The 111,948-nt window shown below is 59.3% G+C and overlaps 16 protein-coding genes across 16 annotated transcripts; 10 read left to right on the forward strand and 6 right to left on the reverse strand.

Annotated features, from left to right (window-relative positions):
* Positions 1–2,606: 2,606 nt before the first annotated feature.
* Positions 2,607–11,480, forward strand: BESB_026210 (uncharacterized protein; the record flags this gene model as incomplete). Its single annotated transcript, XM_029361301.1, has 6 exons — positions 2,607–2,685; positions 3,071–3,173; positions 3,698–3,742; positions 3,943–4,591; positions 4,894–8,869; positions 8,995–11,480. The coding sequence occupies 6 exons, from the start codon at positions 2,607–2,609 to the stop codon at positions 11,478–11,480; spliced, it is 7,338 nt and encodes a 2,445-aa protein (XP_029215656.1).
* A 2,852-nt stretch (positions 11,481–14,332) lies between these two features.
* Positions 14,333–16,278, forward strand: BESB_026220 (universal stress family protein; the record flags this gene model as incomplete). Its single annotated transcript, XM_029361302.1, has 3 exons — positions 14,333–14,968; positions 15,320–15,857; positions 16,100–16,278. The coding sequence occupies 3 exons, from the start codon at positions 14,333–14,335 to the stop codon at positions 16,276–16,278; spliced, it is 1,353 nt and encodes a 450-aa protein (XP_029215657.1).
* Positions 16,279–20,464: 4,186 nt separating this feature from the next.
* BESB_026230 (uncharacterized protein) lies at positions 20,465–25,504 on the reverse strand (the record flags this gene model as incomplete). Its single annotated transcript, XM_029361303.1, has 7 exons — positions 20,465–21,002; positions 21,648–21,828; positions 21,962–22,401; positions 22,765–23,178; positions 23,714–23,989; positions 24,120–24,231; positions 24,718–25,504. 7 exons carry the CDS (start codon positions 25,502–25,504, stop codon positions 20,465–20,467), a joined length of 2,748 nt encoding a protein of 915 aa, XP_029215658.1.
* A 1,279-nt stretch (positions 25,505–26,783) lies between these two features.
* BESB_026240 (uncharacterized protein) lies at positions 26,784–28,733 on the forward strand (the record flags this gene model as incomplete). Its single annotated transcript, XM_029361304.1, has 2 exons — positions 26,784–27,955; positions 28,421–28,733. 2 exons carry the CDS (start codon positions 26,784–26,786, stop codon positions 28,731–28,733), a joined length of 1,485 nt encoding a protein of 494 aa, XP_029215659.1.
* Positions 28,734–30,224: 1,491 nt separating this feature from the next.
* Positions 30,225–37,970, reverse strand: BESB_026250 (tetratricopeptide repeat-containing protein; the record flags this gene model as incomplete). The annotated part of the gene is made up of 12 exons (XM_029361305.1): positions 30,225–30,302; positions 30,733–30,786; positions 31,278–31,350; positions 31,577–31,820; positions 32,303–32,753; positions 33,262–33,537; positions 33,923–34,057; positions 34,359–34,460; positions 35,033–35,590; positions 36,249–36,398; positions 37,125–37,182; positions 37,648–37,970. The coding sequence occupies 12 exons, from the start codon at positions 37,968–37,970 to the stop codon at positions 30,225–30,227; spliced, it is 2,502 nt and encodes an 833-aa protein (XP_029215660.1).
* A 1,114-nt stretch (positions 37,971–39,084) lies between these two features.
* On the forward strand, positions 39,085–39,495 carry BESB_026260 (uncharacterized protein; the record flags this gene model as incomplete). The annotated part of the gene is made up of 1 exon (XM_029361306.1): positions 39,085–39,495. The coding sequence occupies one exon, from the start codon at positions 39,085–39,087 to the stop codon at positions 39,493–39,495; it is 411 nt and encodes a 136-aa protein (XP_029215661.1).
* A 1,255-nt stretch (positions 39,496–40,750) lies between these two features.
* Positions 40,751–43,203, reverse strand: BESB_026270 (uncharacterized protein; the record flags this gene model as incomplete). Its single annotated transcript, XM_029361307.1, has 2 exons — positions 40,751–42,894; positions 42,960–43,203. 2 exons carry the CDS (start codon positions 43,201–43,203, stop codon positions 40,751–40,753), a joined length of 2,388 nt encoding a protein of 795 aa, XP_029215662.1.
* A 1,189-nt stretch (positions 43,204–44,392) lies between these two features.
* BESB_026280 (general transcription factor IIH polypeptide 2 GTF2H2) lies at positions 44,393–50,985 on the forward strand (the record flags this gene model as incomplete). Its single annotated transcript, XM_029361308.1, has 13 exons — positions 44,393–44,431; positions 45,006–45,118; positions 45,533–45,682; positions 46,084–46,174; positions 46,710–46,994; positions 47,419–47,507; positions 47,842–47,929; positions 48,313–48,407; positions 48,793–48,952; positions 49,323–49,403; positions 49,584–49,647; positions 50,042–50,081; positions 50,730–50,985. The coding sequence occupies 13 exons, from the start codon at positions 44,393–44,395 to the stop codon at positions 50,983–50,985; spliced, it is 1,551 nt and encodes a 516-aa protein (XP_029215663.1).
* Positions 50,986–52,770: 1,785 nt separating this feature from the next.
* BESB_026290 (leucine rich repeat-containing protein) lies at positions 52,771–57,378 on the forward strand (the record flags this gene model as incomplete). The annotated part of the gene is made up of 7 exons (XM_029361309.1): positions 52,771–54,345; positions 54,718–54,787; positions 55,173–55,220; positions 55,533–55,624; positions 55,997–56,139; positions 56,352–56,436; positions 56,929–57,378. 7 exons carry the CDS (start codon positions 52,771–52,773, stop codon positions 57,376–57,378), a joined length of 2,463 nt encoding a protein of 820 aa, XP_029215664.1.
* Positions 57,379–59,472: 2,094 nt separating this feature from the next.
* Positions 59,473–62,739, reverse strand: BESB_026300 (uncharacterized protein; the record flags this gene model as incomplete). Its single annotated transcript, XM_029361310.1, has 4 exons — positions 59,473–60,644; positions 61,070–61,151; positions 61,568–61,612; positions 62,179–62,739. The coding sequence occupies 4 exons, from the start codon at positions 62,737–62,739 to the stop codon at positions 59,473–59,475; spliced, it is 1,860 nt and encodes a 619-aa protein (XP_029215665.1).
* A 1,985-nt stretch (positions 62,740–64,724) lies between these two features.
* On the forward strand, positions 64,725–69,757 carry BESB_026310 (uncharacterized protein; the record flags this gene model as incomplete). The annotated part of the gene is made up of 8 exons (XM_029361311.1): positions 64,725–64,748; positions 65,365–65,706; positions 65,913–65,981; positions 66,557–67,066; positions 67,511–67,606; positions 68,127–68,212; positions 68,795–69,131; positions 69,608–69,757. 8 exons carry the CDS (start codon positions 64,725–64,727, stop codon positions 69,755–69,757), a joined length of 1,614 nt encoding a protein of 537 aa, XP_029215666.1.
* Positions 69,758–74,031: 4,274 nt separating this feature from the next.
* Positions 74,032–76,146, forward strand: BESB_026320 (uncharacterized protein; the record flags this gene model as incomplete). Its single annotated transcript, XM_029361312.1, has 1 exon — positions 74,032–76,146. The coding sequence occupies one exon, from the start codon at positions 74,032–74,034 to the stop codon at positions 76,144–76,146; it is 2,115 nt and encodes a 704-aa protein (XP_029215667.1).
* A 3,933-nt stretch (positions 76,147–80,079) lies between these two features.
* On the forward strand, positions 80,080–86,093 carry BESB_026330 (uncharacterized protein; the record flags this gene model as incomplete). The annotated part of the gene is made up of 4 exons (XM_029361313.1): positions 80,080–83,312; positions 83,531–83,883; positions 84,571–85,767; positions 85,999–86,093. The coding sequence occupies 4 exons, from the start codon at positions 80,080–80,082 to the stop codon at positions 86,091–86,093; spliced, it is 4,878 nt and encodes a 1,625-aa protein (XP_029215668.1).
* Positions 86,094–88,715: 2,622 nt separating this feature from the next.
* BESB_026340 (uncharacterized protein) lies at positions 88,716–92,333 on the forward strand (the record flags this gene model as incomplete). Its single annotated transcript, XM_029361314.1, has 2 exons — positions 88,716–91,552; positions 91,844–92,333. The coding sequence occupies 2 exons, from the start codon at positions 88,716–88,718 to the stop codon at positions 92,331–92,333; spliced, it is 3,327 nt and encodes a 1,108-aa protein (XP_029215669.1).
* Positions 92,334–93,748: 1,415 nt separating this feature from the next.
* On the reverse strand, positions 93,749–97,008 carry BESB_026350 (DEAD/DEAH box helicase domain-containing protein; the record flags this gene model as incomplete). The annotated part of the gene is made up of 3 exons (XM_029361315.1): positions 93,749–94,012; positions 94,512–95,324; positions 95,932–97,008. 3 exons carry the CDS (start codon positions 97,006–97,008, stop codon positions 93,749–93,751), a joined length of 2,154 nt encoding a protein of 717 aa, XP_029215670.1.
* A 2,135-nt stretch (positions 97,009–99,143) lies between these two features.
* Positions 99,144–108,998, reverse strand: BESB_026360 (Sterol-sensing domain of SREBP cleavage-activation domain-containing protein; the record flags this gene model as incomplete). The annotated part of the gene is made up of 11 exons (XM_029361316.1): positions 99,144–99,526; positions 99,958–100,105; positions 100,673–100,805; positions 101,384–101,536; positions 102,077–102,213; positions 102,544–102,642; positions 103,226–105,888; positions 106,242–106,522; positions 106,919–107,916; positions 108,199–108,312; positions 108,678–108,998. The coding sequence occupies 11 exons, from the start codon at positions 108,996–108,998 to the stop codon at positions 99,144–99,146; spliced, it is 5,430 nt and encodes a 1,809-aa protein (XP_029215671.1).
* Between the last annotated feature and the right edge of the window lie 2,950 nt (positions 108,999–111,948).

Below are 111,948 nucleotides of genomic sequence, written 5' to 3' on the forward strand. Positions count from 1 at the left end.
TGTGATTTTGTTGTGGTGCTGTAGAGATAACTAGTCGTGGCCACGAAAGTGCCAGCAAGCGTGCGCGGCGCTTCAACCATCACCGTGTTGCGCACATAGTGGTTGATGCCATCTCGAGGGTGACCCGGTTGCTGTTTGGTTCAGCCTGGGCGCCTCCGTTGGGACTGCGCACAAGTCTTCTCGGTGCCCCCAGAGTGACAAGGGTGCAACGCTGTGTGAAAGACAGACCAATCACACTTCAAGACAAGGCGTCTATTTCCCGACGAGGATGCGAGGGAGGACTTCGGCAACAGTCGCATGCATGTCGTGACTTTTCGGGGGCACACCAGGCAGAGTTTGTGACATGAGCTCTGAGACAGCACATGGACTGGTGGGGGAACCGCAAAACATCTCACTCCTTTCGCGACTCTCATTAAGCGTACGGGTGCGCTACACGTTGGCGGCCAGTGTATACATTATTTCATGATCTCGCTGTCAAAGAGGGATCCTGGCCGTGAAACGTAGAGGTTTGAGTTCCCCTACACCGTGTGCTGTACTATGCCAGGCCAGCGCTTCGCAGACGACCCACTATGCCATGCGTTGTTGTCATTCGGACTTCCAGGTTGTCATCCGCAGGTGCCAAAGGCTCTTCTCCATTCGTTAGTTTGTTCACGGGCAGAGCAGTTTATAATCAACCCTCTGCGTCAGCAACTACGCAGGACGAGTCCATTCTCAGGCCAGGACCCGTCCCTCCACAGTGATACGAGCATGAGGACGGAAGGCTACTTCAAGTCCAGGCTGCCCAACCAAGTCCGCAGTCTCCCCAGTTGAATTTAGGGTGGGCGAATCGTGACATGCAAGCAGGCGGCGTAACAGCCGACTGGAAGCTGTCCGCAATTAGTATTTGCAGTGGGTCACACTCATTTGCTCCACCCCTGCACGGATGTACTGTCACCCTTCGTACTATAGTTGCGGGCACATAGCTGACGGTGTCACTTGCGAGGTGGAAGCGCCGATCGTTTCTCGCTAGGCCTTGACCTCAAGTCTTGCGTCAATGAAAAAAAGCAGGCCACCCGAGACGTCGGGGCGGGACGGCGGCCTGATTCATTCGCAGCATCATCGCCCACGTAGCTCACGTCCGTCGCGATCGCGCTGTGATTCCTCGTTTCCACGATTCTTAGAGAAAGACAACCGAGTGCAGCACTGTCGCCTTTTCTACTTGGCGAAGAAAAGGTCACCGTTACGAAGTGTACCTCATATCTCAGCCTTCCCACATTTCACTCACAAGCACCGGCCTCTTCTCTCCCCCCTGGTCGAGAACGCTTCTGCTATACTGGACCACGGTAGGTACTACGCACTACACGACGCTATTCCACTTTCTCTTCCTTTGGTCCTTGGTGCCTGTTTCTTCCAGTGAGAACACTGAGCCAACTCAGCCGCCTACTGAAGACTGACGACATGTCAGCAATGGACCCCCCCCTCCCCCCTCCACCACTTTCCCTGGTGAAGCGCTCGGGCACGACGGCGTCTCGCTTCTCATGCTTGTTAGCGATGCCGGATCGACAACACCATTCTGGTTGGCAGTTACTTTACTGGGTTTGCATTGGAGTTGCAAAAAATGAATAAACAGAAGGTGCGCGACAGGGGCATACAGGCGCTTCATCGGCGGGCGTCTGCCGTGGCCACACTGTCTTGAAGTCCATCGACTCTGTGGGGGGGGGGGGGGGGGGGGCGCGGGAATGTGTCTTGGCGGCCTAGCTGTCGCCGGATTCAACCACTCCTTGCAATCGCAGTCGCATTATAGCAGCGCTGCTAACCTTCTGAAGCACTTCACGACCAAACTCGGGCGAATTTATTGTCTCTCTCCACCACTACCACATTTTTTTATACAGCGCAAAACTGATCCGAATTTTTCGTGCCGGGGGTCCGGCGAAATCTGTCGACAAACACGGCTGGAAATGTAGATCGTCCCTAAACCGTCTCGGTCGCAGGACAGCGCTGCCACGTGCTTAGTAAACTGTGGTATGCAGCTTTTTCGGTCGCTCGGCTTCTCCTGATCCTTTCTACTCTCTGGTGCTCCCCGTGGGATATTGCGTGTGGTATTGGCACTCTGGTTCACTGTCTCTCTGCCTTTGTTTCCGTGTCCCGCACTTTGGCGTGCAGGGTTCTTTTTTCGCGCCCTCCCATGTCTCGCTTTTGTCTCACGTGAACTCGAAATCTGTTCCGCACGGTACAGCGGGTCTGTTGGAATATTGTCTGGGACTCCATCTGCATGCATGGAGTTTCTTTGCAGAATATCTGTTGTACGCATCCACCTTTTACCCCCTTGCCGACGAGCAGCGCCTCCTTGTCTGGCCATGTTCTTGTTGCGTCTGGCCAGTTCTCCCGTCACACGCGTACACCGACGGCGTTCGGTTGAGGCCTGCGACAATCTACTTCATACAAATTGCCCGAGTTGCCTTTCCGAACTCGCTGGACCCAGTGACCCTGCTTCACAAAATTTCATTCATTTCGAGGTCCGCGCCCTGTGTCTGGTCGCGACCAGCCTGCTGCGACCGTCCACTCGTTGAGAGCTGCCACCGTTCGTTTTTCCCGGTATCTGAGCCTAAAGAACAGACCAAGTGACCATGCGGGAGGCTACTGTGCGGTCAATGGGCCGCCAGGAGCTGATTGAGACTTGCTCCAGACTTCAAAGAAGCTGCAAAGGTATGTGCCTCTTTCTGGTGAGACGGCCGAACTACGGGCCGCGCGTTTCTCCCGTGGCTTCTCCTCAGGCCCTTCCCGCCTGTTGTACTGCCGCTCCACTCGAGGGTGACCCTAAACTTTTCATTTTTTGCTGGGGGCGGCCCTTTATCTCGGACGAAAACCAGGGCTCATTGCTGGTTGTCTCTTCGCTGATCGAACTTGTAAGGGCTTGACGGTTACAAACAGCCTCGGCTCTGCCTTCCCTCCTATCCTACGCACTGGAGTCTTGGGGGGTGAGGCATACCCGATGTCCCAGTCGCCTTAACATTTTGTGTGGCATTGCTAGTTAGGGGGCTGCAATTCGAGTTTCGATCTGGATCCCTGCTGCTGGTGCTTTTCTTCCCAGACCTGCAGTGCTCCCTCGCAGAGCTTCACGATGAGGACGCCCGCCTGCGAGCAGAAAAGAGCGACCTCCAGCGCCAGGTTTCTGACGCCCGCTTGCTCCTTGAGTACGCCGTGTACCAAAATATCGCCGTTTAGCTGGGTAGAGCTGGGAAACAGCGCTTTTCTTTCCCCCCGATTCCCTCATTTGCCTGGACAGAAGAGATTGCAGAGGATGCTCACCGTAGATGCTGTCTACGCAGCTGTGTTTCCTCGCCTCCCGGGCTATCCACCTACATCAGAAGCCATCGCTGTAGAGATTGTCGCCTTTAGCGTTGCTCGCTGACTGTTTGAATGCGTGAACACGGAGTTGTTATGGGGGGAAATGATATCTCCGTGGCCTCAGCAGGGAAGGTAGCGAACCTCCTTTCCTCGCTTTGTCGTGTTCCCCTGAGGGGTTCGCGTTCCTGACTATGTGAGTACGCGATTCGTGCCTCACTTTGGGTACCGGAAGTGACTTCGACGTGCTCCAGGTGCCGCGCGGCAGCTGAGCGCTGGACTGTTTTCTCACAGAGCCGCGCGGTTTCCTCTCTAGCGTTATTCTTCGCCCATAACCGGACGTCTGCACTGTTTCCCGCTGCTGGCGTTACAGAAGCCTCCACCGCGACGATGGCGTCGTCGGCAACTTTTTCAAAGAGTAAGCCGCTTGTTTCTTTTATCGTAGGTTTGTCATTCTTTTTGACACGAGGGCGAAGTTCGTCTCACGTGCCGTATCAATGCACGCCCATCCAGCGTGGACTGAGGCCTCAGACACTTCGCGCCCGGCCTCCGCGCCTCCGTGTTTCGCCGCTCGCAACTCGTTTTCCCCCTTTTTCGCTCTGCACTCTTTCTTTTCAGCATCGGCATTCACCAGGTCTCGGATTTCATCCAGCAGGTCCGCACGCAGACGCCTGAGGCAGCGGCGGCGGCAGCGGCAGCAGCGGCGGCAGCAGCCGTGGCGTTTGGTTCCTCTGCGAGCGCGCTGATGAAGGAAACGCAGAAGCACCCGTTTGCTGGACCGAGGCGCAACCCCGCGGGCCCTGTGGAGCAAGCAAAGAGAGGGGGCGACTTGGACACCGTCGCCCTCAGAAACCGGGAGAACCGCGGCGCGAGCGGGACTCTTCCAGGGGTGCTCGGCGGGAACGAGGAAGGGCATGCTCAAGGGAGGAAGGACGCGAACGACGGGTCGGGGAGCGTTCAGAAGGCCGCGGAGGCGGCCAAAGAAATTGCGCGGGCCATGACCGAGGCGGCGACAGAAGCCTGGCACCGCAGCAGTAGCACGAGGCTCGCAGGCCTTGCTGCGGACGCAGAGCCGAGGACGAACGGCAGAGCGGAGACCCCATCTGAGACGCCGCAGGGAAGAGACCAAGAGGAGGCAGATGGCGAACACGCGCGCCAGGACCCCTTCTCCGATGAGCTGGTCATGAAGGCTGTCGGGCAGCAGGCCGGCAGCAGTATACGGGCGCTTCTTCAGAGGAAGCAAACGGAAGAGAGGCTTCAGAGACGGGTGAGACGGCAGACGAATGAGCATAGATCTATGCCCCGATGCACGCGCACCAAAACGAAGGCCCAGGCTCCTTGGGAACCTCGCGGATTCAGGCACAGGATGGCGGCCCCCGAAAGAGAGGACTGAGGGGGAGATGCGGGGACGGAGACGGAGAGACTCGAGGCGAGCAAGCAGAGCCCAGTCTAGGGGGCAGCCCAGGCGAAAACAGACACAAACGCGCGCCTGTTGCTGTCTCTGCATCCTGCAGTTTGTGGCACCCTTGATCGAAAGTGCGTTTCCTCTGTGAACCGCTTTGCTTGCAGATTGCACAGTGGCTGGACGACGCGAGCAGCCTCTCGATCGAGGAGGCCCCTCGGCCGTCTGGAGCGTTCCCGCCCGTCGCCAGTCTCGCTTCTGGTTTGCCGTCAGCACACGCGTCTGTGCACGCATCTGCGGCTTCTCGGGAGGGAGTGCTTTCAACGAGTGACGCACTTCCAGCTGATCCCCGCAGCGCGACGGCCGCCGCGCCTCCGACACACCTCCTGGGACCCCCTGAGAGCCACGCGGAGGACGCAGCCAGCGGCTCGGCAGTTCCCCTCACAGCGACTGGAGACGCGGCGCCCACGCCGCCTGTGGCTTTCTCTGCCGAAGAGGAGCGCCAGCGGGCTCGACAGCTCTGCGACGCCAAGCTCCTCGCGGTGCAAGTCGAGAAGGCTCTAGGCATGGCAGATATCGGCCGCTTCGCCCCGCAGTACCCGCCCGCCGCGGGCTTCTCGTCTGCGATAGCGGAAGCAGACACCTACGCGTTCCTTAAGTTTTCGGATGTATCGGCGCCAAGCGCCCAAGACGGCGGCCGCCACGCGGAAGTCAGGCGGCCCGCAAAGAAAGAGAGAAACCGAGATGCCTGGGCGGGGTTCGTTGACGGCTCCAATCTCGATGACTTGTGCGCCCGCGTTCTCGGCGCTGGCAAAGATTCAGAGGACGAGGAATCCCCTCCGCGCCGAGAGGGCTTTCGGCCGGATGACGCAGAGGAGACCCCTGAGAAACCGGCGAAGCCAGAAGGAGACACAGCGGACGACCAGGCCGCCCGCGATGCGGTTCGCGAAGCACACACAGAGGCCAAGGCAAATGAGAGTCAGGATTATTCTTCTTCCTCTTTTGGAGCTCCTCCAGACCCCGCGGGCGCGCTGGAACTCCCGCCGTGCGCCAGAGGGCGAGGCCCATCTGGGAAGCCCGCGCTGCCCGAGACCCCTCGCGATGAGCGCGAGCCCTCACAGCCTGAGCCAGCGCGGAAGTCCAGCCTCGTTGGCGGCCAAGAGGAAATCGTCTCCGCGGCTGTTCAGAAGCCTTCGCACGGACGCGCGGCCGACGAAGCTCCGCGGACAGGCTCTGCTCCCTACGGACTGCGTGGAGCGTTCTCGCCCGTGGAAGGAGGGTCCAGCGCCGTCGCAGCGGCCACCGAGGCCGGCTGCTGGGCGGAACCGCCGGCGGGCGCACTTGCACCGGCATCCTCTGCGGACGAGGCACAAATGGAAACAACCCGGCGGATGGAGACGAAGGGTGTGGCGTCACTGGCGTGTGAAGAGCCCCCTCCCCCAGCCCCGACTGGAGTCCGCGCCTTGCCGTCCGCGCAGGCGTCTCCTGCGGAACTCGATCGCAAGGCGCCAACGCCTCCGACGCCTTCTCAATGGTCGCAGCCCTCTTTCGCTTCGGACGCTCCCATGGCTGTGACATGCAAGCTGTTGCCCGACGGCGCGATCTTCCTCTCGTGGCAATTCGGCCCCGGACTCTGCGCTCTCTTGGCTGCGGCGCCGCCGGGCACCTGCCGGCAGTTCGAGGTGCAGGTCACGGTTCTCGATCTGACGGCCCAGTTTGAGGCGGCGACGCTGCGCAAGAGTGCGTCGGCCTCTGCGTCTTCGCCGCTCTCTGCTGGCCTGCAGCTGCCGATGCGGAAAACCCGAGCCTCCACGTGGCTGCTGGAGTCCCTCGAAAGAGGGCGCGAATACCACCTGACACTCATCGCGCGCTGCATGGAGTTGACGCTCGCGACGGGCCTCGAGGAAGACTACGGCGAGCCCGTCGCTGGGGTGACTGTCCACTTTTATCTGCAACCCGAGGGACTCAAACATCTCCGCATACGACCTGTCAGCCTCTCGACTCTTGCGTTGCCCTTCCCCACCGCCGCGCGGAGACAAGCTGCCCCGCCGCCGGTGGACAGCAACCCCCCCCCATCCCTCTCTTCTCTCTACCGCGAAGGAGAGCAGGACTTCTATGGCGCCGACGCCGCAGAGCAGCGCCAGTCTTCTCTTTCGTCCTCTAACGACAAAAGCTGGCCTTGCCTTCCTTCGGGATCTTCGCCGACCCCGGGAGCCGCCCTCACGGGGGCCGCCCCCGCGCAGCCTGCAGAAGAGAGCCACAAGGGCTCGAGGCGAAGCGCAGAAGCACAGAGAGGACGCGAATACGCTCAACTGGAGACAGTGCTCTCGTCAGAGTCGCTGTGCGCGGCCACTCAAGAGGCCCCTGACTTCGTAGCGGCTGCCTCCAGGAGCATGCATGCCACCAACGAGCGAGACGCAGCTTGTCGGGACGCTGAAGTTTTTGTGAGGGACGCCCTGAAACGACCAAACGAGGGCAGCCTGGTCGTCGCGCCTTCACGCCCGGCGCCGTCGGCTCTGGAGGGGCCGTGCTGGCGTCAGTGCCCATCAGGGGACTTCCGCTTCATTCCCTCTCCGACACGAGGGGGCGACGGCGAGCCGCAGCAGGCGAGCGATGCAGCGGGGCTCCCCGACGGGCGCCCCACAGCCACAGGCCGACAGACTGGGCTCCCCCCGTCTCTCTCTCTCACAGCGCGCCCTCTCAACTGCAACCCTGAAGGCACCACGCCAGTGCACGGGGCGCTCACTTCCGGTGCAGCAGCGGGGGTTCCCCCCCACATCACGGTCTCCGGCCTTCAAGCGCCCTTCGCTGCTCAGCATCAGGCCCCCGGCCGGTCCTCGGCGGCGTATGCTGGACATCCAGGCGAGGCGCGCCTCGCGGATCCCAGCGGCCTCCAGGGTCGCCCAGCACCGCAGCAGTCGCTGGTCAGCTCGCACATGGCGCCCGTCGCCCCTGGCCGCCCGCTGGGAATGCCGCTGGAGCAGGAGAGACGAGACAGCCTTGCTGTCAGCCAGTTCTCCGTGGGTACTGGTGGAGGCGCTCTGCCCGCTCACGGGACTCCGCCGTCTGCTCACTGGTCGGCCCGCAATGCGGCGTCACCGCCGCCTCCGCCTCCCCCGCCGCCTTCGCCTGCTGGCGTCAGTTCGCTCGGCGCTCCCCCTTATGCATTGCCCTGCGGCGGGGCCGGCCCCGGGTCGCGGCGGCCGTCGCTCGCGTCTTCGTGCGCGGACGCGTTCCCTCAGGCTCCGCCGCCCTCGGGCGGCAGCTTCGAGGCCGCGTCTGCGCCGCGAGGCCTTGTTCCACGCCCCACCCTCCCCGCGTCGCCTTGTCCGGCGCTGGGCGTGGGGTTCGACGGCGCCGAGGGCCGCTTGCGTCTGCACGCCGCGCCGTCTCTCTCGGAGGTCGCCGCTTCGGTGAAGAACTTCGCCATGAACAGCGCCGCATGGGCGCTCGTCCGCGATGTGGCGCATGCAGGCCAAGTCGCTTTGGGAAACGCGGTGGAGGCGTCGGGACTCTCCGGCGCAGTCGACCAAGTGGGCTGCGTAGCGCGCGGGCGCAGGGGGGAGCGGCGGAAGAGCGACGGCCGCCAGCGCCAGATGTCGCTCGGATGCGTCGTCGACACTCGCAGGCCGGACGCGGCCGACGACGGCCTCCTGGCGGCTGGCGCAGGCCTCAACAGGGCGCAAAGCGAAGAGCGGAGCTCCTTCCTGCATAGGCCAGATCGCAGTCCGTGTGAACCCGAGGCAGCGGTCACGTGCGAGCGCGCGCGGACGTTTACAGCCGCAGAGGACGCGCGGCCGAGCGCGCCTCACGCCGCGTCTCAAGATAAGGCCCAGATGCGAGGCACCACCACCACGTCGCCCTCGGGCGCAGAGCGGAAAAAACAGTGGATCGAGCGCAGACAACAGCTCTGGGCGGCGCCGGCGAGCGCCAAGGCTTTAGCGGTACAGGCACGAGACCGTGAAGCCCCGAGCAGTATCGCCAGGGCCCTCCAGAAGGAGGATGCGGACACGGTGTCGACGACGCATGCGCCTTCGTCTCCTCCGCGCCGCCCTGAGGTCCGACAGAGTCCCTCGCTGGTGCTCGCGCCGCGGGAGGCTCATTCGGCGCGGCCGCGGGCGTCGCTGTCGCATGTTGGGCCGAGTGCGCCGGCGTGTGCCGCGGAGGGGGGGCGGGTCTTCCAGCTGCCGCGGTCGCGCCCTCTTCAGTTTCCTTCGTGTCGTCGTCCGCTTTGCGCGGGAGCCCGAGCCTTGAAGTGCCGGCTCTAGGCCAAGGCGCGTCTTTTCGCTCTCTGGGCGACGCGAATCAACTGCGATCTCTCTCTCTCGCGGCGACGCCCGCCTCACGAGCCACGGCGGGGAGAGACGTCCGCACGGAGATCCGCATGAAGCGAGAGGAGACGACGGGAGGCGCAGCGGTGCAGAAAACGCCCACGGACACGGCGCTCGAGGCGCTGGAAAGACTCAAGGCCCTCCGAGAGCAAGAAGAGGAGATCGTCAAGATGCTGAATGAACAGAGGGAGAAGCAGGCAGCGCGCCACAGACGTCAAGCGGAAATTGAGGGACTGTTGAAACAAGAGGAGACAAACAATATGCCACTGGGCCATGCGACTCACGCCCTTGACACGCTCGGAGCGACCGGGATAAAGGCACCCGGCCGACAAGTCGGTGCGACCCTCGGCGTGAGAGGAGAGGCCCGCGGCAGAACTGAAGGCGCGAGTAGCGGCTCTGCGGGAACTCGTGTCAACGACGCATATGTCGCCTTGCCCCAGTTGCCTCGGCAGGCGACAGACAGCGGCTCGGCGATGCGCGCAAGAGTCGCGGACGCGATCCCCGTTTCGCATCCGAAGCCGGAGACCCACAGCAGTGCCGGCGTCCGCACCCAGGATGTTTCCACGCGAATGAGCTGCACACAGGGCACTATGCAGACGAGCCTCACGGCGGCGGTTGCTTCGCCGGCCCCAGCCCCGCCACGCGGTCACGTTCCGAGCCCCTGTCCAGCGGGGGTTATTCGCTCGGGTTCTTTCTGGTGCGCCGCGGCGGGCTCTCCCACGCCAGCTCTGGCCGCCACGCCGCTGCATGCACTTCGACTCACATGTACAGATTCGACGCCAGCGGCGTACGGAGGCCTCGCGACCACAAGCGCGGAGAAGAAGGACCAGATGGTGACGCACGCTTCTGAGGCTCAGGCATTCTCCTCGGTCGAGGGCACCTACGGCGTCTTCTCGTCGCTCACGCACCATGGAGAAAGCGGCAGCCGACACTTTGCCACTCGGGGGGAGGGGCAACACGCAGATTCAAGACAGGCCACGCTAGCTCTGAGGACAAGCACGCTCAGACAGGACGGACACCTCGCTGCTGGCGTCTCCTCACGCGCCTCCGTGGCGATGCCGCACGCGACAGTGCATGCACCTCGCACCACGCCAACGCCGTGGGCGGGCATGCTCGCGCGCTCTGGCGGCGCCACCCAGTCGTTTCCGCAGCAACTGTGGGCGCCTCAACTTGGCACTCCCTTGCCTCGTATGCCTCCTCGGAGGATCTCTCAAGCCCCTGGGAGAGCTTCCCAGCTGCTTGCCGGCAGCTGTCAAGCGGGCCTGGTGGGGGACCCCTCCTCCGCCTGCGGCGCGACCGGCGCCAATCGCCAGGGCGCGCCCCTTCCGCCGTCTCTCCCGCCTTTTGCGGCAGCTGCAGATCCGAGTGCACTCGCGCGGGCCTCCCTCCTCGCGACGCAGCCGGCCCCTCGCTCTCAGGCGCCCGCCGCGGTCACCGCAAAGAGCACCGCGGCTGCGGCGCCAGCAGGACGTCCGGAGACTGCAGGGGCAGGCCCCTGCGGCGCGGTGCGGCCACCGTCCGTGGCTCCGGCCCGCTGTGTAAAGGGACAAGAAGACGCGCACGCGCAAGCGGGGGATGCATCGTCGAGCTCGCGCATGCTCACCTCGCTGCGAAGCGCCGCCGCGGCGCTCAGCCCCACGCGGGGCGCCCAGGTGGCGTCTCAGGCGCGGCACGCTTCACTGGAGCAGGCCGATCGCAGAGGCGGCGGCCGGCCGCAAGTCCCCCCCCCCATGCGCGCGGGCACTACGGATGCAGCGGCTGCCACCCGCCCTGCCTCCGCAGGGGCGCTCGTCTCGGGGGTTTCGCCAGTCGGTCTGGGCTCCGCGCATGCCGTCCAGCAGATGCATCCCGTGGCTTCTTCTCACGCACGCGCCATCCTCCTGGGCGCGTCCCTGGGGGGCGGGCCTGAGGCGGCGCCCATGGGTGGTAGCTGGCTCGCGGGGGCTGGACCCGGCGCCGCGGTTGCGGCTGCAGGCGCTGTGCCGCCGTTGTCGCGTGCGGCCGCTCTGTCTTCGTCTCTCTCTTTCCGCGCGCCCGCCCTCGCGGCAGGTCTTTCGCCGCCGTTGGCAGGGGCAGGGCAGCGGGAAAGGGCGAGCCGCGGCGCGTCGTGGGAGCCAGACGCATGCGCGAGCGAGGGTGAGAAGGAGAACCGCGCGCGGCAGGAGCAGAAAGAGGCGACGCGCCTCGTGGCACCCGCCCTCTACCAGAGCGGCTGTCCACTGTATAAACCGGCTGCTTCGTTGAACCATGGCGCCCACGTGCTCGCCCAGGGCGCGGGGAAGGCGCCCCTCTATCAGCCTGCGTCCCTCGTGACGCTGGGGCTGTGCGAAGACGCCGCGGCGGGGACGAAAGGCGCAGAGGCCAAAGGCGTGAGTGCCTCGCCGGCGAACCAGCGCTTGGAAAGACAGATCACGTTCTACTGAAGCGCCGTAACTGTTGCTCGACACTCGGCTGGTCTTCTGCCGAGAAAACAACAAACGTGTCCGTAGAAAAGACCTAAAAAACCACAGGGGGAGCTGTGTAATAGACCGGGGACAGAGAAAGGCCGCGAAAAGCCGCTTTCTTGACGTCTCATTGCGGTTCCAAAACAGATTGCGAAGATGCGACCCCCTTCCAAACGAAACTACAACGTACAGAGAGAATATGACATTATGACACCGCCTGTCGGATTAGCCTCTAATGAGACATTCACTCGAGTGTCGATATTTTTTCGTCGCCGTCCGCTGGCACGTGCATCGTTTCTCTAAACGACAGTTTTTTTTTTTCCGTGCGTTTCACGCTGAAATGTGTGGAATAAAAACTAAGAGTGAGTTGGCTTCTTCCTCGTCCTACGTCACTATGTTGGGATGAACTTCAGTGTGTACTCAACGTGTCATGCGTTCCGGGCGTGTCCTCCGGGGCCATAGCGGAAGCGTGTTGGAATCTGCTGACCTGTGGAGGAAGTGAGTGGAAACGCGATAGCAATGTCTTGCGGCACGTGATACGCCGAAATTTCATGCAAGAAACTGAACTGCCCACGTTCGTTTCAACTCTAAACTTGACCTGAACACACAAAGGCGTCGCCTCTACACCGGCGACTTCAGCTCGCCTCCCTTCTCGCCATATAACTCCGCTCTTTAGGTTGATCGATCGATCCCGCATCACAATGCGTCACCAGACCAGCTGCGCCAAGGGCGTTACACGCGGATAGAAGAGGAATCGCAGCAACGATTTCAGATGCGCAGTCCGAGGAGCGGAGTACGCACGTGTCACGACGCCGCGGATGCCTCTTCGAATTTACCGGCGCTTTTACAATCGCGGCAGCGTCACAAGCAGTAGCCCGCGTATCTCGCAAAAACTAGGTCCCTCAGGCAGATCGCCCCCCGATGGTGGAATGACGCAGAGAAATTACAGTCCTTCCAGACTTGCATGTGTCTGGTGCACCAGCCAGCAAGGAGTAGGTGGAGTCCCGCGTTGACAGGCAAACTCCGCATCAGCTGTCAGCTCAAATCTTCCGTGAGCCCCAATACAGCCGCACTATCACCACCTTAGCGTGTGCAGACGGCGCAGTGAGTTTCCGCCGTCGATAACGAACAGCTCAGACATCCATCCCCGCGCGGTCGCTGGCGCCGCTGTGCGTCTCTGGGTAGACACACGGAACAATCGCCACGCTAGAATCTCCCGACAAAACTGAACAGAAGACTTCGCAGTTCCGCAAAACGTTGCGACCTGTAGGTGTGGTCGCCTGGTCTGAAGCAAGTTAAGAAAGGCCTCAAAGGATCTGAGGAGGCCTGGTGTTCCACGACGAAGCCCTTTTGCAATTTGACCGGAAGTCTGTGACGCTGGACAACCAGTCTGTGGTATCGCGGCGTGACGCGTCTCCAAAGTGCCCGCGGCTGGTGCACTTTTGACAGAAGAACACAGTCGCGATTTCGACCAAGCCGTCTTCCACTCGCGTATAAGCCGAGCGTGTGAAAACTCGTGGTATGCCCTTTGTTCCGGAGAAAGCCGTAACGGACGAGGAATTCTTTTCTCTGCACTACAGGTGCTCTTCGAGAAAGCGGGATTCGAAACGCAATTGTACCTCTGCTACCTCGTCCCGGGTGGATGATCTGCGTAGTCCCGGTCTTGCCGCGTAGATTGCCAACCAGCCCCTGCCCCCCCCCTTTTGCTCATGGGGGTAGCTTGGCGAGTGTGTGTGGACAGAACTCTTGTAGGACGGGGTCTGTGCACCTGCTCAGTTGCATGACAGACTTTGGCCTTTTCGAGAGGAAGCAAGAACCAGAAGGGACGGAAAAGTAACACGAGAGAGCGGCTGCCGAGCGCTTGTTTCCGGTTCGACGATTGAGATCCACGTGAAATTCTCCCAACAGCTTCAGCGCAGAGGCGCACACGAGACTCGATGGGCGATGCTCGTTTGCGCGCACCCCGGCAGTCCACAGTCTTCGGCCTCTCAGAATCCGAATCATTTTAGTTACTCTTCAGTCCTCAGTTGAATCTTGCTTTTTCGAACTCGTCCAGGGAAAAGCGAGGATATCAGTCGCGCTGAAACACAAAAAGGTCCCCTTGTCTTGCCCGGTCTCAAGAGGCAGCCGCGAGAAAAGACGCCCTCAGAGAGAGAGTCTTTGCAGATAAGACGACTCCCTCACCGCCTGTGTAGTCTAATAGCTGAAAAAGGGAAGGGAGGCCGCTCTTTCCTGGCATGAGGTGGCATTCTATTCCTTTTACAACGAAGACACGATTTTTGAAGCTTAAACGTCCGTTTTTCCCATTTAGGGGCGTGTGAAGAGATTGCCTTTCGGATTTAGTCCGAAACGAAGGGTACCCCGCGAAACCGTTCCAATCCAGTTTTTCTAGTTGGGGTGTCAGGAACGACAGCCGACACGGTTGCACGTCTCTCTCGTGTTTTGCATTGTGGTTGTGTTTCGTTTCCGTGCGTGTTGTGTGCTTTTTGTAATCCAGTTTGTGGTGTTTCTGTTGTGTTTTTGTTGTATTCGGGTCAGATGCGTCGTTTGCGCCTCTCGGCCTCCCCCTGCATCGTCGTTGCGCCTCCGTGCATTTTTTTTGTGGCACGTCGTGTAGTTGTGCTTTCTCCTTTTCCGTTGCCTAGGCTTTTCTTCCTCTTTCACTAGTTGCTTCCCGCCCCGACCGCGGTTTTTTTTTCGGGTATGCGCCGAGAACTTGCCGCGCGCGCTGCCGCCGCCGCCCGTTGCAGGACGCGAGATTGAATCGGTGACTCCTCCGCCTCCCATGCTTGCGCGCATCGTCGATCTCTGTCCTTCCCCGCATGAGCACCATGCATGCTGTAGGAATGACTCGGGCCACGGTCGCGTCTGTTGACGGCCTGCCCAACTCTGTCTCGGCGTACGGCTCCAACTCGTCATCGCCGCCGTGTCCGCTTTGCGCGTCGCCGCTGACTTCTTGCTCTGCGAAACTGGCTGCGCCTCAGCGCTCGCCCGCGCGCGGCCTCCTGCCTCCACGCATCGTCCCCACAGACTTTCTGCTGCTGCCTCCGCCCGCCAGGTGCGGGGCGAGCGCCGGCTTGCGGACGGGCTCTGCGTACTCCTTCCAAGATCAGCTCGAGAGCTTCTCGCAGGATGGCGGTCGCGAGCGGCACTGCACCTGCGCGGTCGCGGGCGTGTCGCCCACCCACGAGGCACTGAGAGCCAGAGCGGACGCCGCCGACGGCCAGGGCGACTCGTCGCACCACTGCTCCCTCTGCGGAGGTGTGCCGATCGGGATGGCGCGGAGACACTCCTCCTTCTTCCAAGAGTCCGTCAGCTGCCTGTCGGCCTCCAGCCGCAGCGTTGAGCTGCTCATCTGGGGCGTCCGCAAGCTTATCGAGCGGGACTTCCCCTGTCTGTACTCCCGACACAACGTGGACGCTTCACGCAGCGCAGAGGAGCAACGCCTGGATAGAAGTGTAGCAGACGTAAGCACCGCAATTCAGGAAATCTCATGTGGCCGTGGGTACAAGGCTTTTTTTCAATGAAAATACCGTATATCTGCAGCGCGTAGCGGGACGGGAACACACACGTCGCGGGAGGGTGGCGGGGAGATGCAACAGAGACATGTGTGAGGCTTCAACCGCGAGTTTTCAACTTTCGTCGGCGTCTCTCAGATGGAGTTTTGGGGTCTTCCGGCAGCCGGATCTTTTTTCTTGAGGCCGCTCGCCTTGCCGCTTGATTTGCCAGGTCGTCCACGCGTCGCACTTCCCCCCCAGAGTTTAACCCGGATGTCACCACGGCGGCTGCGTTGTTTTTGCGTGTGGGTGTATCTGCAGTCTGAGCACTGCTGCGCAGTGTCGCAGGGGTCGCCTGCGCCTCTGGAGGCGGGCGAGTTGCCTTCGACGACGCACCAGACGCCGATGCAGGCCGCACAGGGCTTTCCTACCGGGGCGAGTGCGGCGTTTGCGTCGCCCAGCTTCTCCCCGTTCCCGCCATGCTCGGACGTCTTTCCAGTTGCGTGCGCGCCGATGATGGGCGGCTGCTGCTGCCGCGGGTCGGTCAACTCCGGCATCGCCTGCGAGGCGCGTCAGATTGTGGCCGTGTCGATTGAAGGCAATCGCCAGCGCGACCGCAAAGTCCTGAAGTGGGTGCGAAACAACGTGCTCAAGTCGGGCGACGTCGTCGTCCTTGTCACCGCGTGGGAGCGCGCAGAAGACCCCAAGTTCCTCAAGGTGCCTGGCATGATCCTGAGCAACAACACCGACGCCAGCAGCTATAACGTGAGCATGGTTGGAAAACTAAACGCCCGCCTGAAGCACGTCGCCGCTTCCCTCCTCTCGGACTGCCGCGTCTACCCGCTCGTCGTGCCCCTCGGTAAGAGGCCGTTTCAGCGAAGTGCAGATTCAGAGGGGCCGGGCTCGACGGAAGATAAGACAGCGACAGCTGCGCTGAGTGTGACGGGATGTTCTCTTTATCTTCTTTGCATATGCACACATGCACCCTCGCCACCATGGCACCTGCTTGCGTCGTGCGGCGCGGATGGGATTGCGTCCTCTGCCTATATCCGCATGCGTGCAAGAGTCTTTTGTATGCGTGCGTGTGGTGTTTATTTGCAGCTCGAGTTAACAAGGCGTCGGTGGGCGACCTGCTGTGTCAGTGCGCCGCGGAGCTGCAGGCGGATGTGCTAGTCGTCGGCTCGCATGGGCACACGTCGCTGCGCCAGGTTCTCTTCGGCTCTGTTTCTCGGCACGTGCGATCTCACGCAACCTGTAAAGTCGTGATTCCGCGCATTTAGTCGAGGTAACCGGAATCTCGCAGGTGACGGGTGGATGGAGATCTTCCGCGCGAGCCCGCGAGGAGATAGGGGCGATTCAAAGTGCGTGCTCATACGTATAACGAGTCTCTAGATTTATGTGTATGTGGTGAACTTCGTACACGCAATACGCCGCAGAGCTGCGGCGTATGTATATTAGTGTGCGTCGGTGAGGAAGGCCGCGTGTAGTCATGCCTGTGCGTGATGTGCCTAGCTTTTCTCCCTCTTCTCGGTGTGTGTGAAATAGCTCGAAATGTACGGTTTGGTCACCGCGGCCCGCCTTCTCACGCGACTGCGGCAGACCCCTTATGTGACGCGCGCCTTTCCTCTTTTTTGCTTTCGTAAATCTGTACGCGAACTTCGTCAGAGGTCGTGGGACTGCGCAGGAACAGAGAGGAGAGCCAGGCGTGCACGCTGCGTAGTTCGCGTGATCTTTCCATCGGTAACGCGTCAACGCTGCAGCTGCGCTCTCCTTTTCGTTTTCTGCGGCCCTATCTGTGCGGCGAAGAGTTTTTTATGTTTTCCGTACAGTATTTAATGTGGTTCAGTTGAGATACAATCTTCCTGGAGGAGAATCGAAACGTGTACGTATCTGTCTGTCGCGCACGCACATAGGTGTACTTGACGCGTACGACAGTTTATGCTGCGGATATTTTTTTCTTTCTTCACGTGATCTTCTAAGCTCCGCTGCCTCTGTCTCTTCTCCCTCAGTCTCGCCTGTGGCGAGGATGGCGGGGCGCGACTGGTTTTTCAGCCTAGTTCGTTGTTTCCAAAAAACAGTGTGCTTGCCATGGTGGACTGGGTGTGTGAGCTGGGGGAGAGCGCCTTGCATCTTTTGCCTCGGGCATCTCGAGGTGAATATGGAGGAGAGCGCGAGGGACGGGGGCGATCGGCGGAGGGAAAGAGAGGCACGCTTTCCTCGCTCTCTTCTTCGTCTCAACAGCGCTATTTTTCTCCCCACACATTCCCACCGCCGAGGTGGGCGGAAAAGCTTGCATTTCTACTGTCGTGCTGGATGCTTCATCGTGAGAATGGAGGGTGGCCAGCGGCTGTGCAACTCGTGAACGAGGTTCAGCGTTGCGGCGTGGCCGAGCTTGCGTGCCCGCGTTCGTTGTAGAGAAAAAAAACACGAGTGAGGAACTCGTGAAAACAACACTGGGATGTATTTGCACCTGAAGCCATGGCAGCCCCACGGCAGAGCTACATTGGTGGTGAGCGGTACGCTCAGGCTTGCAGCTTCCACTATTTCAGTCGTGTGCGATCCGCCACTCGGCGGAGAAGACTTTTTACTCTTCGTTCGGTCTCGCATTCTTGTATGTGTATGCGTGTGTGTGTGTGTATGTGTGTGTGTTCGCGTCTGCACCGTGATTTGCTGCCTTACTTGCCTCTCTACCGCTTCCTTCTTCATTGATTGCGGTCGTTTACTTGTTGCGTGCAGGGTTGAAGAAAAGGTGTGTGTATGTGTGTGTATGCGTCCTCGGTGCATTCATAACATGCATACACATCTGTAAATGTGTGCGTGTATATGTGGTGCGTGCGAGTTTGTCTCCGTGTGAGTAGCGTTTGCCGCGTGTCAGGTGCCGCGATGAATCAAGAGTTCTACATGAAGCGTTGATGGAAGAAATCGTGATGTTTGCAACAGCAGTGTTCACAACACGTCCAACTGAGTGCGTTTTTCTGAGGTGGAGGGCGGAGAGAGGAAGGCGCGGGGGCTTGGCAGCATGACTTCCCCCGGCCGAGAAATCGCAACTCGCGTACGGGATCATTCTTCTTGCTAACACAGCCACAAGACAGCAGGTGGTTCCATCCAGCTCTTGCTCCGTGGTGGATGTGCATTTTGTATGAAAACTCCCTGAATCGACAGGCTGGGAGAAGAAATGTGGGTTCGCTTCGCTGCTTCGCGTGTTCCGCTTGGGGTGTATGTACACCGCCGACGGCCAGGGCGCGGCTCTCCACCTCGAGTGTACGTACACCTCAGACGCCCAAGTGCGAAAGATGAGATAGGGTCTTCTGTAGATATTTCACGAATCGTTTGCCAATTCCCAACCTGTGGCGAAGATGTGAAATCGGTGTGAAAGGACCAGCGTAGCGTCTTCAATATGCAGTGTGCGCCTCTTTGTGAAGAGGCGAAGACGAGTCGGTGTCTTGCTCAGTTTCCATTCTCACAGATAGCCCTGTGCAATGTTCATATCTGTTGTTCGCCGCGTGTGCGGCAGACACGCGATCGAGTCCGGTCTGTCAGGGGGTGGGGCTTACGTGGTGAAGCGTAAGAGGGAGTCCTTCCTCGCGTAGCTGTTTCACCGAATGACCTTGTCCTTATCTCGGCGGCCACCGGGGTACGCGTGCTTTTCGGTGCACATCTGGCTTGCCTTCTCCCCTTTCGGAAAGTAGAGGAACAAGGGAGGACTGAGTCCCTCTCTTTTGAGAATTTCGCTTTCTACGAGCTGCGCATGCAAGGGCAACGAGTCGGGTCTGGAGAGCTTCATGGACTCGTTCTCTTGAGAGGGAACGGAGCGATGGGAGAGAATGGATTGCGGAAGGAGGGGAAGTGTACGTGTATGTTTTCGTATTTGTGTCGGTACCGGCCGCTGTGCACTCTCTGTCTCTCGTGGCGCACATGTCTGTCCTTTCATTTTTTGGAGAGGAATCTCTTGTCATTTGCGTGTTGTGTTTTCCGTGTGCTCTTGGATACGCCTAGTCTACGTCTCCCTCTTTGTTTCTTGTGGGTAGTAATGCCAACCGTGCTGTGCTGTGGTTGATATGTGTTCGAGAACAGAGAGACTGTGTGGTGAATGTTTGAGGACAAACACGGTGGACCTCCGTCTGCGAGCCCTCTGCATATGGCGCGAAAGGGAGGGCTGTCCATACACTTCTCGCCTAGTCCACAGCACAGCACATGCATGGGATTGCGAGAAGACTCTGCATTCTGCCAGGGTTGAGCAGCCGCGCACACAGAGTGATCGATACAAAACCGTTTCGCAGGCAGTTACTATACTGACGGGTACGGTTGCTGGGTGTAGATACTGCGGTGGCAAACAAGGTTCCGTCCCCCGTTCCGTTCTCTGTTCATGTAGTATGTGTGCAAGGGCGTGGCAGCGCCTGCTTCGAGATCCCTTTCGGTAAATCTGGAAAATGACCATGTAGCGAGAAGCCGCGTATTTACGGTAGCGCCAGAAGGCTAGTCCAGAGCAGTCGTTCACGCGGTGCAACGAATTGTGACACTGGAGCTCAGCGTATCAAATCTCTCAAGAGAGTAGTCGACTTCGTACGGGCGCAAAACGTAGTGCCGTGTGGAAATACGCCAGCACCATAGCTGCCGCCTCTAAACGTGCCTTTCAAGACAGCTACCCGCGCAGGTACGTTTCTCCCTAGGGAGAATATCCATTTTTCGAACTGTAGAGCGCTCTTGTCATTCACGAGCCGTGATATCCAAAGGCAGGCAGGCGCAGGCACGTGAAAGAATGTAACGCCAATTCCTATTCGCCCGCATCTACCCAGCCAGCCCTCCCTAATGCGGCGTTGGAGGTGAATTTGCTTACAGTCGACTCTCCACAGAAAACCTCCATCTGGGCACTCGTAGGGAACACTGTTCAGTTCTCATATACTGCCCAGTTTCTACAGTCAATTCGGACGGATGTTGACGTATCGCTGTAATGAACCAGGTGGGACTCACAGGGCACAGCAAGCCAGAGGAGAGAAGAGAAGCAGAGGAAGGAAACGGCTGAGCGACGACGAGTTTAGCTGCAGAGTCTCAATCATTTGCTCGGTAGTTCAGGACTGCACCGTTTCGAAGAAAGGAGTACCCGCTTTGACAAGTTCCAAAAGTTGCCCATATTTTTTGTGCGCCTCTAGCACGCGGAGGTGAACACGCAGAGGCCCTTGGAAAAATCTATAAAATTGGCAAAAGATGTATTATGGATGTTTATTCATGTTTTACACACATGTGAGTACCTGCCTGCCGACTACTCGACAGGGAGCACTCTTTGTGCGAGCTGCGTGTACACCTCGCGTGCTAGCCTGCCTCTTGACGTTTTCCTACCGGGGCTTCATTCTTCGACTCGTCCACGTTTCCATTGACACCGGCGGGTTCACAGCCACAAATGCGTACATATATCCCTATATGCACATAAATAGAGTATGACATCCTGCGCTGTGTTTCCGACTCCCGTCAGCTTTTCCATCTCTTCGCGGGGGCCCGTTCGTCTCGTCTCTCTGGCTCTTTTTTGTCTTTCCTTTTCCGCCGCAGAGCGTCGGTGAACACGACGCTCTGCGCCCAGCCGGCGTAGACGCCAAACTGGCGCTGGTAAAAAATTTGCATGGCGCAGTAGAGCGCATCTGAGAGATTCGCGAACGTGGTCGCGCCGCTCGCGGACCGGCAGAATCGCTCGACGGCGGCCGGGGTCAGAGGCGCGGGCCTCCACGGGCACATCGACTCAAGAGACTGCGGCTCTGCAGGTGGCCACGCGGCGTGCGAAGAAGCCCGTCCGGTCTCCTTCGTGCCTCCACCGCGCCCAGAGCGCGCGAGGCCCGCCTCGTTTCCTGTTTCTCGCACAGCCGCGTGCGCAGCCCTCGCGGCGCCACGGAGAAACGCGTGGAAGTCGGCGTCGCTCTGCGCAAACTGCAGCAAGTGAGTGTCCACCGGCCAGCGCGACCAGCAGCCCAGCGAATAGAGTGCGATGCAGTCTGCGACTTTACGCCCAATGCCGCTGAAATCCACACGCACTTGCACACTTTGAAAGAGTCACGAGCGAGCTCCCCGGGGGGCGTCGCTCTAGCCACAAGAAGCTCGAGAGTACTACCGTGAGTACAGAATACACCGTCCCAGCAGTACCGGTGTAAGAAAGTCGAGCACTATCTATGCATACCAGGTGCACGGCTCTTCCGGAGCGCAGAAACACTGTGGAAGTTCGTTCATGAGGAATGGAGTCCATCCGTTGGAATGACACACTCGCGAACCTTCCAAAGGAACACGGCAGCAAACAGCCCGCCCCAGATTGGGATTGAGAGGGTCGCTGGGCACTATTATACATACAGGCTACATACACACATATGCCGTTGCCACGATCTACCATTATAGAGTAGGCACGACGCTGCAGCTGTGAAGCACCATCCACATATATGTATTTTATGAATATATATAAATATGCATGCATATTCTATTTACGCTTGCACGGTGAGGCCTGATGGCATAGATAGTGTTCAATGCAAATATCTATATATCTAGATATCTCTGCCTGTCCGTTTTGTGCGCGAGAAAGCCACCCCACACACGACGAGTAGGATGCAGCCGTGCCAGGCCTCTCCGCCAAGGCGTTTGAGGCTTTCTCTACTTTTGCGCATCCGGAGCTTACGCGAAGGGTAACAACGCGTCGCGAATGTCTCGTTCGACTGCAAACAGCGCTTCCTCGTCGCATTCACCCGCGCGTCTGGATGCGACTGCCTTGGCTGCCAGAGAGAGAAGGAAGGCCTCGCCACCCTGGGCCTGCAGCGCCTTCGCGGCTGCCACCAGAAGTCGAGCACGATACCCGAGGCCTGCGGAAAAAGGACAAGGCAGACGAAGAAGCTGCTTTTCTTCTGCGAGACGCCAAGGGCAAAGAGTTCGACTGTCGCACCCAGACTCTTTGCGCTTTCACTTTCTTGAGTTCTTGGTTGCTGTCTTCCTCACCAAGCTGCCGCAGCGCGTCCTCCGAGGCCTGCGCGAGCGCGGCGACCGACGGGAAGGCGTGCCAAGTGAGTCTGGGACGGAGAGAGAGAAGCAGAGGCACATCGCGCCGGCTGCAAAATACGCAGCTAGACGCCTCGCTCAGACCGCTTGCAGAGGCAGGCGCCGAGGCACACGCAGAGTCAGGCAGACGTCGAGAGCCGAGGGACTGCGCGCCCGACGGAGCTTCACACGGCACCGTGGGCGAAGACGAGAGATCCCGGCGGGAGTCGGCAGCGGGGCGAGACAATTTCGTCTCGAGGAGCTCAGTGTCTCGGAGGGTCTCCTTGACCTTTTCCGCGGCCGCCTTCTCCTCGAGGGCCTTCTCTTCGCCTTCCGCGTCGCAGCCGCACACGAGGAGCTCGCCGTACGCGCGGCGGAGGGCGGCGACCATCTGCGTGATTCTGCGCAGCGACAAACCGAGACGTCTCTCTGACTCCACCGCAACACGGAGTCCGCAACGTCGTTGGAGCCCCAGTCCCGTGGGCCGTCATGCCGCTGCACTCGCTGCGTCATTCTGCCGACGCACGCGCGACGCGCGCGAGGAGGGAGGTCTGAAGCGCCTCCACTCGAGAGCAAGAAGCGAGGAAACAATTGCTGGAGAGCAAGCTGCCCCGATTCAAAATCTGAGAGGACTAGCGAGTGCAGTGTGTCGCACAGTCGCACAGGACAGCGGGCGGCCGAGAGCGAACGCCGCGGAGGGCCGGAAGGGAGCAGGCAGGGGGAGGGAACGCCTCCACACAGCTGCGGTTCCTCTGACGACGTACCGAGGAATGTTGTTGTTCGAAGAGCAGAGAAAGCAAAAGAAACACTCTACGACGGGCAGCTGTAGGACACGCCCCACGCCGGCGAGTCCAGCGCCCTCTCCCGGCAACTCGAGTCCACCAGGGGGGCGGAGCTGCGCGCGTTTGTCCTCTTCGCCCGGCGTCGCCTGGCCTGCGCCGCCGCCACGCCACGCTTCCTTCACTCCCGCGTCCTGCGCTCTGCGGCCGTTGGATCGCCTTGAGAATTCGCCGCAATCCGCCCTGACCCTTCTGCGCGGCTGCAGGCCGCGCTGGCCGCGATGCAGAGGCTCCCTCGTGGCTGCCACCGGCGGCGGAGGCGACGGAGGCCCAACCGGCGAAGAGCCGGAAGAGACGGCACCAGGCGACAGCGTGATGCGCAGCCTTCGCGTCTGCCACCTGCGGGGAAGAGTGCGCCAAAGAAGCGAAAGCGAAGGCGAGAAATGCGTGATCGAATGCAGCTGCCTGCTAAGCGGCGCCGGGGTCGTCGCCGTGCTTCCAGTGCTCGCGAGATCTACAGAATAGCGACTGAAAATGGAGAAAACAGACCGTCGCGCATCAGCCTTGCCGCCTGACAGACGCCAAGCGCTCTGCTCAAGCAGGGCCGCTTCGCTTCGGCACTGGAGCGCCCGCCACCGCGTCACTGCCGATCGTGGAGCCGCGGCTTCTGCAGTGGCTCCACAATGAACAACTCTCGAGGCTGCAGCAGCTTGGAGAAGGAATGGCATGCAGCGGGGGCTTGACGCTTTGGCTCATCTAAGTGCCTACAGAGTCGACCTCCCCCTGCAAGGCGATAGAAGCAAAAAACCCTAAACCCGGGTGAATGTACTCTTTTCTGCTTTGTGTCCTCTGTTCCACACGAAGTTTTAACTCGCTATTCACCACTATTCACGACCTCTCCCCTGGCCGCTGGGCCCCGTCCTCCCCTCCGCACTCGTTTCGGAGTTTGGCGAGTGAGACGTCGAGATTGAAGAAGGCGCGGAGTGCGTCCCTGTCGTCTCTGTCGTCTTCGGAGTCTTCTGCGCGTGGGAGCTCGCTCTCGGCGCCGGTGTCTCCCCCGGTTGTGGGGTCGGCTTCGCCTTCCTGCTTCACGGGAGTCAGCTGCGCCGTCGCGCCGGCATTCCTCTCAGCTCGCCTCCGCGTCTCTCGCGGCTCACGTTTAGGGCTGAGAGGAGGGTCTGTCGCGCCTCGACGATCTCGGTGGAGACACCTGCAGCGACGCACACGGGGCGCCTCAACGTGCGGCAGAGGAAGGGCCCTTGAGAGAGCCTGAAGGTGCCTTTCAAACTGAAAAAAGCTGAAGACGCGCAGCCACACCCCCCCATCCCCAGCGGACGTACCTGTATAAGGTGCCTGTAGGCGTCTGAAGAATTTGAAAGACGCGCCGACCCACGAGGCCTTCCCATAGCGGAGTATCGCCTCCGCCGATGCGCGAGAACTGAAACGTCTGGCCTGAGCAGAGACATACACGCCGCAACTCGCCTCAGCGTCCACTGAACACGCGAAGAGAAAGAAAGGGAGGGGAGGGCGGGTGGGCAGACATCCGCACCGCTTCGCGTTTTTTCTACAACTTCGCGTTTTTTTTTACTGCTTCGCGTCTAGAGGAGGCTACACATCCACATCATCACTAAATTCTACTAATACCATTGTAGAACGCTAGTATATACTCCCTGCCTGATGCAGTAAAGTGCACGCGGCGGCTGCATTCTGACGGTGTGAAGGCCGGTAAATCTTTGTCTGGTAATGGTCGCTTTAAGAACCCTAAACCCTACAACGCAAAAATGTTCCGACCGCTTCACGGTGGAGACATCTGCGGCGTCTCTGACCGCCGCTGTGAAGGACTTCCACTCTCCACGCGATTTACATCTGAGCGACTCTTCACGCCGGCAGGCGCGACGACGCAGAGCGGCGAACGAGAGGCGAGGACTCGCTCCTTACCCGTGGTGAGGCAGAGTTCAGGCCGCAGCTCATCGACTGGGACGCCCAAGTCGCGCCAATTCGCCGCGCGAAGACGCGCGAGAGACACTGGAGTAAGGGTCGAGGAATTCGCTGCGCCCTCCGAAAAAGGAAAAGGGGATGCAGATGCAGGTAACGGGGCGGATCCCAAAGACGCAGGCGATGCGACCCGCGCCTCAGCCGGCGACGCGCGCGAGGCCGAAACTGCGCGGAGAGACGAAGCAGAAAGAGTCCTCACAGACGAAGGCGACAACCGAGACATAGCGCGAGCAGCCGCGCGAGGCGACTGCCCACTAACCGCCGATTTAGGAGGATGTTTCGAAGGCCTCAGAAACGCCGGCGCGGCCTCGGAGGACTTGGCACGCGGCAACACCGAGAGAGACGACGTCTGGCGCAACGGCGAGGGAGGCGAAGGATCGGGAGAGGGCGGCGACGAAGCCGCGACGGAGCTCGCTCTGGTTGTTGAGGCTGTAGGGGAGGACGCCTGGCGCGGGCGACGCGCGGAGACAGACAGAAGCCGCGGCTGCGTTATGCATTCTTCAGAAAGGCGGCTGCAGAGGGGCGAAGGGCAGCTCGCTGAGGAATAGCCGTCAGAAAAGAGTTGCGTCCCTCGCCGCCTCGTCGCACGGCCTTCTTGGTTACCGCCGGCGCGCCTGGCAGGCTGCATGCGCGTTGCTGTCGTTGTTTCTGCCTTCGCCACAGAGGCCTCGCGCGCATCGTGCGGCTCAAAGCCCCTCCGCCGCGTCGCGGGGGAGGTGTCGTGAGCCATCCTGAGGCAACTGGCGTGTGTGGCGACTGGAACTCCGCGCGAGGCGACGGCGCGGCGAGAGCGGCCGCCGCGTGGAGGAGAGGAGAACGCAGAGGAAGCGAGCGACGCAGGGGGCAGGAGGCAGCAGAGAGGAGCGGGACAGAGGCCGACAGCCAGGCAACTGTGGCGGCTGCGCGGCGGAGACGAAGACAAAGAGGAAGGAGACCGGTCAGCTGGCAGGCGGGGAAGAGAAGGAGAAGACGGACACGAAGGGAAGGACGTGTAGAAAGAGGACAGCGCAGGCAGAACCCCGCAGAAAGAAAGAGCGCGAGCGAATCGATACGGCGGCCCGCGGTGCTCCGAAAAACTTAGCGTAGAGCAGCTGAGGCCAGCAGTAGCATCAGACAGAGTGACCGGGGCGGCACGAGGGGCCGCGAGAGAGAAAAGCGGGATAAAATGGAAGAAAAACCACACATAAAAAACTCCCCACCCCAAAAATAACGTTCGCTCCATATATGGAGACAGTTGACAAAACTATTCAGTCATATATATATATATATATATACTTATACATAGCATATGGACTGCATATGATACGAATACATGTATATACTGGGTTAGCTGCGCAGAACAGGAAGATTCGCTCGACAAGGAGATCGCGACTAGCATCCTTTATTCCAGCAAAATGTGCCGAGATGGAGAGCGAAAGCCGAGGAGGATAACGGAGTGAAGGCGAGCAAGAAGAGAAGGCCAGACACAGAAAACTCGAGAAACACTTCACCGTCGAGCGCATGCAAAAAACTACATGCAGAGCAAAGACACTGTATGCACACTCCCTTGGACACTCGGCTGTGTCTGTGCGGCTGTCTCATCTCGAACTCCGCCGAAGGACTCTTCTTACGGTGGAGTTCTTCAAACCTTTTCACCTTATCGCCTCGCTTTCTGTTGCTTTGTCATCCGTGAAGACGACGCTGCGCGGCCCGTCACTCTCTTCGTTTACCGGCGGAGAATCGTGTGCCAAGGCTCGAAACGCGCGACGGCCGGCTCCGCCGCGAGAAGAGAAAGAAACAAAGAGAAGACAGAAAAGGAGAGAGGAAACCGGTTTCTAAATGGAGACGTCCTTTTAGACGGCTTGTGCGTTGTCGACGCTTCCTTTTCGCGGCTTGGCGCTTCGTCACCATTCGGGGTCCGACGTGCCTTCGCGCGCCCGCGCGCCGTCGTGTGTGAGGTTCCCCCTCTCAGCCTCCCCGTGTTCAGTTAAGAGTTTTTTCGTTCCTGCTTTCCATCTTGCTTCGACATAATGCGGAGGTCGAAGACTTCGCGACTCGGTAGATCGCCGCTCTGCTCCGCGCGCAGCTCTATGTCCGAGTCTTCTTCTTCCTCGTCGTCTTCCTCTTCTTGTTCCTCTTCTTCTTTTTCCTCTTCGTGTGCGTCTTTGCCTTCTTCTACGCTTCCCGGCTCCTCTTCGCCTCCTTCTAGGTCTCGCCTTTCTTGTTCACAATGTCGCCGTCGCCCTGCAGCGGCGCGCGCAGAATGTTTTCGCGCGGCGCCGCTTTTTCGCGGCCTCTTGCCTTCCGTCCGCCGCCTCGCGTCCTCTCCCCGGTGCTTCCTCATCGGAGCGCTCGCCGCGATGCTCCTAGTCGCGCTCGCTGCCGCGGGGACTCGACTGGCGCCGGAGTCTCGCGCGGCGCGGGCAGACGCTGAGGCGCCGATTCGCCCCTCCGAAGAGCCCGACGTTCTCGCGCACGGATGCAGCCCCTCGGAGGCCTCGTGCGCGCCTGAGGCGGCAGCCGCGGGAGGGTGGCGCAAAGAGGAGGGTGCAGGAAGCAGAGCAACCTGCGCTTCTGCGCGCGAGTCTTCTGCCTCTGCGCGCGAGTCTTCTGCCTCTGCGCGCGAGTCTTCTGCCTCTGCGCGCGAGTCTTCTGCCTCTGCGCGCAAGTCTTCTGCCTCTGCGCGCGAGTCTTCTGCCTCTGCGTGCGAGTCTTCTGCCTCTGCGTGCGAGTCTTCTGCCTCTGCGTGCGAGTCTTCTGCCTCTGCGCGAGAGTTGCCGCGCTCTCTCGGCGCCGAGAAAGGCGCCGGCGACGCGCGAGGGCGCGCGGGAGATCGAGCAGAAGAGGCGGAGGCGTCGCTGGAGAGCGGACGCGTAGGCCGGCAGGGTTTCATTTCGTCTGGCTCGCGGCACGCGGACTCCCCCGAGGCCGGAGACCCGGGCGAGGAGGAACCGGGCGAGGGAGAGGAGGAACCAGACGCTCTGCTCGCAGAACGCGTGGTGCTTTGCGACGATCTGACGGAGGCGCGTGACGCCTGCGACGCGCATCCCCGGTGTATGTACATCGCGGCTGCAGACGTGGAGGGCGAGGCTCAGAAAGGCGCGTGCATTCTTGACTTGGAGGTTATGAAGCAGCAGGTCAAAGACGACTGCATGATGCTCCCCAGAGGCACTCTCCTTGGGATGGCGCGCGACCTTCAGAAGTGAGAACAAGGCCGCACGGGGGGGAGGGGGGGGGGCTCTCTGCGCCGCCAGGCTCGTCTGTCACGTCTTCTCGCTTCCGCTTCACCGGCAGTAGAACCCGATTTCGCCGTGGAGGCCTCGCTGTGGATGGACCTATGCTGCCCTGTAGACCTGCGTGTCTCGCAGGCCTTCCTATCGTTGCGTTTCTCGGTCAGGCGTCTCTTCTCTCGAGGGTGCTTCGATGCAACTGCGATTTTTATCGTCCCTTTCGGCTGGCTGACTCTGTGTGCTGTGTGGCGCGGTTGCGTCCCTGCCTTTGGAAGCCTGTTCAACTACGTGCGTCTCTCCTGTCTCGGGCTGAATTTGCTCAGAGCTGTCACGCTGCGATCACGGTGTCTACACTCTTTTGTCTTCGTGCGCCGCTCGGGGGCGTCGCGGCGGCGGATGCTGTGTTAGCGCTGGCTTCTTTGTTTTCCTTCTCGCAGGGCTGAGCTGCTGCGCATGGGGCCGTCACTGGTCAGCTTTCTGCGGACGCGCGGCGACACCTCGCTCCTCTGCCGCGCAGTGACCCGCGCGTACTTCTCTGTTCCGTATATCCAGCTGCATGCACTGCGGCGCGACAGCCAGGCGCGGCAGCAGGCCGCGGGAGAGGCGGAGGTGAAGGCAGGCGCGGCTTCGCCTGATGCAGACGGCGGCGAAGGGGGCAGGGCGTCTTTGGAGGGGCTTCTGCGGACCCTGTCGGCGAGGCCGTGGAAGTCACTGGAGCCCTGGGAGAAGCTCGTCAGAGCTCTTCACTGAGAAGTCGCAGCCGCCAGGAGAGAGAGCCCCACGACGCGAGAGTGGGTTTGCGGGACGTGGCTGTCCCCCGCGCTGATGCCCTCAAGCAAGCCGCGAGAGACAGAAAGAGACAAAGAGAGATAAAGAGAGCGAGAGAGAGAGAGGGAGATTGCGACGCCTCTGCGGCCGTCTGGGGAGCGACAGGTCTCCACAGAGGAAACGGGCGGAGGACACTGGAGCGAGAAGGAGGGACAATGGAGGGCGCTGTGACGCCTCAGTGGCGACGAATACGCGCAACACTGTGGCAGGCTTTCAAGAGGGCGCGAGTCTGCTCGGGCTGTAGGCCCGACTTCATAAAACCTGCCTGCAGGCGTGTCTGTCGCGCTCTGCCTGGTCGTGCGATGTCGCGTTCGTTCAGAACTCCAGCGACAGATGGGCAGGAACTTTCCCAGGTTGTGCCCCGATGAGGTGACTCAAGCATCGCCTGTTGTCAGGGCCTCACTCGCGTGACACGAGTTATAGAAGCCTGACACAGCCAACGCGCCGGCGAGTCCGCAGCCGTGCGGCCGGAATGCCAGCGCGTGTCGACCATGACTCGTCTACACATGCGTATGTCAGCATATGAGCCCATGCGGGCTGTGAAGTATGCTCGCGAAAGCCGCCGGAGGAAGGAGACGGAGACTTTGTCTTTCTATGCTTCCGCGTGCGGCGCCCTCGGCGCGCCTAAAACACTGAGAAAACACTGGAGCCTCTGATTCTGCCAGAAACCTGCGTGAAGGCGCCGCGCTGTCGGACGCGCGGTTTCGAGTGCTCCAGGGCGTTGGAGCGGCGCGTGTAGGATTTAGTTTTTACGGAGCTGGACAGACTCAACAACTGGATTTCTGCGAGCCCGTCTCTTCATGCCGCTTCTGAGTCGAGGTGATAGACAGCCTGTCCTAATTCGTTTAGAGCCAGAAATTCTCGCACGAATCCAGTGCTGATAGTGCACCTTCGTCCACTCCACTCTGCCGCGAGTCGCACTTTAACTGGAAAGGCCCTAGCAGCCCGCCACACGCTGAGAGCCGTATGTATAGGGGTTTAGGGGGGGAGGGGGGGTAAACCCTCAACTCTAGGTAAGTGCCGAGAATTTGATGTTGCCTCCAAAGGAGCAGGTAGCGGGTCTTCCGGTTCATGCGGAGAGAGGTTCTTATTGTGGAAAATACGCGCGAAAACCCGAAAAAAAATCAGGATGAATCTATATAAAAGAGACAGCTGCCCTCCCGGGGCGCCCTAGCCACGACTTTTAGGAGTCCCGTCGACCCGTCTGTGCTGTCGCTCAGTTGCCTTCTTTCTTCCACTCGGATCAAAACAGAGGAGGAAGATTCGCAGAAGGACGCGAAAAAAAGGCGCCCACAGAGAAGGACCCAACAATGCTGCGAGGCGCGGAAGCAGAGACAACGCAAGAGCGAAGACAGCGAGAGACACGAGAAAAGAGAAGACTTAAAGCGACAAGGAAGACAGGACGGAGTCCATCTAGCTGAACATCTTCGCGTACAGCTTCTTCGCCTTCTCCTTCTGCACCTTCATTTGTCTGTCCAAACGGTCCTTCAGCTGCGCACAGCCAGACACGCGAGAAAAAAATCCAGCCCCACAGTTGCTCGCGTCGGAAGCACGAAGGAGTGTCACTGAAAAACTACAGACATGCGTCATATTACTTGCGTGATCATTCTATGGAAACAAGCGTCTGGACGACAGGCAGCAGCGGCGCGCCGCAGACACGCAAGACCAAGGCAAGACGCAGATCGAACAGAGTATCGCAAAAAGCACGGTCGAATACGAAAGACGACTTCAACACAGACACCCTGAGGGCCGGTCGCGGACCCTCCTCTCTATGCACACGCCGCCAAGGAGACGAGCGTCTCACGCGAGACAAAGAAGAGAGCTCAGCTGCCAAGAAAAAACCCGCGACTCGTTGGCGCTCAGGAGACGCCAACAGCATGAAGGCACAGCCGCGAATCGCCGGCTGTCCAGCGAGCCGTACCTTGAGGAGGTCGGCGTCCGCGGGGCTCGCGGCCAACCCCTTTTGCACGTCCGCCTGCACGTCAACACACACAAAAATTCCCACGAAAGCCAGTCGGGGGCGCGTTCACGTCCTCAGCTTCAAAGATGCAGTTTGCCGCATGCGCAGCCGCGTTCGTACTGCGGCGCGCGTTGCATAGCCCCAGAAGCGAGAGACGAAAACATCCACAGCACCAGGCGCCGCGCGAGACACACCAGTTTAGGGCCGGCGAGTGAGGCAAACACGAATTCAAAGATCAAACCGCATACATGAGAAAACATTTCTAGCTGCCGTGGCTCTGGTCGGTACTGCAGACGGCCTGCTTCTACGTCTCGAAGACGGCTGTTCGCCGCCCAGGTGGTCACCCGCGGCTCTCGTCAATTTGTTAAACTGCAAGACCGCTCGCGCGCCCACACAACTCGCAGCTGGGTTAAAAACGAATGAGTCCCATCCGCGTTGAGAGTAAATCTTGAGCTCTCTGCAAGAAAGAAAAAGAAAAGGTTTAGGGTTTAGGGTTTAAAACGTACCATGGCGGCGTCAAAGTCCCGCAGCTTCTCATTCGCAAGCGCGCGACGGTAGGCGGCCTTCAAGTTGGTGGCGCTGGCGCGGTGTCCATACAGCAGAAAGCACAAAATGCAAATGACCCCAGTCCGGTTGATCTGTTGAAACCCCTACCCTTGTGCCCCCGCCCTTCCCTCGTGCTGGCCTCCCGCATCAGCACCGCATTTTAATTTTCATTCTGTCTCCTGGGAGTTCAGACAGCGCCGCGGCTCCCTGTCTCTGCTGGCTGCCTAGCCTCCTCCCCTCCCCCCCCTCTCTTTCTCACTCAGTTTCAAGCGCGGCGTCACAGCAGGAGATCGCTTTTTTCAGGAAGGTCTCCTGCGTGGAGGTGAGGGGCACCTTGGTGTCAGCGGAGGCCGAGAGCTTCAGGTAGGCCTGCGCCAAGTTGAGGTTGCATGCGAGCTTAAGCGCGTCTGCCTCCGCCTTGTCCTGCGGCGAGAGGTCAAACAGCTTCGCGGTGTACTGAACTGCCTTGATGTACCTCTGCACCGCCATCTCCGTGTTGCCGTCTACCGACACACACATCAAACATATATACATACACATAAATACACATACATATATATACATGCATATATACATTCATACGTAGACACATATACGAACATAGATACAAACATACATATACATACATAGGTATATAGATACAGAGACAAATATACATACACACATATACACATATACATACATACAAATGCAAAATACAAACATGCATAGATAGAAACATACAAACTCGGCAAAATCCGAGAAAACTGCAGTCGCCTCGCATGCGCCGCCCGCCTCCAATTCACGCGCGCCTCGTCTCGACTTGGAAGCGCGTTGTTCTTCACTGTTCGCGCGTCGGCTGTGAGTTCCTATCATCCGCCGCCAGCGCGTGAGGGTCACTGCGCGGGGTGCGTCGAGCGCCGCTTCGCAGGACTTTGCCTCTCCGTCCGCACTGCGCGCACTCTTGAGGTCTGGCTGCCGCGCTATCTTTTCGCGCTAGACCTACCTTTGAAGAGTTCGTTCCCTTCATCTTTGTTTTTCTTTGCGCGCTTAAGGCACTGGCTGTTGGGCAGTTTGACGTCAAGGTCCTCGCCTTGGGCGTTGACCGCAGCGGCCCGTGCGGCCTCTTCGAGCTCCTTCTCCTTGGCAGCCTTTTCCTGCTCGACTGCGGCGAAGTACGCAGCGCAGCGCTGCTGCAGCTCGGCTTTCAGGCTCTCGAACTTCTCCTCGAACTCGCGCTGCGCCGCCTCGGGGTGATCCAGCAGCCAGTCTTCGTTTTCGCGCAGCAGCGCGGTGATCGCCGTCCTGTCTGCCTCTGAAAAAAGCGCTCGATGCGGTCCGCACAGCGCGCCTTGCATCTGAAACAGGTACGACTCCATCGAGTTCCGGACGGCGCGCCGCGCGAGCTCCTGCGCCTCCGTCAACGCCAGACGAGACGCGAGCGCCTCCAGCGAAGCCTGAACATCGAAAACACAACATGGAGAACAAAACGACAGGTGCCTCGCTTCCAGTTCCGACAGGGCGAAGAGACTTTTTCGCCTCCTTGTCGGCCCGGCGTGGTGTTCTTGGCTTTCGGACTTCGCCGTCCCCAATTCTCCGTCTGCTGCGGCTCGCTCGCTGCAGCTGTCTCATCGCCTCTTTGGCGCAAGTGCACCTCGCCCTCGGGTATACAGTACGATCTTCTTGATTATTGTCGGTAGTGGTATTCCACACGCGAGTCGCATCTCATAATAAGGATTAGCCGGCTGCGTGTCGCTCTGTCGCGCGGCTGCTCTGCTGCTGTCTCATCTCCAAAGATGAGGATTAGCCGGCACCGCCCTGTGTCGAAGGCTGCGCGCCGCGCGGCCCGTCTCGGGTCGGTTGCTCGTTTCGGATCGAACTTGTAGCGAGCACTTTTTTTAAGTGGAGAATCTACAAAGATAGTAGCTCTACCGAGAATGCGGCTGAAATCCCCGCGCCTCTCACCTCGACGGCGCGTTCGCCACCGACCGCGACAGGCGCGACGTAGCGCCGGCCCTCGGCCGCGAAGACCGCTCCGACGGCGACGGAGCTGCTGCCGTCGAGCGTGCGCCGCAGTCTCTGCGCGGCCTCCTCGCTTCCGCCTTGGCTCAGAGCCGCCGCGAGCGTCTCCGCGACCCAGGGAATTCGCGAGCCGCCGCCGACGAGATCCATGCCCGCGACTTGCGCAGGCGCGACACCGGCCGACGCGAACGCGCTGGCGACCAGCGCCGCGAGCCGCTCCTAAAGCAAAGAGGAGGAAAGGGAACGCCGCACCACCCAGGCAAATGAAACAACCCGAGAGAGAGAGTTACACATCGGCGCGAACGAGCAAGTCCCCAGCGCGGACGCGGCCGACGTGCGACGCAGCACACGCGGCGCGGACACCATGAATCCACGTTCACCTTTCAACCTCGGTGTCCTCACTGCATTGACCTCTCTGTACTCCAGAAATCACAGGGATGAGTTCAGGGTTTTAGTACAGTTGTGAAGCATCTTGAGCACCGTCGAGGAGGCCAACCGAAGAAGCGTGAAAGACCGCAAGGCGAGCAGACGCGAGCCGAAGAACGACCCCGACGCGACACGCACAAACGCCAAGAGAGAAAAAAGGCTGTGCGGCCCCCCCCACCTTGAGAGGCGCGCAGAGCTTCTCAAAAAGATCCCGAGAGACTGGCAGAGTGAGGTCAACTTCGTCCTGTAAGAAGCCTTCCAAGGCGAGCGTCGTGTCGGGCAGGCCGCTGAGGTCCTTCACCACGCGTTGGCACTGAAGGAGAAACACTCAGACACACTCTCTCGTTTAACGACCAACCACACTGCCGCGAAACTCTCAGCGCCACTGCCTCAACGAGGCGCGCCTCGCGATGTGGCTGCGCGCCGAGGGCGCCCAGACAGAAAGAAAAACCACCAGCGAGCGAGACGCGATGACCTGCGGTAGAACGAGGTGTAGCTGCAAAACCCAACGGGATCCGGTTGCTGAGTCAGCTGCGCAAGCGAAAGGGGCCTATCCCTTCTTTGAACACCGCAAGAGAAAGGCCAGCTCCGTCTTTCAACGCCGCTCGACTTACCCCTGCGAAGAGGCGAAGCGCACGCTTGCTGTGAGTGACCACGTCATCTCCGTGCTTCGTCTTCACCACTCCCGTCACGTGGGACGCCAAGAGATTGATCGCCTGCGAAAAGAAAACCGAGACACTGTAACTCTGCAGTGCCGCGTTAAGATGGGGGCCTGTTACACGCGCTGCGGCGCTGCACAAGCGAAAATCTGCATGTGCACATACATATACATATATATGCATACATGTATACAAAAATGTATACATATATGCATATTGTGACCCTTTCCTTGATATGCGCAGTGTTGACGGCACGTCCTTTCGCCGATGAGAGACCTGAGCCTGTCGCCGTTCCTCTGCGAAAACATAAAGATGCATGACTACAACCTGAAGCATACGCACTCCCTCTTAACTCCTCGTAAACACACTCGAACCGGTTCCGACCGATCTATCTCTCGGTCCTCCACTTGCCGGATACAACACACCTATTCACTTATTGATTTCACTTGCACAGGGGACGCAGCCGCACCGCGCGCTCCACCTCAAAAAGACAGCCTACGAATTCCACGTGTCCTACCCAGGCGGGAAGGTTCGTATGGCGACATGATGTACCACGCGCACGCGCTCTGCTGGTACACCGGTTCGAGTGCGGTCTAGCAGCCCTGTTTTTTTGCCGGTCCCACGCTTACGTCGACAGTCCCGAGTTGATTATCCACGGCCAGGGCGAGTCTCTTGAGCGCAATTTCGTTTTGGATTTTGTGCGTCTTCTCGCCGTTCATCTCGGCGGCCGCGACTTCCTTGCGCGGCCGAAGCTCCGCGACCTGCACGTTTGTTTCTGCGAAGCCCACGTCGACGAGCGCGATGAACTTCACCTCCTCGTCCGCCGCCCCGCTCTCGACTGCGTCGCCGTTCGCGCCCGTGGGCATACGTACACTCGGGAGCTCTGCGTAGACCTGGGGCAGGTGCTTGCCGCTCCAGCAGTTGAGCAGCGCGTCGGCGCGCGTGAGGAGGAGGGGACCGGCCGCGTCTGTCTCCGCGGCCTCGAGTTCGTCCTTGGCCTCCGAGACGACGAGGCGCGAAAATCCCGCTAGATCGCAGGCCTCACGGACGAGGCGGAAGTCCTCCAGCGAGAAGGAGGCGGGCAGCGCAATAGCGAGGGCGTTGGTCGCGACTGGCTGCCCACGGGAAGTCCCTGCGAAGCTCACTAGCGTCTTCAAATAGTGCGAGACCACCAGTGTGAGCGGGACCTGCGGAGGCGCGGAAAAACCAGAAAACAGACATGCAAAGAGAACGAAGGGGCTTACCGCTGGCTTACGAATGCACTCGGGCACGAGAAAGGCGAACACGAGGAGGCGAAACACAAGAAAAACGACTGCACGCCCCACAAACGAGGGCACGTCGAGGCAGAGGCGTGGAGAAGCCTCCAGCGCACAGAGGGGAGGGGAAGACACCGAGGCGATGGAGGCTCGCCCTGCCTGCGCCACCTCAACACGCCACCGGCAGGTAGATGCGGATTCCATGCAAACCAATCTCTCAACGAAAACGCTACCAAGAACTCCGATAGACAACGCATGCAGCAATGGTATACTCATATATATACACATACATCTATGCATATAAATGCATATATATATATATATATATATATATATATATGTAGACAGAGACATGTAGCACACAGGACAGACGAAAACGGGATTCTCGCCGCCACGCACTTCGTCTGCGAGGCAATATACATACATATATACATACACATACGCATATATATATATATATATATATAAGCATGTGTATATGGACAGGCTCCCCGTAGCTTGCAGGAGCTGCTGTCACGGTCGGACTGCAATGTTTTACAGCTTTCGAAACGTTTCGGCGTGCATGCACAGCCTCCTCGACGGAGCCTACCTGAACGGTTTCGTCGTCAAAGAGGACCTCGAAAACAGGCTCGCGGCGTGCAGTGTCGAAGGAAACGGCGGGGAAGGCGGAGAACGCAAAGCGCGTCTTCAAGGCTTCCAGCGAGGCATGGTCTTTGACGCGAATCCACAGCGGTAAGTGCTGCAGAGACACACGCACATTTGAAACATCGCCTCAACGCCTCGGAAAAAGCACTGCATCGCGTCCTAGACGTTCCCTCGCTCTAAAATGTAGATCTTCCTTTTCTCCGAACAGAGTCACAGGAGGCAAATGGTTTCGAGTATGAGGCGGTCGTGGTGGGAACGCGATCTCTCGAGCGCGATAACTAGATACAAGCAACTTGTCAAGCACTTCCATATCTTACTATGATAGTGATAGTACATACAATCATGCGAGGACTGATGATGTCCATGTGGACTACAGCCGCTGCTTTCCTCGGTTAAATACGGGCCTCACAGGGCAGCCGCAGCCTCAACAGTCACTCAACGTAGCTCGCCAGGCACGGAGCGCCATTCAGAGAGAGAGCGACCGTGCAAGGCAGCAAAGGCACGCCGCTTCACCGTAAGAAGGGCCTTTAACGCCACAAGGAGGCGCCGTTTGCCTCCTTTTAAACCGGAGTCTTCCCCGGAGCGTCGAGGCGCATAGTCCTTTCGAGGGATTGCAGGTCACTCTGCGCTCTGGGGACGGATCTAGGATCCTCAAAGAAGAAATGTGACAACTGTAGCGAGATCCTCAGAAGCCCCGAACGCGGAAAACCGCAAAAAATAAAGAGCGGCGATTCCGCGGACTCGAGTTCGTAAGGCGAGCAGGATGACCTTGCGCGGCTCTGCCTTCTCACAGCGAGGCGCCAGCGCGAAAGACACTTACTGAAATCGTGTTTTTGAGGTTCGAGGTCGCACGGGCCTCGGCTTCTTCGCCGACAAGTCTAAGGAGGGACAGCAGAATTTAAAACTCGAGAAAATCAAAGGAAAGTGGCTTTGAGCGTAAAATTCGAAGGCCAGGGACAAAGTAATGAGGAAACGCAAAGTCTCGAAAGCATGACGGGGATGGGCAGCGCGAGAGAAGAATCAAAACGGTAATTGAAAACGCAGAAATAATCGAGAGAAGACATTCTCCATTGAGGAGCTTTGGAGAGGCGCCTATGCAAGACTGTCCCTTATACAGCACACAGCACTGCCACACGTTATGCATAATATATATCTATATATGTATATATATAATTAATCATATAAATATGCATGATCATATAGGTCTATATACATATATATATATACATATGCATATATATATGTATATATATATATATATATATATATATATACGTGGCTACACGTAGGTACAGACGGGTATTCGTGTGCATGGCCGCGATCTCCTCTGAGTTGATTCCGACCTGAGTTTTCCGTCGAATGCCTCGGTGCTGGGGGTACTGCGGTTCGCGAGGGCGTTGCCCTCGACATCGACAGCGAGCGGCATGGCCAGGGCGGCGCTGGCGAGGACGCTGTTCTGCGCGCCGAAGTCAACGCCTGCGCAGCAGAAGTCCTTCAGCGAGGCGATTTGCAGCGCCTTCTCCCTCTGTGGGCTCTGCGCCCCCTCCCCCGGCTGAGTCTCCGCGGGCTGCGCGGCGGAGGACTGCGGTCGCGCTTCCTCCATTTGAACGTCGGCGGCTGCCGCTTCGTGCTCGCCCGCGGGCGGTGTCTGCTGGGGGGATTCCATGAGGGAGGGAGGAGAGAGAGAAGAAAAGAGAAAAAAATGCGGAAATCGCGGAGAAAAAACGCCAAGCGAAAGAGAAAACGGGGGTGGGAAAAGCCCGCAGCAGGAGACGAGGAGAGCTGAAGTTGAGGGAGGAAAGGCGAGTGGAGGCGAGGAGGAGACGAGAGGGGCGAGCCGAGAGTGAGAAGAGAGAGAAGTGAGAGAATACGGGAAAAAAGGCACGCTGACTAGGGGGAGATGGAAGACAGTACGCAAGGCACGGCGAAGGTAGAAGCAAAACGATAAAAAACGACGCGGAAAGGCCTCGAGCCTCAAAGAAAAATCGATCTTGCGCCGCGCGAAGGAACCGACGAGCCTGTAGAGAGACCTCCGACGTAGTCCACGCAGATCCACGCACGTTCGCAGAGATGTTCAGTGCAAACAAGCAAAAGACAGGGAAAAAGAGAAAGCTCCAGTTTCGCTTCGTCGCTTTCCTCAGCGCGTGTGCCTGGTATCTTTTTCTCTGCGGTGTGCACTGGAAAAGGCCGTCAGCGAATGCGGCGAGAGAGAAATCGCAAGAAACGCCGACGAGGCGCACTCGCGCGGGGAACAGCCGAACCACGCCGTTGCAGGCACCGCTCCGGCGTGACGCACACGCCTCCACTCAGCTATGAACCCTTGACGCAGAGAAGACACAAAAAAAGTCTCGGAAAAAAGACACGGAAAAACGACGCCAACGCCCTCATCTCGTGCGAATCACTGCGAGGCGCGAGGCCTCCGGCGCCGCACACGCCGCGGCGAGAGACGAGCCTGAGCACAGCCGAGTCGCAAACGCGTCACTGCTCTCAGCCGGATGCCGCTAATCGAGAGGAAAGGACTTTCACCTTGAGGAAAGCAGACTGTTGAGGCTAGGAGGGCGCCCGAAAGGAAGGATTCCTTCCAGCCCAGCCACGGGGCGCCTGGGGGGACGGGTCTCGAGGCCGAACTGGAGCCGCGGGGATTTCGCAAGGACGACACGCGTCCTCAACAGAGGAAAGGCCACTCAAAACGCTGCGTGCGAGAGGCCGCCTCTTAAGGCGCGCCCGCCTGAGGCCGAAATTCCACGAGACGCGCGCGCAAACCGAAAGGCAGAGAACAGATGGACGGCGGGCCTCACCCGCGGCGGCAGATCGAGGCGCCGAGCCCAAGGCGCAGAGCCACCCCAGGTGCGAGAGAGACGGCGCAGCGGGACGGAGCAGCGAAGGGGGGTTGTTTAAAGGGGATGAACGTCCGGGAGAGGGTCGAAGGGGCCGAAAGGCCCTTCAAACTCGAAAGGGCCTGTCCAGGCGAAGCAGCGGACCGCAGGGCGTGGCGCAGTGAAGTCTCCTCGCCGGCAGGCCCTTCACACGCGATTTCACGGCAGGCCTACAACAGACGCGACCCCGGTGCGGCCCTTGCGGAGACTGCGGCGCGTCGGTCGCGCCAGGCGGGCTCCAGCCCGCCTCCACGACGGGCGGCCCGCCAGAAGCAGGAGGAAGGAAACAAGAACGCTCTCGAAGGCCTCTCTTGATACGGAGTGGTGAGGACGCTGCCATGGCCGCAGCTGCATACGAAACCCGCATGCACGCGCAGCACATAGAGACACGCCGTCGAACGGTATTTGCAGAAAGCGAGTCACGAGATGCATCTGCCTGTTTCTTGGCTGGCGCTCTGCAGTCGAGATTCCCGCGCGACCGATGCGCCTCTCGCACGCTTCATATGCTTCTAACTGGAGCAGGGAGGGGTGCGCCATCCTCAGTGAACGAAGTCCCAAACACAGAGCACGAAAGTGTGCCTTGAAGCCTCGTTCTCAAACCAGCGGAGAGGCAGGTGCCGCACATTGTACGAACGGGCTTTAGAGGGCTTGGCCCTGTCTGCTCGCAGCTGATTGAAATTGTTGTCGAGTCTCGCTTCCAGCTGTGAGGCGCAGTGAGACTTTGCAACAGTGGATACGCGCCTCGGAACACGTCTCCCTCTCCACGCAAGAAGCGTCCAGGTGCCCTCTGAGTCCGCCGCTATACACGAGAAGAGTGAGGACTCTTTGCCATGAAACTGTTCCACTCTAGCGAGAGAAGAGGCACACGCGCTTCCGGTCTAGGCACGCAAGTTTCTGAGTGACTGGAAAGGGAAGTGCCTCACGGTAGAACGTGCAAGGCACCTCTCGCTGCGGGGAAGAGAGACCCCACCCAGCCCGGACAGCCGAGGCGGGCCGAAACTGAATGCAGAGGGCGACGACAGAGGTCATGCATTCGGCGGCACACCAGATGTCCTCTGGCTCGTAAAGCGCATTTTGAAATATTTCAGCATTGCATATTTAGGGTACTACGGAAATATGATCGATGCCTATTTGTAGAGTTCTCAATTGAGAAGTATGATTTAATATCTTCAGCTAACCTCACAAGTAATTTTATACTGTTTTTCTATAAATTGAGTTTCGTTTCAGTTGAATCATGTTTATTGCTTACTTGCATTCCAAGTATTGATGGTATAAAATGTATTTATTGTGGTTTTTACTCGTCACGCTGCGCTTTGTCTCCCAAATCTCCCACACACCGACCCCATACGACTCCGGGAGACCTCTTTGAAAGCTCCTTTTATAGATACGTATGTGCACGCGTCTGCATACAGATACGTCCGTATGTAAAAGCATACATGAAAGCATACACATCTGAATACGCAAAAGAGACAGACAGTGCAGATAAATATACATGTAAATGTATATATATACATATACATATATATGCATGTTACAGATGTGCGACGGCAAATTGGGTACTTGAACGAGTTCAGCTGGAGTCTGTTTCTGATTGAGACACCAGCGGAACGAACCGGTTGATTTCTAAAAGAGTTCGGTAGGTCTCGTCTGCGATGAGGCGTCCCTCCGCGTCCATGAAGCGCGTAGCTCGGTAGCTCTTCAAACCCCCGTTCACGAGTTCGTGTATGGCGTCGCGGGCAACCGCCGATCGCAGCTGGTAAAGCAGACGCTGAGAATGTTGAAGAGTCTCTCTGCCGCTGGATGCCGCGCCTTCGCCCTCTTCGCGGTCGCCTCCTGCTCCTTGGGCTCCTCCGGCTTCACTGTCGCGAGCCTCGGGGCGGTCCGCGCCGTCCCCTTCTGCTGCGCGACCGTAAAGGCGCTGCCATTGAGAAAAGAACTCCCGCGGCAGGGCGTCATCCGGTGTCAACACGCAGTGGACGCATCGCCACAGCCGCGGCTCGTCTCCGCCATTTTCGTTCTCTTTTTCTGTCTCGTTGGCGTCCGCGTCGCTGTCGGGCGCGCCACTGCATTGCCCGCTGCTGGAGGCCTGCGCGCGCGCAAGGCGGAGATTCTCAAGCGTCTCTGCGTTCCGCGCAGCTGCGAAGTCTTCTGCGAGGACGCTGAGGCAGAGCAAGGCATCTGTCGGAGTCTCCAGACGAACCGAGCGTCTCTCGGGGTGCTGCTCTGTTCCTTTCGCTTCCTTTTCATCGCCGCGCCGCGCGCGCCGCGCGCCGGCCGCGGCAGGCGTCGGCTGCGTCTCCTCGGTCTCTGCGCCGCTCGCCGGCGTCGCCCTGGCTCCTTCTTCGTGGTCGCTGACGACTCCAGGTGGGATGCCTTGGGGTGCGCGCCTGTCGAGGTCGACGCCGCTGCGACCGCGCCCGCGCCGTTCGGCTGGGGCTCCAGTCAGCCACGGCGGCAGGGCGACATGCGTTTTGAGCGCGTGCGCGACGCCGGCGAGGAAGGCAGCGTGCGACCGTTGGCTGCGGTACTTGGGCTGTTTCTCAGGCACGCGAAGAAGCGCGCTCATGCGCGGCAGCAACGCGTCGAGATTCCACAGTAAGGACGTGTGCTGCAGCCCGTAGATCCGCGAGAGGGCCTGCGCGTTCCCTGCAACCTTGATCCACTCGGCCGCCTGCGCAGAGGGCGGTGGAGAAAGAGGCGAGGCAGGCGCCGGCAGCGTCCTCACCACGAAGTCGTTCTCGCGCAGAGCAAATGCGCCCGAAAAGGGCGAGGAGGCGAAGCGAGAGGCCGCCGAGTTCGGCTGCGAGGACGACGGGGCCCCAGCGAGGCCGAGGGACGGAGGCGGCGCGCGCGACGCGGCAGCCGGTGGAACGGCCAAACAGAAGAAATCCCCGACCATGCCGTCCCGCGGACGAGACACCGAGCCCGGGGCCGCGTCGCCGTGGAGCTCCTGAGGGGCCTCGCGGGTTGGGCACGTCTCGGGCCTCAGGACTGCGTAGCTCGCTCTGCTCGCGGCCTCCTCCGCCGCGCCGACGGTTGGGCCCCGCGCACGGCCTTCGCCACGGTAGAAATCGAAGGCGAAGCGCATAAAGTCGCCAGGGTAGGGCCGGGCGCGCGAGAGTGCATGCGGGAGAAGCAGCGACGCACAGACGCATGTCTCCGCGTCCATCACAACCGTCCCGCCGCCAGAGAAGCGGCGGATGAAGATTGCGTCTCGCGACGAGAAAACCTGCTCGGCGTCCTTCACAAACGCGGCCGGGCGACCGCTCAAGCCGAAAACCACGCTCGCAGATGGAGCAGAAGACGCAGAAGACAGAGGCGAGGCAGCAGAATGAGGCGAGGCAGAAGAAGGCGCTGCGCAGGGCGCGTACGGGGGGTGATGAAGGAACAGGCAGGCGACTGCGGCGTCGCGCGCGGCCTTCGGCGGGCTGCCGTTGTTCAGCAGACGAAAGAGCGCCTCCTCGAACAAAAGAAACTCGTATGGATGAAGATAAAACGTGTGAATGACATACAGCGCCCCTGCCGCCACGCGCACTGAGGTGGCGGACTCAGAGGCGAGCGCCGAGGACGCCGCGGCCGCTGCCGCAGCCGGCGAAGAGGAGAGCCGAAAGCGATGGGGCGGCAGCCTGCCGTGAGGGTTCAGAAAGGTACGGAGAGAAGAAATCTGAGGAATCTGAGGAAGCACGCTTGCTTCCATTCGCAACCGCGCGCCGTCTGCACAGCCCTCGAGACCGGGCTCTGGGGGGGGGATCTTCGGGGGCCTGCCTCTGGCGACTCACTCGCATCGCCCGCCGCCCGCGCACCTTCGCCGCTCGCGCCTCCTTCACCTGGGGTTCCTTGCCGACTCTCCGCCGTCTCCTCCCCGGCGCGCAGCCGCGACCACGAGGGGCGGCCTCCGGCGAGTTCCTGCGAGACTACTCTGCGCGCGAGAGAGGCGAAGCAGCGGAGTTCGCCGCAATGCCGGAGGGACGGCCGCCGCCCCGCGAGGGCACGCGAGAGAGGCAGTCGAAGAAGCTCCTCCATCTCGGCTCGCTCGGTTGCGTTCGAATCGAGATCTCTTGTCTTGCTCGCGGACTCCTGCCGAGACGATGCGAAAGCGGTCTCTGCTCTAGGGAGACCGGGCGGCGCCTACGGGACAGCGTGTCGCCCTCGACTGCGCGTTTGAGGCCTTTTTCGCTCGTCTCCGGGTTTTTAAACAGAGATATCAACTGCGTTCCGCTCCGCTCTTTGGCTTCGCGGGGCCCTCTTCTCTGCGCGGCTGCGGGCTATGCGCTACCGGCCCTGCCCTCTGCGCCCAGCCGCGAAAAGCTCAGAGAGAATGGAGACTCTGCAGACCAAGCATCGAGTGGAAATGCCCTCCTCTCTCCTCTGCGAAGAAGAAAGGAGAGTGAAATAGAGTCTTCGTTCTCAGTGTTGCCAGGAGAAAGGCTTTGGACTGGCGCTGCATGCAGCAGAGTCTCTGCTCCGCATGCGCAGCGTACATCTCGAATCGCCTGTCGACCCGACTTCCGCAATTTTCTTCAAACTTCTAGGCATTTTTTCTTCGAGTCTGAAACCGGAGCCTCTTGAAGGACACTCATATTTTCGCACTTGCCGCGTTCTCCTTTTCCCTGCGCCTGACCAGGAGCATGCAGGCCGTCTGCTATCCTCGGTGTGCCGCTCGCTCGTCACGAGTTGTGCCGTTGAGCCGTCAAGGCTGGATCCCACTCTTTAATTTGTCTTTTTAAAAGTAAAAGGACACCTCTCTTGGCATGATCTTTTGCGTGGCACAGCTCGTGCTTGTCGCGCTCGATGTCTCTGTTTCCTCTTGATTGATTTTCCTCTTTGTTTCGGCCGTTGGCCTCTGTCCTTCTCGCCTCGTGGCGCCGCCCTCTCTTCGTTTTGCGAAAACAACTCGCAAAACGAATTGTCTTAGCCGCTTTCCTTCCCGTTCTTCGTCTTACCATCTCGAGGTTTGTCGCCTCTTTTCGCTGCTCTCCTGTCGGCAGTTTTTCAGCCCTCTCTCTATCTCTCACAGCCTTCAGAGCAGCAATGAGCTTCCAACGCAAATAGAACCCGCGGAGGAAGGCGACGCGTCAGGGGCAGGCGAAAGAGAGGGAGGCGAAGAGAGAGAAGGAAACCGGGGGAGCGAAACCAAGAAGAGAAAAGGTTTGCCCTCGGGGCTCCGGACTCCATTTCTTCGCCTTGTCGTCCTCGCGGGGGATTGCGGCAGATGGAGGCCAGGCCGCCCAGCGCAGGCGGCCGCGACTCTGTAAGTCCTTTTTTTGTTTTTCTCGTCTTTCGCAGGAATCCGCCTTTGCGTTTTCCCTTTGACGCACTCGAATCTCCTCCGCGAGCGGCCGGTTGCCCTTCTCCTGTCTTCGGTTCTGTCCCTCTTCATTTTTTCTGCTCGCTGAAGTTCCCTTCATCGACCTCCAACCACCCCGCTACGTCTCGCGTTCCTCCGTTCTCCCCGATTCGCTTCGTTTCTCCCCGCCGCTTGACAGTTCCTGCGTCTCAGCTGTGCGTTTTCTTCTTCTCTCCGTTATGTTTTCATTTTTTTCACATTTACCGTCGTTCCTTTCGGCTTTTCTCGTTCGCTACTGCCCAGATGGCGCCTCCTGAATCCTCTGGTGTCCGTCTGCTTCCTTTTTGTTTTCCCTCGTGTGACATCTTCATCGCGCCCTTTGCCTTCCGCGTCTCCTTTGCATACCTCCATGATCTGCCTGCTTTCTGTAGATCTCCTTCTCTTGCCTCGTATCAGCGACATGCCGTCCCGCTGACACAGACCCACCGCAGTTTTTCTTTCTACACTTTTTATGTTGTAATGTTGCGGCTATTCGCAGGCAGCGTACCCCTCTGTCGAGGAAGTCCTGCAGGAGCTCGAAGGCAACGGCGCGGAAGCGACAGCGGAAGAAGATCTCTACGGCCAGTATGCGTGGGAGTGCGAAGCCGAAAGGTAAGGACATGCGCGAAAAGGCTCACGAGGCGGAGGCCTCGTCGCAGCCCTCGCGAGATTCGTGCGTCTCTTGTGAAGACGCATGAGTCGCGTTCGATTGGCTGGGCTCATCCCTGCGTTCGCTGTGTGCGTCTGTGCCGCGGTCGCATGCGCGCCTGAAAAAGGCGTCTTCCTAACCTCGTTCCTGCGTGATTCTAGAGCGGGACGTGTCATTCAAAGCAATGGGACGCTTAGCCAAGAATTTGGCGCCTAAAATATGCACCCGACAGTCTCAACTTAGATGCACAGATGAACATGAGATTCCTCTGAGTCGTGCCGCGTAGCGTTATTCCGCCGTCGCATGCGGCTCCGCGTCTGACCACCTTGCCCGACGCCAGCGAATGCGTTTTTTTTCGATTTTTCCCGATTTTTCAGGTCGTGGGACCAGCTCGTGGAGAGCTCGGAGGGATTCCTCCTGCTCCACGGGGCGCAGGGCAGCGTGGCAGAGGGCGAGAGCCTGCGGACGCGGCGAACTGAGCGCGGGGCACGGTCTCACGAGACCCAAGTGAAGAAAGGGATTATTCGGTGAGACAGGATTTCGGTGGACTCCTCGCAAGCTTCCGCGGCTGAGACGTGTATGTGTGCGCAGTCTGCATGCGCGAGTACATGTCTCTCTGTCTCTGTAGATGCAAATAAATCCGTGTTTCTCAGGTGTAGGTGGGTGGAGGAGCCGCGAGGGGGATTGCATGAGGCTGTGCAGTGTCGCTGCGGTTGAGAGAAATCGCGAGAGGAAGCAACTAACGGGGAACGTGCGCAGGCGCCTTTTGGCGTCTTTGTGAGACACTGCAAGCTCGACTTTGCATGCCTGAGTTTGTTTGGCCACGTGGGCATGCGAGTGAGTTGTTGGGCGTCTCACTCGCGAAGGCCTGCGGGCCGCGGGCGTCGGCCGCATTCCGGATTCTTTCCATTTTTTCTGGTTTTTTCAGAAGCATGGTGCTCCTCATTGACATGTCGGAGGCGATGCGTGAGAAGGACTACCGCCCTGATCGCTTGAGCTGCGTCTGTCAACTCGCTGAGGTATGCGCGCGTCTGCCGCTCGCTACACCTGAACCGTACACGTTTTTTACGCGTCAAAGGGTGCTACTTCTCGAGCAGTTACGGGGTGCGGCGGCGGCAGGCCTCGAACCCGCGGCAGAGAAACTACTCTCACAAGGCGAGTCGTTCCTCCTGTGTGACCACTGCGTCAGACTTGCATTTCGCCTCCATCGATGCAGTGAGGTCGCAAGTGCGAACTGCACGTCTGCCGGTGTGCCTGTGACGGCAGTTACCTCCTCGCCCGCTGGATAGGAGTGCGTGGCAGGACCTGCCTTCTCTATGAATTCGCCTTCGTTAACAGACATTCGCCGTGCCTCGTCCGCTGTCTTCTCTCTCTCTCTCTCGCACTCACGCAGATAGACAAACGATTCACGCATGGAAGGGCCTCCGCAGAGGCCCTCGTCTCCATCTGCGTGGAAGCCAGGCCGGCGTATATACGTATTTCTCCTTCCCCCCCCTTCCCAGTGTACCTCCACCGCACACGCGATTCCGTCGTGCGCGGTGTTTTTGCGTCTAGGAGTTTATTAGCACGTTTCTGCTTCAGAATCCACTCGCGCAGCTGGCGCAGGTCGCACTGCTGGGGCCATCCGCGGAGCCTGTTGAGACGTCGCGCGTCTCTGCGGCCGGCGAGGCCGCGCGGGTCGCGAGCCCCCCGGGGCAGCGCGTGCTGCGCTCGGGCGAGGCGGCGGCGTCGCAGGTCTTCAGCAGCTGCGCGGCGGAGTGCATCGCGGCGCTGCAGGAGAAACGGGCGACCGCTGCGGGCCTCGGTACCGGCGTCCCTTCCGTCAGGAACGGACTCAACGTACGCCCCAGGACCCCAGCCCCTGAGAGGACACCTCTATCGCAGAAGGCGCAGACACACATGCCGGGATGCGGTGCAGAAAGCGTAGATTTTTCTGTATATATGTGGAGGGGGGCTGCGGTGAGCCTGGAGTCCGTTCAGGGGAATATATGCGTCTAAGTCACGGGAAGCGTGCGATAGGCGTCGCAGGCACAGTGGCGCATCTGTGTGCCGCGCCTCCTCGTCTCCACTCCGTGCGCAGCTGCCTCTCTGTCGAGCTCCGTAAATCGGGGAAACTCGATCTTCCTGTGCGGCAGACGCCGGAGTCTGTGTAGAAAGCAAGAGGAGCGGCCTCCGGAGGGAGCGGGGGGGGGGAGGGGGGGAAGTCGCGTCTTCTGTTGATAGTTGGAGCGCTCAACGGTTTTGCGAGTCTCTTTCTGCGCAGCTCGCGAAAGACCTCCTCGCGACGGTGCCGCCATACAGCACGCGCGAGGTTCTGATTCTTTACGGCTCACTGCGGACCTGCGATGTCGGGTGAGGACAAGAAGAAGACCTGACCTTCGAAACGCTAGGGTTTTCTCCCGCCTCGGTTCGCCGCCAGATTCTTTTCTTCGGAGCCTCCGTCCTTGGCGCGAGAAGGCGAGAGCCAAGTCCTTTCAGCCGTCTCTCTCAGGTTCCTCAGGCCGGCTGCGCCGCGTTATGCTTTATTTTTCCCTTTTCAGTTGTCGCTCGCCTCGCGTCCTCTTCTGGTCTCTGTGTACAAACAGCTGTGCGTCCGGGCAGGCCAGTATCATGCGTGTACGTGTGTCTAGTGACGTGGAAATACTTAAAATAGCTTTCGTAGCGGCTGGTTTCCGTTTCGCTGCAGCTGCATCGAGGAGACGATCGCCGCGGTGAAGAAGAACAACATCTGCTGCAACGTCATCTGCCTCGCAGCGGAGCTGCACATCCTGAAAGTGCGCATTCTCCCGCGTTCCACGCTCAGGCTTGGGTGCGCGGCCTAAGGAGAAAGAGAGGACTCTTTCAGCTGCCTGCCTGCTGATTCCCTCCCCCTGTGTCGCCCAACCGGTCCATCATCGAGCTCCGTCTCGCAATCGATATGTACATCTGCGTCTCGACATCTATCTCTGCATATTCACGGATGTTTGTGAAGCCGCGCACGCAGCGAGAGGCGCCTCGCGCTGGGCGTCTCCGTCGCCCAGCGCATCCGCGCAAATGCGTAGAGACGCGATGTGCACGAACTATATTTCTAAAAAAATTAAAAATATCTAGCACTATCAGAACAAATGATGCCTCGCGTGTGTGCGCGTGTCGCATTCTGTCATCTGCGCATGCGCAGAAGCTCTGCCAGGACACTGGCGGCAGCCATGCGGTGCCGCTGCACCGTGATCACCTGCGTGCGCTGCTGCTGAAGCACACGCACCCGCCGACTTGGTAAGCAGTCGCGCCCTCGACAAGCCGCGACATCCGCAGAAACCCGAGATGCGCGCCTCCTAACGCCTTCACCTGCAGAGGCACTCCCCCCTCCGCACTCGCACACAGCCCCGTGTTCGTGTTCAGTCGAGAAGTCTTCCCAGCGTCGTCTATGCGGCGCCACACGCGGCGAGGCTTGCTCGCGGAGGTCGAATGCGGAGTGTAGACGCATGGAGAAGTGTGCGCGGGAATGCGCAGACTGAGAAGGGCGCACGCACTGACCTGCAAATTTGTGGATCTGTGAACTCGTGAAGGCGTGGTGAGGAGCCTGGCTCTGCGCGGCTCAGCCGCAGCCGCAGCCGCGCGACACGCCTTTCCTCGCCGCGAGTGTGCTCTCTTTTTGCAGGTCCACGAATATGCAGCCCTGTCTGATTCGCATGGGCTTTCCCTCGCTGAAGACTACGAGCACAGCAGCTCTCTGCAGCTGCCACCAGCAGCTCACGTTCGCCTCCTTCGTCTGTCCGCAGTGCGGCGCGAAACTCTGCGACATCCCCAGTCGCTGCCGTGTAAGCGAAACCCGCGGCCGACGCCTCGATGCCGCAGACGGCCCTCCGACAGGCGAGCAGCCGACAGGCGAATGCGCAGAGCGCATGCCCGCTGTGTGTGCTGCATCTCCGAGACAGTATTATGTATCAGCTTTTTCTGGGGAGTATATACTTCGAGTCCTGCAGGCGCCGTCGCCGCCCGCCACCCTGTGCGTTGGCTCTCTGGAGTTCGCAGAGACCTCGCCTTTCGTTCTGCGTCTCTTTCCGCGCCTCACGCCTGCTTTTTCAGCGAGCCCTTATTCTCGCTGTGCGCGCGTACCCATTATTCTGGGAATTCTCGCACGTGCGTGATTAGTGTTTTGTTTTTTGTGGCTTGAACTTTTTTCCGCAGTGCTGCTTCTTGCACCTCGTCTCTCCCGCGGACATTTCGCGCTCCTTCCACAGTCTCTGCCCTCCGCTCCCCTTCGAGCCGGTGAGTCCGCGGCGCGCTTCGACCCGCGAACACAACGGCGGGCGATGCTGCTCGCGACAGCGACGCCGAAACGTGAAAATGCGACGCTACGCAGTGCCCCCAGGTTGTTTGCGTGCTGGGAATGCTGCGGACTTACCCGTTTTTTTTCTCCGATTTCCCTGGTTGTTTTTCCTTTTTCAGCTCCCGGCCGACCTCCCCCAGGCCAGGCGAATCTGTGCCTGCTGCGCGTCGCCTGTCGAGCGCGGTGAGTCCCCTGTTACGTGCTGCGGGTTGTGTTGCTCTCTAAACCTTTTCGGTTCCTCCAAAACATGTGCTTGAACAGTAGTGAGACCTTCAGGGCGATGAAGCTTCATTTAGAAGCTACGCGTTCTCTCTACACAGAGAGGCGACGGGGAATCGCTCGCACCGCCACGTGGAAAGTCGCTTTATTGGTGCTGCTGCTTAGCTGTTTTTCAGCCTCGGCGTCACTCTGTTTTGTGCCGAGCCTGTCGAGCGTCGCCTTCTTTGCTCTCTAGTTGCTTCGAGGTAGGGATAGAGACGTGTCCTGGCCTCTTAGGGCGAAGTCGAGGACTCGCTCATCGGCGCGACCTCATTAACTGCGTTCTGCGGCATGTGTCTCGGTCTTGTCTCATTGCCAGGAGGCTCGCAGTGCCCAGACTGCGGAGAAATTTTCTGCGCGTGAGTCGCAGCGAGAAAGGAATGCCAGCGCTTCGTAGTTCGTAAATAGTGTGGCACGAGAGACGGGGGTGACGCTGCGTTAAGTAGGCAGAAGAGGACTGTTGCTTCCGGTGTCGACTGGCTGGTATTTCAAATACGTAACTGTAAACTTAGTTTGAATAATGGACAATCAAGTTCGTAGATGAGAGTAGACGTACAGGTGGAAAATAAAGAAATCGTTCTGAAATGTGTCCCCCGAGCGCAAACAACGTGTTGCGTGAAGCCACAGACATGCATTTGTCTGTTTTTATTCTCACTGTTTTCTCTCCACCTTTCCGTTAGTTCCTTCATGCCGACGTTCGCACACAGCCATCGGGATTAGATGTCTGCGTCTGTCATCAGACTCCTGCGTGCCTGTGCGTGTCCCCATCGATATCAGCATCCGTCATTTTCCTGTCTCTGCCTCCTTGTACTGCGTATACCAGTATTCTTGAAGGTATCTACACATGCTTGTGGGGAGGCGAATGTGTGGATTCGCGCGCCTGAAGTGTCTGCCAAAGGGGGCTTGCGCCGTCCTCTCTCTTCGTGTGCATGCATAATGGAGGCGCCGTCTCTCTGGGGCTTGAGGCCTTTTCAGCGCGCCTCGCTGTGGGGTTGGCGTGCGTGCAGCGACTGCGACGCCTACACGCATGAGCAGCTTCGCCAGTGCGCGTTCTGCGTCATGGGCGATATCACCACTCTCGACGACGAGGACACTGGGGTGGCGCTGCGGGTCGCCCGCGCGCCGTCGGCAGATCTGCATCGCGCCGCGGCTTCTGCTGCAGCGTCCTCGTTGGCTTTGGCGGCTCCTTCTGCTGCGGCGCCTCCGGCCTCTCGCAGGGCGAGCCTCACCTCGCGGGTCGCCGCCCCGTCTCTGCCGGGGTAGAGCCGGAGGGACTGTGCGTGGCCTGCGTTGTCGAACCCTAAACCCGAACACTTTTTGTGACTCGCCGCGAGATCGCGAGTTTCTGTTTCCTTCTGAATTGGTTTTCTGAGACTCTCTAAGCGAGGGCCTTTTTCGTACGCGCTCCTGAGGCGCCTAGCCCGCGCCGCGTCACTCGCGATTCGAAAAATCCAACAACGAAGACGCGCATGCAGCGCGATGAGGCGGCAGGCGCTGAGGCCTCCGAGGCGCCGACGCGACGTGCGGAATTCAAAGAGACGGAACTGAATTTGACGCTTTTAGAGCCGCACCGCAGGACGCGTGAAATGACCTGCGCACATATTAATTGATACTCTCCTTGCATTAGTTAGGCTGTCTGTTTCCAATTCGAGCTGCTGTCTCGAACAGGCTAGGCCGATGTCCAGAACTCATTTCCTGGGCAGTTTCTGCCTCGCAGCCCTTCAGTTTTTCCATTTTTACGATGCATGGCCGGGCTTCGAGAGGCTGACTTGACACACGCATCTGCGGAAAACTGAGAACTGCCTGTGGCATGTACGTCAGGTGCTCGGAGTCATCTTCAGTATTCTATGAACTATATTATCTCTGTCTATTCGATTTGTGTTATACAGTTCCGGGTCGTGGATAAAGTCTGCCTAGAAACCCGTTAGGCGAAACAGTGTAGCTCGCTCTGGAAGCGCAGCTCGGTAAACGCCTAGGATAGGAGCCGCGAGAAGTGAAGCGAAGGTGATGACGTGTAACTTTTCGAGTACCCAACAGAACTCGCAGCTAAGGCAGTTCAGTTGTTCCAAACCAGATTCCTCAAGCTGAGGAGGCAGACGCCGCACACCACACGAAGATCAGTTTCACGTCTGTGTTTGCATCAAGCTTGAGTTTCTACGCTCTAATCTCTCTAACCGTGTCGTTCATTCGCATGCCTTTTCCACCGAACTCCTGACTCGAATCTCGGTGAACTACAATGCTGAACCAGGCCCCTACTCGACGCTCCCCTGTGCCCAGTGGCCAAAACGCGTCATTTCCAGCGTTACTTTCTCACGTGAGTGACGACGAGCACGCCGCCTCGCCTGGTGTTTCGCAAATTGCCTACTTTATTTTCTAATCGTCTCTTCCACAACCTCCCGGCGTCGATCCGACGGCGCCCCGCTCTCGCTGCGGGGGGGCGTGTCTTGCCGACGAGCTACGCGGACGCCGATTCTTCTCGGTTCGTCCGTTTTTCCGCAAAAAAATGAACAGAAGCATGCGTGTGTGGGCTGCTCCTTCGTTCCTCCGCTAGCGGCCGATGTCAGTGGTTTTTTTTTAACCGAGAACAACGTGTGTGCAGGTGGTTGTCGCGCAGAAGCGACTCTCACAGTGGCACGACGGCCCTCGTCCCTCGACGTGCAATGAAAGCGTTGCCTCCGGTTCTCCGTGAAGCGCCGCGACTCTTCGTCACTACGCTGAGGCAAATGATACCTTTTAACACCTGTCTTGTGTCTGTTTTGTGGCTTTTTTCCTTTCACATTTGGTCTCCTCCCCCCCGCGTGGCGGCGCTGCTCCGGGCGGCTTTCCGCACGCGCATGCACAAAGAAAACCGAGCGCGTTTTTTTCTTGTCTTCGCCATCTTTCTGAGTGTCGTCGCCTCAGCCGATGCATTGCCGTCATTTTCGCCTCTTCGTCCTTTCGTCTTGAAGATCAGAGGAGCGTCGGCGCCGAAGAGGCAACACACGTTCGAGTTTTCCTCTTTTTGCTAGTTGATTTCTGTTCTGCGCGTGCCTCGCCAGCCTTGCCACAATGGCCAGCGTGCCGTCCCGCAGCGGCCTCCCGCTCTCTCCCGGGAAGAAACATCCGGCGTCTCCTTCTCTTTTAAAGCATACTTCTTCGTCTTCGCCCGTCTCACTCACCCAGAACTTTTCTTCGAAGGCCTCGCTTCCGTGGCCAGCGCGCCCCCAGTCGCCCCAGAAACCCCTGAAAGGTACTAGTCAGAGACCTGATGCACCTTCTCCTGTGCTGAAGAAACAGAAAGACTCATCTTCTCCTACCAGAGATAAGGACGTCAACGGGGGCGTCCCTGTCGAGATGGAATGCTCGCGCGACCACAGCCGTAAAATGCCCGCCTCCCCCGCGCAGCCTTCAGGTGTACATACACCGCACACGGAGCGAACTGAGAGGCCCAGCGGCAAGCACAGCAGTTCCCTTTCCTCTGCTACTTCTTCCTCATCTTCCTCCTCTTCTTCCTCCGCCTCTTCTCCCTCGAAAATTCCGCGAATCTCCTTCGGAGGTGGCGCTTCCGTCTCAGGCGAAAGCGCCGCGAAGGACGCGAAAAAGGCGCACACGAAAAGCGAGAAAATGTCAAGCGGCGAAGGGCCTGAAAGGGCGCTCTCGACTTCCCCTGTGAAGAGCACGGGCTCGTTTTCTCCTCTGGCGAAAGGGGAGAAAAGGCGAAAAACCTCGGCAGGCGAACTGCCCACGCGCGCAGAATTGGCCGTGTCGCCCCTGATAGAGCAGAAAGGCCCCAGGCGCGGGGACGCAGGAGGTCTCCGCCAGCGCGAGGGCGAAGAGGGCGAGAAGGTGAACCAGCGCAAGAAGACGCGCGGATCGGCTGAGGCGAGGGCCACGCACGCCGAGGGGGCGGGGGCGGCGGCCACCAAGCCAGCACAGAAGACTGCCGCGTCCTCTGCATCTGCGAGGGCGCCTGCGCACGACGGCGCCAAAGTGGCGAGAGAGAAGAGCAGACACCTTGGAAGCGACGTGTCCCCCGCTCAGAGGTCTCCTGTCCGCGACGGGGGGTCGTCGGTTAAGAAACTCACCTCTCTCTCCCAGAAGCCGCAGGTAAAGTCTGCGCACGCGTCGGCGTCTTCTGCGTCGTTCAACGGCGAAAGTGCCTCTGCGACGAGCGGAGGCACAGTGAACCGCAAGCCACACGCCGCGCTCTCGTGCCGCGCGGCTGCAAAGTTGCAGCCGCGCGAGGCGATTCCGCATTTGACGCTGCCGCGGATCGCCGAGCTCGCCGCTGAAGCCCGCGCTCTAGGCGCCCAGGGCCCGCAGGCGAGGGGCGCCGGCGAGAAAAAGAGCCAGGACAGGACACAGCCCGGCGTCTCCGCCGCCAATGTGAATATTGCGGCGATCGCTGCGTTGGACTTGAGCGAGCGTGAGGCGGAGCGCGTGGACGATCTCTCGTGCTACAAGAGCCTGAAGCGCCTCGACGTGAGCGGAAACAAACTTGCGGAAGGCCTTGGATTCCTCTCGATGAACCTGGAGTTGCGGTGGCTGAAGGCTGCGGGCAGTCTCCTCGAAGGCGGAGAAACGCTCAAATACGCCATCATGAACCTCTCCAACCTCCTCGTCCTCGATCTCAGCGGCAACCAAGTGAGGGGGAAACGAAGCATGAAGCACGCAAAAATGGCGCGCCGTTCCGCATGCGCAATGCAGACACGTATTTGCTCTAGACGCTGCGTAAACCATATTTCCGTACACGTTAAATTATATGCATGTATATGTCTATCTATTTTTGTTTAAGTGGAGGTGCGAGCGATCTGTGTACTCCGGACCTACAGGCGGACCCAGGTGTAAGGCGTCTCTGTAGATCTGAAGTGCTAGAAATACATATGTATTTTTTGATTCATATTGATGTATATACATGCACATGCCAGAGAGGATGTATAGGGATGCGGCTTTCTCTTCATAGATCTCCGTTCCTCCTCGCGCCGTCGCTGCGTGTGTGTATCTGTGTCTTATCAGATTTCGCGTCTCGAAGACTTTGCGCCACTGAAGAGTTTGAAGACTCTCGTCCTGAGCGGGAACGAAATACGTAAGTTGCGATTCACGGCTCGCAGGCCACGGAGACCAGACGCAGCCGACGCCAGAATGGAGCCGTGGCCGTTCAAAAAATGTGGAAGAAAACTTCTATGCCTCCAGACCTAATACGATTTGCACCGAAGTTCCCGTCTTCAGCAGGGAAACGGGGTAGCACATTTTGTCTCGTTTACGACTTTTTTCCGCGCTGCGACTTCGTTTTCTTGTCTCTGGGCTGATCAAGCGCATCGCTGTGCTGCGCTCGCGTTTTCTCTCTCCCTGCAGTCTACGATGTGCTTCCAAGTCGTTGCTTGTCTCAGGGGTCGGCTGTGCATCATCATAGCGGAGCGAAGAGTCACCGCGTGTCGGGTTTTCTTTTTCGGCCTCTGCTGTGTGCTCAGAGCGTGTTTCCTTCTCGTCGTCTCCGCTGTCGACCCTCGAGTGCCTGAGTAAGGTCTGCGATTCCTGGAGCACAGCAGCTTGCCTCGCAGACCATAGCTGCGCGCGTGTGCTTCTTCACGATTTTCCATTTCTCTTTAGTCGAGCGGCGGCCTTTCTCTGCGCTGCGCTTCCGCGGGGACGCCGCGCCACAGTCGGCAAAGAAAAGGAAAACCTTCGCCGCAGGGACGCGCGAGTCTCGCATGTGTAGCGGCCTCGATCCCGCGCCTACTTTTAGAGTATAGATTTTCTTGTCGCAGGAGAGGCGGTTGTGCGGACTACGCGCGTGTGCGGTTTCCTTTCTCTCCTCTTGGCTTTCGCAGTCTTGTCGCGCAACAAGATCCAGGAAGTTGAAAAGCCGCCGCGGCCGCTGACGCATCTCAAGAAGCTATCTTTGTCAGACAACCGCCTCAAGGTAGGCCTGCGGCCTGGCCTCTGTCTCCTCTCTCTGGCTGTCGCAGACTCCCCCGAGCGGCGTCAAGCCTCCGGCGCGGTCTCCTCTTCCAAGCGCGACCGCTTGCCACTCGGCTCTTGTGTGGCGTCCGATGCGTTTGCGGGCCCGCACGTCTCCTGTCCTTTTTGGCGTTTTCTGTTGCTCATGTCTTTTTTGTCGCATGTTCTCTTCTGCCTCCCCTTCTCGCGCACTCGCACTGTAGGCTTTTCGTTGCGTTTCTGTGACGCTGCTCGCTTCTTCCGCGCGCTCAGGGCATGGCCGTCGCTCCGTGGCTTTCTGGGCATTTCGAGGGTGTCTTCATGCACCTGGGTTCGGTGATGTCTTCGTTTTCAGGTTTTTCCCTTCTCAGGGCAGTTCCCTGCGCTAGCGGAGCTCCGTCTAAACGGCAACAGTTTGCTCTCGGTCGGGACTGGCGTCATTTGCATGTCTGAGTTGAAGATCCTCGACCTTGGCCGCAATCAATTCCATCGAATCGAGTGAGACTCGCACGCGAAGAACAGGCCAGAGGGGCGAGGCGACCTCAGACGCGCAACAGCTGACGCGCAGCGAGAGTGGGACGCCCCATGGCGTTGAAATTTTGTCTATTTTTCTAAAATTTTTTGCCGCACGCACTGCGGAGGTGAGAGGCGCAACGCAGCAACATGCGCCCAATCGGACGAGGAACGAGCTCTTTTACTTTTTTTTTCAGGGGGGTAAAAGCTCTGGCGCAGCACCTGAAGCTGACGCAGCTGAATCTTCTTGGAAATCCTCTGATGACAGCGCCCGCCGTTCTGGTAAGCTGTGGTCTCTTTCGAAACAGTGGAACCGCAAATGTCTCTCCTTTGTGATTCGTTTTTCTCTTTCGGAGTTGTGCGACGGCCTCTATCCGGTTGGTCGCTTTCCGCGACAGCCGTGAAGACACGCAGGCAGACGTGTCTCTCTCCGTTTTTCTGTCTTCCTCTCTCTGCCTCTCTCGGGAGATGTAGGTATTCTTTGTTGTCGCGTTCTCTGGTTCCGTTCGTCTCTTTCTTTCCCCTGGTGTGAGGAGTCTGTCGCCTGGTTTGCGGCGGCGCGCATACCGCTTCTTCTACCCGTTCGGGAGGAGGGGTGTGAGGTTGCCTCTCTTCTTCTCTCGCTGTCATTTGTGCTTCTTTTCTCTTCTTTCCCTCCTCGTCTCGGGGGCGTGCGTCTGCGTTCGGTCGTTGCTCTGTCTGTTACATCTTTTTCCTTCTACGTGTTGTCAACGCCGTTTTTCTCTGTGTTGCCTGTCTCTGCCTTGCGTGCAGAAGGACGTGGAGATGCAGGTGGTCGCCAGCTTGCCGAGTCTGAAGATTTTCAACTCGAAGCCGCTGGAACCCCGCCCGGTGAATCCGCGGAAGGAGCTCTGGAAGCAGCGACAAGAAGCCGCGCGGAAGGCGCGCGCGAACGGGGCGGCGGGGCCAAGCAGCGAAGCGCCAGGGGGCACGGAGGCGAAGAAGGACGCGCCTGTCGCGGACGCAGGCGAGAAGAAAAAGGCCTTCCCCCACAAGGGGGGGCCCGCACCCGGGCGGCCGCAGCTGAAGAAGCCCTTCAAGAAGCCAAACTTGGGGGGCAACCACCACGGCGGAGCGGGACAGCAACACAGGGAAAAACACGAAAAAAACGGAGAAAAACCGCACGCCGGGGGCTTCAAGCGGAACGCTGGACCGGCGACTGGGGAGTCGAGAGTCGGGCATGCGAAGAAAAGAAAATTTTAGAGGCGAGAAGAGAAAATCGCGCCCACATGCGGCTCGCGCGCCACGCAAGCCCGACAGGAGTCCCAGCGCGCACGAGGGCTCCGTGAAGCGTAGAAGACGAGGCCAAGCGAGAGAGCAGAGAGAGAGGGCGAAAAGAGTCAGAGAGCCAACGAGAGGACGCGTGGACACACGCCCTTGCTGGCTTTGGGCTACGCCGGCGTTGCGCCAACGTCTTCTCCGTTCCTTGTGTGAATGGATCGGCTGCCATCCCGGCCAAAAAGAGCAGTGAAGACGACTCCGCGCTGCCCTGCGGTTTACCTACACTGCTGCGGCACGCGACTGGGAACTGAGTACACCGGGCCTGCTGCATGCCCGTTCCTACACGATCTTATACAGCCTGTCTCTCACTCATGTTCCCGAGTCTTGGCCCTTGTTGGCGCGATCTCCGCATTTGTCAAAGTAAACTCGAACGTGTCTGCTTTCAGATCGAGCCTGCGAGACAGAGTGTACCTCAGCCGTTAGCCCAACTGAGGAGGAGAGTCGGGCGAGAGTGAGGCGGCAGGCTCCTGAGGGATTTTCCGCTCGGGAGACTTCCAATGTTTTTTCTCGAAAGATTGGAGACAGGGAAGTGGTGAAGTCGGATATGCTAGTGGAAAGGCTTGTTCATTTTTTCTTGGTGGCCGCGGCTACTCCTCCTGATGAACTGTGAGGGCCTTGGGTACAGGCGTCTCGCTTTTCCTTTTTCGATGAGGCGGGACGCAGCAGTCTCGCTTGTTTCAGTGAATTTTTAATGTTTTCGAATTTTGTTTTTTTACCCACGCATTGACTGCACAGCGCTCCTCAAAGGGGCGAGTCACAAACTTCTTCAAATGCCCGTTTACGGGCGCCCACCACGCCGTCCCTCTCTTCTCTCACTGCACGAGGCTCTTCTTTCTTGCTCCGCTGCCTCCATTCCTCTCTCTTAAGAGATGAGTGTCGCTTCCCTTTCTCTGTCGCTGTCTTCTCAGTCATCCTTGCACTGAACCCGAAATCCGAATGTCTACCTATCTATCTCCATATATATATATATATATATATATATATATATATATATATATATATATATATACATACGCATACATACATGTGTGTATATACCTATATACATATATATAGATATATATTTTTTTTGCTTTGTGTTTTCACACGCTCGCCTTCTCTCTGTAGCGTGGCACTTGCACTGAAGTTCGCTTCTCCTTTTCTTTTGTTCGCTTTCGCTTTCTGTCCTCGCCTTCTCGCTGCATGCTGCGCCTCCCTTCCGCAGGCTGCGACTAGAAGGGGTCCGCAGCTGCCTCGTGTGCGCAGTTTTTGCGTTGACGCTGTCACCGCCAGAAGCAGCAAGGAAACGAAAAAAAACTCGCCGCAAGGTCTTGCTGCAGCGCGTTTCGAGTCCAACGCGCGCGTCTCGTCACTGCGCCAAAGAGCGACAGTTGAAAAGCGACAAACAAGCGAGGGGAAGAACTGCGACATTCCTTCGGCGCACGGTGTGGACTCGCGCGACACGAGCGTAGGGAGCGGGCTCGCGGATCGCCATGAAAATCAATAAAACACGAATAAAATAGAGTGACTGTCCCCTCGAGAGCCGCGAGGCTCTGCGCATCTTCCGCTCGCCCCCCACACAAGACTGAGGCAGCGGGCTTGCCGATATGAAAAACAACGACGCAAACCTCGCCATGACTATAAACCACGTCGAACGACTCGCGCCGGCCCCCTCAAAAAAATCGCATTCCGCGGACTTCCTCCTCTCCCTCTTGCCATATGCTACAACCAACAAATACCTCTGCTCAGCGCTAGACACACACAGAGGCGGACACGTAAATACTCTCGCATCGATGCGCATGCATACAGATAAACATACATGAATATATGTACATGCATGTATATATATATATGTATGTGTTGATATGCATATAAACGCACACCGACGAAGCGGCGCATGTGCGCGTCGCTTCTCCCTGGGGCTGGGATTCGACATTTCTTGCGCTGGTCTCACGGCTGCGGAGTGTCGCGTGCAAACCCGTTCTTCGGTCCTCACAGTGAGACCCACCTGGGCATACAAGCCAATGGTGAGAGGCGTTACGTGGCGTTTGGGGCGCGCGTGGCGCCGCTGTTGTCCTTCAAAAGTTTCGACGAATTGAGGAATTTCCTTCTCTGCAGTTGGTCGAGGCGGTGACCCCACACGGCGCCCTCCATCAGCGAGGCTCTCCACGAGGCCACAGAGACTGCGTCCGCCCCCCCCGATTTCGCCTGGCTCGCTTCCCCCCGCGCCGCCGGCCTCGCGCGCGCGGGCCGCCTCCTCGCGTCGCCCTCCTGGCTCGGTTCGTCTCTCTCGCGCGCGCCCAGCGTGCAGTTGGCGCCCTCGCGCTTCACGCGCACAGTCTCTGGCGCGCAGTGTTCGCGGCGCTCGCGCAGCGCCTCCACAAAAATCAGATCTTCGCTCTCAGAGGCGTCTCCTCCATCTGAGGGCGAAGAGAGCGACGGGGAGGCAGAGGACAGCCGCACGTAGCGCTGCGCGGCGGCGCCGATCTTTCCTGCGTCGTCGACCTCCAGCCCTTCGCCTGGCTCCGCGGGCGCGCCGCGCGCGAAGGAGGAGGAGCAGGGCGAGAACTCGTTGGAGGACGAGAAAGGGAGGAAGTCTTGGAAGGAGGCGCTCGCGGAGAGGTCCTCGCCCTCCAGCGCGTTCTCTTCTTCGCTGCTCGAGCTGTCGCTATCCCGCCTGCGGGCGGGAGGCCGGCCGCCGCGCAGCGCCGCAGCGTCCCTTTCTGCGCCCGCGTCGTCGCGGCCCCCTGGCGCCCAGCCCCGCCCGCAGGCGGCCTCCGCCGCGAGGCCTCGCTCGTCCTCCTCCTCGCTGCTTTGCCCCTCCCCCAAGCCGTCCTCGCGCGCCACGCTGTGCCCCCAAAGCGCCTTCCACACAAAGCTCTCGCGGCCTTCACCGCCCTGACCGTCGGAATCGTCTCCGCTTCGCGCGCGCTCGGCGCGGCGGGTGCTCTCGCCGGCGGCGCGCGTCTGCGCGCACGCCGAGATGCGCGCATGCAGCAGCGAATCAATCGTCAGCGAGGAGATCACCGTCGACGCGCCGTCCTCGTCCTCCTCGCGCTCGGGCTCAGAGGAACCCGACGAGGCCCACTCCGAGTCCTCCGGCAGCAGGACAAACGACGCAGAGGACGCGCTCGCGGACGCGCTTCCACACGCGCCCAGCCACGCGCAGCACGCCCGCCCTAGGGCCGCGCACTGCGCTCCAAACGCCACTGCGCGCAGACGCAAAAAGAAAATTTGCAGAGCGCTCGGGTCCGACAACCTTACGGCAAGCCCACGCGGGCGAAGCGGCTTCACGCCTCCACACACGCCCTGAAAAGGGCACTAAAAACGCGATGACGCACAGGCATGCCAGCCACGTGGCTCGCGCCCGCGCCGCCCAAGGCGTGTTTACGCATCGCCGCCTCGCTAAAAATGAAAGACGCAGCAGCGGCACGCGAGCAGATACATATCTATCTACCTATATATATATATATACATATATTCATATATACATATATACATGTATGTACGTGCATGCACGTATAGACACTAACATATAAGCAGACAAAGCTGGTGATACGTCAACGCGCACAGATGATGCTTGCTGAGAGCAAATGGTGCGGCGCGCGACGCCTGCGTGCGCCTCGAGACTCACAGCGTGCGCGGACTGCCAGGAATCTTTTGCTCAGCGTCTCCAGCTCTCGCTCAGTCGCCTCGATGTTCAAGGCACACTCGCGCTGCAGAGGAAAGACAAATCAGAAAAGCTCGATGAACAGATGGAAACGGGGCAAAGCTTCAAGGGGCAGACGAACAGAAGCGCGTCGCCTTGCAAGCGAGACCGGAGAGTTGTCTCGGCGGCTCCACGGACCGACAGGCAGCTTTCGCGTCGAGCCGCGAAAGCTTCCCTAAACCCTAAACCCGAGCCGCGAAAGCCGCGAGAGGGGGTCTGCGCGCACAGTGTGTGAGAAAAGTAGGCAAGCTCAGGAAGACAGACAGTCAGCATCGGCGACTCGCATACGCGGACTCAGCGACTTCAAGAGCAGATCGGGCAAGGGAGCGAAGGGCGTGGAAGCGTGAGCCCAGTCCGTGGTACACCGAGAGCAACAGGACGACGCCGGCAGACGGCGGAGGACGCCCCTCTGCGGAGACCTACTTGTTTCTGCTTGTTGTGAACCTCCACGGCAAAGAGCAACTGCGTCTGAAGACAAATGACTCCGAACCCGCAACGGAGAAACCGAAACATCCCGCGAAGGCCGCTCGGCGCCCCGCGAGGCGGCGCAACGAGAACGGCGCCTGCGGCGGACGGCAGAAGGCCGCGTCACTCCGCGCCTCTCTGCGGCGGCCCCTCAGGCAGCAAGTCGACAAAGACGCATCCTAAAAGCATCTGCAGGAGGCAAGCGGTATCGGACCACAAAAGCGAACCCCGACCCTGAAGGTATTGATTCCGCACTCGAAGTGGCGTTAACCGAGCTGTTACATGACTATATTCTAATGCAGTCAAAGAGGAGTGAGATTTGCTACGAGTGAAGGAGGCGAGTAAACTTGCAAGCGACACGCGAGGCAGAAAATTGAACAAACTCTCTACCCAGGAGCCTCAGCAGGCGCGCAAAGCCCCGGCTCGTTCTCTCTCTGTGCGCGCTTTGTCTGGCGCTTCAGCGGAGACAGAGAAGGCGCCGAGCGCTCGGCACCTGAAGAACTCTGAAACACCAGATGCATGCAAGGGAGCGCCTGGCGGGCGACGGCGTCGCGACGGTCTTTCCCTACGATCGTTTTGATTCGGCGTTCGCGGCGCTCTTCGTAGACGCACGCCAGGCGGCGGAGGCGCTGCTGCAGCTTCCGGCGGGCCCTGCGCCAGAGCGCGACAGGGGGCAGAAGAGACTCCGCGACTGCCCACAGCCGCCGCCGCTCCACTAGCAAGGAGAGAAGCGTCGCGGCGGCGCCGAGGCACGCGAGAAGCAAAAGCGCGAGATGCAGCCAGAAGGCGAGCGGCGAGACGCGCTCTCGAGGCTTGGGCGGTGGAAAGAAAATCTGAACTCGCGGGCGCGCGCGCCGAGCCTTCCCCGGCGGCGGGAGATAGGGAGTCAGCCGCGAACAGGACGACGGGGGCGGGGAAAACGTGGACGGCGCAGCGGCTGGGCACTGCGCGGCGTTCGCAGTCTGCGACGGGCTCGAAGGCGCGGCGTCGGCGACGCGCGCGCCGAGCAGAGGCAACCAGACGAGCGAGAAGAAAAAAAACGCGCTGACGCCCATCATCCGCGGAGACGCGGGAAGAGAGCGCCGCCGCCTTGCCCTGTCCGCGAGGAGGGGGTTCACGCCGACGTCCATCCTCCCGCGCAGCGAATCGGCACGCAGTGCAGCACAGCAGCGAGGCGAGCGAGAGGAAACTCGAGAGGAAAATACATCCACGGTGCTGACGACGGGGTGTGCGCGGCTCAGAGAAGACCGGAGCGGCGGCTTGGAGTCCCGCGGGAAGTTGGAAACCCGGTGGGAGGAGGCGCGCGGCCAGACGAGGGAGAGCGTCGCCGAGAGGGCGAGAAAAGCATCTCGAGTGTGAGCGTCGCAAGCGAAGGGCCTCGACAGGCAGAGGACGCCATGCACATGGCGACAGAAGGAAACATGCAGAAGAAGGAGAAGAAAGAGAGAGACAAAGCGAGGAACAGGGGGAGGCGAGCAGCTGAGAGAGTGCGACAGTGTGAACTGACGGGGGAAGCGGGTGGGCGAGGCTACGCGACACACGCGAAATCGAGCTCACACTGGCGCTTCTAAAGACGGAAACTCTCACGTGGCCTCCTCGAGTCACGCGAGGAAAGGGAACCGGGGCCAGGAGGACAGAACGAGGCAAGGCAGCGAGCTTTTCAGCTCAGACGACGAGGCCGTTCAACAACGGCAGCTGCGCAGGGAAAAGGCCGAACCCGGGTTGGAGAGAACAACGCCATGCAGCGTGACAAGGAAAGAAAAGGAGAGCGATAGACGCAATCAAGACAAAGAGAAATGGCCACGACGGTGCTGTGGGCGGGCCCGCGCCGTCGCTAAACAACAACCACAGAACGCGACAGAGTCAAGGAAGGCGGATGTGAGAAGAGAGCCGGCGGCTGGCTCCCCCCAGAGGCAAGAACAGTGTCAATATGTGTGCCAGGCTTGAAGCAATTTTGCCGTCACTGCTTGAAAATGTGCGTCCTATGCTTCAGAATCGCCAGCTCCCGCATCGCGAGGCATTCCCCGGTCTTGCTCCCTCCTCGCATGCAGCTAGGTGACCCCCTAACACGAAAAACAGCAGCGGAAGAGTGCAGAATGTGAGTCACTGGCAGTGTACACTCACCTGAGCAGATATGCTGAGACACCGCAGGAAGAAGAAATCAGATCATTCGGCGCTCCACGGAGACACACACACTGAACATATGAAGGTGGGTCATCCCGTTTTCTTCTTTCTCGAGCCCATCCTTCCCGACGCTTCATCACGCGAGACCCGCCGGCAGCCACGCCACTGAGTCCCGGCAAAGTCAGAGGTTCTCTCGAGATCCGTTTCGTTACATGGACAAGTCAGACCGTTTGCGAGATGTACTTCGCTTCTCTCTGTCTTTCGCTTGTCCAATCTTCGTTTTCAGTTTTGATCTCTCTGTTCGTGCTTGTGTGTAGTGCGTGTGTTTTTTCATCGGTCAGGGATTCTGCGCCCGCTCGACGCCCGCGGGTCGTTGTGTCTCACCGCGGGGAATCGGCTACGGAGTTTTTTTCTGTCACGTTGATACTTCTCTTTTCCTCCTTCTCTCGTCGTCCATCTCCACGCGTCTTTCTGCATTTTTTGCCGCTGCGGTCCGTTTTGCTTCCTCGCTGTTTTCCTCTGGCTTGTCGTCGCCGAGCTCCCGCCCTTTTCTCACGTTCTTGCTGACACGGTCTCCGTCTCTAGCTTTCGCGCATCGACTTCAGTCAGCTGTGACTCTTCTGCGTGCTTCTTTCCGATGTCCAGTGTGGAGAAGCGGGACGTGCGAGGAGAGGAAGGCGTGCGGAAGCCGAGCGGGTAGACAGCGGGCTGCTTCGTTTTGTCGGCGCCGCCGTCGTTGCAGCGTCTTCGTGGTGCTCGCCGCCTTTTCCTCTTGTTCTCCTGCTACTCCAGCTTGTATTTAAGTTAGATCCTTCGTCTCTTCTCGTCCTCTCTTCTGTGCGGTCCTCCTCTCTCTTCGTCCTTCGCTCTGCTTCGCTTCCGCTCGCCCTCACATCTTCCTGCGCCCGCGTTTCGCTGTGCCTTTGCCCCCTCGTTTCCTTTTGAGCTGCTCGCGACGGCAGCAGGGTTAGGGTTTGGAGCGAATGCCGTCATGGCCGCGCCAGAAGGAACTCCGGTAGGGCAAACAAGAAAAAACCTCCGGCGAAGCAGATTCCGTCGCCATAACTATATATATGTATATGTCTGTGTATGGTGCACTCCTGACTCGCGCGCGTTGATGTGGAGACTTAGCTTTCATACTTCGGATGCGTGTGTAGTTGCAGACAGCAGGGAGCGCTTCCAGGCGGGTCACACTGTGCGCGACACTTGTGTCTTAGTTCGAAGCACTTGACCACGGCGCTGTCTTGCTGCTGGCCTCATCCGAGAAGGCGCGCGGCGTGCATCTAGGAAGGCTTCTGTCTGTTGACGGCTGCCTCGCCGCACGTAGAGGGAAAGGCGCGGACATGGGGCGGGGGGGCGGGGAGGGAACGTGCCTCCGGCAGCGGGAGAGCGTCTTTCTTCGCGATCACAGATGCTCTTGGAGGGCAGCCTTCCTCCGCGCATGTCCCCTTTTGTTTCGCGAGGCATTGCTCTGTTTTTTCAAGAAGTTCGCGTGTGGATCGGGTGAGAGGCTCATCTCTCTTCGTGTGTGCCATTTAAACGCCTCTGAAAATCTTGCCGCCCGAATGCGGAGCTGGGCGGGGGCCTTCGTTTGAAGCGGCGCCGAGCGTTGTGCTGCTGCACGTCTACAGCTTCATCAGCTGGCCGCGCTGCCTCTGAGCGGCTCGAGTTCCTCCTCTCCGCTTTTGCGCCTCCGCTCGCCGGCGTCTCGCGATTTGCCGTCGCCCCCTGCGGGCTCTTCGAGCCCTCCTCTCGCCGCGCCTTCGTGGCAGGAAGCATCCTCTCTCAGCCGCAGAGGCGCCGACTCGCGGCCTGCGGCCTGCGCAGAGGAGGCGCCTGGGAGAGGAGACAACGAAGCGAGGCTGAGCGAGGAGGGAACGCGAATCGATGAGACGAAGGCACAGGTGGCGGCGCTGCTTCTTAAGAGGCAGTTTCGATCTGTGATTCGCCTCGTCTCCGAACTCCTGCAGCAGGTTCGTGGTCTTCTCGCTCACTGACGCACACCTTAGCATGCCCGCGTATATCTACAGGCTGGCGCTGTGCGTGTGTTCGTTGCGCTGTCAATTTACAACCTTCTTTGTCTATCTACATGTATATTGCTATTCGTTTTGTGGGTAGCTGAGGGGGATGCACATGTAGGCATCCGCCGGCCGCTGGTGCGTCATTCGTGTATTTGCAGCCGCAGCTGCCGCCGGATCTTCATATTCAGTGGGTAGCAGTCAAGATCTACGCGCTGCTTTCTCGCAAGGTGAGTTGGTTCTTGCAGTCTGAAGCTCCGCCTTCCGGCGCCTCTGCGGGCCTGCGTGGACGCCTCTCTGGTGTCTCTGCGCCTCCGGGAGAGCTGCTCACGTCTCCTCTCGCGTTTCATCGAGGCCTGCGCGCGCCGGCCTCCGCAGATCGCTTCCCCTCTTCGCGCATTCTCTCTCTTTATTCGTGGCTTTCGTCCCGCCCTTCGTTTTGCGCGGAGAGGGGGCCTGGCAGGGCCGCAGGAAGATGCACATGGACGCAGGCGAGCCAGTCGAGACACACGCGGAGGACTCGGGTGGCGCTGCGAGTCCCGCGAACCTTGCCGGTTCAGCTCGAAGCGACAGAGTGGGCAGATGAACATGCTAGGATGGAGAGGGGAAGGCGGCGGCCTCGGAGCAACGGACAGGTGGAACAGAGGGAGAGAGAGAGGGCAGCGCATTGGGTCTTTTCGCTCTCGCCGCAGATGATGCAGACGCATAGAACACTGAGAGAGCCGCAGCCAAGTCTGCTCGCGCGTGTCAAGAGCGAAGCGGCGAGGCGAGGAATTGCGCGGCCTTTCGCTGTGTGTGGTTGCAGGACGGCGCGGGCATTGCGGCGGCGCTGCGCGCGCTGCCGCATCCTCTCTCTTCGCCGTATTGGACATACGAGTTCCACGGCGGCTTATATGCGGGGAAGCGGGGCTCGCTGATTCCCTTCTGCCTCCACACGTTTCTGGCCTGTGCGCCGAGTGTCTGCACGCCGAACTCGCCGGCGTGTCTCGACGCGATCTACGCCCTCCTTCGCTTCGCGCGGAGAAGACTGGAGACCTACTGCCATCCTTCTCGCTGCGCGTGTCCAGAGCCTTCTGAGCGCTCCCCCACTGCCGCGCTGCGGAAGTCTCTGCTGCGTGTCGCGGCTGGCCGGCCGCCGAGCAGCTCGGCGGCTGTCTCCTCGCCCCCGCCGGCGTCTTCGGCGCGCTCGCCTGAGGGCCCCCTGGGCGCGGATGCGGCGGCGGACGACTCTCTGCTCCACGCACTCTGGTTAGAGCGGCTGACGACAGCGGCCTTCCTCGCAGCTGAGATCCTCGTCGCGAAGGGTCACCCGCAGGTACGCCGCGCGCCTTGGCCGCGGCAGCGACGCGGCAGATCGGGATCGAACTTGCGACAGACGTCTCGGCGCAGGCAGGTGTTCTCCGCGCGGGCTGACGGGTTCCTTTTCATATGGCTTGCGCGCAGAGACAACCCGGCGATCGTCGTCTCCCGGGTTGTCTGCGCGCCTGGGCTGCCGTCGCATGCGCCCGCGGCTCTCTCAGGGTCCATTCGAGACGCGCGACGCTTTTTTGGTTGCGAAGCGGATCGCGCGCGAGATGGAGGTGTATCTGTGGCTAAGCGGCACACCAGGGAGGGCGCCGAGCGGCGAACGCGGCAAACCGCTGCGCGTCTGCGCGCGGCTGGCGGGTTCGTAGGCGCACCTGCGTGGCGCGAGGGGAGGAGGCGCGCCGGTATGTCCGTGGCTAGGTGCTCACGTGTGGGAGTGTGTCTCGGCGTTCAGGAGGCGCTTCAGCTGCTGCAGGAAGAAGTCCTCAAGCGGCGGCAGGGGCAGCAGCACACGCCGACGCTCTCGCTGATGGGGCGCATCGGCCTGCGGGTAAGTGTGGCTGGGGTGTCCATTTTTCGCGGTTTTTTCGGGTTTTTTGAGTCTTTTTCGGCGTTTGTTGGGTGCTTCCCTCCGTTTGTTCCATGGCGGCGCACCTTCCCCCCCCCCCCCCCCCCCCTTTTACGCAGTTCGTCTCACCGCGGTTGGCCAAGCAATGTCAGAAGGATGTCGGAGCTCTAACGTGATACCTGTAATTATCAGGAGTACAGAGGTCATTGCAACTAAGAGACCAAAGCTATAAGATGAATTTAGATTGAGAGGACGATAGAAGACGAGCTGTGCGGGGCGAGCCGCTGGGAGCTTCTCTGCCCAACATCCAGGTGCCCTTTGCGCTTTGTCGTTCGCGAGCGGGCCCGCATCAAGCGGAGGTTGCAGCGGCCTGAAGCAATCGCACAGACGCGATTTCTGGGCCCTGGGGCGTAGCGCCTTCTGGCGGTCGCCAGGTGTCGAGCCTAGATGATGTCTTTCAGTTGCGGATCAGCTCTCTTGGAGGTCGCGTGCGTGCTTCCAGATGGGCTCCCTCGACCTCGCGGACGAGTGTTTCGGCTACGTCGAGTGCCTCAGCGAGTGCGACAACGTGACGGCGCAAACCAACAGGTGAGGCTGCGCGGGCTCGCGCCAAGCGCGCGTCCCGCCGCGGGCAACTCCGCTGTACTTCGTACCTGAAGAGCCCTTTTGCTTAGCGCAGTATGCGGGGGTTTCAACGCAGCCAAAACAAACAGAAAGTGCTGAGACCTATGGCCCCGCCCGCCGCTGAGAGCCGCGGGGCGGTGGCGCGCTGCGAACGTGTGAGTCAGGGCGCTGTCTCGCCGCGGCCGCGCTCGCGGGTCGACTGGAGCGGTCGCGCGGGCCTGCGTCGGCCGCTGTTGCGAGGGTCGCTGGACATTTCATGATGAGCGCGCGAGCCTCGCATGCAGGCGGCGTGCGCAGGCAGGGAAGAGTCCAGCGTTGCGCGCAGGTGAGGGCCTCTACCGCAGCGTCGCGGCGCCTGCGGTTAGGCGGGCGCAGCGCGAAGGCAGCCCAGTTGGCGTGTTTGCTGAAGGCGCTCTGTGGGGCGTTGTTTCAGCGGAGTTGCGCAGGTTGAGAAGGGGGGGAGGGTTGGGGTCAGAGGCGCCGTGAGTCGTGCGCTGCACGCACGTGGAGGTTCGTGTGGGTGCCTCGCTTTGTTTTGTTTGGCAGCGGCCTGCTGGCGCTCCTGAGCCGCGACGCAGGGCGGGCGAGGGCGGCGTTCGGGGCCGGGCACGAGCTTGCCGAGCTTGGAGAAGAAGAGCGCAGGAAGTTCCTCTGGGGGGAGAAGGCGGCCAAGTTCGAGCTGAACCGCGAGGAAGACGTTCGCGAAGGCGAGCACGCGCGACAAGCGGCCTCGCTCCCCGGCTGGGCGCCAAAGCGGCTCGCAGGCGTGTCCTACCCCTCCGCGCTCGCCAGCACGGCCTCGAACCTCGCCGTCGCGAACTTGTACGATAGAAAACTCTACGAGGCCACCGTCGTCCTCGAGTCCGCCATGGAGCGGCAGCCGGTAAGCCTGCAGAGACGAAACTCGCGAAGCCTGGCGCACGCGCGCCAGGGGCGTCACCCCACAGAGTGGGCGTGCCTCAAACTTGCGGAAACGGCCACGCCGATAGAGGCGAGCGCCGAGGGAGAGAGGGGCATTCACGCGTAGAGCGAAGGGGCGCATGTGAGACGTGGGCGGCCCCGAAGCCTGCCCTCCGTCAAATGGCGCATTCGAGACCTGACAGACAGAGCGCAAAGCAAGAGCAGGAAGGGCGACGCGAGCTCGGAGTGAGGGGTTGGAGTATACACATATACCTATAAAGAAAGAGAAAGATCTACGCAGGGTTCGAGAGGTCAGCAACTGGAGACAGCTCTGCTCATTCAAGCATACTCGCGTACAAATATATGGAGAGGAGATTTATGCGTGGACACGGACGCGTGCTGGGGGTCTTCTGGCCTCGCGCCGATAGTTGGCTTGCTTGAGGTCGCCTGTATCTTCAGGATGAGTCTCTCTTCGTCGGCGGAGTTCGCAATCTGCTAACGCTCTACGAGTTTTCTTTCAACAAGCACACATGCTTGTCCTACTTGTCAAACCTGATTCACACAGCGGCGGCTGAGGACGACGAGCTGGGCGCCCTCGTGACGTCGTGAAGGAGCCCTGGGGTGGAGGGCGAGTGCACTTCTTTTTTGGCACATTTCGAGCGGTCAGCAGCGTTCTGACATGTAGACTTCAGAGGGTTCCGTTCGAGCAAAATCAAGCCGGACGCCGATGTACGCCTACTGCAGCTACACACGTGCCCACACCCTCCAAAGCCCTGGGAAGCCTCGCCTGTTTGAGGGTTGCGAAGAAAAAACGCTATTCGGATCGTTGAGCGGAGTTCTGACGTGTTTCCAGCTGGGACGCCGATCGCCACCACGCTCCTGCAAGCCGGTTCACTGAAGCGCACCCGAATCTCTGCCTCGAGTCACAATTTCATCTTTCCGCTTAATCGCAACCAGAATTTGTGTCTCTAGCTTTGGTTTCATCTCTCCGCTTAATCGCAACCAGAATTTCGGCCTCTAGCCATGGTTTCGTCTCTTCGCTTAATCGCAACCAGAATTCTTGCCTCTAGCCATGGTTTCGTCGCTTCGCTTGATCGCAACTAGTGATGCCTCACTCGTGATACGTAGCCGCACAAGACTGCGGCGTCTCCCCAGAGGCGCATGCGCAGGTGCATACGTGAGATATGGAGTCAGGTGAACGGAAGCCGCGGATTTAGATCTGCGTGGTGAAAGCGGCGGAGAGGGCGAAATGTCCTCGCCCGTTCAGCGAAGCTGCAAATCCGGAGCGTTGCCGCATGCAGCTCTCCAGCGAGTTTCCTCGTCATGAGGAGGGGGGAGCGCTCGCCTTTTTCTGAGACCTGCCTTTTGGTCACGCGCTGCTCCTGAGGAAAGCTCTAGCAGTCAGGTTGTTCGCATGCCGCTGCGAACATTTGCGAACTCCTCACTGAGGCATGTCTGCTTTGTTTGCGCCAGACGAGGCACCACTGAGAGCACACGGATTTTTCACACGCTACGGTGGCGCGTGCGGCAAAATTTGGGATGCCGCGCCATGGTGCGAGAGCGAGTGAAAATACAACTGACACACGCAGCTGACGCGCAGTTTACAACAGTGAAGCTGAAACGGTTCCGCGGTAGGAGGTATATGGGCCTAGGGGCTGCGCGCTGGGCATAGGGGCCTGTAGATCTGGGAGCACTGATGCGCGAACGCCCTAGACTGAACGTCGACTGTACTCTGTCGAGGCGCGATAGCGGTGCACGGGCTTGCTGTCCCCTCTGCGATGCCTGATGGGGTGAGGGAGGTCTCCAGTATGCACCCCTAAAGAACGCCATGCGGGCTGGTATTGACCTGAGCGGCTGCAACGAGGACGCAAGCTCAGTGAACTCCACATGACCCCAGATTGGTCACGGGTGCGTGGTGTCCCACCCCGTACGGGACTCATATCGTCTTTTCAGTTTCACCCACGCGAGCAGCGAAGACCAATAACTGTGGTGCCTTCCAAGGCTCGCAGGGGTGCTGTGACTGGCCGTGGCAACTTGGAAGCGCTCAGAAGCTCCGCATTATGGGTTGCGTCTTTCGTAAGTGCACTGAAGAGTTTTGGACTGCGCGGGTGAGGATCCGAGGCAAGGCAGCCAGCGCGTCGTCTTTGCGAGGCGCCTTCGCCCTGGTGGCAGATAGTTGTTCAAGTGCCGCCTGCCTCCTTGCCGCTTCCGTGGGGACAGGGCAGCCAAAACAATGCCGGGCATTCGCCCTTCGATACCAAAACACTACGACGGTCTGTACGTGAGGCTTCGCCGCGGGATGCATAATGACAGACTTCTCGGCGGAGAACCCCCTGTACATTCGTACAGCTGCAGGTAGCGCCCTGCGTATCACGGGCACACAGTGTATGAATCGACTAGTGGCTAGCAAGTTAAGGCAAAACAAAAGCGAGCCGCGGATGCCTGCTTTTCCCTTCAAAAGGGGGCGTGAGAAGGAACTCCGCACGGACTGGGTGACGACGAGACGCAGGCGGCCGGTCGGTGGGGTAGATGTGCAGCTCTACGTCGCCTCGCTAAGCGGTAGTGTCTAGTTCGTGTAGGGAAACTGAGTAACAGTGGGAGGGGCGCGCTTAAGAGATCTGCCAGCGTGCGCGCATTCGTTTTCGTTTCTTGCCTGCTGGTGGGTCGCGTCGCGATGTCGAGTTCTGTCGACAGAGTGCCCCACGTGTACTGGCTGCCGTCGTCGCCCCCTCCAGTGGAAGATACGCCTGCAGCGGGCTGAGCACCCACCCGCCGCAGACACCCTTTCTTGAACAGATCCACCCAGGCTACCGTCACGTTTCACTGTGTTACGCTCGGATGAGACAGGCCGGATGTTTTGTCGCGTTGACCAGTCATCCGCTGAGACTTGCTATTCCCTTATGTTGTTCGTAGAGCACGCCGCCGCACTGTGGGAAGACCTCACATGATGCCACGTCACGGGTGGCTGGCGAGGCCTACCACGCGGCCACACACGTGGAGTATAGAAGGGGGGGGGGGGGGGATTCTACAAGGACCCCCATAAAGGCTATGTCTGCGTGGGGTTGGTGCTGGTAGTTTCCTCTGGAAGGACTGCACTGACTTTAAACGTTTCCGCGTGCATATTGTCATTTCGAACCGCAGGCCTAAGAGCCTCCTAGTTCAAGCAGCACAATGTGGCATAGTTTGGCGTACACGGCTCGAGACTCTTGACTGCGTGCAAAAGCACGTTCAATGTTGTGGTCCAGATTTCGGGCGTCCCGCTGAGCTACAGCGTCATCCATATTCATAATCTTCCGTCGTATCTCACATATGAATGTGATATCCTAGGTGTTTGCTCCCTTCTGCTTTTCGTGGCTGCCCACTCGGATATGCACCAGGCACCTGGTGCCCAGCAACATTTACCTTCATCTAGCAGCTTATCCTTGGGAGCGGGTATAACATGATGCACATGTCGGGCAGAGCGTTCGGTTTTGTTTGAAAGAAACGCTCAGCCAGCAACGAGCACCATCCAATAGAATCGTGGAAACAACGAGAGGGGGGATGCATGCCTACGTCCGAATGTCTTTCCACCTCGCTGTTTGACCTCCGCACTAGGCGAGCGCTGTTTGATTCTTCTCCAAGATGTCGGTAGCGCAGCGCAGTTTTTGTGTATTGCTTCTCTTTGCAGCTATTCCCATCTGGGGTGGCCACCCGTCGTGCACAACGATTCAGCGTGCGTCTCTCCCGGCCTGCTCGAGTTTTTTTCCTGTTCAAAATTCTCCCGAGTACAGCTGTGACGCGATCTCTTGGCTCAAGATTCATCTAGCTTCATTTTCCCGCGCGGTAGTTCATAGTTTTCCGGACCCTAGAGCATTGACGCAGACGGCACGAGCGCGAGTCTGGCCACAGTGCCCGACTGAGATTAGAGTCATTGGGTTGGCGGGTGCCTCCGGTGTTGATCGAGTTCCAGAAGATGGCGGTTTGACAGCACCCGCACCACCAGCAACAACTGCGGTGTCCTTTGGGGCGGGGCGTGAGCCGCCACGTCACACACCCGCTATGTTGATCCCAGCGTCCCACAATATTCGAATTTGGGCGCCTGTCTTTGTTCCGCCTGTAGCTGGTCAGACAAATGCGGTGAGGAAATTACGTTCTGGTCTTACGATTACTCTGAGGAGGCCGCTGGACGAGCAACGAGGGTTGTAATGCACAGTCGCAGGCGAGGCGGAACTGCCCGCAGTAGCGCACCTGATGGACTAATGTGCTCTAACCTAACATGTAGCGACAAGCGTTTGGGGCCGGCAGACTCTTAGTGAGGTGATGCGCTCATGAGCACCACTGCCTTTCAGGCCGAAAGCAGGAAGTTAAGATCAAACGAAATGCACAAGCCAATAGCTTGCGGCGGGCGCGGGAGACGGTCGGTTGGTACTCTCAAGCATGACCGCCGCAATCCTTCACACGCGCCGTCAACGCCAAACGGGCGGCGTTCCCATGTCGTCTTGCCTCTTGTGTCGATGTTTATTTCTGAAACGCTATTTGCTCTAACACCTTCGCCGAGACTGGCACGAATGTCGTGTCGTTGTGCGTTGTCGTCTCGCAGCCGGCAGCCTCGCCACCGGCAGTGCCGGGTCCCGCCGGATCGCCTCCACGTAAGCACCGCAGTTGTGAGGGCACGACGATGAAATGCCTCGCCTGTGTCAAGACCTGAATCAGACGTTTTCGAACTGCTTGAGTGGCTTCCTGATCGAAAAAAGTATTTACATTATTGACTGCACACGCATCGCTATTCACGGTGCTATGAGTATTCAGTGGTCGTCACCTCGTGGCCGCGAAGCCTCGTTAAGAAGTGGCGCATGCTTTCTACTTTGTAAATTACCTGGTGCGTTGACTCTTTTGTGACAGATATGCACGCGCCACCGGGTCCTGCACCTGTGCCTGGAGCACCCCTGACCCAGCGACCTGATGCTCGCGCTGGTGACCCGTGGCCGCTATTGGTACTGCAGTCGCCGCAGATTTATCACATCCCCGCTTCGGTTATTCATCCCCAGGCGCTGCCTCTTTCGACTTTGTGGTATGCTGCGCCATCCTCGTCGACCCCGCGTGCCAAGAGGCCGCGCCGCCACGCCAGAACTACGGCCAGCACTTCTGCTCTTCCGCGCGGGCCCCCTACATCCTCTAACGCAGTTCGGGTCATTGACCTCACGTCTCCACCAGCTTCCTTAGTGCAGATGTTGCAGCCTCTCGAAGGCACTAGACTGCATGCCACTTCTTCGGCATCCACACCGGGGACATCTAGGTCTAAGAGCAGGGCCAGGCTGCCGCCGCTCTTACCACGTCCGAGCCCTCCCCAGACGCTCCAGTCTGACGTTCAGTCGGCCCACAAGCCCAGTGGTCCTCCCGCGGTTGCTGTGAAGCCGCGTGTTCGCCGCGAAATGCCAACTAAGAGTACCAGGGAGACCGCTCATGTGACCGGTTTTTTGTCGACGGCAGTGGGGGAACGAGAGCCGCCTGCGTCGGCCCACCTGCAGCCCTTGCTGCGTCTCCCTAGACGTTCTCATGCAGAATACGAACGACAGCATCCTGTTGGCGAACACGCAGGTATCCCAGAATCAGCGAGTGTTCCATCCGCCTCGAGCTTTTCCGAGCCCCGCTCTAGTAGGCATGAGACATCAGACGAGGCCGTCAGTTCCATAGGCATGCCGCTGTCGATGCCAGGCGAGAATCGTGTTCCGGTTCTGGTGCAGAGCGGACGACCCACTGCGGCTCGCCCTCGCCGTTCGCAGGCAGCAGACAAAGTGTCTCAGGCCAGGAGGGAGCCGTCAAGGGTGCATGAGCAGCGAGGAATTTCCTCTGATCTGCCGCACGGGGGCGGTCGTGTGAGCTCTACACTTCATGGAACTGGAATGGCACCAATTCGAGCCGTCTCACTTCCATCGGCGCGTGGCATAAGCTCCCTCGTGTCATCGCCGTTGTCCCCGTGGTCTAGTGCGGTAGCTTCGAGCGTGGCGGAAGTGAGCAATGAGTTTCCAGTCCTGCACCAACCGTCAAACGTCGCTTTACCTATGCCGCGGCCGTCCTTGCCCCAGGCCGGCACGGACGGGACAAGACGCGAAGTGGCACACGTCATCGTTGCGCCATCGAGACCGCGGGACACGGTTACATCAGGCCCGGGTGCTGCGTGCCAGGAGTGGCCGTCGGCGCCCCGCTCGGATTTATCTCGGTGTGGAAGCAGCGGGCGAGAACAGGCCGATGTCTTGTCGAGTCCTCGTGTTTCTGAGGCAGGGGGTGCACACAAGGAAGGGAAGGGCTCAAGACGCCAACCGAGTGGAAGCCTCTCGTCGTACCCGTCACAGTCACGAGATTCTCTTGTTTCATCTCCGCCTCCCCCGGCGGCACTGGTGGGGGTCGTTCTGGAGTGTCTGTTTCGGCGTCAGCTGATTCGTCGCCCCTTTGGAGCAGAAGCGGGAGCCGACTTGTCGCGACAACCCGTTCAGAGTGTGCCAGGAGCCCGTAATGAGCCTGTTGCACTGACGGCGCCAGGCAGCAGTCAGACAACATCTGCGTACGGTTCTGCGGAGGCAGGGCCTCGGGCGCTCTTCGAAAACCGAACCAGTGCTGCTGTCGGCGAGAGTGCAGGACCACAAAAGCACAGCGAGACACACCATAAAAGCGGAACTAAGGCTTTTCCGCGAGAGGCTTGGGCTGGCGCTTCGGTAGACATGGCGCAGCAAAGGACAAGATATGCGGCAGATCCGACGCTAAACAAAGAACATCCCGGGCTTTCGTCTTTGTCGGGCCCCCATGAGCAAAAGGGGGTTAAGCGGATCTTGACAGAAGTATCTCGGCCGCGTGCGAGTGAAGAAGCCGTCGATTCGATGGGGTCTGCCGGTTTGCCGCCCACCTGGCGGCACAAGAAGTTTAGGAGGCAGCCGGCTCCTGGCCAGGAGGAGGCGAAATGCTCCCAGAGGGACAGTGGCGGATCGGAAGGCCATGGCAAAAAGGAAGGTGATGGCGTCTAGCCAGTGTTGAATATGTGGAGGATACCATGGCCGACGGCGAGAAAGTGTCGATGTGGAGACGCTTTCGGTGGTGCTCCATGCTGTATAACATAGGGGGTGTCGGCCCGTCGCTGGTCTTGCGGGAGTGTTACAGCCTGCCTGGGACACTGCTGCGGGCGATAGCTGCCGTGAAGGAATTGTCATATACCAGCGTGTATGACTTGCGGCTTTGGGAAGCTCGGCGATGCGGCCGCGCATATCGCTCTCCTCGTCCTCACATGCACGGAGCAACGTGGAATACATACTATGTTTCATGTGCCAGCCATGAGTAGTCTGTTCACTGTCAAATGTGTTGTTTTCTCGCCTACTGCAGGCAAATATGAGTGGTGCCTCCTTGTTTCGAGGACCTATAGACTTGACTGAAGCAAACTAGCGCCCAGTAACGGCTCCCGGTTCATTACCGAGCTACTGCTTTATATTCAGTATCAGGGCGTGCGACGCTGTACAGCCCCACCGGGGCAACTTCGTGGAAACCTCTGGTGGACGGATCAGCCAAGTTGTGTGTACGCGTATCGCGATGATCGCCTCGTACCGATACTGTAAAAACACTGCTATGGTGGCTTATGTTTCCGGGTGCTCTGGATTGCGGTGGCTTGCTTCATACCAGTGTATAAGCTACTACCTGTCATTGTTTCCAAAACTAAAGGGATGACTCTGCAGTGAAATAATGTTATTTGTTCGATGGGCACAGATATTTCCGACGCTTTCTATCGCATTTCGGGTTTGGAAGACCTGCATGGATGGCAGGTAGCGTCGCCACTTACGGGTAGTCTTGCAGTGGGCGACGTCCGGGTTTCGTCTCAGCTTTAGCTGACGCGACCTCGGCGAATTCCGCATATTCGTACAGGCGATGGCGCCCCGGCCACCTAACGGGCTTCATATGCTGTTACACGGTATGGTGTTACTTCCCGTCAGTTTATTCTCTATGATAAGCACGGCGTCATTTCCGTCTGAGGCGGAACTCAGGGGTGTGCCTGTGATACCGCGGAAGAACGGGGCATCAGTGATTCCCGTAGGTCTGATGTTGGTGGAGCACTGAAGGCCTGCGTATGCTTGTTTCATCTTTCGAAGCAGCTTCTGAGCCCTTATGCCCATTTTGATCGGCGCTGGGCAAGAGGGAAGTATGGGAGTTGTGGGCGGGGGGGCGTGAGCGGCGTACGAGGTTTCTGCAGTGCTTTAGTGGTCGCGTGGGAACCGAACACCATGCAGTGCATGTGATGAACCAAAGAGCGGTCCCTCCCCAGCACCGGCGCGCCGCCTGGAGAGGCAGGACTGGTTGCGCGACTGAACCGGTGCCTGAGAAATAGAACCGACAGTGCGTTGCTCACTGTGGAGCCGAGCACTACACTGTCTCAGGAACAAGACAACGAGCAGGAAGTGGAATTGGGATGCCAGCGCCAGAAATTTCAGTGAACCTGTGATACAACGATTCCTTGCCACCTGCGGAGGACGCTGCGAATTCAGAAAGGTATCCATGTACCACTTCCTGCTAGTTCTAAGCTCGCATGGATGCGCGTCGCAAGCTGAAGACAATGAAACTGCACTCTCATGACAGCGACCAGCGGCTCTGCCACAGAGCGCGCCCCCTGTTTGCAGCACACAGGCGAACAGGCCCTTCTTTGGCTCCTAACGGCGACGCAGCGCCTCTACTCATATCTTGTGGCACCATTCCGCCAGTGTCGCCTCCTCGCCAAGGATATATCTGCGGTCTTCGCCTTCCGTAGAACTTGGGGAGTGCTAGAATACGCGTTGATGGCGACCAGTGACTTAGTTTCTGTGGCAGACTGAGCAGCACGCCAGCGTGCCCACGCGCACCTCAAGCCGGGAGGTGGCCTGATCGTCTCCATAAACTTTCGAGGAACGTGGGCACGGCCACCTCGTATGACGCCTGGTACCGTGTCTTAGATGCTGTGAAGAATGAGTACGCCTGATTGTAACGCTCCAGCGTGTCGCAATCGTGCAGTGCCGCGTAAGTAGCTTACAGGCGACACTGTCAGCTGAAGTAAGACTTTTAAACCCTAAAACATAGTCCAAGCGCTAGAACAGTTCGCCACAGCATGTATCCAGCGCCACTTCTGAAGGGACGAAATGCCAGACCCGTCCTTCCTCACATGTACTGACATCACTGATGGAGACGGATTTATCCCAGCCATGTAGACACCTCTATCCGCGAACACAAGCATGCCTCATGATCACACTACTTGTCTGCATCATATATAGGCAAAACGTATTATTTTCCACGTTCAGCACGACGTCTGCATGACCGACGGTGTTGGAGGGCCCGTTGTGCTCACCTACCGGGCGGGTGCAGCTGGCACTGCACACATGACGCTCGTGCTGTCAGCGGCGCTGAGGGCACTACCGACACTCCGCCGTACTACACGCGTGCGGACACACGAGTGTGACCCTTCAGGTTCGTCCCCTTGGCATCCCTTACACGGCGTCCGTCGCTGTGCAAGCGGGAAAAAAATTGACGCCAAATACTCATATCGGCGAACGCAGAATGCGCCCCTAACTTCAGCGGTTGTTGTAACCGAATACACACGCGGACAGCAGCCGTTTCCGGTTCTCTTCAAGACATTTACATACAGCTGCGTAGACGCACGCGCGGAACGGGGCGGATCCTCGTCTCTGACCGTCCGCGCCGGCCGTCACCCTTATCTACCGTCGACTAACGCACACTTGAGCTGGGACAGCGCAGCGATGTCTAGTAGAAGAGTGAAAGCGTTTCGTGCGAATGACATTTGATAATGTTATTTTAGGGATACCTCTGTCGAGGAGACTCTGGGCATCAGCATGGCATCTTGACTGTGTTTGTTGCTAGCGTGGATTATCGACAGAAAGATGGCGCGCGGAAGAACAGGCCCTCACAAGACCGTGGCGCCGTTTGTGGTACAGGCCCTGTTGGTAGTTCTTGCAATCAGTACATGGGAAGCTCCGATCAAATGTGTCAGGCTGAATAGGCAGTTCCGTCAGGGCTCCGACACGGGGGATTTGTATTCCCCTGTCGATCTACGAGGTATCTTGCTTGCCAGCGCCGCCCATCCTCCGCCTCCCAAACCCAAGCGACCTAGACCAAGGGACCCATACACCAAACGGCGCCGTAGGAAGGCGTGTGTGGCGTTGGGCGCGCCTCCCACGGCGGGACTGAACCAGGCCTCGAATCCATCTCTTCAGGTACGACAGAAGAATTCCTGGACATAGTGCCAGGTCTGAGCCATATACACTTCCAGGGCGAGCATGGGCAGCAGAAACGGAAGGTCCACGTGACTGAGGTCGTATCTTTGTAGGGGGCATACGTGAACTCCATTTATACCGCGATTCGTCGGTCCTGCAGCACTGCCGGCCTACTGCCGTGCTTTGTGGCAGCATCAAGCCTGAAGGATCAATACACGTTCAGCTCTAATCCGGATGCTGTTCCGACAGTTTCTGTCAAATCACTATGGCAATTGACGCTCTCCGCCCGCACGAGCGCTCCTCCGAATGCTGTAACGGCAGAGACTAACTGTGAGTCCACACACTGCAACGTCCTTGTATGACACTTGCATGGCATCATGTTGTATCTGTGCGCGTGCTGCAGGCTCCAGGTACAGCCTCGATAGGTATGCCGGGCTTGTCCTCACTCGATGCAGGAACATCAACGCGACACTGCACTCTTGTCAAGTCTGAATTGTTGCTGTTGTTCACTCTGCAGCTTAGAGTAGATAAGCTTCAAAACCGTTGCAATTGCTAGAATGGGCAGGACACACTTGCACCGTCGTTCGCCCTGTACGGGAATCAGGTTCTATTGTACATCACCGAAGAGGCAAGTTCGCATTCGTGCTTGTTTAATGGTTCTTAGCCTGAGAAGCTCCCTCCACTTCGTCTGCAGTTCTCGCGTGTCCTGTTTTCTCAATGAATCGCTCGTACATAGGTAGCTCATCCCTCGCGGTTGCGCGTCCACCGAGACCTAGACCAAGACCCCGTGACCCAGAGTTTAGTTCTCCCTACAATCTCCGAAGTCGCCCTGCGCACCGTGCATCACCTCCAGCTCCTAGCGTGGCTGGTGATAGGTCACCGGAATCGTCGTTGTTGCCACAGATTGAGGCGGGGCCGTCGCAAAGAAGGAACGCACCACCTTTTCCGGTGAGTGTAATAGCCGACGTGAGCGAGGCTCTGGTGGAAGAAAGCGTTCCTCCCATGAAAACTCCAGAGCGTGCACCCTTAACCGTTCGTCAGGCGGAGGGGGGAGAGGCGACCCTTGGATCCCCTGTGGTCCCTGGCTCTTCGGCGATGACGCACCGGGGGCCGCCTGGAGACGCGGCGCACAGCCCAAATGAGGAGGCATGGCACCAGCTGACTCAGCCCCCGAACAGCAACCAGCTCTCGTCATCTGCCCTACCTCGCCACACGATGAAAAACGACCCAAGGCCGAGTCCGTTTGACATGCCTTCGGCAGTACACTCGATTGACAGCACGCTTGACCGCGCCACGCCTCGCCTCTTTACTTCAGCACGACACGAGAAGCTGAAACACATGCAACGTATCGCAAGGCAAATCTCAAAGAACTACACGCAGCGAAAGGCACCACGATTTCGTTCCCGTCGTGGCACAACACGTGATGCTGCACACCGTTTGTCACAGATTTCTTCCATTTCAGTAGCGCCTGCCATGTCGAGTGTGCAGGCCCCTGTGGGAGGCCGCAGCAATCAAGCAGTAACGCCGGCGCCGCAAACACGTTCGTTGAGGCGACGGTGCTTGTCGGAACCAGGACACCGCGGGCCGCCTACCCCACTGGGTTGGAAATGGCCCGCTGTGTTCGAACTCGAAAGTTCTCGTTCAAGCCGTGTCCGCACTTTGAATCTTCCTTGGGAGGCTGCACGCCCTGTGCCGCTCCAACAACCCGAAGCCTCGGGGCGGCCGTCTACTCACGGTGCTTCGGGTCCCCCTCAGGCCGGCGACTACCGCCCACCAGCACCCGGTACAGAATTGCATGGAGATGAGACTGGCTCAAGAGGTCTCGAGGCTTCCGGCCCGGTTGCGCAGGTCGGCTCCAGCCCCTATGGCAAAGATGGTGCGTCCGACACAGGCAGAGGCGGCGCGAGGTGGGCCATTGAACTCAAGCTTGAGAGTGGAAGCTACGGCCTGGACGACTACATAAGCCGTCCCTGGCCAGATTCGGCCACGACAACCCAGCTGCTGCATGGCGGCGAGCGAAGCGCTCATGCGGAGGCACGCTTGTATTATGCAGGAGCTGCTGGCAGTCCAATTCCCGGCGATCCTTCACAGCAACCAAGTGCTGCAGCTGGCAGTCCCGCGACAGGCGGGTCTATAGGTAGCAGCACTGATCGCGGCGCTGGCGGGTACCGTGGGCCTGGACCGCTGGACCAGCGGAAACCCGAGTTTCGAATTCACGGTGAGCGAGGAGGCAGATTCGGGAGCACTGACAATGCACCAGCAGACCACGTTGACATTCGCGGCGCCGGCGCATCTCGCACAGCGAGCGGCCTAGCTAGCGAGACAAACGTACAGCTTGTCGAGGGTGGGGCTGGCAGCTACCTGGCAACGGAACATCTCAGAAGCGGGCAACTGCCGCCCGTCATCCATGCAGGCGTTGGGAGCACCGGGGAGTTCCCCGGTTATGCGGGGATCAATCCCATGGCCGCGGCAGCCAGGGGCAGTGGGCATGGTGTTAGTTTCTCTACGGCCTACGCCTTAGGCTGGCTACCTGGGCAGCAGGGTGAGACTAGCATGGCGGGCTACAGCGGGACTGCTTTGGCCATGGAGAAGCATCCAGAACACGTCGTTCATGGCGGCGATGGCAGCGGGGGCGGGCACGGAAGTCATCTCAGTCACAGGCTGGTGTCCTCCAGCTCGATCGGGAAAAGCGGCGAGACAGATGCGGTAGCAGCTCAATGTCGCACAGCGCCAGAGAGCTTAATGCCACGGCGTACGAGCTCCGTTAGTGGTTTGACAGAGCGTGGTCCGGTCATGCGTGCACGTCGCATAACGCATGAGGGTGAGGGTGGGACGGGCGCGTACCCAAGCCATGCGGAGGGTGGGTTGAGGTCCGTGAGCACAGCCACCGGTATCAGTGCGCGCGATGTCGGTGGGTCTCATGAGCAGGCTGCAGGCACGCCTCCGGTGCAGCGGATGGCGGGCACGTATGGCGTCTACAGTGCGTCTGGCTTCCCTACCGGGTTGCAAGCTGATGCAGTAATGAACCAGAGCGAGCGGACCATGGGGGGCGGGTTCCCCAGCCGTCCTGGGGACGTACCTGTGCCCCCGAGCACGGCAGTGGGAAGTAGGCGATACGAGGCAGGTAAAGCCATGGGCTACCTCGCAGGCGCCCTTGCTCTGCGAGAGGGCGTGCGCTGGTCCACCGGTAAGAGTGGACCTGGGGGAGCCCATATGGGCCCTGTCGGATTCGCAATGCCTGGTAGCGGGGAGCTCAGGTATGCCTACGGGGAGCATGCTCAGGAGCAACTAGTAGACCCGGGTGCGCTTCCCGGACGAGCGGCGTTCACAGCGGTTTTATCAGACACTCAGGCTGGAGGACACATTGTACGGAATGCAGCGGAAATGAGCCTGACTGGCCATGATTTGCCTGTTGAAGATGGCAACCGACAGCGCGAGTCCTCAGTGCCTGAGGGCGGAGGGAGAAGTGGTTACCCTGGTCGTCATGCGGACGAACAGGCGCTACCGAGCTCGCTCTTCGCAGCCGTTGGGTATGAAGCGAACGTAACCGGCGGTCGGGCTAGAGGCACGCTTACTGCTAGTCGTGGCAGCGAGAGCCGCGACATAGGGCACAGTGGATCTGGGCAGCAGCCTGAGAGGCAGCTGGAGTTCGCAATGGAGGGGCTGAATGTAGGATCTCCCGGGGTGGGTCGCGACGTTTCACCAGGTCAGATGGGTTCACACCACGTTACCGCAAGAGGCGTGTCTACAACGGACTCAACGGAAGGCCAGACGGCTGGACTGCCTGTTTCTCAGGCAGGCGGCTACGACCTGAGTCGCCACCCATCCGAGCCACACGGCCCGTGGGCCACAAACCCGTCTGGTGGACAGGCTGAGGCATTGCGGAGCGGCTTTGGCGTCGTTACATTTGCGGATCCAGGTCCTGCTGATCCAATAACACGGAGGAGCATGTATGGACTGGTCACTGCCGGCCATGGGAGGCTCACAGTACCCCCCCAGAGATTAACAGAACTCTCGACGATACTTCACGGTGGAGGGATCCCATCGGGGGGCAGAAACCCACTGACACATCCTTACACGGGAGCGCATCCGGGGCTAGTGGCGCGGGCGGCCAGGTGGCACGATTCGCGCAGGGGACGGAAAACTCATTTCTTTCGAGTCGTTTCAGCGACGAAATGACTTCAGGCGGGCAGAGACAGACGGGCCCACTTCTGCAGAAAAGTGGCTACGAGGCGGGCATCTCGGGCTTCGACAGAGCAAGCGGCATGCCGGCGCAGGCGGTGACTAGTGCAGCGAGGGGTGTGTACGGAGACCCTTCAAACTGGGGTGAGACACAGCAACCAACCCCTCAGCGGGAAGACATCCACTACGCAAGCGGTCTTCCTCCACACTTCGTTTCGAGGATCCCTGATCTCCAATGGCGCCTATACGGAGACCTTCAGAACCAAATGCCCCTGTTGGCAGCCCAGCTTTTGCAAAGTGGAGGCTACAGCAGCGGCTCTGGGAGTGAAATAACACGCGGTAGGATGGATTCAACTTCACAAAGCCGCTCGCCGGATGTATATAGTGGACCTCTCCCGGGACATCAGGCGGCTGCGGCAGTCGAGACAGGGCGTAAAGATGACAGTAACTCTGCTACTCAGGCTGGTAGTGGACCACGAGTGCCGGCAGGAGAGACTAGCATGCTTAGCCACACAGGTGCCAGGCCGTCTGAAAGCTTAGCATCACGCACGGGAACACAGAGAGGCGCCGGTGCTACTAGCAGATCAAGGCGTCGTAGCAGCTTACAGGATAGCGGCCGTCTCGCAGTCGGCGACTTCATGTCGCCTCCAGGTATGCCGCCAACGATGGTGCCGTGGCCTCATCGCGGTAAGTATCGAAGCAGTGGCCGTCGGGGGCTTGCTTCCTCACGAGTGGATATGCGTTTGCCAACGGCAGGTGCGAGCACTAGCGGTTCCAACTATTCTCCTACTAATCCTTCCGGGGTCCTGCCCATAGATGAGTTGGTGCAGGGACGGAAAAGAGGGCCAAGTGACGACGGGAGATCTGAACCGAGCAGCAAACAAATGCCCACCCAGTCGGCACAGCGAGACGCGCACTCGGCAGGCGCCACGCTTTTTTCCAGCCCGCCCGGATGGCTGGTGCATTGGGGAATGCCAGGTGTGGCTGGGTACCTAAGTTCTAGACAAGGTGGGCAATTATGGGCAGGTCAGATGGTACTAAAGGAACAGTATAGGCTTGAGCCAACAGGCGGACCGGCAACTGAACGCAGCGCGGGTGGCTCCGGGACGGCCGAGGAGAGGGGACAAGATCATTTTGGCCATGGAGTTGGCGCGCGAGGATATCGGAGCATTCAGGCGGCCTCAGGGATTACACCAGCATTCGATCCTGGGGCAGGCGCCCAGCATGCGAGCGGCACAGGCAGTGAGGTTTCAGGACGCACTCGGGCGCAGGCGGGTCAGGGCGTTTCACGTAACACGCGCACCGCTCCACCTGCTGAGGAGACGCTGCCAAGCGTGGCGGAGGGGAGCGGCGACTCGCCTGGCCCTAGTTGTTCTGATCGTGAGATGGCCAAAAGAATGGCACGGCAAGGGCGTCAGCGCGACACAGGTGCGAGTAGTGACGCTGCACTCGTGCCTCTGGCGTCGCCCGCTTCAGATGGGTCTCACGGGAGGAGCGGCCTGGGTAGTCGCGACACGACACAACCTCCTCCTACAAAGAGGCGTGGGGCTCCCTCGGCACACGGACGGGCACATGCGGGCAACAGACGCCGAGGTATGTCTACACCAGAAAACGACAGGACTCACCAACCTTGGCTGCTGGGGGCCAGTACTGCACTGGGCACAAACAGCACTGCTGAGGCTATCACAGAGGCGTCCGGCAGCTCGCTGACGCCAGAACGCGATCTTGCACAGAAGAGCACTGGTGGCTCGCAGCGAGGACACTGGTTGTCAGAAGGATCTTCTGCAGTTGGAGGCACGCACACCGCGGATGGACCCTTCAGCGCTGGCCCGAGCACTCATGCAAGTGCTGGTCTATTACCGCAAGAGCGTGCAGTTGGCGAGTCCGGTCAGATTGTGCCGGTGTCCTCTGATGTGACGACATCCATCCTCTTTACGCGAGAACAAACATCGGCTCCAACCGTTCGTAGTGGCTCTGGTGCAAATCTGGCACCGCACGCTGTGCTGCAGGAAGGCATGAGTGATACAAGAGGCACAGGCGTGGCTCCCGAACTACAGACAATCCTGGGAATGTCAACACAAGAGGATACGCCGGCCACCAGCGGGGCGGCCGGTGCAGAGCCAGCTTCTCAGTCGTCTCGTGACGAGTTGACGGACAGATTCGCGTATCGCGTCGGCAACAACTACGCCACCGAGTCTGGCACTCTGACGGCGTCATCCAGCGGTGAGGGATCACATCCGGCACACACTAGCACGGGTATCTCTGGTGCCTCTGGTTCATTAAATTCAGACACATCCGCAAACTCATCATCCACTCCCGAACAGTGGTACGCATTACCGTTTCCTTCCCCAGATGAGAACCCGGTCGCGTTTTGGGAAGAGGGGGTGCCGTTTCCGGATATCCTCGGCCCGCCACATTTGCTGATTCCCTCTACGTCGTTATTCTTTGACGCAGACCCGGGGATCCCGTCTGCATCGGTCGCACGGGATCCCTACGCGTTCGAGTCATCCTCAACGGCATCGCAGGCAAGCAGCGATGGCGAGAGTTAATGCCGGCGCACTCCATACAGGCATGTGTTGTTCATTTTCACCTGCAGGGCGTCAAGTTTCTTCAGAACCCCTGTGGAAAAGCTGCCTCCATCCCGCTGAAAGGAGGTAGCGTTTAGGTATTGAACAGTTGATCCGAAATTGCGACGTCTGTGCTAAACACAGCAGCAGAGGGGACAGAAGAAAGCCTTGACTTCCTACCAACCACGCCAGGGGTGACTGGTGAAGGATGATCGAGGCTTGTGCCGCTAGCGCATATAATCTGAATACGAGCTGTGGTGGGCCACAGGCAATGGCAGGCAACGAATGATACTCAAGAACATTTCTTCAGGCAAGGGTTCACTTCTCAGCAGCCGCAGCCTAGACTGGAAGCTGCACAGTGCACTGCAGGTTTTTTGTACTTGAAGAAATTTTCATCAATACGCTTCGGCGCGCGTTCTATTTATGGGCCCGTCAGTTTCAGTATTCCAGCACCTAAAGTCTCAAGGCTGACAGAAGACTGGCTGCAGCTCAGGGAAAGGCTTCCTTCCGTCCCGGCCCAGTGCGTCCTCCCAGTTCTTTCGAACGGCTGCGTAGTCACCAGAGTGCACACGCAGCCCAGCGTAGGAGATCGTGTCTGCGCCGCCTGCCCGTGGGAGCGGCCATGGCGCAAATCAACTAAGAAGAGACGTGTCATTTCTCCAGAGGACGTGACCGTGGCTTAAGTAATTGTAACATTTCACGTCTGCAGATGCTGAACAGCAACACTGCTGCTGGGGCTGTGCCATAGCCCCCCCTCCTGTAGTGAGCCTCTTCGATATTCGTTCTATGCAAAGATTCTGCAGCGTGACCTGGCCGCCAAGGCAGCAAGCCTCATCAGACCATCCGATGATGTCCAGCTCGCCATAAAGCAGACGCGACACGCTGCGGGTCTGAACACAAGCTATTGCGAAGCGCTTCTCGAGGGAGTCGCACTGTTTCCCAACTTCGTCCTGGAACGAAGAAGGTTTTAGAGTGCTGCTTTTGTCGAATACAGCCCCGCTTGGGCCCTCACGCGGTAGCAACAGGTGGCGGGCGACCTTACAGCACGCGGCGGCCCTCGATATTGCTAAGCTCAACCAAAGAAACCCAGTCGTTGAATGAGGGACGCGTTCGTTCCTCCCATTCTGTGAACTTCACACCTCTCAACAGAGTGCCTCCGCGGGAACCCAATCATCAGCACATCTTCCCCGCGTCGTGCGGCCGCAGAGGCGTTGACGGCAGCCATGTTGTCTCTAAGCTAGCGTCCGTACTTACAGCATACTCGTAAGCAAGGTATGAATTATTACTGCGGGACCTTGGTACCGTAAGCATGTGTTGCCCTCGCCGCTTGATTCTATCCTTTTTTGTACTCCCTGGTCGCTGAGCGCGACTTGGTGTCGCCGCGACAGCCGTGTCGCGTTTCCGTCGAGCTTAAACCGACCAATGCTACCTCCCTTGTCACGTCTTGGCACCTCTCACACCAAGTGAAGACAAAAATACCTGAGCTGAGGACCCCATTGCTGGCTTCTGTCAGCCGAGTGGCGTTAGTTCGCGTGCGGAAAACCGGCAAGCCAGCCCAGCCAGCGTGTGAAGGCGACAGCGGGATGGAAGGCCAGTCGAGGAAAGCAGAAATCTAGGCTCCTCATATAAGAGAGACGCCCACGAAGGAAAGAAGGAAGATGACGGTTTCTGAAATTCATGTGAGGACGGCGGCTTGGGCAACTGTGGAGGACGCCGGCGACTTCCACAAATGTCGGTGATGAAGCAGCACGACGTGTCGCCGAAATGAAATGCAAAGAAGTATCCTGGGGAAGATGCTCCCACACATATGGAAATAGACGAGAAAGGAACGCACTTTCGGTTTATGGCCCAGACACGTGTCTACTGTCCTTTCACGAAAGTTGGCAGAGAAAGCCCTGCAGCGGCCCACTGGTGCATGCGTTTTTGCATGCTCTGCAACTTCTCAGGTTGGCAGAAGACCAAGCGTGAACGTGTAGTGCTGGCCCTTTGAGACCTGACCGCACATCTCAGTTACAATTGCAAGACTGTTTTTGTCAGTGGGCTAGAGCGCTTCTTGCGGAACGTGTGCATCTCTTTCGGCTGCCAAAAAGATATCGCAGCTCGGTTCAGCGTGTGTTTACGTACTTCCGATCGCGACGATGTAGGCGAGTCACTTACTTCGCACTGTCCTCCCTTCGCAGCATTTCGTCGTCGGCGCAGCCGGCGCCAAAACAGGCTGCTGCCCCCCAGCAGCCACTCGGTTCTTCTGCGCGACATTTCTGCAGACTGCAGCGCTTGCACGAAGGGCGGTTGAGCCCGCGGCTTCCGAGGATGCGGCAGAACATGTGAAAGCCAATGTGGCTCGTGAGAGACGGGTGACGAGAGGCATCGCCTGTCCTACTGTCGAGCTCAGCGCCGTGTGTTGGCGCAGTTGCGTCGCGCGGTACTTTTAGAAGCGCCGTGTTGTCTCGGTGCTACGCGCCTTCTTCGCGGAGTTAGTGGTGCCTCACATCTATCTCTGAGCCATTCCGCGCTTCCTTGGAGCGGATCGCTTCCCCGCGGGGTCCCTCTCCCCCCGGTGTCTCTCTGCGTCGTTTCGCGAGGTCTCTGCGCCATTTTGCCGCCATGATGCCTTTTTCGGGAGCTCAGGCGCCAGCCTCCTCTTTCCCGCCCGGTGCGCAGCCCCCGCCCGCCGCCTCCTCCTCCTCATGGGAGGCAGCCGCAGCTGTGGCGGCCTCCGGAGCGCCGCAGTGGAACGGGCCCGTGGCGGGCTCGGCCGCGGCGGCGGCCACTGCATCTGCAGGTGCAGTCACGGCTCCGATCACGGCGTTTTCGCGGAGATGTTTCCTGGATTCGTTGAGCACTTTGGTAGGCCGGAAGTTGTTGCTGCTGGACGAGACCCTCGCAGGCCCGCTGTCGCTTCTGGTGGACACGACGACGCTGCAGCAGCACGGGGTCGACCGCTGCTATCCTCTGCGAGCCTTTCCCGTCCCCGCGCGATCGCTGGCTGCCGGAGCTGCGGCCGCCCCGTTTGTGGTTTTCGTCTGTCGGCCGCGACTCGCCCTTCTGCCTCTGATTGTTCAGCATATCCACTTCATTGAGAAGACGTACGAACCCACTCAGCCGCCCTCCCACTTATCTGCGTCCTTCTCTTCTTACTCCTCCTTCCCGGCGCCGTCGGCCTTCTCGCCGTCGGGGCGACACTACTTTGTTCTCTTCGTCCCGTCCTCATCCGACTTCCTTGCCAGCGAACTTCGGCGGCTGCTCTCCAACCCCCCGCCCGTGCCGTCCTCTCTGTCTGCCCCCGCGCCCTCTGACGCAGGCTCATCCTCGTCTCTCATCTCGAATCTCAGCAATCTGCCCGCGGCTCTCACCAACACGCTGATGCTCAGCTCGTCGGGCGGGGCGGGCTCGTCGGCATCCTCGTCGGCGGCGGCATCCTCCTCTGCACTCCAGCTGAACCTCGACAGCACGACCGTGGCAGGGTGCCCGCTCTACTTCTTCCCGCTGGCCCCAGACGTGCTCTCGATGGAGTTGCCGAACTCGTTCCGCGATATCCACATCTCCGGCGACCCTTCGCCCTGTCTCTTCGCGGCGGCCTCTGTGCAGCTTCTCCAGCAGGAGCTCCAACAGAGCGCCGTTATCCCCCATCTCCGCTGCCTGGGCAGCGCAGCCAAGACGGTCGCCGATCACCTCATTCAACAACGAAAAGAGAAGCAGGCAGCTGCGCAGCAACAGGCGCTCTGGGGCGAGCCGGGGGGGCCTCCCGTCCCCACGGGCCTCGACGCTTGGGCCAACGGGGGAGGGCGTGGGGGGCAGGACGGTGGCCGCGGGCTCTTTGCTGGGGGCGAGGTCCACGGCTTCGGTCGTGAAAAGGAGGATGAACACGACGAAATTCACGCAGAGCTCGCCCCGGTTGCCCCGCCAGTTCGATTCGTACTAAGCAAGGAGGACCTTGGTGCAGGCGCCGCCGACGCGGCTGAGGGCGGTCTCGGCGGCGCGGGCGCCACGCGAATGCCGCCGGGAGGCGCCCCAGACGCCTCTGCAGCCTCAAAAGGCGCGGCGTCGTCTGCCGGCGGAAACGCAGATCCTTCTTCTGTGAAACACGCAGAATCCGCGCCGACGGGGCTCAGCGAGGCGAACTCGGGGGGCGACCCCCGGATGGGGGCCCGAGCAGGCAGTGCAGACGCAAGCGCGGAGGCCGTGGGCGGCAGGCCCAAAGTCCACGGTGACGGCGAGTGGGTAGCGGGTAGTCCGCCGTCGGCGGGGCTCCGAGGCCCCCCCGAGACTGGGGGCGGCCTCACCGCGTGCGGGCCGACGATGCCAAAGATCGACATGCTCGTTTTGGTTGACCGCCGCTCAGATCTCATCACGCCGTTGTGCTCGGCCTTCACGTATGAGGCACTTTTGGACCTTGTGTTTGGCATCGATTCCGCCGCACTGGAAGTCCCTCGGCAGCTCCTCCATCAGCAGTCAGCGAGCGGCGCCGGCGGGGTCAACGCGGGCGCGCCGGGCAAGAACGGCATCCCAGTTTTGCTGCCTGGCGGGCGCCGCCAGAAGGTGCCTTTGTCCTCCGACGGGCTCTTTGCGACTTTGCGAGACCTGCACCAGTCAGCGGTCGGCGGGCACCTCCACCGGGTGGCGAACGAGATTCAGCAGACTTACAAGGAGAAGGACAAGCTGCGCTCCATTCAGGAGATCTCGGTATTCATGAACAAGTTCAAAGTCAAGCAGCAGGAACACTCCTCGCTCTCTCTTCACGTCCGGCTGGCGTCGTTCCTCGCCTCCGTCACCAAGGATCCCGCCTTCTTCAAGCGCCTCACACTCGAAGATGAGCTGCTGCAGTCCGCTGGGAGTGGCGCGGCAGGCGCCGGCGGCTTCAGCGGAGGGACGCTGAGCGCCTCAGCCCTCACGCAGCTGGAAAACATGATCGACGCGACCGCTCCCTCAGGCGACCTCTGGTGGTCTGTGCCGGGCGCGTCTCCGTTTTTGGGCTCCCACGCGCCCGGAGGCGAGGACGCGCCGGGGAGCGGCGGCTCTGGCGGGGCCCCGGGGGCGGCGGGGCGCGGAGGCGGCGTGGGCGGCCTCGCAGTCCACCCCGCGAGGCCCGCGGCGGCCCCATGCGTCGAGGATGTGTATCGGCTGCTCTGCCTCGCCTCAGTCGTCAACGGCGGCCTTAGGGGGAAGCAGCTGGAGACCCTCCGCCGCGGCTTGGTGCAGCAGCACGGGCTCAAGGAAGCCGCGCGCATGGCTCGGCTCCAGAAGGTCGGCCTCCTCAGGCAGTCTGACGGAACAGGCGCCGGGGGAGGGGGGTCCAGCGGCTCCGGAGCCAGCAAGGGTGGCGGAAACGTCGTAGGAAGTTGGAAGACGCTGAAAAAAGAGTGCAACCTCATGGTTGAGGAGGAGCAGTCCGCCGACGACATCGCCTACGCCTGCTCGGGATACGCGCCGCTGTCTGTCCGGTGAGTCCAGCAGCAAACAGAAACGCGCAGTCGGCCCGCAGCCCACCTGCGCGTGCTTGATCAGTGTCGCCACCTGTCAGGCCTCTCCCAGACGCGAAACACTGAAAATCGTGCACTCCATCCTGCACGTCTGGCGGCAGAGCGAGCCACGCCGATGTGCCTGGTCTGGTGTGAGGCCCCGCTTTCGAGTCTGTCCTCCGTCCCTCGTTCCAGAGGAACCCGCTTCTTGCCCCGCGTCATTCGCTCCCCATGCGCGTTTTCCTCTGCTCTGTGTGTGTCCTTGGATCTCAGCCTGCTTCAGTTTTTGCATGAGCAGCCGAACGGGTGGCGGTCGATTCCGCACATTCTGTCTCTCTTGTGGGGGCCGGCGATGGAGGTGCGCCAGCAGCAGCCGGCGGCGGGGCCCCTGCAGGCTCAGCAGAGGCTTTTGGAGCTGCAGAGACTGCAGAAGAGCGAGCGGGCGCCTCCGGCGGACGGCGGAGACAGCTCGAACATCATGACTGTGATGGTCATGTATCTTGGCGGCGTGACTTACGCCGAAATCGCTGCGATCCGCAAGCTGAACGAGCTCGAAGTCGTGAAGCACGAGCAGCATCTGCAGCAGCAGGAGCTGGCTGCGCGGCAAGGCGCCGCGCCGCCGCCTGGAAAGCCCCCCACGCGACGCCGATACATCATTGTGACGACGGAGATCACCAACTACAAAAAGCTGCTCGCCAGCTGCGGAGATGCGGCTGAAGATCCGTGTGAACGCTTCCCCTGGCGGGCCGTCGACCCCAACTAGTCCTAGGCTTCACAAGCTATTTGAAGGGATGCACTGTTGACTTGCTCGCGCGGTCGCTAAGGGACAAGCGCGAAGAGCAGTGACTTCTGCTGTGACAAAGCGCATTTTGTTCCCGATCCACTCTGAAAATCTGTCTCGTGCCCGGAACCAATCTTCAAACCGCGAGCTGTTTCTGAAGAGAAATCAGACTCACCAATGCGGGCCCCGTCTACTCGCCTGCGTTTCGTGAGCAGGGCTGTGCTAGTGTAGACGGAGGGAGGAAGTTCGATCTAGGGCATCAATGAGAGACACGCTCGCCAAGTTGGCAGAGGCAACACGCAGACCTGCGTAGCGACGCGCTTTCTTCTCGCTACACCCCGTTGCACGCAGATTCTTTCATACATATGAACACACGCTGCACAGACGTACTCGCACTCCCTCGCAGTTAACCGCATATACGCTCATTCATCCTGGGCGGCCTTACTGGGCGACGCCAGCCGCCGACCACCTCGTGCGTGTGCGACCGGCTCGAGGGCCTCAAGCCTTGCATCTACTTGGGGGCAGTTCACGATCTCCTCACAACGCGGGCTCAATAAGTACGCACGTACGTGAGTACAGACGCGTTGGTATATATACGACGACCTAGAGAGAGAGAAAAGCCGATTCTCCGTTTAGGGCGAGCAGGCCGCCCGAATGGCGACTTGCCTGTCAGGCCCCCGCTCCTACACAACCTGCCCGAGCTCGCCCCCGAGGCGTGGTAGGAGCGGCGGGCTCCCGCGCGCTGGAGGTCATCGCGGATCGTGCGGAGGATCAGATGTGTCTCCTCTTTTTAGCGGCTGCCGGCCCTGACAGCAACTGCGCCTTGGAGACTGTGTTTTGTCACCTGGTGCTGTGCTAGCCGGCGCTGGAGCGCCCGAGGACGCAGTGAAACTCACCGCGTGAGTAGACTGGGCTGTGTGGCGCGGCCTCACCGTCCCTGCCGGCGGCTGAAGGGCGCGGTCCCCTGCCGTGTAGGCAATGCCTCAGCACCCGGAGGTGTCTGGCGAGGCAGTCCGTGAGCGTCAGCCCCCTCATGTCAGGGCTCATCCACGAACCCAGACATGGAGCGAGGGGGGGAGTGCTGCGCGAATGGCGCTGAGCTGGGCTTTGCCGGCAAAGACAGCTGCCTTGCTTTCCCTGTGGGGGCACACTCGCTCGCGAAGAGGGCCTCCCGCAGGAGGCTTTTGGAAGAGAAAGCAGCCCTCCTGCCCTTTGCAGGAGGGGAGGGCGAAGGTGGCCTTTCGCGAGGAATCCTCGAGTTAGTGCTTAGCATGGACACAGCAGTTACGTTCTAAGAGTCCCGCGCGGCGAATGCGCCACGCGTAAAGGGAAAAAGGTTAAACTGTGCAACAAAAACGCCACGTTGGCGGCAGAAGCCGAACCCTATACAGATGCGGCTAGGCAGGAACCGCGTTGGCGACTTCCGCTTTTCGCGCACGTCGCTTCCTCCGTTCCTCCTTGAAGGCCTTTGTGTACTCTTCGTGCTGGTCTGCCTTCTCGTCGAAGCCTACTTCATTCAGGAACAGCAGCGATTTCTGTATGACCTTGCTGTAGCTACTCAGTTCCTTCAAGACGTTGTGCTCATTTATCGACGAGAGCTCCTGGAGCCGGGTGTTGATAAGCGCCTCGATCCGGTGAACCGCTCTGACTGATTTAGGCTCCTGCAGCCCAGAAAACACCACGCGACCAAAAACGTGAACTCGCTCTGATTCATCCTGCTGTGAACGGCCTCCTCCTGAGCCCGCTGAGGCCTGCCTGCCAGCTTCAAGCGTTGATACCACACCGACCTCCACACACGCTGCTCGTGGGCAATCTCACATCCGGTCGCAGCTCACCAGACCCGTTGCAGACCTGCTCCTGAGCAGATGCAGCAGCAGCGAGGACGCCTGGCGCCCCGGACTAAGTCACAGCCCGGAAGACGGCAAAGAGCCTGGAAAGTCCTTCAACGGCTCACCAACGCGCCAGTCCGCATTCGCACAACAAAGGGCCGTACGCGTCTTCTTCGCATTTCAAGTCAAGCCGAACGGAGGGGCGCGGAAGTAAACGTAAGCAGACTCCGAATCCACTTCGTCACCCCCGTGTTACACAGCCTGCTAGATTCTCCTCATCTACTGCCTCCATCTCTGCGCAAGACTACGCTCGCTCGCGCACAAAACTTACCACGAAGGTCAGGGCGACGCCCTTCCGGCCCGCGCGGGCTGTGCGCCCGGTTCGGTGGACGTAGTCCTGGGCCTTTCCAGGCACCTGCATGTTGATGACGAACTCGACGCGCGGCAGATCGAGCCCGCGGCCGGCGACGTCTGTGCAGACGAGCAGGCGCGCCGTTTCGCTTCGGAACTTCTCCAAGCACGCGACGCGTTTCCGTTGCTCCATGAGGGAGTGGAGCGGCGTCGCGGACTGCTTGAGGATCTCGAGGGCGGTGCAGAGCTGCTGTGTCTGGCGCACCGAGCCCGCGAAAATGATGCCGCGGTCGGAGGAGAAGGGTGGCGTGTGTTCGAGGAGATAGAGCAGATAGACCGGCTGCATGCGCGCCGGCACAAAGAGGTAAAAATGCGAGAGGTTCGGGATCGCCGGCTGCTTGCTGGGGTGGGCGTCGACGAGCGGCATCGCGTCGTCCCCAAACCGGCGCTGCAGCGCCAGCAGCGCCGGGCTGACCGTCGCGGAAAACAGCAGCGTCTGACGGCCCTGGGAGGAGGTCGGCACGCACGCGAGGATCGTTTTGAGGTCATCCTCGAACTCGTCAGACAGCAGGCGATCGGCCTCATCCAGCACTAGGACGTCGACCGCGGAGAGCCGCTTCTTCATTCTTTCGGGGTCGTTCTGCACATGGTCAGACAAACGCCCCGGCGTCGCCACCACGATGTGCGGGCACTGGTTCAGCAGCTTCCCCTCCTCCACGAGGTCGCGTCCGCCGAGAAGCAGACACACGCGCACGCCCAGCTGTACGCCGTAGATGCGGAACTGGTCAAGAACCTGCGCAGCGGCCCACAAGAAAAACAGACATGCGACATGCCACGTGTCAAAAACCGACTAACCCCGCCCCAGACGCGACGCGAATCCCCTCTCGCACCCGACGAAGGCAGCCACCTTGCCCCCTACCCTACCCCCCACCCCGCGCTAGAGAGTCTACAGGGAGGCAAGTGCTCGCTTGTTCAACACACAACCCAAAAACCCCCGAAGAATCCGCCAGATCGCGCTCTCGCCGCCGGTGCGGACTAAGGCGGGCGGCAGCCAAACAGCTCGCGTGGCGAGCCCCGGGGCTTGCGGATATCTCGAGAGGCCTTGAAAACGGCGGCTGCGGAGCAGGTCTGCGCTCTCTAGCGCGAGTGCTAAACGGCCCTTCCAGAAGCGCGCTACGAGTCACGGTGCGGCGCCACGTGAAAGCGCAGACGCGCGCATGCAGAAGGGTAGGACGGAGGCGTTCTCGCGAGGGCGACCAGCCCGCCCAGCGCGGGCGCGGCCTCCGCGCGCCCGCCGATCGCCTCCGCTGGCACGCCGCCTCAACCGGCGCACGAGCTCCTCTTCAAAGCTGCGTAGAGCCGCGCGAAGTTCGGTCCATGCGTCGCAAGCCCTCGCGCACCTGAATCGCCAGCTCTCTCGCAGGCAGCAACACAAGGCCCATGAAGGCGTGCCCATCGCCGCGCCCGATGCGCTGGAGAAGCGGCCAGCAGTACCCGAGGGTCTTCCCGCTGCCGGTCGGCGCGAGCCCGCAGACGTTTTTCCCGCGCAGCGCATGCGGAAGAGCCAAGACTTGAATCGGCGAGGGTCGGTGGATATGGAGAGACGCTGCGGTGCGAATGAGCGCCAGCGGCACACCGAGAGCGGCGAACGAGGGAACGTCGGCGTCCATGGTGCTCGCAGGCGCATTCGCGGATGAAGCGGCTTCACTCTCGCTTCCAGCTGAGGCCTCTGAGCTGCCCTCCTCGTCGTCAGCCCCGTCTCGAGTGCGCTTTCGCTTCCGCGTCCCCGAGAAAGACTGAGACGCAGAACTCAACAAAGCCTTCCCCCCCCCTCTTGCGCGTCCAGACACCTCCCCGTCGCTAGCCTCTGCATCTTCTCCCTCCTTCTCCTCTTCCTCTTCATCTTCACCACTGTCATATTCATCACCATCCTCATCTTCTTCGTCATCTTCATCATCGTCAGTATCAACATCTTCATCATCGCCATCTTTATCATCGTCAGTATCATCATCTCCATCATCGCCATCTTCATCATGACCATCTTCCTCTTCTTCGTCATCATCTTCGCCTTCACGCTTTCCCTCACAGTCTCCTCCCTCCTCTCTGTCTTCCTCTTCAACTTGGTCTTCCTCGTCCTCCTCTTCTTCGTCACCTTCACCTTCCTCGATCGCAGCTGCGGGGGCCCCGCGGGCGTCCCTTCGGGCCCGTGAGGCTTTGGAACCCTTTGTGGGCGCCCCAGAGCCGCCTATGGAAGCAGCGGGGCGGCGCGACGCTGCAAGATGGGCTTTCGCCACACGAGTGTTTTTTCCAGCGTTTTTCTGTACGCTTTTTTCTGGGAAAGACGGGTGCGCCGCCAGGAGCACGTCCTCCTCCTTGCCGCTGGCCTTTGCTTTCGCCGGCAGCAGCCGGGAGGCGCGAGCCATCTTGTCCTTCGCGTGCTGAAGCAGATTCACCAGAGGCCGTTTGTATCGGTTCATCCGTCTGAATGAAGTCAGGTTCCTGTCGCGCGTCGGCACAGTCTACGCGCAGTGAGCTGGCAAGCCCCGTCCGCTCGCAGAACGGGAAGTTCCGCAGACCCCAGGAGCCTCGGGCAACTGGGGAAGGAGCTGAAAAGCGAGACAAAAGGGGGAAAAAGGGCGCAGACACTGGCGGTGAAACAAGAAGAATGACAGAAAACCAGGGATGAGGGACGCGCGTGCCTGCGCGCTCTCGCGAACGCGACCAGGCGGCGGCGGCGGGTTAGGAGACGATGCAGTGCCGCCGCCCGCCAACGTATGGAGTAGAATCCAGGATGTTTGAAACCTAGGAAGTGCATGAACTTTAGCAAGCAATCAGAGCGAAAAAGCAAAGACTCAGGTGCCGCCGTCCCCGGTGACTCACCCCTGTTTGCGCGTAAAGAAAAAAGTCGCAGCTGAGCATGCGCATGCGCTGGTACGCTGAGGGGCGACAGCGGCAACACCAGTTCGCTAATTTCCAACGGCTTTTTTTCTCCTTATGATTCCGCGGGTCATTCACGAGGGAGAACTTCTGGGAAGGCAGTCTTCCTTGCCGTTCGCGGCCAATTCTGGATAATGGTGTCACAGCCTGGGTAGGCCGCAGCGGAGAAGAGCGGGCTGTGACACGGCAACTGCATGCCTACGGGAAAGTTTCCAATCTTCAGTGCCGAAACAACGCACGCGCCTTAGATAGGCTTTCGTAAGTGAGATAGCTAGGGCGCCTTTATGGGAAGATTGTCTTGCACGAACTCCCAGAGGGGCGAACTGCTGCGCGTCTGTGATCGAGCTGTGCGTACCAGCAACTGTGGACGCATGCGCGCTTGCCGAATCGATCCGGTTCGGGGTCGCGAATTGTGGAATACCGGATAGGTTTGAGCGGCACTATTAACATCAACGCGCGAACCCTTTGGTCGAACCTGCGTCTGTTGCCTCCGTTCGAGTCACAGGCTGTATTGTCCGCCGTTTGGGCCGTCGTCCTGCTGCTGACAAGCGCCGACTGACGGGGCAGAGATCGAGACCGCGCGCAAAGCAAAAAAGAAAAACGACCCGAAGTGTCGGATCCTCAGCAGCAGTGTGCACTGGAGCATTCACATGCGGGGGTCGGCCGATGCCAAGCTGCACGGACGGAATACGTCATGAGAGCTGCCCGAGGGAGGTCTCTGCCCTCTCGCTTCGGTAGTCCCTACCGAGCCGAGATCTGAACTGAGTGCTGATTTCCAGCGTAAGCCAGTCCATGGCATGCTTGACGCAGATGCCTACAGACGATTACACATGGTTCACTCGCCGCTGACACATGATTGGCGGTGCTCTATGGGCAGCTGTCGTGGCGAAACCGACAGGTGAGTTTTGCTCTTCGATCATTTCTTGCTGCGGAGGCGAAAAACACTCTCCAGGAAGGAAGAAAACCGATTCGTCGCCCTGTGTTGAGGAGCTTCAGCCACGCGAAGCCTCCAAGTGGCGCGGTCATGCCCCAGAGCATCCTCAGCTGGCGGTTTTAGAAGGGGGTGCACTTAGTCTAGGAAAGTGATTGGCAACCACGGATGCTGCGGATGGCTACGGCGCACTGCGTCAACCTCGAGTCTTTTGCGGGGCCACGTTGGCAGTGAAGGCATACGCGAATACACATTGGTGAGATTGGTATATTGCTGCATTTTTGAGGCACTGAACGTCGAGGATAGCCGGTGTGCAGCGTTCACTTCGATGGATTCTGGCACGGTTTCACTACACACGGAGTATCTGCTCTTTTCCAGCGATGCAAAACAAACTTGTATGTGTTAGAAGCACTCTCAGTCTTCATACACCGCCGGCAGGGCTCTTCCACCGCCCGCGACGAAGGGTGTGTGCAACAGCGAAACTCTTCAAAAAGGAAGTCTGAGGCTTAACCCACTGCAGAGGACCGCGTGGCTGAATGTGGTCCTAAAAGGCTTGGTCTTCCGCTGCTTCCTTGCACCAGCCTCATATAGCTTTTATCGCTGCTGTGTCTTGCAAAACGGTTTTAGGATACCCGTTGCACACAATGTGTTTTCGGGTTTTGACGTGGAGTACTGATTGAAGACCCCAAGAGGTTTGATCAGAGAGCATGAATCCGGGACTCCCACTTTAGAGTCCATCCAACACTAGTCGACAGGCAGCAGGGCGCGTTCGTTCGCTCTTTCGCTGCATCTGTGTTTGCGAAGCCCCCTAGCGAACTGCTTCAGCGCCTCCTTCATGGGTTCCTGCCGCGCGCCCATCGGACCGATCAGACTGAGCACAACTGGAAGGAAAATAACTCCGTGGGCGAAGGCCAACAGGAGCACGAGAGTCATCATTTTGAAGAAGACTCTGAGTACGTACGACCTGGTAAAAGCCAGAACCGACACGCCGAGCAACGTCGACATGAGGCCGTGGAAAATGGGGTTGCCGATGAGCACGAGAGTCTCGAAAATACGCATGTCGCGTGTCCGGCCTACGCAGTGGCAAAAAGTATGGCAGATGTGCGTGGCGTAGTCGATTGCGAATCCTGCAAAGGCCAGAAACGGGTACACAGAGCAGAAGCGATGTGTTACCAAGCAGGATTGAGAGGTCACCGAAGAGGATGAAAAGAGACGTCGAGATAAAGGCTCGACGCAACGCGTGCTTGCTTGCGTTGACACGCCGCGAAGCTGGCGCGGAGTTCGCTTTCGAATTCTGTCGCCCCGCGATGGAATTCACGAGGTGTCAGCCAGCAATAAGGTACTAGTATGCAAACGCCCAAGCGCCGGCGATTGCCGTCTCAGTCGGATGCCGTCACAAGCTACGCCCTGACCGGGAGGTTTTTGCGGGCACCGATTCCTGGCGCCAAAACAGAGGACTTGCGATGCAACGCCGAATTGCTCAAAAACTCGATATCCCGAGTTTGCTGTAGAAGGGACGCCGGGACAGGTTCGCGATTCGTAAAAGATGAAGTCTCACCTATGGAAATGATGAGATTCACCATGGTGAGCATGTTTAGTGGAAGCCCCCAGTAGTGCATGAAGCCGATGATGGCGACGTCGATGAGAACGAGTGCGACGACGACCAGAGTCGCACTCCAAAACGAAGGCAGCAACAAAATCGAGACCTGCACACGCGAGCGCGTGGCGCACAAACGCCAGCATCAAACCTTAGCCCAGAAGAAGGAAGCTTGTTCATCTCTGTAAACGGAAGCTCTCGCCAGTCGGTGTTTAGACGTGGCGCCGTGGCTCGCAAGACTGTTGGGCAGAGGGCTCCAGCCGGCCTCAGCTGCCCGGGCCGCCCGGGGGCACTTTGGCTGCTGCATCAGCTTTTCGATACCGCATGAACCCTCCTCCATCCACCTCGTCTAACTACATTCCAAACGTGAAACGTGCGGACGAAACGCGCTGCGAGCCGAGAGTCGACAGGCTGGCGAATCCCATGCTTTTTTCGATGCGCCTCGGACGAGAGGGAGTGAGTTTTTGTGAAACCCCGCATCAGTTTTGTAAGCACTCCGCAGCGTCCCCGCTGACGTAGTATCTGTCTCGCAAATCTAGTTTGACAGCAGCGCCGAAACCGCAAAACTCCGGCTACGAGATACCGACAACCAAGTTCTTTATGACTGCAGTACACCACCACCCCACTGGACTGCTTAAGACAGCTAAAAGTGTTGGATTTCAAGCTTGAGGCTTACAAGCATAACAGCGAAGCCCGCCCACGCCATGTTCGTCAGCGTGCTGGACAGAATACTGGCGTCGGACTCGTAAAAGACAAAGAGTCGGTTGTACGCGTGGGCGTCGGCGGCCTTAAAAGTCTCTAGATCTTTTCTGCGAAGCATACTCGCAGCGAACAAGAAAAAAACGACGCCTCAAGCCACAGCCGCACGCTGCTTTCAAGTCGCACACCGACAAGGTGCCCAACGGAGACTGGCTCTTCAGCCTCCCTTACAGGCGACTAGGATTTGTCAGCATACACAAGCGCTTCGTGGCTTTGAGTATCCTAACTGCCTCGTGGAGCGTTAGTCACCTAGCCATCCCAACAACAGTTCAGGAATACAATGCCCCAGTGAGCTCAGGAGACAATCACGCGGAATGCGGACGGAGCCATAAATCTCGCTCTTGGGCGGGCTGTTGCTTGGCATGTAGGCAAGGCAGTATGAGTGCACTGTAGATGCACCTCCGCGTCCGAATATATATATCTGTTTTCTATCCGCATCTGTCTATATATATACATTTGTATGTTTTATCTGCATAAGCTCAGTTGACTGTGCCTGCATAAGAGGCAAGATCGTCGAGATGCCTGTTCATGCGGGCTGATGGAGCTCCGCAGACGGGGCCGTTAACGCCTGGCTCGTAGCAAAAATCTCTCCACAGAGGCTGGACAGACCGCGCGATAATCTCTTCACCTGAGCAAGGTCATGAAGTCGCTCGAGTCCTCAGAAGTGCGGTGGTACACGGGAATCAGTAGAATTTGAAACGCGCGGAGCTCGTTTTCTCCCTGCCACGCAAACTGCGAAGCGAAATTCTCTCCTAGCGGAGTTTGAAGCCAAGACCTCAGCCTGTGGAGAGGACACAACCGCAGCAACACCTTTACAACTCAGAGCAATTCGTATCGCCTCCGCGGCTTTCAGTCTGCGCGGAAGCCCAGCCAGCGCTTCCGCGCAGACTGAAAACCCACCACTAAGCCGGAAACTGTCTGCGATTGCGGAGTCTGTGACCCGATTGATTCCTGTCTACACATCTGGCTGACAATTCCTCTCTCGCCTTCCAACTAGCGGTGCTCCAAGATATGGCAAGAATCACCTCAGACTACACCGCTGGCCGTAGAGCCACAGGCAAGATCTGCTCGCGCGACCAGCTGCTGCTACCATAAAAGCAACACTCCCCAACTCCCTTCCTCTTCTGTCGCTCCTGCAGCCCGGTGAAGGCACGAGACGGAAGGAGGCTCGTGGCGCGTCGGACCCTGCGGTCTCGCGGAACTGTCTAGGTGCAGAGCGCGAGTTCAGGAAAGCCCGCGATACTCGCGGGAGAGCTTCCGCGATGCAAAAGCTCGAGGCGCCCTGTCGAGAACTGTGAGGGCGACCTCGAAGGCGGCGCACATTCGCATGCAGGTCAGAGGATTGTTTTCGGGGCCGTAGGCTCCCAGCGGCGACGACAGGAAGACGTGGAGCCCGTCGACCAGGTGGCGGGTGTAGCTCCGCGATTCCAACTTCTGATGCAGCCACGCGTACTCCGACTGCAAGCGACATCAGACACGGCGCAGACTGGAGCACGAGCCAGCTTCGCTGCTTCTTCTGGAGCGTCCACGCTTGACTTAGCGCCTGGGAACAGGGGCGCGCTGCGTGCATAGGGCTGAAACGTCTGAGTGACGGAACCCCCCGCGAACAAGGAGACAGGAGATCGACGACGTCTCGAGTCCCCATATCAGATTTGCGAGAAAGCGTGGCAATGGAAGATTTGAGACTTATGAAACCAGCTTTACAAGCGGACGCGAGGACGCGCTTTCAGCCGATCGAGGACGCCCCACTCACGACCCTCTCGGCTCCTGAGTGAAATAAACGCTCACCTTGAACGTCCGAGAGCAGATGTCTCGTGGGCTGGAGAAAAAAATGTTGACGGGGTCTCCGTAGCTATTGAAGAAGTACTCCTGCGCATCGAAGAACTTCTGCAATCCAAGACAGAGAACGAACCACAGGAGGTGGCCTCCGACCCTCCAGAGGATGAGACTCCTCGCGAACGGACGGCGGCTGCCTCGGCGCTGCGGCTCCTCTTAGTCTAGCAGAGCGAGTACTATGGACCCCCGCCGCGTAGACCGTTTTCTCGAAGCACCCGGCTACACTGTGAATGCGAACGGCTGATAGGGCGAAGCGGGCGGCTCCGGTGCCCAGTCCGAGCGCAGACACCCGTTGGTTGGTGATTCAAGTCTCTTGCGGATACAGAAAGTCTAAGGTCATGCGAGTATGGCGTCTTCCAGCTCTGCCTACTGCGTCACTCTACACTGAGACTATATGGGTGGTGGGGGGGGGGGGACGGGCGTTCGAAGTGCGTCAGCAGCGCGCCTGTAGGGACATAAATGCTTTGGAGACCTGAAGCGAGTGTGACTCGCGCCCGAACCCCGTGTAGTCCCGCCGCGTAGAAGACAGGTACCGCCGCTTTGCCTCGCCGGCAGACGTCCCATGGCCCGAAACGTCACTCCGCTGCAGACACAGGCAGGCGGGGGGGGAGGCAAGCTCTTCAAGGAAACTGACCCGCAACGGCGACCGATCCGGCGAGAGGTGCCTTGGGTCGAGTCCCTTCCTGAGTTGCATACATCCAGAGAGAGCGACGGCGAATAGAATGGCGAACGCGACGAGCAGACACGCCTTAACCCACGGGCTCAAGAGCATGCGCCCGATTGTGCGGAGGACAATTAATCGCAGTCTCCGCCCAACATTCCCTGGCGGTTCGGTCAGGTCTTCGAGGGTGAGGATCTTGAGCAGATCGAGGCGGCGGTGTCTCCTCCGTGGCCGCGCGCAGTCGTTTTCCCTGCTCCCCTTAGGCGACGCCCCAAGCGGATCAGGCTCGTCTTCGTCTGCATCGCGAGTCTCGTCCCCTCTGCATTCGCAGTCCTGAAAGTCCCCGGAGGCGCCGCGAGGGTCGCGTCGATCATGGAGCTCCTCCTGGTCTTGCGCACCTCGCAGAGGGGCGGGCTCTCCTGCCGCGCCGCCCCGCCGGTTCGTGCAGGCAACGTGCCAGTCGTCGCTGACGCCCTTCAGTTCCGCGCTGTCTTCGTCGCCGTCGTGGTCAATTCGCTTCGTTCTGCGGTTGAGACGCACGCGTCGGGATGCGCCCTTGGCTTTCGGTTGGGGGATGCTGCCGTCCCGCGCCTCCTCGCGCGGATTCTGCCAGAGCTGCTCTTCGATGGCGAGCGCCACGACGGCCCCGGGCCCCACGGTGGCGGCGGGTTTCCCCTGCAGGACGGGGCAGATGGCCTCCGCGATGTGTGTGTCTCCGTCGTCCGGCGTCTGCGGCCCAAGCTCCTGATGCCGCTTTTCGGCGATGTCGAGCAGTTTCCGTAGCTGCGCTTTGAGCAGGCCTTCCCCGTGCTTCTCATCCGCCCCTGCATCGGCTTGCCGCGCACTCGGCGAGTCGCAGCTCTCGCCGTCGTCATGCAGTCCGCGTGGGCGGCGTCCCCCTCGAAGGTCCTGCAGCGCCGACGCTGCCAGCTTTCCAGACCCGCGTCGGCCGCTTCGAGGCTGCCCGCAGCGGCGCACAGCGGATGCGTCTGTGTCACCCTTCTGAAGGAGCTCCCGGCCGTGAAGCGACCGCCGTCTGGGGGTCGGCGCGCGGCCTCCTCTTCCTCGCGCGCGCTTGGTCTGCGGTTTCTTCACGATGCCGCCGCGGCCTGGGCGCGGTGTCGGCGACATCGCCTTCTGCGCCAGAAAGCCCGTGCAGCGACGCCCGCGGTCTGCCGCCCGCGTCGCCACTCGTGGACCGCCGCGTCCGCGCGGACTGGCGGCGCTCTGGGAGGACGTGTCGCTGTCGCCTTCGGAACTCTCAGAGGAGACAAACGGCTCGGAGAACTCCTGCTTCGCCCCGCCGACCTGCGGCTCGAGGACAGTGCGACGCGTTCGCGGCTGCCTCGGTGCCTCCGCTGCCTGCGCGTTTTCGTCCTCGTTGCTGGCATGGTCCCCTGCGCTCTGTGGGGACGGGGGCGCCTGCGCCGCGGATGCCTCTGCCTGGGGTTTGCGCGGGGCCTTCAAAACGCCTTTCTGCTTAGCCTTTGGTTTGGGCTTGGCTTTCGCAGTCGCACGGCCCGCGACGCCCGCTCTCGGCTCAGCCGCAGAGCGTGATGTCTCGGTCTCAGCTGTAGACGCGCCCTTCCCGTGCCTAGTGGAGGGGTGCTGCAGGTCGTCGCTGTCGGCCTTCCCTGGAGGCGCAGCTTTCGCTTTTGCCTGCGCCTTGGCTTTTGCGGCGCGCTTCTTTGCGACTCGCTTGGGGGCTCTTGCTGGCTGCCGCGAGGGCGTCTGCAGGCTGACGCTGTCTTGGTCAGGATCCTCCCTCTGTCGCTTTTTTCTTTCGGTCTCCTCGCGGACCTGCGTCATCGCCATCGCCACCTGCAGCGTCACGCACTCGTACACGGTGGTCGCGTGTTGGTTGAGCAGCGAGTGCCTCGCAGTCGCCAGGTATTTCTCATCTTCGGTGTAGGGTAGAGAAAACCTGAAGCCTGAAGTTTGAAGCCCCGACCATCCCGACAACGCCGCCACCCTTCTCCCTCCGCCGCCGTCGCTGGCTGCTTCCTCGCTGGTGCATGCAGCCCTCTGAGATCGGCCGCCACGAGCGTCTGGCTGCCGCCGCACAGGCAAAACGCAACACAGAACGTGCGTTTGTTGCCGCCGTTCCTCGTAAGCGGCGTCGAGAGAGAGGCACGCCAGAAAGAGTGTGACGCACATGAGGTATCCTCCAAGGATGCCCGCGGCCGTGACCAGGCAGAAGTTTCTGATTGCCAAGTACGGGGAGGTCGCGCCAATCGCGAAGCTGATGAGGCTGGTCAGGGTGGTGATCGTGATGGACAGGCCTGAGTCGCGCATCGTTATCGTGAGCCGCTCCCTCGCACTCGTCCGCGTAAACGTCAGCGAGTAGGAGTTGATAATGACAAACACATCGTCGACGCCGATGCCCAAGACGAGGAACGGCGCCGCGGTAACGGTTGTCGTGTGTTCGAGGCCCGCGAAGTAGCACATTCCCGCGCCGCCGCAGTAGCCCAGCGTAGCGGCGACCGCGCCCATGAGCGAAACCAACATCTTGCTGCGAAAGTGATTTGTGCTGAACGTCACCAGACCGACGTAGGCGAAGATTAGCGCACCCGCAGCCAACACAAACAAGAAGTCCGTGCTTCCCTTGAAGCCTGTGCTAGACGAGAGGTCCCCCTCTGCGAGACAGCACCGCGCACGAGCAAACCCGCCCTAGTGCACACTCCAGCTTTTCCGTTAAAATGTTTGTTCGTCTACGCGGTCGCTAGTAACGGCCTTGCTTCGACGTCGTATACCGACTGGGCGCTTGTAGCGCGTATCGTTCCCTTACATGCGGCCCCTTTTACCATCCCCCCGGTACATTTTTTTTTGAACTCTTCTTTTACCTTTACAACCATGGCTCGTGATGGCGGATGAAGCCAACTTTCGCAGATATACCCATACACGCGGCACAATGCGAAGCTCTCAGGACCTGGTCTTTCTTGTCCTTGCCTCTCTCCAAAGGAGGAGAGCGGAACGTGTTTTCCCTTACCCAGGCTCTGGTCGGTTTTACAGTAGATCGACGCTCCCGGCAATCTCCATTTCGACTTTTCAACGAGTTTCACAAGCTCCGCCTCCCACGCTCTGGCGACGTTTCTCATATGTGGTTTGTCTGCCAAAGTGTAGCGAAGCGCAAAGCCGGACGTTCCGCGGACCTGGTATCCATTCCCGTTCAAGCGCATCCCCCGCTGGCTGAGCCAGAGCTCTGTGATCGTCTCCGTCGCAAGCGCCCAGCTCGTGTGCCTGGGATAGCCCAGCGGCTGCCCGAATTCCCTACACGCACAGCACTCGGGTCCTCGCCGTGACCGCACCATTGGCGATCTCGCTGCTGCAGACGATTGACTCGGTCAGATCAGCTTATCTCTGCGGTTGCCAACTGCGTGTCATGTGCAGAGTTCGCAGAAAAGAGAAAGAAAGCCAGTTGTGTACAAACGTACACACACTGCCTTCAGTGGGGGAGAAACCTGAACGGCGCCGGTCTGTTGCCACATTTTCGCCAGGAGAGCTGAGGACAGGTTAGCCACCCCCTACGACGTGAGCACAGGGCAGCAGGCAAATGTGCGCCTTGCTAGGACAGCGATACAGAGAAAGATCCACGGCCCCTCATACTAGTGAGACACAAGGAGCTCGCGCCTCTCCCGGGCGAAGGACCTACCGCCCCCCACTTACCTGCGGTCGTTGTACATGAAGAGCACGCCTTCAGGCGGATTGCAGACGCCTCTCTTGTCTTTCAGACAGAGATTGGAAAAGCCGTATTGGCCAGGTGGAAGAGGAGGCCGGCAGGCCAGGCCGGAGACGCGGTCCTTTGCGGGCGCGTACGCCTCGAAGCACATCGCAGAATCAGTCATGCCAAAGCCGCCGGCGGCGCCGAGCGCCCGCACCGGTCGATTCGACAGCCCAGCTTCCTGAGGCGGCTGAACATGTCCGGCGCCGCCGCGCGACGGAAAGGCATAGCGATCTACGTCAGAGCGTTGTGCTGCAGAGTCCGGCTGCGCTGCGGTGTTGCCGCTGTCTGCCCACGGCATTTCTGGGGGTCTCTGTATATTGTGATGGTAGATGGAAAGTATGTCCTCGAACAGTTCACCACTCGTTCGCGCCCCATGATTATCGTGAGGCAGTGCGTACTGCTCATCTCTGACTGGGCGGTCGGTGGCTGGCGGCATTTCTTCGGTGAGGGAGCCTGCGGCTAGTGAAGTGTTCGCTGTCACTTCCGCGAGGCCAGGGTCTTCAGCCACTGCCTGCGCTGCAGTAGGCGGGAAAAAATGCAAATTAAGTGTCGTCAGTGGAGAGAATTGGAGATTGGCGTGTCGCGATCCAGTGGCCAGGAACGGCTGAGTGGTCGCGGTGCTGGCTCGGTTCGCGTGTTCTGAGGCTCGTAGGTTTCGGCGCCAGGACAGATCGTCGTCGTTGTGACGCCTGTTAGGGTCGCGCATGCCGAGGCCGCCCACAAGTTGGTCGAACACTAACGGCGGAAGGGTGGTATTTGCTATGAGATCTTCATCGGGTTTCACTGAAACAGATAGACTCAGGATCTCCAGGTGGAACGTCCACAGGGCGTCAAGAAATTCACGCGTCAGCAGATTCGTGTCTTGCGCATGGGCAACGACGTAGATCACCTCCGTGCGTGTCAGGTTGCCATAGAACGTGTTCGCATAGAGAAGCGAATCCTGGTGCACATAAAGACATACGCTCAGACATAGGACTGCCGCCTGCGGAAAGAACGTTCAGGGCATTCGGCGCCGTTCCATTTCTTCCCAAGTCGCTGAGAGGCGGTGCGCGCAGGCGTCACGTTGCGCGATGGCAACCAGGAGAACTTGCAGCATGGACAACCCACGTGGGCTCAGGAATACTGTCATGCTGCAATTACGTGACTGCTCTGCTGGCCCGTGTTTTTGAGGAGTAGCCAGAGGAACATTTTGATCCTTTCTGCCCTTCGGATTCTGACGTACGTTGTAGGCTAGCGTCCACGGCAGCGCGTATTGTCTTTCGCCGTTTTGCACTACGCGGCGCAGAGGGATTCCAATCGCCAGAAGCAGAGACACCATGACGGAGAGAAGGATGAACTGCAACGGCGCGCGACAGAATAAGAATCCAAGGCAGCGTCATTCCCGTAGATCGATTCGAGGAGAGACGCATATGAAGAGGCTCTCTGTGCTGCGGGGCATCCACGCTGCCGAAGCAGGCACCACCATAACACGCTTCGCCCACGTGTGTGAACTGCGATAAAAGCAGTGTGACGCCGTCAGGACGTCAGTGCAAAGCAGATTTTCTAATATGTGGCACAGTGAGTAGCATGCCACGAGGCACACTCGGGTCGAGTCAGGTTCCACGTTGCACTACTTTGTATCGCTTTCCCTTCCCTACGTCAGGACTAAAAACAGGATGTGCCGCCCTGCAAACGTCGCAGCTCCTTAATCTCGTGGCTCACCACCCATGGTCGATTGTAAACAACGAGCGTATATCTCGCGAAGCCTCTGCCGATTGTTTGTATCAAGCTCTCTTTAGCACCGTGGAAAGACGAGGCGCACTCAAATGGAGTCCATTGGTCTTTTTGGAGTTTCTGGTAGTACTCTTCATCGTAGTAGTCATCGATATCGTATACGGACGAAGCGTCGCCCCCGTCGAGCCCTTGGTTCGCACCATCGGCCTCGTACCAGTCGTGTTCCTCGCGTCTTCTTTTCACCTCCTGTTCTTCCTCCTGGGCGCGGGCGGCGGCCCGTTTCGACCACACAGGTGGGCGAACCATCATACGGCGTGGAGCGGCCTTCAATGTAAGCCCTCAGCTTGAAGATCCCATGTGCTTCAAGAGCATTGATGCAGCTTCTCAGCCAGTAACGCATTGATGCAGCTTTTCTTCCTTTAACGGTAGAATCTCTGGTGCAACGGCCTGCACGAATGAAGACGAGTGGCGCGCTGCCTCGCCCGTGTCCCTTTCACAGCCCCACTTTGTGTTTAATCCTATCTATGCTCGCTTGTGGATATGAGCGCCTCTCCCACAAGGCTGTATCACGAGGGTCTTTGCAGGCAATCTCTCGTCCCAATTCCGGAGGAACGGGTCTGTATCTGTCTTCCTGGTTTCCGCGGACCAAGTGTTACACGAGCCGATGTCTGAGTTTGTGATGCCTGTGTCGCCTCATCGTTTCCATTACGGAACCAGGCGAACAGGCGCCTCAGCCATTATCGTCATCGAACGGGAGTCATAGAAAAAAAGAATAAGCCGGTTGTGCAGCGATGCAGGAGAAAGTCTGGATGTGGGCCGCGGGATGCTCGCAAGAAGCGAACGCTGTAATTCCTCAAGGCCTGCTAAAACACACCATAGTAGTTGGCGGCAGCCAAGCGCGAGCTGTAAGTACGCAAACTCACGTAGGCAACTTCTCCGGCGCTCACGCAACAGCTTGACGCGGATACTCACCGAAGGATATTCTGTCTAATGTCTCGTTACGCTATATAGATCGATGGCTCCTGGTACTTTGAGACCGTGGTGTTCTGACCAGCTTCCGCGAAACACAGAGCTTGTTGACCTGCGACATATGAGATCAGGATGCTCCAGGCAGCTTGTTTGAACGACTACGAGGCAGAGATGTGGATGACGATGCCGCTGCTACACACATGGCTTACGGATCTACTGTTTAGCCCGTACCATGTCGGCAGCCATCGCTGGCTTTTCTGTGTCGCGACTCCACCGCAGTCAAGAAGACCGATGAAAACGTTCATAAAGGGAGGAATGGCGCGAAAGGAGGCCTGTCCCCACCGCCAGCGACAGACGGCAGCCGATAGTTCAGACACTTGCGCGCATCGAGACCCGTGTCCTATATTACTCAGTTATAGGGACACTGTAAGAGAATGTCCACAGAGTAAGGGCGGCAGACAGGGAACAAGGAACATCCAGGAAAAAAAGAAGCGAATTCGCGCATAGCACGGCCCACGTCCTAAGCTTGGACATCAAAGTTCTGTCGAGTCAAACATCGACTTGGTTTGTTTTGCGTCATCCCATTCCTTGTGCGTTTCGTAGCCGCTGCAGGGGTCCATCACAATTGTCAGTTGGCCGCCAGCCGAGCGGTTACAAAATTTGCAGTGATGGAAATAGGCTGGGCTGAGTAGAGACAGATTAAGGGGCACAGAAACGCCGAGAGCAGACGAGAAACAGGGCACTCGCGGCAGACACGTCGGTGTGGACGCCTCTCGCGAGAGTTCGAACCTGCGTTCATGCTAAATAGAACACCTTACGCCACACAGCGTTGAGGCCTGGCAACCACTGCAAAACAGATACCAGGCTGCAGGTCGCGCCTTTCATGAATGGTCTTCGCCCACCGATTTTAAGTCAAGAGCAACCTCTGCACCTGTTTGTTCCCACGCCCAGCGTGGAGTTTCGCTTTCTCTGCGGCTGCGGTGGTTCTGCTGGGGTACAAGCCGCGTAATTCGATATTCGAGAAGGAATATCAAATACAGGAGCAGTTTCTGCTTCGCGGGATGATTCATTTCAAAGCTAATTCTGACTCGATGTAAGAACGTACAAATAGATGCTGTTCCCGCTCCCGGGGAGGCTGTTTTACGCGCTCACTTTTTTGAGCGTAAAGTACCATAGAATGCCCAAATCAGTCATTGCATATGTACGCCCGGCGTGACCTCCGTCCCACGTCAGCTTTCCTCGGATGCCTACTCGGCATCCCCTTAAGCATCCTCGAACTGCAATATATCTCCGTGATACCGCGTACTCATGCCGATTCCGGCAGGGGCGACTAATGGCTGCATACCCGAAAGGATGTCTGAAAGGCGACGTGAGGCAGCACACGGGTTCAGCTACACGCTCCTGTGTCGCGTAGTTGCACATGCTGGACCGGACTCCGCAAAAGCCACCAAGCTTCTTGAATAGTGGAGATGTTATGGTGGCAGCTTGCCTACTTGCCTACGTCCATGTACAACAGCGCGCTCAGTAAGACACAGTGATTTGATTTGGCGCCAGTGGGTTACTGCTTTTTGAGGTCCACTGGGACAACGGCGGAGATTTCCACATGCCACCACGGAGCACAGACTCAGGCAAACTGTGCTCCTGTCTGGGCTTGGGGAAGGCGCCCAGCCTAGGCAGTGCACGTGAACGCGGCCACACACGCGTTCGCGGAACCAGGTGTCTCAAATCTCAAGCCATAGGTTACAAGCTCGAGGCGCGCTCGTCTCGTGTCAGCCTCCATCCGTGTAAACCAATGACCTCGTTCCCTGTCGCGTTTTTCGGCGTGCAGACATTCACCCTTGAGTAGACATCCAGCCCTCAGCGAGAGCTCATCGCAGGACTGGCACACCGCTGCCAGTTCCCGGCGAAGCCCTAGACAGCGGTGGACACAGTTTCGCGCACACCAGTGCTTTTCTCATTCGCCTTTCAGCGCGCTGCACTGCGAACGAGAAGACGGCTAGCCCACTTTTTAGCCTTGCCGCCGGCCTCAGTTTGCTGCAGGTACAACGAGGCAGTACCTAGCATAAGGCCTCCCCTGCTGACCCACGAGCTTGCGAAGCACCTACGCAACACTACGAGTAATCAGGAACGCGTTCTTTCTTTGCTCTCTGTCCAGCTCACCCTCATCCACGCCTCCGGGTTGCCTGCATACTGCCCCACCCCTCTCGCGCTACCGGACTTGCGGGAAGTCTAGACTCGGCCCAGCACTCAGACCACTCAAAACCTCATGGTATGGGCTGTCCTCGTACGC

This window comes from Besnoitia besnoiti (assembly GCF_002563875.1).
Source record: "Besnoitia besnoiti strain Bb-Ger1 chromosome Unknown contig00014, whole genome shotgun sequence".
NCBI lineage: Eukaryota > Apicomplexa > Conoidasida > Eucoccidiorida > Sarcocystidae > Besnoitia > Besnoitia besnoiti.